This window comes from Carcharodon carcharias, chromosome 19 (assembly GCF_017639515.1).
Source record: "Carcharodon carcharias isolate sCarCar2 chromosome 19, sCarCar2.pri, whole genome shotgun sequence".
Lineage (NCBI taxonomy): Eukaryota > Metazoa > Chordata > Chondrichthyes > Lamniformes > Lamnidae > Carcharodon > Carcharodon carcharias.
In genome coordinates, this window is record NC_054485.1 from 95,282,039 (window position 1) to 95,409,185 (window position 127,147).

At 48.4% G+C, this 127,147-nt stretch overlaps 1 protein-coding gene across 2 annotated transcripts; it reads left to right on the forward strand.

Annotated features, from left to right (window-relative positions):
• Nucleotides 1-1,184: 1,184 nt before the first annotated feature.
• On the forward strand, nt 1,185-120,925 carry LOC121291109. Of its 2 annotated transcripts, XM_041212169.1 has the most exons (11): nt 1,186-1,589; nt 3,433-3,738; nt 8,116-8,382; nt 104,550-104,681; nt 105,227-105,331; nt 105,428-105,514; nt 108,214-108,339; nt 112,743-112,838; nt 116,806-116,907; nt 119,865-119,950; nt 120,611-120,925. In XM_041212169.1, the coding sequence occupies exons 1-11, from the start codon at nt 1,523-1,525 to the stop codon at nt 120,659-120,661; spliced, it is 1,425 nt and encodes a 474-aa protein (XP_041068103.1). In that variant the 5' UTR covers nt 1,186-1,522; the 3' UTR covers nt 120,662-120,925. The 2 variants fall into 2 exon arrangements, with proteins under 2 accessions (XP_041068104.1, XP_041068103.1); XM_041212170.1 differs by lacking the exon at nt 116,806-116,907 and having other exon boundaries at nt 1,185-1,589.
• The last annotated feature ends 6,222 nt before the right edge of the window (nt 120,926-127,147 follow it).

Below are 127,147 nucleotides of genomic sequence, written 5' to 3' on the forward strand. Positions count from 1 at the left end.
GTTTTGAGCAAGTGAGTTTTTTTGGGGGAATGCTTTGTAAGATTGTTAACTGTGTAATTTTAACCTTGTGCTTAAGTTTTACTTTCTTCTTGCGAATAAATCTTCTAATTTTCAAACTGTAAAAGTGTTACTGGGATTCAATGCTTCTAGGATCAGTAGTTCTTCCCTCATTTTCAAAATACAAAAAAAATGTTAGATCAGCAAGACATGTTTCCCTCCAGGATTTGGATTGTTCAGCATATAACATCAGCTGTGGTCATAACAGAACCCAGTATAGATCCTTGGAGGACACCAGAAGTATGCAGGAGCAGGAAGAGAAGCCATTGCAAGTGATTCTCTGCAATTAAATAGGTAAGAATGGGAACAGGTGAGATCAGTCCCACTCAGCTGAACGACAGTGAGGAGGTGTTGGAGAAGGATGGTGTTGGAGGACTGTGTCCAAAAGGCTGCAGACAATCCAAGAAGGACGAGGAGGGAAAGTTCACCTTTGCCACAGTCACATATAGGACGTCATCGTGCATGGTTGTAAAGATTGTGCGTGGGCCGAGGAACCTGGGGGTTCATACTTGAATGCAGTGGGTCATATTAGAAAATAAATAACAAAGCACACAGGATCGTTGGTTTTATAGAGATAGTGTTGAAGAGCAGGGAAGCTATGCTGAACATTTAGAAAGCCCTGGTTTGGCTGCAGCTCGAGTCTTGTATCCACTTCTGGTCACTACACTACACAGGAGGGATGTGAGGGTCCTGGGGTGAGTGCCAAGGAGATTACTAGAATCATTCCAGGGATAAAGAATTTTAGCTGAAAGGCTAAATTGGAGGAGCTGGGGATATTCTCCTCAGCGCGAAGGAGATTGACGCATACAAAATAAGGACAGGTTGACAAAGAAAAACTATTGCCATTACGTAGGTGAGGGTACAGAGTCTAGGAGGCACAGACTTCAGGTTTTGGGCAAGGGATAGGGGGATTGGGAAAGGCGTTTGGGGGGGGGGGGGTGGGGTGGTGCTGTGTGGAAGAATTTTTTTGAATGCAGCCAGAGGGAATGAGGCTGCTCACCAGGATGGTGGAAGCAGAGGCGAAAGAAAATTGGATGGACACTTGAGGGAAATAAACTTGCAGAGTTACAGGAACAGAGGGGGTGTGGCTGTGGGTGTGGGAGGGCAATGGGAGTGGATTGCTGCCCAGAGAGATGGGCTGACTGGTCTCCTTGGCTACTGAGTTCTGAGTCTGAGCTGAAACGCTAACTCTCTCCGCGAGATGTTGTGAAAGAGGCTGAGTCTGATCAGAGTTTTTCCGGGTTTGATGCAGGTTCGCTCATTCCGCCCCTCACCCCATCCCCGTGTTCACAGAGCAGGAAGTGTCAGGCTGCTCCTGGGGCGCATTGAGAGCGGGTGTTTTTGTTTTGTTTGTGGTAGAGTCGCTGCTGGAGGGATTGAACCTGAAGCAGACTCCCGGGTCTGAAGAGTCTGACAGGCGGATCCAGGCGGATCACTGGCCGGGGGCTGAAAGTTTGAATTGTGGATGGGTCGAACGTTGCCTCCCTTGTTGCTGCTCGGCCTCTTCCTGTTGCGGCCGCTCCATGCGGAAGGTGAGGGACTGAGTGGGGAAACAGAGGGATTCCCGCAGGGTCTCGGAATGGGAGCGGGGGTTGGTCACATTCCACACCCCCCCCCCCCCCCCAACCCCCTGCAGAGGGATATCAGAGTAACTGAGAAGCGGGATCTCTCGGGCAAGTTCAGGGTTGGAAGTTATTGTTGCAAAGATTTCATTCGTCCACCTTTGCCTCCCCCAAACTCTCTGTCCCCGCCCCTTTCCCCCAAACTCTCCGTCCCCGCCCCTTTCCCCCCAAACTCTCCGTCCCCGCCCCTTTCCCCCCAAACTCTCCGTCCCCGCCCCTTCCTCCCCAAACTCTCCATCACCGCCCCTTCCTCCCCAAACTCTCCGTCCCCGCCCCTTTCTCCCCAAACTCTCCGTCCCCGCCCCTTTCTCCCCAAACTCTCCGTCCCCGCCCCTTTCTCCCCAAACTCTCCGTCCCCGCCCCTTTCTCCCCAAACTCTCCGACCCTGCCCCTTCCCCCCAAATTCTCCGTCCCTTCCCCCCAAACTCTCCGTCCCCGCCCCTTTCTCCCTAAACTCTCCATCCCTGTCCCTTTCTCCCCAAACTCTCCGACTCTGCCCCTTCTCCCCAAATTCTCCGATTCCCCACTCATGTTCCCATCCCCCTGCCAATTTAGTTAGCCCTTCCCCCACAGTACTAGCGAATGCCCTTGTGAGGGTATTGGTCACAGTCTTGCTGGGGTGCAACCCGTCCAACTTGTACAGGTCCCATCTTCCCCAGAATCAGTCCTATGCTTCGGGAATCTAAATTCCTCCCTCCTACACCATCGCTCCAGCCATGCTTTCATCTGATCTATTCTCCTATTCCTGATTACGCTAGTGCATGGCACTATGAGTAATCCTGAGATTACTACCTTTGGGGTCCTGCTTTTTAATTTATTTCCTAGCTCCCTATATTCTGCTCTCAGAACCTCATCCCTCTTTTTAACTATGTCATTGGCACCGATATGGACCACAACCTCTGGCTGCTCACCCTCCCCCTTCAGAATGTCCAGCAGCCATTCAGTGACATCCTTGATCCTGGCACCAGGGATCCTGGAGTCACATCTATGGCTGCAGAAAGGCCTATCTGTTCCCTCCAGGGCCCTTTCCTCCCAACCCTCCCCCCCGGGCTCTGTTGCTCCTTCCCAGCTTCCTCTTTCAGGGCTCTTTCATCCTGCTCAGCATGCCCCTCCCCTTCCCTCTCCTCCTCCCTCCAAGGGAGTTCAGCACAGTCAGAGGTGCCATCTTTCAGATGAGGTGTTAAACTGAGAGCCCGGTTGCTGTTAATGTTCATGTGAAAGATCCCATGGCCTTTGCAAAGAAGGAGCGTGGGAGTTATCCCCAGTGTTGTGGCTAACATTCATCCCTCAAGTCAATGTGCCAAAACCAGATTACCTAGTTGTTATCACACAACTGCTTGTGGGATCTTGCTGTGCACAAATTGACAAGTCACGTTTTCTACAGTATAACAGCGACTGCACTTCGTAACATACTTCAGTGGGCTGCATGGAGCTTTTGGATGCACTGAGGTCATGAAAGACTCCCTATAAATGAGGGTCTGTCTTTCATGCTTCCTTCACAACTGCAGCTGCATTTCAGTAATGAAAGCAGAAGATGCTGGAAACACTCAGCAGGTCAGGCAGTACCCGTGGAGAGAAACAAGAGTTAATGGTTCGGGGTCAAGATGACCCGAAGCAAGGTAGAAATGTAAGAGTTTATAAAGCCAGTTTCAGTGAAAGGGGGAAGAAAGGCAGGAAGGACAAAAGAGCATTGAATTCCAGTGTTTCACTGTCACACTCTAAAGGAATAAACTGGTTGTTTTATGTTAATCAGCTGGAAGAAAAGAAATGTTTGCTGCCATTGGTTCATCGGTTTTACTGGATCCTGAACATGAAGCTAATCTCAGCAACAGTGAAATTATTTGGAGTTTCACTGGCAGCAATGGGAACCTTGTGACGATCTTGGATTACGTACCAAACCACCCAATGGAGGAGCCAAATAACCATTTCAAATCTCGCTTACATTTCAATTCGTCCATTGGATCACTGACGTTAAATAATTTAAACCCCGGTGACCAAGGGTTTTATACCTTCACTGTAGGTGAGAAATGGAAATGGACTACATACCTGAAACTCGTTGGTAAGTCATTTCGATACTATCACTTTGAAAGTGAACCAAAACAAAAATTGCTGGAAAAACTCAGCAGGTCTGACAGCATCAGTGGAGAGGAAGGCAGAGTTAATGTTTCGAGTCTGTATGACACTTCAGAACTAAAGAGAAATAGAAATGTGGTGAAATATAAGCTGTTTAAGGGGAGGGGGTGGGGGTGGGACAGGTAGAGCTGGATAGAGGGCCAGTGATAGGTGAAAGCAAAGGAGAGATTGACAAAGATGTCATAAAAAAAAGGTCAAAGGGGTGTTGATGGTGGTGATATTAGCTAAAGAGTGTGCCAATGGTGACATTAAGGGTAGAAAGCAGGATGAGCAAGTTCTGTCGAAGGGTCATGAGGACTCGAAACGTCAACTCTTTTCTTCTCCGCCGATGCTGCCAGACCTGCTGAGTTTTTCCAGGTAATTCTGTTTTTGTTAAGGGACAAGTAACCTTAGTGGGGGTGGGGTGAAGGGATTGAAATAGGCTAAAATGTAGAGATAAAACAATGGATGGAAATAAATTTAAAAATAATAAAAATAGTTGGGAAAAGAAAAATATATTTTAAAAAATAAATATTTTTTTAAATTATAAATTATTGGAAAAAGGGGGATCGGAAAGGGGGTGGGGATGGAGGAGAGAGTTCATAATCTGTAGTTGTTGAACTTAAAGTTAAGTCCGGAAGGCTGTAAAGTGCCTAATCGGAAGATGAGGTGCTGTTCCTCCAGTTAAAATGATGTCGCTCAAACAAAAATCAATCTCAATCTTAGAAGTTTCCATTAACTCAGCATTGGCAGCTAGAGTAGGGGGTTGGCCTGGAGTCTCTAGGGATTGAAGGTCAATTTCCAGGACACCACTATGTGCAATCCTGGAGAAATATGATTGGGACATCAAAAAAGATAGCTTATTTTCTAACTTTCTGTCAGCATTTCTCTTTACCAGATATAAAATATTGAAAATGGGGGAAAAGGCTGTTTGGCTGACAGTCAACTATCATCTAATCGGACAAAGTCTTTTTGCTTCCAGTTGGCAAAGGAAGGCAGCTTGTCACAGGATGGATTGATGGCCAATTTAATCACAGTTGGCTACCCAATTCACAGCCTCAAACAGCATATTTCCTCTACTCTGTGTGTGGGAGTAAAATGCTTTGCTAATTACACTACTAATTTGGCCTAGCTCTAATTGTAAGTTAGCGCCCCTTTGGTTTGGATTGCCCTACTAGAAGTGGTTAAACCACTGATCCGAGGAGGGAAAGGTTGTCATTATTGAAATGAAATCCCTCTGTTATTGTGGCATGTTCATCATCCCATGGAGGAATCAGCCAGGGATTGTGAGTCAGCATGTGTAGCTGTATTGGTGAGGTTAAGGCAAAAAGAAGTCTTTTTCAAACCAGACAATTTGAAACTTTTAACAGGGGGTATGACATGGGTAGTGAAGGAGAAAGGTGAACAGTTTCAGGATTGAGGTTAAGTGCTCCATTTTGGGATTTCAGACCATGCTGCTCACAGGGGACCTCGGTGTAACATGCCTTAAAACTGCTACTAGTGAGCTAAACGCAGAGGGCAGGAGGGCTGAGAAACATGCGACGAAAATCCTGCCGGCGAGAGGGGCCGGAAAATTCCGCCCATAGTGTCAGGAGAAGTTGCAGTGAAACAGTTCTAGTAAGGGCTTTCGTTTAGTTGCCACTGTGTTTATACTACTGAGCCTAATGCCTTTTGGAGCATCGTCATAATGAGGCTTGCGGGTTCAGAATGTTTATACAATGGTTTTTAGATACAACCCAGCTTTCCAATGTGTTTGTACTGCTGAACTTAGTGGGGCTGTGGATGGAGGTTGGGGCGGGATGTGTGGGAGTGTCGATTATGCTACAAACTTGCTTTTAAATACATTTTGCATAAAGGAGGAGCCTTCCCCAACACAGCTTTCTCTGTTAATCACAGTCCTACGCCTGCAGGTCGACGCATCCTGGAGTAAATTTCTGAACAAGCTCCGGGTGTCTAGTCTAATTCTCCAAGGGCAGGGTTTCTTGTCCGATGCATCCGTGGAGGGGTACGAGCAGTTTATCTCTGCCCTTTGGATGTTTGAAATTCCCGCTTAGGGGCCACACATGTCAGGACATCCCCTGGTTCCAGATTCTTAACAGCAGCAAACGCCTGAATGTTTCCCATTATTCCAATCTGAAGATCTATGTCATTGTTTTTCACTGGAACTCAGTCGGGATCATTGTCTGGATTTGGCAGGTCTCTGCAGAAGAAGGGGAGGGGGAGTAATCAGTGTTGGTAAATCATCACCAGCAGAAGAAAAGGCAGAGCTGTAGGCCAAAATGCAGGGATTCAGTTTCTTACAAACATTAGTTACATTGAAAACCAGATTATTCAGTAGACTAGTGTTGCGAAGTTACAACAAAATGAAGCGTTGGTCGGTGTGCTATTTGAGTTTGACTCCAGCTGGTGCTCTTAAGTTCAGTTCTGTCTGGAAAGTAGAGCAGCCTCATGATTCATGTCGGACCTCATCTAATGTTTGGGAAGATTGGAGAGGAATGAGGGGTCATTTATAAAACACAAAAAACATCCAGTTCACATCGTAAGAGGATGTGGTGGTTACACCCCAGGCCATGTTATCACCACAAAAAGATATAAGACAAGATGCATCAAGTCAAACAAAGCAATTTGCTCAGTCCACTTACAAGAGGAACTGATGATTAATAACAACACTTGTATTGATATAGCACCTGTATTGTAATTAAACATCCCAAGATGCTGCACAGCAGCATTAGAATGCAAAATATGACATTGGACTACACAAGGTGACATTCGGGCATATGACCAAAAGCTTGGTCAAAGAGGTAGGTTTTAAAAAGGAAAGAAAAGCAAAGAGGACTACGGATTGAATTCCAGAGGTTAGGCCCTCGACAGCTGAAGGCATGGGAATCAAATGCTAGAGCAATTAAAATTGGAGATTTAATGATTATAATTATTAGATAAGTCAAGATATCTCAGTGAGTTGGAGGTGATAACAGATAAGGAGGGCTGAAGCCAAGAATGGATTTGAAAACAAAATTGAGAATTGTAAAATTGAACCATTGCTCGACTGCCAATGCAGGTCAGTAAACTCAAAGGTGATAGGCGACAAGACTCTGAAGGCTCAAATTGTCCAAGCTTGACTGAGATCATTCATTTGGTTTTTGTTGGAGAGAGTATCCCAAGAAATAGAGAGATGGTGGAAAAATGGAACTGAAGTGCAGGTCAGCTATGATCTAATTGAATGGCAGAACAGGCTCAGAGGGCTGAATGACTTATTCTTGTTTCTCCTGCACCCAACCTCATATGATAGTTTCTCATTGGTAGTACCGTCCTTCTGAGTCTAGGCAGTGCACACTCCATGGCTTTAATATCCTTTTTGTGATGATCTACAACCTTATTTATGACACAAAATACTATTAAACTTTTTTGATGGCATTACCTTCTTGCATTTGCAATTCCCAGAAAATATTTATTCGTGTCCAGTTCTCTGTTGGTCTTCACCATTAGTGTCTTTGATTTGTGTGTGGAGTTCCACTACTTGTTTGACCTCTAAGATGAATTATCTTGCACCTTTTCACATTAAATTGTACCTGTCTGTCTATTCTGCTAACCTGTTTCTGTCTTTGATGAGTCTTTAATAGTCTAGCTTACTTCAACTTAGTTTTGTGTCAACAGCAAATGTCAGTATTGTGCTCCTGATGTCCTAGCCCAAACCATCCGTATAGGGATTGGAGCCAGCACCAAGCAATGCCCATTACCCTAAACACTAGATTCCTGTCAGCGAATCAATTTTGTATCCATGCATATTAGGAGTCATCAAAAGATTGTTCAGAGGCTGAATTTGAGGAGAACAAGCAGAACAGTTTAAGGACCTGTAAACTCCTGAGTGTGGGAGGTATGTGACAAAAAGCAGTGGAGAAGGAAAATGTCCTGAAAAGTTTAAACAGCAGGATGAGAAATTTAAATTTAAGGCTTTGAAGGATGGGAGTCAATATAGGCCAGTGAGGACAGACCGGATGTATAACGGGGATTTGGCAAGAGATAGGATACAAGCAGCAGAGTTACAGATGAGCTGAAGTTTCTGGTGAGTGGAAGCTAGGAGAACATTGGAATAGTCGAGACTGGAGTCAGACTGATGGCTGAGTGTAACAGCTGGGCTGAAGTACAGGCAAAGCTGGACAATGTTACAGAGATGGAGTGTAGGATAAGATAGGATTATGGCATCAGAAATTCATCTCTGGGTTGAAGCTTTATGAGATATGTGTGAAAGAGTTCTTATTAACAATGCTAACAGAATGCAAAGCAATAATGTTGCCTTAATGCTCGGGCATATTTATCTCTTCAGAACCACTTTCTCAACCCTTGATTGCCAGTAATTCTACCTGTGTGGATACCACCATTGAACTAACCTGTCAAGTGTCTGAGGGGAAAGCGAATTCCATTCTGTGGCGGAAAGATGACAAAGAGTTAACAAATGGTCAACGTTACCAGTTATTGCAAAACAACACGTTGATTATTTCCAAAGTCATAAAATCAGACTGTGGAATCTACACTTGCACCATGGAAAACCCTGTTCGTAAGAAGAACAATTCATATTCTCTTACTATTTACGGTGAGTCAAGCCGGGCGGTTAGTTACTCCCCTATTTAAAAATAATATTTCACTGACATCCCTTGCACTCAACCTTTAAAATTGTGTACTATTATTCTCTTTTAATCTGGACTAGCCCACAAATGACAGAGAAAGGAGTAGTATGGAAAATCATAGATTGGTTTTACACAATTCAAAATATTCTCCCAACACTTAGCAGGAGTTCTGAAGTGAAAGGTTTCCTTTTAAGTTGGCAATGTCAGTCAGGGTACTGGCAGGCTGCCCAATGTGGAAAGTAGAAAATAGCAGATTTGTGCCCTATGATACAATCTTCTGATTGTGGAGTCTCCATACGCTGTTGGGACAGAGTGGAGAGTGCTTTAAACCACATCTGAAGTATATGATTGATGGTTTGTGGAGGGCCTTGATATTAGCATTGTATCCCTGAAGAAGGTAGGGTTCTATTTTCTATCATACAAGCTCTTGATAACTACACTTATAGTGTGAAATGTCCCTGTATACACTTTGTAATCTGGTTTAGAAAGTAGTGTAAATTTACAGTAATGCATCTGTTTCAGGTGGGGGTGAGCTGAGGGTGGAGGAGAGAGGGATAAGGGCTTTAATAAGACATTTTATATGGAGAATAGTATATGAGTCGAGTCAAGCAAAGTCATTTGCACAGTCCATTTGCAAGAGGAACTGGTGATTAATAGCAACATCATGCATTGATAGAACACCCGTGATATAATTAAACATCTTGATGCTTCACGGTAGCATTAGAATGCAAAATATGACACTGAATTACATAAGGGGACATTCGGCCATATGACCAAAAGTTTGGTCAAAGAGGTAGGTTTTAAGGAATGTTTAAAAGAAGAAAAAGAGGTAAAGAGGATTACAGATGGAATTTCAGAGGTTAGGCCCTTGACAGCTGAAATATAAGAAATAGGAGCAGGAATAGGCCATTTGCCCCTCAAGCCTGCCCTGCCATTCAGTAAGATCACGGCTGATCTTCCCCAGGCCTCAACTCCTCTTTTGGGTCAGCTCCTCATAGCCCTCAACTCCCCAGTATTTTAAAAATCAATCTACCTCCTCTTTAAATACTTTCCATGATCCAGCCTGCACAACTCTCTGGGGTAGAAAATTCCAGACATTCACTACCCTGAGGGAAGAAATTCCTTTGCATCTCAGTTTTAAATGAGTGCCCCCTTATTCTGTAACTATGTCCCCTAGTTCAAGATTTCCCCCACTAGTGGAAACATCTTCTCAACATCTACCCTGTTAAGCCGCTCAGAATCTTGTATGTTTCAATAAGATCATCCCTCATTCTTCTAAACTCTAACGAATAAAGGCCTACCCTGTTTAGCCGTTCTTGATAAGTCAACCACTTCATCCCAGGAATCAGCCTAATGAATCTCTTTTGAACTGCCTCCAGTGCCAGTATGTCCTTTCTTAAATACGGGGACCAAAACTGCATGCAACATTTCAGGTGTAGCCTCACCAACACCCTGTACAGTTGTAATAAGGCTTCCTTATTTTTAAATTCCAACCCCCTAGCAATACAGAGCAAAATTCAATTTGCCTTCTTAATTACTTGCTGCACCTGCATGCTAGCTTTCTGTGTATAATGCACAAGAACACCCAGATCCCTCTGTGCTGCACTTTTTTTTGGAGTATCTCTCCATTTAAATAATAGTCTGCCTTTTGACTTTTCCTACCAAAATGCATGACCTCACACTTTCCTACGTTAAACTCCATCTGCTAAGTTTTTGCCCACTCACTCAATCTACCTATATCCCCTTGCAGATTCCTTATGTCTCATCACAACTTGCCCTCCCACCTATTTTTGTATCATCAGCAAATTTGGATACATTACACTCTGCCCTCACCTTCAAGTTATTAATATAGATAGCAAATACTTGAGGCCTAGGACTGATCCTTGTGGCACTCCACTAGTTTTGTCTTTCCAACCTGAAAAAGACCCATTAATCCCGACTCTCTGCCTTCTGTGTGTTAACCAATCCTCAATCCATGCTAATACATTACCCCCAATACCGGGAGTTCTTATCTTGTGCAATAACCTTTCTTTTATGTGGCACCTTATCGAATGCCTTCTGGAAATCCAAATGCACTATATCTACCAGTTATATCCTTAAAGAACTCTAGCAAATGTGTCAAAAATGATTTCCCTTTCATAAAACCATGTTGACTCTTTTTGATTGCATTAAACTTTTCTAAATGTTCTGCTATTTCTTCCTTAATAATGGACTGTAGCATTTTCCCAACGGCAAATGTTAGGCTGACTGGCTTATAGTTTCCTGCTTTATGTCTCCTTCCCTTCTTGGACAGGGCTGTCACATTAGCTGTTTTCCAATCTGTTGGGACCCTCCAGTGAGTTTTGGAATATTTTGACCAATGTCTCCACTACATCTGCATCCACTTCCATTAAAACCTTTGGATGCAGGCCATCAGATCCTGGTGACTTGTCTGGCTTTAGTCCCATTAGTTTCTCAAATATTTTTCCCTCGTGATAGAGACTGTTACAAGATCTTTCCTCCCATTAGCTCCTTGCTTATCTGGTATCTTTGGAATATTTATAGTGTCCTCCACCGTGAAGGCCAATGCAAAATATTGGTTTAAATTATTTGTCATTTTCCTGTTTTCCATTGTCAATTCTCCAGTCACATCCTCCAAGGGTGCCACACTCACTTTAGCTACTCTCTTTCTTTTTATATACCTGTAGAAGCTCTTGCTGTTTGTTTTTATATTTCTTGCCAAATTTACTTTCATGATCAATTTTCTTCGTCTTAATTACTTTTTAGTCATCCGCTGCTGGCTCCCAAAAAAAATTCCCAATCCCCTGGCCTACCATCGTTTTCACCATTTTGTATGCCTTAGTTTTTGACTGGATACTCTCCTTGACCGCCTTTGTTAACCATGGGTGGTTCATCCTTCTCTTCAAGTCCTCCTTTTTGACAGGGATAAACTTTTGCTGAGTGTTATGAAATATCTGCTTAAATGTCAGCCACTGCTCATCCACTGACTTTCCCCTTAGTCTATTTTCCCAGCCCGCTTTAGACAACTCTTTCTTCATACCTCTGTAATTTCCTTTATTTAAGTCGAGGACACTGGTTTGAGTTCCAAGTTGCTCGCCCTTAAACTGAATTTGAAATCCTATCATGTTATGATCGCTACCCCCGGAGGATCCTTAACTACGAGATATCTTATTAACCCTACCTCATTAAACATTACTAGATCCAAATTAACCTGTTCCCAGGTTGGTTCTGCAATGTATTGCTCCAAGAAACAATCCATGATGCACTCGACAAATTTATCTTCCCATGCCAATCTGATTTGTCCAGTCAACATGCAGATTAAAATCACCCATGACAATTGTAGCACCCTTCTTCCACGTCTCCATTATTTCCTGATTTATACATTGTCCTACAGTGAGACAGTTCTTCGGGGGCCTATAGGCGACTCCCACCTGTGACTTCTTTCCCTTGCTATTCCTTATTTCCACCCAAACTGATTCCACATCACAACATATTGCATCTATATCACTACTCATCACCGCACTGATAACTTCCTTTATTAACAAAGCTACCCCACCTCCTTTTCCTTTTTGCCTATTTTACTGGAACATTGAGTACCCTTGAATATTGAGTTCCGAGTCTTGGTCACTGCAACCACATCTCTGTAATAGCTATCAAGTGATATTCATTTATTTCTATTTGTGCCATCAACTCATCTACCTTGTTACAAATATTGCGTGCAGGCAGATAAAGATCCTTTAGATTTGACTTTTTACCATTATTACTCACCCTGGCTCTAATTTCTACTGTGCTCTTCTGCTTGTATTTTCTGCCCCTCACTGTCACACTTTGATTGTCATTCACCTCTTCACTACCCTGCACCTTTGCTCTTTCGTTTCTTTTTGATTTTTTAAATTTCCCTTCATTTGAACCCTTCCCCAAACTAATTAGTTTAAAGCCCAACCTACAACCCTAGTTATACAATTCGCCAGGACACTGGTCCCAGCATGGTTCAAATGAAGCCCGTCCCAATGGAACAGCTCCCTCCTTCCCCAGTATTGGTGCCACTACCTCATGAATCGGAACCCATTTCTCCTTTAAGCCACGCATTTACCCCTCTAATTTTATTTATGCTACGCCAATTTGCACGTGGCTCAGGTAGTAATCAGCAGATTATTACCTTTATGGTTCTGCTTTTTAATTTAGCCCCGAGCTGCTCGTATTCCCTCAGCAGAACCTTTTTCCTAGTCCTGCCTATGTCGTTGGTACCTACGTGGACCGTAACAACTGGATTTTTCTCCTTCCACTTCAAGTTCCTCTCCAGCCCAGAAGAGATATCCTTAACCTTGGCACTAGGTAGGCAATGCAGCCTTCAGGACTCTCTATCTTTGCTGCAGAGAACAGTATCTATTCTCCTAATTATGCTATCCCACATTACAAATATATTTTTCTCTCCCCACTTGAATTGCGCTCTGTCCCATGGTGCTGTGGTCAGTTCGCTCATCCTTCCTGCAGTCTGTGCCCTCGTCCATACCGGGATCAAGAACCTCATACCTACTGGACAAGGGCACTGGCTGAGGCTCCTCTAAAGCTAAATTTTGGATCCCCATACCTGCCTCGCTTGCAGTCACACCCTTCTGTCCCTGACCATGGACCAAGTTTGATGTAATTAATCTAAGGGGGTGTGACTGTCTCCTGAAACACAATGTCCAGGTAACTCTCCCCCTCCCTGATGTGTCACAGTGTCCGCAGCTCAGACTGCAGCTCATCAACTCTGAACCAAAGTTCCTTGAGCAGCAAACACTTGCTGCAGATGTAGTCACCGTGGATCAAACCAGCGGCCTCCAGCACCCACATGCTACAGTTGCAACACATCGCCTGCCCAGCCATCACTAGTCTATTTAATTAATTAATTTGGATGTTAAATATTTTAAAAGTGAATTTCTTAACTGTACTCTTCAGCTGTAATAACATCGCCTGATTTAAACCACTTGGCCAATCAGAAGAGACATGGGAGAGATACCCACCGATCACCTATTTGTTTTCCTGTGACGTCACACACTGGCTGTGACAGGTAGAAACAGGTTGAAGGGGCTCTCTGCCGCTGGTTTTTATTTCCTGCCACTGCTGCCTTTCTCATGCAGGTCTACTCTCCATGTGCTCCCAGCTCTCCTCTCGCTGTTTTAAACTGCGAAAATCCCCATCTCTCCTCTCGTTGTTTTAAACTGTGAAACTTCCGGCTCTCCTCTCCCTGTTTTAAACTATAAAACTCCTGGCTCTTCTCTCGCTGTTTTAAACTGTAAAACTCCCTCCGTCACCAATCACCAACTGAAGCCAAACTGCAGCCAAACACAGCACTCCAGCACAGACATGGGGATCAAATGCTAGAACAATTAAAATTGGGGATTTAATTATTATAATTATGAATGAATGCAAATATCTCAGTGGGCTGCAGTGTTGGAGTTGATAACAGATAAGAAGGGGCAAAACCATGGATGAATTTGAGAACAAAATTGAGAATTTTATATTGGAATTATTGCTTAACTGCCAGTGTAGGTCATTGAACTGAAGGGTGATAGGTGACAAGACTCTGAGGACTCCTATTGTCCAAGCCTTACTGAGATCAATCATTTGTTTTTTGTTGGGGAGAGTATAAGGAGAAATAGAAAGATGATAGAAAATTGGAATTGAAGTGCTGGTCAGCCATGATCTAATTGAATGGTGGAACAGGCTCAAAGGGCCGAATGACTTACTCTTGTTCCTCCTGCACCCAAGACTCTCCTCATACGATAGTTTCTCACTGGTAGTGCCATACTTTTGAATCTAGGCAGCGCCAACTCCATGGCTTTAGTATTCTTTTTATAATGGAGTGCTCAGAACTGCCCCGATAATCTATAGTCGAATCATTGCCTTGTACAAACTTATCCTGACCTCCTTGCTCTTTTGTTCTGCAACTCTATTTATCACCTATCTCACTAGCCACTTCTTTTAAGACCCTAGGATGAAGTGCATCAGGACCCAGGCACTTGTCAGCCTGCAGCTCCAACAATTTACTCAGTGCCTCTTCTCTGGTGATTGTAATTTTCCTGAATTCCTCCCTCCCTTCCATTCCCTGATTTATACCTGCTTCTGCGATGTTACTTGTATACTCTATAGTGAAGACTGATGCAAATTACCTGTTCAATTCGTCTGCCATTTGCTTGTTTTCCATTATCAGTTATCCAGACTCACTTTCTGTAGGACCAAAGCTCACTTTGTTAACTCGTTTCTTTTTAAAATATCTGTTTTTATATTTCTGGCTAACTTTCTCTCGTTCTCTAATTCTTAACTCCTTATTAATCTTCTAGTCATCTTTTGCTGTTCCTTACATTCTGTCCAATCTTCAGGTCTTCCATTGGCAAGGCCCTTGTTGACAAGTGAACAAACATGGATGGAATAATCCTTAAATTACTGGCTATTCAGGGTGACTGTCCTCCCTGCCAAAGAAAATAGTCTTTCCCCATTAATTCCATCCTTTAGCAAAACTCTATGAAAATCTCCTCTTAATCTTTCTTTTCTAGTGACATAGCGTCCAGATTCTCAAACCCGAAGTTTTATATTCCCTTCACTTTGTAAGATTGAAGGGATCAGTGCCGGAGACTCAGTTATTTACAATATATATTAATGACTTAGATGAGGGAAGTGAATGTTCTATCGCCAAGTTTGCGGATGACACAAAAATAGGTGGGAAGGCAAGTGGCGTGGAAGACACAAGGAATCTACAGTGGAATATAGATAGGTTAAGTGAGTAGGCAAAAAATTTGGCAGATGGAATATAATGTGGGAAAATGTGAGGTTATGCACTTTGGCAGGAAGAATAGAGGAGCTGAATGTTATTTAAATGGAGAAAGACTGCAGAAGGCTGCAACACAGAGGGATTTGGGAGTCCTTGTGCATGAATCTCAAAAATCTAACATACAAGCCTAACAAGGTAATAAGGAAGGCAAATGGAATGTTGGCCTTTATTTCAAAGGGAGTGGAGTATAAAAATAGGAAAGTCTTGCTAAAATTATGCAAGGCGCTAGCTAGACCACACCTAGAATCCTGTGAACAATTTTGGTCCCCTTATCTAAGTAAAGATATACTGGCATTGGAGGCAGTCCAGAGAAGGTTCACTAGGTTGATCCGAGGTATGGAGTGATTTTCTCATGAGGAGAGGTTGAGTCGGTTGGGCCTTTATTCACTGGAGTTTAGAAGAATGAGAGGCAACCTTATTGCAACATATACGATTCTTAGGGGGCTTGACAGGGTAGATGCTGAGAGGTTGTTTCCCCTTGTGGGAGAGTCTAGGACCAGAGGGCATAATCTCAGTGTAAGAGAGCACCCACTTAAAACAGAGATGAAGAGGAATTTCTTCTCTCAGAGGGTAGTTAATCTGTGCAATTCTTTACCCGAGAGGGCTGGGTTGTTAAGTATATTCAAGGTTGAGATAGACAGGTTTTTAATCAGTAAGGGAATCAAGGGTTATGGGGATAAGGCAGGAAAGTGGAGTTGAGGATTATCAGATCAGCCATTGACCTCATTGAATGGTGGAGCAGACTTGATGGGCCGAATGGCCTATTGCTGCTCCCACGTCTTACGGTCTTATAGCATTCTAATCTTGATGTTTTAAACATTGAGAGGATGTGATGGAGGGATATTTCCTTTGGTGGGGAATCAAAAATAAGCGAATCTAATCTTAAAAGTAGAACCTAGGCTATTCAGGAAAAAAAATAATGAAAATGAGTAAAAATCTCCTGTTCGCTCCCCACAAACGCTGAAAGCTCCAATTCTCCTGGCAACCTGGGCTGAGATTGATGATTTTGTTTTGTTTGGGGAAGAGTATCAAGGGAAATAGAACAAAGGCGGGAAACGTAATCAAAGTGTAGATCAGCCATGATCTCATTGAATGGCGGAGCAGGCTCGACGGATTGAATGGACTATTCTTAAAACCATAGAACACTACAGCACTGAAAAACAGGCCATTTGGCCCTTCTAGTCTGTGCTGAAATATTATTCCGCTAGTCCCATTGACCCGCACCCAGTCCATAACCCTCCAGGCCTTTCCCATCCATGTATCTATCCAATTTATTCTTAAAACTTAAGAGTGAGCCTGCATTTACAACATCAGATGGTAGCTCGTTCCACACTCCCACCATTCTCTGAGTGAAGAAGTTCCCTCTAATGTTCCCCCTAAACCTTTCCCCTTTCACCCTAAAGCCATGTCCTCTCATGTTTATCTCTCCTAATCTAAGTGGAAAGAGCCTACTCGCATTTACTCTGTCTATACCCCTCATAATTTTGTAAACTTCTATCAAATCTCCCCTCATTCTTCTACGCTCCAAGGAATAAAGTCATAACCTGTTTAATCTTTCCCTGTAACTCAACTCCTTAAGACCCGGCAACATCCCAGTAAATCTTCTCTGCACTCTCTCAATCTTACTGATATCTTTCCTGTAATTAGGCAACCAGAACTGCACACAATACTCCAAAGTTGGCCTCACCAATGTCTTATACAACCTCACCATAACATCCCAACTCCTATACTCAATACTTTGATTTATGAAGGCCAGTATGCCAAAAGCTTTCTTTACAACCCTGTCTACCTGTGACGCCACTTTCAGGGAATTATGTATCTGAACTCCCAGATCCCTTTGTTCCTCCGCACTCCTCAGTGCCCTACCATTTACTGTATATGTCCTACCTTGGTTTGTCCTTCCAAAATGCAACACCTCACACTTTTCTGCATTAAATTCCATCTGCCATTTCTGGCCCATTTTTCCAGTTGGTCCAGATCCCTCTGTAAGCTTTGAAAGCCTTCCTTGCTGTCCACAATGCCTCCAATCTTAGTGTCATCAGCAAACTTGCTGATCCAATTTACCACATTATCATCCAAATCATTGATATAGACAACAAACAGCAATGGTCCCAGCACAGATCCCTGAGGCACACCACTAGTCACAGGCCTCCAGTCTGAGAAGCAATCATCCACTACCACTCTCTGTCTTCTCCCACACAGCCAATTTCGAATCCAGTTTACGACCTCTCCATGGATACCAAGTGAATGAACTTTCTGAACTAACCTCCCATGTGGGACCTTGTCAAAGACCTTACTAAAGTCCATGTAGACAACATCCACAGCCTTTCCTTCATCTACTGTCTTGGTAACCTCCTCGAAAAACTCTACAAGGCTCGTTAAACACACAAAGCCATGCTGACTATCCTTAATCAGCCCTTGGCTGTCCAAATAATTGTATATCCGATCTCTCAGAACACCTTCCAATAATTTACCTACTATTGACATCAGGCTCACTGGTCTGTAATTACCTGGTTTACTTTTGGAGCCTTTTTTAAACAACGGAACAACATGAGCTACCGTCCAATCATCCGGCACCTCAACCGTGGCTAAGGACATTATAAAAATTTCTGTCAGGGCCCCTGCAATTTCTACACTAGTCTCCCTCAAGGTCCGAGGGAATATCATGTCAGGCCCGGGGGATTTATCTACCTTATTCGCTGTAATGCAGCAAGCACCTCCTCCTCTTTAATCTCTATATGTTCCATGACACTACTGCTTGTTTCCCTTCCTTCCTTATACACTATGCCAGTTTCCTGAGTAAATACTGATGCAAAAAAACTGTTTAACTTCTCCCCCATCTCGTGGGGCTCCACATATAGATAACCATTCTGATCTTCAAGTGGACCAATTGTGTCCCTTACAATCCTTTTACTCCTAATATACTTGTAGAAACCCTTCAGGTTTGCCTTCACATTATCTGCCAAACCAACCTCATGTCTTCTTTTTGCCTTCCTGATTTCCTTCTTTAGTATTTTCTTACATTTTCTATACTCTACAATTACCTCATTTGCTCCTTGTTGCCTATACCTGTTATACACCTCTCTCTTCTTCTTAACCAGATCGCCAATATCCTTTGAAAACCAAGGTTCCCTATGCCTGTTAACTTTGCCTTTAATCCTGACAGGAACATGCAAACTCTGCACTCTCAAAATTTCGCCTTTGAGTGCCTTCTACTCACTGAACACCTCCTTGCCAGAAAACAACTTATCCCAATCTACTCTTCCTAGGTCCTTTCTCATTTCCACAAAATTGGCCTTTCTCCAATTTAGAATCTCAACTCGAGGACCAGACCTATCCTTATTCATAATTAACTTAAAACTAATGACATTGTGGTCACTGGACCCAAAATGTTCGCCTGCACATACTTCTGTCACCTGACCTGTCTGGTTCCCTAATAGGAGATCAAGTATTGCATCCTCTCTGGTTGGTACCTCTATATATTGGTTTAGAAAACTTTCCTGAACAGATTTGACAAACTCCAAGCCATCTAGCCCTTTTACAGTATGGGAGACCCAGTCAATGCGTGGAAAGTTAAAATCTCCTACTATCACAACTTTCTGTTTCTTACATCGGTCTGCTATCTCTCTACAGATTTGCTCCTCCAATTCTCTCTGACTATTGGGCAGCCAATAATACAACCCAATTAGTGTGGTCACACTTTTCCCGTTCCTCAGCTCCACCCAAATGGCCTCTGTAGATGAGCCCTCTGGGCTGTCCTGCTTTTGCACAGCTGTGATATTTTCCCTGACTAGTAATGTCACTCCTCCCCCTTTAATCCCTCCCCCTCTATCATGTTGGAAACAACGGAACCCCGGAACATTGAGCTTCCAGTCCTGCCCCTCCTGCAACCAAGTCTCACTAATAGCAATAATGTCGTAATCGCATGTGCTAATCCACGCCCTAAGCTCATCTGCCTTTCCGACAATACTCCTTGCATTGAAATAGATGCACCTGAGAACATTTCTATCACGTACAAACCTTTGATCTCTGTCTATACATGCATTCCTCACTTGCCCTTTATCCTCCTCCACCTCACTATCTGCTCTAACACTCTGGTTCCCCGCCCCCTGCAAATCTAGTTTAAAATCCCCAGAGCAGCACTAGCAAACTCACCCGCAAGGATGTTAGTCGACCTCCAGTTCAGGTGCAAACTATCCCGTCGGAACAGGTCCCACATTCCCTGGAACAGAGCCCAATTGTCCAGAAACATGAAGCCCGCCCTCCTGCACCATCTCCTTAGCCACGTATTTAGCTGCATTATCTTCCTATTTCTAGCCTCACTAGCACGTGGCACAGGTAGCACTCCTGAGATTGCAACCCTGGAGGTCCTGTCCTTCAACTTAGCACCTAACTCGCTAAACTCTCTTTGCAGGACCTCCTCCTCCTTCCTATCCACATAATTGGTCCCTACATGGACCACGACATCTGGCTACTCACCCTCCCTCCTGAGAATACTGAGAACTCGATCCGAGATATCACGGACCCTGGCACCAGGGAGGCAACAGACCATCCGGGATTCTCGATCTCTCCCACAGAACCTCTTATCTGTCCCCCTAACTATCGAATCCCCTATCACTACTGCTCTCCTCTTTTCCCTCCTTCCTTTCTGAGCTGAGGGTCCAGTCGCGGTGCCAGAGACGCGACCACTACAACTTTTCCCTGGTAGGTCATCCCCAGCAACAGTATCCAAGACGGTATACCTATTGTTGATGGGAACGGCCACAGGGGTGCTCTGCTCTTTCTGCCTATTCCACTTCCCTCTCCTGACAGTCACCTCACTACCTGCCTCCTGACTTTTAGGGGTGACTGTCTCCCTGAAACTCCTGTCTATTACTGCCTCTGCCTCACGTATGATCTGAACTTCATCCAGCTCCAGCTCCAGTTCCCTAACTCGGTTTGTCAGGAGCTGCAGCTGGATGCATCTTTTGCAGGTGGAGTCATCAGGGACAATTGTGCTGTCCCTGACTTCCCACATGATGCATTCGCAGCACTCGACTCCCCTAACTGCTGCCTCCATTACCTACAACTAATTTAATTAAAGGGACTTGCCCGGCCTTACCTCACTGGGAGCAAGCTCGTCCTCAGCCTCTGCTCACCGAAGCCTCTCGAGCCAAAGCCTTAAAGCTCCACTCCTTCACTGGGCCACTCACACACTGGCCGCTCCTCTTCAGCTTCACCTCCTTCTATTTTCAATCTACCAATCACCTCTCCTCTCGCGCTGTTTTCAATCTCCCAATCACCTCTCCTCTCGCGCTGTTCTCCATTTCCCAACTGACTCTGCTCTCGCGCTGTTTTCAATCTCCTGACTGACTCTCCTCTCGTGTTGTTTACAATCTCACGAATGACTCTCCTCTCGCGCTGTTTTCAATCACTGACTGACTCTCCTTTCGCGCTGTTTTCAAGCTCCCATTCACCTCTCCTCTCGCGCTGTTTTCCATCTCCCGACTGACTCTGCTCTCGCGCTGTTTTCAATCTCCCAATCACTTCTCCTCTCGCTCTGCTTTGAATCTCCCAACTGACCCTCCTGTCATGCTGTTTTCAATCTCCTGACTGACTCTCCTCCTGTGCTGTTTTCAATCTCCCGACTAACACTCCTCTTGCGCTGTTTTCAATCTCCCAATCACCTCTCCTCTCTCTCTGTTCTCAATCTCCCAACTGACTCTCCTCTCGTGCTCAACACAAAAACAGAATTACCTGGAAAAACTCAGCAGGTCTGGTAGCATCGGCAGAGAAGAAAAGAGTTGACGTTTCGAGTCCTCATGACCCTTTGACAGAACTAAGCGAATCCCAGGAAGGGGTGAAATATAAGCTGGTTTAAGGTGGTGGGGAGGTGGGGTTGGGTGGGGGGAGAGAAGTGGAGGGGGGTGGTGTGGTTGTAGGCAAAAGCAGTGATAGAAGCAGATCATCAAAAGATGTCACAGACAGCAGAACAAAAGAACACGTAGGTGTCGAAGTTGGTGATATTATCTAAACGAATGTGCTAATTAAGAATGGATGTTAGGGCACTCAAGGTATAGCTCTAGTGGGGCTGGGGGGAGCATAAAAGATTTAAAAATATTTTAAAATAATGGAAATAGGTGGGAGAAAGAAAAATCTATATAACATATTGGAAAAAAACAAAAGGAAGGGGGAAGCAGAAAGGGGGTGGGGATGGAGGGGGGAGGTCAAGACCTAAAGTTGTTGAATTCAATATTCAGTCCGGAAGGATGTAAAGTGCCTAGTCAGAAGATGAGGTGTTGTTCCTCCAGTTTGCGTTGGGCTTCACTGGAACAATGCAGCAAGCCAAGGACAGATATGTGGGCAAGAGAGCAGTGTGGAGTGTTGAAATGGCAAGCGACAGGGAGGTTTGGGTCATTCTTGCGGACAGACCACAGGTGTTCTGCAAAGCGGTTGCCCAGTTTACATTTGGTCTCTCCAATGTAGAGGAGACTGCATTGGGAGCAATGAATGCAGTAGACTAAGTTGGGGGAAATGCAAGTGAAATGCTGCTTCACTTGAAAGGAGTGTTCGGGCCCTTGGACGGTGAGGAGAGAGGAAGTGAAGGGGCAGGTGTTACATCTTTTGCGTGGGTATGGGGTGGTGGCATAGGTGGGGGTTGGGGAGTAGGGGGTGATGGAGGAGTGGACCAGGGTGTCCCAGAGGGAATGATCCCTACGGAATGCCGACAGTGGGGGTGAAGGGAAGATGTGTTTGGTAGCGGCATCAAGCTGGAGTTGGCGGAAATGGCGGAGGATGATCCTTTGAATGCGGAGGCTGGTGGGGTGATAAGTGATGACAAGGGGGACCCTACTATGTTTCTGGGAGGGAGGAGAAGGCGTGAGGGCGGATGTGCGGGAGATGGGCTGGACACGGTTGAGGGCCCTGTCAACGACCGTGGGTGGAAAACCTCAGTTAAGGAAGAAGGAGGACATGTCAGAGGAACTGTTTTTGAAGGTAGCATCATCAGAACAGATGCGACAGAGGCGAAGGAACTGAGAGAATGGGATGGAGTCCTTACAGGAAGCGGGGTGTGAGGAGCTGTAGTCAAGGTAGCTGTGGGAGTCGGTAGGCTTGTAATGGATATTGGTGGACAGTCTATCACCAGAGATTGAGACAGCGAGGTCAAGGAAGGGAAGGGAAGTGTTAGAGATGGACCACATGAAAATGATGGAGGGGTGGAGATTGGAAGCAAAGTTAATAAATTTTTCCAAGTCCCGACGAGAGCACGAAGCAGCACCGAAGTAATCATCGATGTACCGGAGAAAGAGTTGTGGAAGGGGGCCGGAGTAGGACTGGAACAAGGAATGTTCCACATACCCCATAAAGAGACAGGCATAGCTGGGGCCCATGCGGGTACCCATAGCCACACCTTTTATTTGGAGGAAGTGAGAGGAGTTGAAGGAGAAATTGTTCAGTGTGAGAACAAGTTCAGCCAGACGGAGGAGGGTAGTGGTGGATGGGGATTGTTCGGGCCTCTGCTCGAGGAAGAAGCTAAGGGCCCTCAGACCATCCTGGTGGGGGATGGAGGTGTAGAGGGATTGGACGTCCATGGTGAAGAGGAAGCGGTTGGGGCCAGGGAACTGGAAATTGTTGATGTGACGTAAGGTGTCAGAGGAATCACGGATGTAGGTGGGGAGGGACTGGACAAGGGGAGAGAGAAGGGAGTCAAGATAACGAGAAATGAGTTCTGTGGGGCAGGAGCAATCTGACATGATCGGTCTACCGGGACAGTTCTGTTTGTGGATTTTGGGTAGGAGATAGAAGCGGGCCTTCCAAGGTTGGGCGACTATCAGGTTGGAAGCTGTGGGAGGAAGATCCCCAGAGGAGATGAGGTCAGTGACAGTCCTGGAAACAATGGCTTGATGTTCAGTGGTGGGGTCATGGTCCAGGGAGAGGTAGGAGGAAGTGTCTGTGAGTTGACGCTCAGCCTCCGTGAGGTAGAGGTCAGTGCGCCAGACAACAACAGCACCACCCTTGTCAGCGGGTTTGATGACGATGTCAGGGTTGGACCTGAGAGAATGGAGTGCAGTAAGTTCAGCGAGAGAGAGATTAGAATGGGTGAGAGGAGCAGAGAAATTGAGACGTCTAATGTCACGCCGACAGTTCTCAATGAAAAGATCAAGAGAAGATAAGAATCCAGAGGGAGGGGTCCAGGTGGAGGGAGAATATTGGAGGTGGGTGAAAGGATCCATTGAACGGGGAGAGGACTCCTGCCCAAAGAAGTGAGCCCAGAGACGAAGACGGCGGAAGAAGAGTTCAGCATCGTGCCGAGCCCGAAATTCATTAAGGTGAGGGCGTAGGGGTATGAAACTAAGTCCTTTGCTGAGCACTGAACGTTCAGTGTCGGAGAGGGGAAGGTCAGGGGGTATAGTGAATACACGGCTGGGGTTGGGATTGGAAGATGGGGTGGGGACGGAGGGACAGGCAGGGGTGGAGGGTCCTAGATGGGTGTTGGTGTCGATGAGTTGTTGGAGCTTGCGTTCCTTAGCACTTGAGAGAAAGAGAAAAAGTTTCTTGTTGAGGCGTCGGATGAGACGAAGAATAAAATGAAACTGGGGGCACGCGCAGCTTTGAAAAAGGGTACTGCGGTGCTGCTGGAGGGAGAGGTCGAGTGTGTTCATATGGCGGCGCATGGCACTGAGTGTGGATCTCAGGATGTGACGGGAACAGCAGTCCGAGAAACCTTTTATGTCCCAAAAATACCAGTAATCCTGGGTGGGTTCGAAACATGAGGGGTGGAATTTTAGTTGAAATCCACGTGGGGTAATTCGGAGATGGAGACAGTCACTGAGAAAGGAGATATGGCTGTGAAAGCGAGTTTTAGTAAACACCTTGTCAAGCAGTGGCAGTCAATTAAACACAAAGATAAAAACAAAAAACAAAAAACTGCGGATGCTGGAAATCCAAAACAAAAACAGAATTACCTGGAAAAACTCAGCAGCTTTGGCAGCATCGGTGGAGAAGAAAAGAGTTGACGTTTCGAGTCCTCCTGACCCTTCGACAGAACTAGGCGAATCCCAGGAAGGGGTGAAATATAAGATGGTTTATCTCCTCTCACGCTGTTCTCAATCTCCCGACTGACTCTCCACTCGCGCTGTTTTCAATCTCCCGACTGACTCTCCTCTCGCGCTGTTTTCAATCACCCGACTGACTATCTTCTCGCGCTATTTTCAGTTTCCCGACTGAATCTCCTCTTGCGCTGTTTTAATCTGCCAACTGACTCTCCTCTCGCGTTGCTTTCAATCTCCCGACTGACTCTGCTGTCGCGCTGTTTTTAATCTCCATAACCTCTCCTCTCGCGCTATTTTCAATCTGCCAATCACCTCTCCTGTCATGCTGTTTTCAATCTCCTGACTGACTCTCCTCTTGCGCTGTTTTCAATATCCCAAACACCTCTCCTCTCGCGCTGTTTTCAATCTCCCAATCACCTCTACTCTCGTACTGCTTTGAATCTCCCAACTGACTCACCTCTCGCCCTATTTTCAATCTCCCAATCACCTCTCCTCTCGCGCTGTTTTCAATCTCCTGACTGACTCACCTCTCATGCTGTTTTCAATCTCCTGACTGACTCTCCTCTCGCGCTGTTTTCAATCTCCTGACTGACTCTCCTCTCGCGCTGTTTTCAATCTCCTGACTGACTCTCCTCTCGTGCTGTTCTCAATCTCCCGACTGTCTCTCCTCTCGCCCTATTTTTGATCTCCCAATCACCTCTCCACTCCCGCTGTTTTCAATCTCCTGACTGACTCTCTTCTGACACTGTTTTCAATCTCTCAAACACCTCTCTCGCGCTGTTTTCAATCTCCTGACTGACTCTCCTCTCATGCTGCGTTCAATCTCCCAATCACCTCTCCTCTCGCGCTGTTTTCAATCTCCTGACTGACTCTCTTCTGACGCTGTTTTCAATCTCCCAAACACCTCTCCTCTCGCGCTGTTTTCAATCTCACGACTGACTCTCCTCTCGCGCTGTTTTCAATCTCACGACTGACTCTCTTCTGACGCTGTTTTCAATCTCCCAAACACCTCTCCTCTCGCGCTGTATTCTATCTCCCGACTGAATCTCCTCTCGCGCTGTTTTCAATCTCCCAAACACCTGTCCTCTCGCACTGCTTTAAATCTCCCGACTGAGTCTCCTCTCGCCCTATTTACAATATCCCAATTACCTCTCCTCTCCCGCTGTTTTCAATCTCCCGACTGACTCTCCTCTCGCGCTGTTTTTAATCTCTCGACTGACTCTCCTCACACACTGTTTTCAATCTCACAATCACCTCTCCTCTCGCGCTCTTTTCAATCTCTCGACTGACTCTCCTCACACACTGTTTTCAATCTCACAATCACCTCTCCTCTCGCGCTGTTTTCAATCTCCCGACTGACTCTCCTCTCGCGCTGTTTTCAATCTCCATAACCTCTCCTCTCGCGCTGTTTTCAATCTCCCGACTGACTCCTCTCGCGCTGTTTTCAATCTCACAATCGCCTCTCCTCTCGTGCTGTTTTCAATCTCCCAAACACCTCTCCTCTCGCGCTGTTTTCAATCACCCGACTGACTATCTTCTCGCGCTGTTTTAATCTGCCAACTGACTCTCCTCTCGCATTGTTTTCAATCTCCCGACTGACTCTCCTGTCGCGCTGTTTTTAATCTCCATAACCTCTCCTCTCGCGCTGTTTTCAATCTCGCAATAACCTCTCCTCTCGCGCTGTTTTCAATCTTCTGACTGGCTCTCCTCTCGCACTGTTTTCAATCTCCCAATCACCTCTCCTCTCGCGCTGTTTTCAATCTATTGACTGACTCTCCTCTCATGCTGCGTTCAATCTCCCAATCACCTCTCCTCTCGCACTGCTTTGAATCTCCTGGCTGACTCTCCTCTCGCCCTATTTTCAATCTCCCAATCACCTCTCCTCTCAAGCTGTTTTCAATCTCCTGACTGACTCTCCTCTCGTGCTGTTTTCAATCTCCTGACTGACTCTCCTCTCGCGCTGTTTTCAATCTCCTGACTGACTCTCCTCTTGCGCTGTTTTCAATCTCCCAGACACCTCTCCTCTCGCACTGCTTTGAATCTCCCGACTGAGTCTCCTCTCGCCCTATTTACAATCTCCCAATAACCTCTCCTCTCGCGCTGTTTTCAATCTCCCGACTGACTCTCCTCTCGCGCTGTTTTCAATCTCCCGACTGACTCTCTTCTGACGCTGTTTTCAATCTCCCAATCACCTCTCCTCTCACGCTGTATTCTATCTCCCGACGCACTCTCCTCTCGCGCTGTTTTCAATCTCCCGACTGACTATCTTCTCACGCTATTTTCAGTCTCCCGACTGAATCTCCTCTCGCGCTGTTTTCGATCTCCCGACTGACTCTATTCTGACGCTGTTTTCAATCTCCCAATCACCTCTCCTCTTGCGCCGAATTCTATCTCCCGATGGACTCTCCTCTCACGCTGTTTTCCATTTCCCAATCATCTCTCCTCTTGCGCCAAATTCTATCTCCCGATGGACTCTCCTCTCACGCTGTTTTCAATCTCACAATCGCCTCTCCTCTCGCGCTGTTTTCAATCTCTCAAACACCTCTCCTCTCGCGCTGTTTTCAATCTCCTGACTGACTCTCCTCTGATGCTGCGTTCAATCTCCCAATCACCTCTCCTCTCGCGCTGTTTTCAATCTCCTGACTGACTCCTCTCGCGCTGTTTTCAATCTCCCGACTGACTCCTCTCGCGCTGTTTTCAATCTCCCAATCACCTCTCCTCTCGCACTGTTTTCAATCTCCCAATCACCTCTCCTCTCGTGCTGTATTCTATCTCCCGACTGAATCTCCTCTCTTGCTGTTTTCAATCTCCTGACTGACTCTCCTCTCGCGCTGTTTTCAATCTCCCAATCACCTCTCCTCTCGCGCTGTTTTCAATCTCCCAAACACCTCTCCTCTCGTGCTGCTTTGAATCTCCCAAATGCGTCTCCTCTGGCGCTCTTTTCAATCTCTCGACGGACTCTCCTCACACATTGTTTTCCATCTCCCGATTGACGCTCCTCTCGCGATGTTTTCAATCTCCCAAACACCTCTCCTCTCGTGCTATTTTCAATCTCCTGACTGACTCTCCTCTTGCCCTATTTTCAATCTCCCAATGACCTCTCCTCTCCGCTGTTTTCAATCTCCCGACTGAATCTCCTCTCGCGCTGTTTTCAATCTCCCGACTGAATCTCCTCTCGCGCTGTTTTCAATCTCCTGACTGACTCTCCTCTCGCGCTGTTTTCAATCTCCCGACTGAATCTCCTCTCGCGCTGTTTTCAATCTCCCGACTGACTCTCTTCTGACGCTGTTTTCAATCTCCCAATCACCTCTCCTCTCACGCTGTATTCTATCTCCCGACGCACTCTCCTCTCGCGCTGTTTTCAATCTCCCGACTGACTATCTTCTCGCGCTATTTTCAGTCTCCCGACTGAATCTCCTCTCGCGCTGTTTTCGATCTCCCGACTGACTCTATTCTGACGCTGTTTTCAATCTCCCAATCACCTCTCCACTTGCGCCGAATTCTATCTCCCGATGGACTCTCCTCTCACGCTGTTTTCAATTTCCCAATCATCTCTCCTCTTGCGCCGAATTCTATCTCCCGATGGACTCTCCTCTCACGCTGTTTTCAATCTCACAATCGCCTCTCCACTCGTGCTGTTTTCAATCTCCCAAACACCTCTCCTCTCGCGCTGTTTTCAATCTCTCAAACTGACTCTGCCTCTCGCGCTGTTTTCAATCTCCAGACTGACTCTCCTCTCGCGCTGTTTTCAATCTCCAGACTGACTCTCTCTCGCGCTGTTTTCAATCTCCCGACTGACTCTCCTCTCGCGCTGTTTTTAATCTCCAGACTGACTCTCCTCTCGCGCTGTGTTTAATCTCCAGACTGACTCTCCTCTCGCGCTGTGTTTAATCTCCAGACTGACTCTGCTCTCGCGCTGTTTTCAATCTCCAGACTGACTCTCCTCTCGCGCTGTGTTTAATCTCCAGACTGACTCTCCTCTCGCGCTGTTTTCAATCTCCAGACTGACTCTCCTCTCGCGCTGTGTTTAATCTCCAGACTGACTCTCCTCTCGCGCTGTTTTCAATCTCCAGACTGACTCTCCTCTCGCGCTGTTTTCAATCTCCCAGACTGACTCTCCTCTCGCACTGCTTTAAATCTCCCGACTGAGTCTCCTCTCGCCCTATTTACAATATCCCAATTACCTCTCCTCTCCCGCTGTTTTCAATCTCCCAACTGACTCTCCTCTCGCGCTGTTTTCAATCTCCCGACTGACTCTCCTGTCGCGCTGTTTTTAATCTCCATAACCTCTCCTCTCGCGCTGTTTTCAATCTGCCAATCACCTCTCCTCTCGTGCTGTTTTCAATCTATTGACTGACTCTCCTCTCATGCTGCGTTCAATCTCCCAATCACCTCTCCTCTCGCACTGCTTTGAATCTCCTGGCTGACTCTCCTCTCGCCCTATTTTCAATCTCCCAATCACCTCTCCTCTCAAGCTGTTTTCAATCTCCTGACTGACTCTCCTCTCGTGCTGTTTTCAATCTCCTGACTGACTCTCCTCTCGCGCTGTTTTCAATCTCCTGACTGACTCTCCTCTTGCGCTGTTTTCAATCTCCCAGACACCTCTCCTCGGCACTGCTTTGAATCTCCCGACTGAGTCTCCTCTCGCCCTATTTACAATCTCCCAATAACCTCTCCTCTCGCGCTGTTTTCAATCTCCCGACTGACTCTCCTCTCGCGCTGTTTTCAATCTCCCGACTGACTCTCTTCTGACGCTGTTTTCAATCTCCCAATCACCTCTCCTCTCACGCTGTATTCTATCTCCCGACGCACTCTCCTCTCGCGCTGTTTTCAATCTCCCGACTGACTATCTTCTCGCGCTATTTTCAGTCTCCCGACTGAATCTCCTCTCGCGCTGTTTTCGATCTCCCGACTGACTCTATTCTGACGCTGTTTTCAATCTCCCAATCACCTCTCCTCTTGCGCCGAATTCTATCTCCTGATGGACTCTCCTCTCACGCTGTTTTCCATTTCCCAATCATCTCTCCTCTTGCGCCAAATTCTATCTCCCGATGGACTCTCCTCTCACGCTGTTTTCAATCTCACAATCGCCTCTCCTCTCGCGCTGTTTTCAATCTCTCAAACACCTCTCCTCTCGCGCTGTTTTCAATCTCCTGACTGACTCTCCTCTGATGCTGCGTTCAATCTCCCAATCACCTCTCCTCTCGCGCTGTTTTCAATCTCCTGACTGACTCTCCTCTCGCGCTGTTTTCAATCTCCCGACTGACTCCTCTCGCGCTGTTTTCAATCTCCCAATCACCTCTCCTCTCGCGCTGTTTTCAATCTCCCAATCACCTCTCCTCTCGTGCTGTATTCTATCTCCCGACTGAATCTCCTCTCTTGCTGTTTTCAATCTCCTGACTGACTCTCCTCTCGCGCTGTTTTCAATCTCCCAATCACCTCTCCTCTCGCGCTGTTTTCAATCTCCCAAACACCTCTCCTCTCGTGCTGCTTTGAATCTCCCAAATGCGTCTCCTCTGGCGCTCTTTTCAATCTCTCGACGGACTCTCCTCACACATTGTTTTCCATCTCCCGATTGACGCTCCTCTCGCGATGTTTTCAATCTCCCAAACACCTCTCCTCTCATGCTATTTTCAATCTCCTGAATGACTCTCCTCTTGCCCTATTTTCAATCTCCCAGTGACCTCTCCTCTCCGCTGTTTTCAATCTCCCGACTGAATCTCCTCTCGCGCTGTTTTCAATCTCCCGACTGAATCTCCTCTCGCGCTGTTTTCAATCTCCTGACTGACTCTCCTCTCGCGCTGTTTTCAATCTCCCGACTGAATCTCCTCTCGCGCTGTTTTCAATCTCCCGACTGACTCTCTTCTGACGCTGTTTTCAATCTCCCAATCACCTCTCCTCTCACGCTGTATTCTATCTCCCGACGCACTCTCCTCTCGCGCTGTTTTCAATCTCCCGACTGACTATCTTCTCGCGCTATTTTCAGTCTCCCGACTGAATCTCCTCTCGCGCTGTTTTCGATCTCCCGACTGACTCTATTCTGACGCTGTTTTCAATCTCCCAATCACCTCTCCACTTGCGCCGAATTCTATCTCCCGATGGACTCTCCTCTCACGCTGTTTTCAATTTCCCAATCATCTCTCCTCTTGCGCCGAATTCTATCTCCCGATGGACTCTCCTCTCACGCTGTTTTCAATCTCACAATCGCCTCTCCTCTCGTGCTGTTTTCAATCTCCCAAACACCTCTCCTCTCGCGCTGTTTTCAATCTCTCAAACACCTCTCCTCTCGCGCTGTTTTCAATCTCCTGACTGACTCTCCTCTCATGCTGCGTTCAATCTCCCAATCACCTCTCCTCTCGCGCTGTTTTCAATCTCCTGACTGACTCTCCTCTCGCGCTGTTTTCAATCTCCCGACTGACTCCTCTCGCGCTGTTTTCAATCTCCCAATCACCTCTCCTCTCGCGCTGTTTTCAATCTCCCAATCACCTCTCCTCTCGCGCTGTATTCTATCTCCCGACTGAATCTCCTCTCGCGCTGTTTTCAGTCTCACGACTGACTCTCTTCTGACGCTGTTTTCAATCTCCCAAACACCTCTCCTCTCGCGCTGTTTTCAATCTCCCAATCACCTCTCCTCTCGCGCTGTATTCTATCTCCCGACTGAATCTCCTCTCACGCTGTTTTCAATCTCCCAACTGACTCTCCTCTCGCGCTGTTTTTAATCTCCCGACTGACTCTCCTCTCGCGCTGTTTTCAATCTCCCAATCACCTCTCCTCTCGCGCTGTTTTCAATCTCCCAACTGACTCTCCTCTCGCGCTGTTTTCAATCTCCCGACTGACTCTCCTCTCGCGCTGTTTTCAATCTCCATAACCTCTCCTCTCGCGCTGTTTTCAATCTGCCAATTACCTCTCCTCTCGTGCTGCTTTCAATCTCCCAAAAACCTCTCCTCTCGTGCTGTTTTCAATCTCCTGACTGACTCTCCTCTTGCGCTGTTTTCAATCTCCCGACTGACTCTCCTCTCCCGCTGTTTTCAATCTCCTGACTGACTCTCCTCTCGCGCTGTTTTCAATCTCCCAATCACCTCTCCTCTCGCGCTGTTTTCAATCTCCCGACTGACTCTCCTCTCGCGCTGTTTTGAATCTCCATAACCTCTCCTCTCGCGCTGTTTTCAATCTCCCGACTGACTCCTCTCGCGCTGTTTTCAATCTCCCGACTGACTCCTCTCGCGCTGTTTTCAATCTCCCGACTGACTCCTCTCGCGCTGTTTTCAATCTCCCGACTGACTCCTCTCGCGCTGTTTTCAATCTCCCGACTGACTCCTCTCGCACTGTTTTCAATCTCCTGACTGACTCCTCTCGCGCTGTTTTCAATCTCCCGACTGACTCCTCTCGCGCTGTTTTCAATCTCCTGACTGACTCCTCTCGCGCTGTTTTCAATCTCCCGACTGACTCCTCTCGCGCTGTTTTCAATCTCCCGACTGACTCCTCTCGCGCTGTTTTAATCTGCCAACTGACTCTCCTCTCGCATTGTTTTCAATCTCCCGACTGACTCTCCTGTCGCGCTGTTTTTAATCTCCATAACCTCTCCAGTCGCGCTGTTTTCAATCTGCCAATCGCCTCTCCTCTCGCGCTGTTTTCAATCTCCCGACTGACTCCTCTCGCGCTGTTTTCAATCTCCCGACTGACTCCTCTCGCGCTGTTTTCAATCTCCTGACTGACTCTCCTCTCGCACTGTTTTCAATCTTCTGACTGACTCTCCTCTCGCTCTGCTTTGAATCTCCCGACTGTCTATCCTCTCGCCCTATTTTTAATCTCCCAATCACCTCTCCACTCAAGCTGTTTTCAATCTCCCGACTGACTCCTCTCGCGCTGTTTTCAATCTCCTGACTGACTCTCTTCTCGCGCTGTTTTCAATCTCCCAATCACCTCTCCTCTCGCGCTGTTTGCAATCTCCCAAATGACTCTCTTCTCGCGCTGTTTTCAATCTCCCGACTGACTCTCCTCTCGCACTGTTTTCAATCTCCTGACTGACTCTCCTCTTGTACTGTTTTCAATCTCCTGACTGACTCTCCTCTCGCACTGTTTTCAATCTCCCAATCACCTCTCCTCTCGCGCTGTTTGCAATCTCCCGACTGACACTGTTCTGACGCTGTTTTCAATCTCCCAAACACCTCTCCTCTCGCGCTGTTTTCAATCTCCCGACTGACTCTCCTCTCGCGCTGTTTTCAGTCTTCTGACTGACTCTCCTCTCGCGCTGTTTTCAATCTCCCAAACACCTCTCCTCTCGCGCTGTTTTCAATCTCCCGACTGACTCTCCTCTCGCGCTGTTTTCAGTCTTCTGACTGACTCTCCTCTCGCGCTGTTTTCAAGCTCCCATTCACCTCTCCTCTCGCGCTGTTTTCAATCTCCCGACTGACTCTACTCTCACGCTGTTTTCAATCTCCCGACTGACTCTCCTCTCGCGCTGTTTTCAGTCTTCTGACTGACTCTCCTCTCGCGCTGTTTTCAAGCTCCCATTCACCTCTCCTCTCGCGCTGTTTTCAATCTCCCGACTGACTCTACTCTCACGCTGTTTTCAATCTCCCGACTGACTCTCCTCTCGCGCTCTTTTCAATCTCACAATCACCTCTCCTCTCGCGCTGTTTTCAATCTCCCGACTGACTCTCCTCTCACGCTGTTTTCAATCTCCCAAATGCGTCTCCTCTCGCGCTATTTTCAATCTCTCGACGGACTCTCCTCACACATTGTTTTCCATCTCCCGATTGACGCTCCTCTCGCGCTGTTTTCAATCTCCCAAACACCTCTCCTCTCCGGTGTTTTCAATCTCCCAATAACCTCTCCTCTCGCGATGTTTTCAATCTCCCGACTGAATCTCCTCTCGCGCTGTTTTCAATCTCCAGACTGACTCTCTTCTCGCGCTGTTTTCAATCTCCCAATAACCTCTCCTCTCGCGCTGTTTTCAATCTCCCGACTGAATCTCCTCTCGCGCTGTTTTCGATCTCCCGACTGACTCTCTTCTCGCGCTGTTTTCAATCTCCCAATCACCTCTCCTCTCGCGCTGTTTTAATCTGCCAACTGACTCTCCTCTCGCATTGTTTTCAATCTCCCGACTGACTCTCCTGTCGCGCTGTTTTTAATCTCCATAACCTCTCCTCTCGCGCTGTTTTCAATCTGCCAATCACCTCTCCTCTCGCGCTCTTTTCAATCTCTCGACGGACTCTCCTCACACACTGTTTTCAATCTCGCAATCACCTCTCCTCTCGCGCTGTTTTCAATCTCCCGACTGACTCCTCTCGCGCTGTTTTCAATCTCCCGACTGAGTCTCCTCTCCCGCTGTTTTAAATCTCCTGACTGACTCTCCTCTCGCGCTGTTTTCAGTCTCCTGACTGACTCTCCTCTCGTGCTGTTTTCAATCTTCTGACTGACTCTCCTCTCGCTCTGCTTTGAATCTCCCGACTGTCTATCCTCTCGCCCTATTTTTAATCTCCCAATCACCTCTCCACTCAAGCTGTTTTCAATCTCCCGACTGACTCCTCTCGCGCTGTTTTCAATCTCCTGACTGACTCTCTTCTCGCGCTGTTTTCAATCTCCCAATCACCTCTCCTCTCGCGCTGTTTGCAATCTCCCGAATGACTCTCTTCTCGCGCTGTTTTCAATCTCCCGACTGACTCTCCTCTCGCACTGTTTTCAATCTCCTGACTGACTCTCCTCTTGTACTGTTTTCAATCTCCTGACTGACTCTCCTCTCGCACTGTTTTCAATCTCCCAATCACCTCTCCTCTCGCACTGTTTGCAATCTCCCGACTGACACTGTTCTGACGCTGTTTTCAATCTCCCAAACACCTCTCCTCTCGCGCTGTTTTCAATCTCCCGACTGACTCTCCTCTCGCGCTGTTTTCAGTCTTCTGACTGACTCTCCTCTCGCGCTGTTTTCAATCTCCCAAACACCTCTCCTCTCGCGCTGTTTTCAATCTCCCGACTGACTCTCCTCTCGCGCTGTTTTCAGTCTTCTGACTGACTCTCCTCTCGCGCTGTTTTCAAGCTCCCATTCACCTCTCCTCTCGCGCTGTTTTCAATCTCCCGACTGACTCTACTCTCACGCTGTTTTCAATCTCCCGACTGACTCTCCTCTCGCGCTGTTTTCAGTCTTCTGACTGACTCTCCTCTCGCGCTGTTTTCAAGCTCCCATTCACCTCTCCTCTCGCGCTGTTTTCAATCTCCCGACTGACTCTACTCTCACGCTGTTTTCAATCTCCCGACTGACTCTCCTCTCGCGCTCTTTTCAATCTCACAATCACCTCTCCTCTCGCGCTGTTTTCAATCTCCCGACTGACTCTCCTCTCACGCTGTTTTCAATCTCCCAAATGCATCTCCTCTCGCGCTATTTTCAATCTCTCGACGGACTCTCCTCACACATTGTTTTCCATCTCCCGATTGACGCTCCTCTCACGCTGTTTTCAATCTCCCAAACACCTCTCCTCTCCGGTGTTTTCAATCTCCCAATAACCTCTCCTCTCGCGATGTTTTCAATCTCCCGACTGAATCTCCTCTCGCGCTGTTTTCAATCTCCAGACTGACTCTCTTCTCGCGCTGTTTTCAATCTCCCAATAACCTCTCCTCTCGCGCTGTTTTCAATCTCCCGACTGAATCTCCTCTCGCGCTGTTTTCGATCTCCCGACTGACTCTCTTCTCGCGCTGTTTTCAATCTCCCAATCACCTCTCCTCTCGCGCTGTTTTAATCTGCCAACTGACTCTCCTCTCGCATTGTTTTCAATCTCCCGACTGACTCTCCTGTCGCGCTGTTTTTAATCTCCATAACCTCTCCTCTCGCGCTGTTTTCAATCTGCCAATCACCTCTCCTCTCGCGCTCTTTTCAATCTCTCGACGGACTCTCCTCACACACTGTTTTCAATCTCGCAATCACCTCTCCTCTCGCGCTGTTTTCAATCTCCCGACTGACTCCTCTCGCGCTGTTTTCAATCTCCCGACTGAGTCTCCTCTCCCGCTGTTTTAAATCTCCTGACTGACTCTCCTCTCGCGCTGTTTTCAGTCTCCTGACTGACTCTCCTCTCGTGCTGTTTTCAATCTCCCAATCACCTCTCCTCTCGTGCTGTTTTCAATCTCCCAACTGACTCTCCTCTCGCACTCTTTTCAATCTCCCAACTGACTCTCTTCTCGTGCTGTTTTCAATCTCCCAACTATCTTCTCGCGATATTTTCAGTCTCCCGACCGAATCTGCTCTCGTGCTGTTTTAAGTCTCCTGACTGACTCTCCTCTCGCGCTGTTTTCAGTCTCCTGACTGACTCTCCCCTCGCCCTATTTTCAATCTCCCAATCACCTCTCCTATCCCGCTGTTTTCAATCTCCTGACTGACTCTCCTCTCGCGCTGTTTTCAATCTCCCAATCACCTCTCCTCTCGCGCTGTTTTCAATCTCCCAATCACCTCTCCTCTCAAGCTGTTTTCAATCTCCTGACTGACTCTCCTCTGACGTTGTTTTCAATCTCCCGACTGACTCCTCTCGCGCTGTTTTCAATCTCCTGACTGACTCTCTTCTCGCACTGTTTTCAATCTCCCAATCACCTCTCCTCTCAAGCTGTTTTCAATCTCCCGACTGACTCCTCTCGCGCTCTTTTCAATCTCCAGACTGACTATCTTCTCGCGCTGTTTTCAATCTCCCGACTGACTCTCCTCTCGCGCTCTTTTTAATCTCCATAACCTCTCCTCTCGCGCTGTTTTCAATCCCCTGACTGACTCTCCTCTCGCGCTGTTTTCAATCTCCCGACTGACTCTCCTCTCGCGCTGTTTTCAATCTCCATAACCTTTCCTCTCGCGCTGTTTTCAAGCTCCCAATTACCTCTCCTCTCGCGCTGTTTTCAATCTCCCGACTGACTCTCCTCTCGCGCTGTTTTCAATCTCCCAGTCACCTCTCCTCTCGCGCTGTTTTCAATCTCCCGACTGACTCTCCTCTCGCGCTGTTTTCAGTCTCCTGACTGACTCTCCTCTCGCGCTGTTTTCAGTCTCCTGACTGACTCTCCTCTCGCGCTGTTTTCAATCTCCCAAACACCTCTCCTCTCACGCTGTTTTCAGTCTCCCGACTGACTCTCCTCTCGCGCTGTTTTCAGTCTCCTGACTGACTCTCCTCTCGCGCTGTTTTCAAGCTCCCATTCACCTCTCCTCTCGCGCTGTTTTCAATCTCCCGACTGACTCTACTCTCACGCTGTTTTCAATCTCCCGACTGACTCTCCTCTTGCGCTCTTTTCAATCTCACAATCACCTCTCCTCTCGCGCTGTTTTCAATCTCCCGACTGACTCTCCTCTCACGCTGTTTTCAATCTCCCAAATGCGTCTCCTCTCGCGCTATTTTCAATCTCTCGACGGACTCTCCTCACACATTGTTTTCAATCTCCCGACTGACTCTCTTCTCGCGCTGTTTTCAATCTCCCAAACACCTCTCCTCTCACGCTGTTTTCAATCTCCCAAACACTTCTCCTCTCACGCTGTTTTCAATATCCCGACTGACTCTCCTCTCGCGCTGTTTTCAATCTCCCGACTGACTCTCCTCTCGCGCTGTTTTCAATCTCCCAATAACCTCTCCTCTCGCGCTGTTTTCAATCTCCCGACTGAATCTCCTCTCGCGCTGTTTTTGATCTCCCGACTGACTCTCTTCTCGCGCTGTTTTCAATCTCCCAATCACCTCTCCTCTCGCGCTGTTTTAATCTGCCAACTGACTCTCCTCTCGCATTGTTTTCAATCTCCCGACTGACTCTCCTGTCGCGCTGTTTTTAATCTCCATAACCTCTCCTCTCGCGCTGTTTTCAATCTGCCAATCACCTCTCCTCTCGCGCTCTTTTCAATCTCTCGACGGACTCTCCTCACACACTGTTTTCAATCTCGCAATCACCTCTCCTCTCGCGCTGTTTTCAATCTCCCGACTGACTCCTCTCGCGCTGTTTTCAATCTCCCGACTGAGTCTCCTCTCCCGCTGTTTTAAATCTCCTGACTGACTCTCCTCTCGCGCTGTTTTCAGTCTCCTGACTGACTCTCCTCTCGTGCTGTTTTCAATCTCCCAATCACCTCTCCTCTCGTGCTGTTTTCAATCTCCCAACTGACTCTCCTCTCGCACTCTTTTCAATCTCCCAACTGACTCTCTTCTCGTGCTGTTTTCAATCTCCCAACTATCTTCTCGCGATATTTTCAGTCTCCCGACCGAATCTGCTCTCGTGCTGTTTTAAGTCTCCTGACTGACTCTCCTCTCGCGCTGTTTTCAGTCTCCTGACTGACTCTCCTCTCGCCCTATTTTCAATCTCCCAATCACCTCTCCTATCCCGCTGTTTTCAATCTCCTGACTGACTCTCCTCTCGCGCTGTTTTCAATCTCCCAATCACCTCTCCTCTCGCGCTGTTTTCAATCTCCCAATCACCTCTCCTCTCAAGCTGTTTTCAATCTCCTGACTGACTCTCCTCTGACGTTGTTTTCAATCTCCCGACTGACTCCTCTCGCGCTGTTTTCAATCTCCTGACTGACTCTCTTCTCGCACTGTTTTCAATCTCCCAATCACCTCTCCTCTCAAGCTGTTTTCAATCTCCCGACTGACTCCTCTCGCGCTGTTTTCAATCTCCAGACTGACTCTCCTCTCGCGCTGTTTTCAATCTCCCAATCACCTCTCCTCTCAAGCTGTTTTCAATCTCCCGACTGACTCCTCTCGCGCTCTTTTCAATCTCCAGACTGACTATCTTCTCGCGCTGTTTTCAATCTCCCGACTGACTCTCCTGTCGCGCTCTTTTTAATCTCCATAACCTCTCCTCTCGCGCTGTTTTCAATCCCCTGACTGACTCTCCTCTCGCGCTGTTTTCAATCTCCCGACTGACTCTCCTGTCGCGCTGTTTTTAATCTCCATAACCTATCCTCTCGCGCTGTTTTCAATCTCCCGACTGACTCTCCTGTCGCGCTGTTTTTAATCTCCATAACCTTTCCTCTCGCGCTGTTTTCAAGCTCCCAATTACCTCTCCTCTCCGCTGTTTTCAATCTCCCGACTGACTCTCCTCTCGCGCTGTTTTCAATCTCCCAGTCACCTCTCCTCTCGCGCTGTTTTCCATCTCCCAATTACCTCTCCTCTCCGCTGTTTTCAATCTACCGACGGACTCTCTTCTCGCACTGTTTTCAATCTCCTGACTGACTCTCCTCTCGCGCTGTTTTCAATCTCCCAATCACCTCTCCTCTCGCGCTGTTTTCAATCTCCCAATCACCTCTCCTCTCGCGCTGTTTTCAATCTCCCGACTGACTATCTTCTCGCGTTGCTTTCAATCTCCCGACTGACTCTGCTGTCGTGCTGTTTTCAATCTGCCAATCACCTCTCCTCTCGCGCTGTTTTCAATCTCCCGACTGACTCTCCTCTCGCGCTGTTTTCAATCTCCTGACTGACTCTCCTGTCACGCTGTTTTCAAGCTCCCGACTGACTCTCCTCTTGCACTGTTTTCAATCTCCCAATCACCTTTCCTCTCGCGCTGTTTTCAATCTCCCGACTGACTCTACTCTCGCACTGTTTTCAGTCTCCCCACTGACTCTCCTTTCGTGCTGTTTTCAATCTCATAATCACCTCTCCTCACACACTGTTTTCAGTCTCCCAATCGCCTCCCCTCTCGCGCTGTTTTCATTCTCCTGACTGACTCTCCTCTCGTGCTGTTTTCATTCTCCTGACTGACTCTCCTCTCGCGCTGTTTTCATTCTGCTGACTGACTCTCCTCTCGCGCTGTTTTCATTCTCCTGACTGACTCTCCTCTCGCGCTGTTTTCATTCTCCTGACTGACTCTCCTCTCGCGCTGTTTTCATTCTGCTGACTGACTCTCCTCTCGCGCTGTTTTCATTCTCCTGACTGACTCTCCTCTCACGCTGTTTTCATTCTCCTGACTGACTCTCCTCTCACGCTGTTTTCAAGCTCCCAATCACCTCTCCTTTCGCACTGTTTTCAATCTCCCAATCACCTCTCCTCTCGCGCTGCTTTGAGTCTCCCGACTGACTGTCCTCTCGCACTATTTTCAATCTCCCAATCACCTCTCCTTTCGCGCTGTTTTCAATCTCCCAATTACCTCTCCTCTCCGCTGTTTTCAGTCTACCGACGGACTCTCCTCTCGCCCTGTTTTCAATCTCTCGATTGACTCTCCTCTCGTGCTGTTTTCAATCTGCCAATCACCTCTCCTCTCGCGCTCTTTTCAATCTCTCGACTGACTCTCCTCACACACTGTTTTCAATCTCCCAATCGCCTCTCCTCTCGCGCTGTTTTCAATCTCGCAATCGCCTCTCCTCTCGCGCTGTTTTCAATCTCCCAATCACCTCTCCTCTCGCGCTGTTTACAATCTCCCGACTGACTCTCCTCTCGCGCTGTTTTCAATCTTCCGACTGACTCTCTTCTCGCGCTGTTTTCAATCTCCCGACTGACTCTCCTGTCGCGCTGTTTTTAATCTCCATAACCTCTCCTCTCGCGCTGTTTTCAATCTCCCGACTGACTCCTCTCGCGCTGTTTTCAATCTCACAATCACCTCTCCTCTCGAGCTGTTTTCAATCTCCAGACTGACTCTCCTCTCGCGCTGTTTTCAATCTCCCGACTGACTCCTCTCGCGCTGTTTTCAATCTCCCGACTGACTCTCCTCTCGCGCTGTTTTCAATCTCACAATCACCTCTCCTCTCTTGCTGTTTTCAATCTCCAGACTGACTCTCTTCTCGCGCTGTTTTTAATCTCCATAACCTCTCCTCTCGCGCTGTTTTCAATCTCGCAATCACCTCTCCTCTCGCGCTGTTTTCAATCTCCTGACTGACTCTCCTCTCGCACTGTTTTCAATCTCCTGACTGACTCTCCTCTCGCGCTGCTTTGCATCTCCCGACTGTTTATCCTCTCGCCCTATTTTTAATCTCCCAATCACCTCTCCACTCAAGCTGTTTTCAATCTCCCGACTGAATCTCCTCTCGCGCTGTTTTCAATCTCCCAATCACCTCTCCTCTCGCGCTGTTTGCAATCTCCCGACTGACTCTGTTCTGACGCTGTTTTCAATCTCCCAATCACCTCTCCTCTCGCGCTGTATTCTATCTCCCGACAGACTTTCGTCTCACGCTGTTTTCAATCTCCCGACTGACTCTCCTCTCGCGCTCTTTTCAATCTCTCGACGGACTCTCCTCACACACTGTTTTCAATCTCACAATCACCTCTCCTCTCGCGCTGTTTTCAATCTCACAATCACCTCTCCTCTCGCGCTGTTTTCAATCTCACAATCACCTCTCCTCTCGCGCTGTTTTCAATCTCGCAATCACCTCTCCTCTCGTGCTGTTTTCCATCTCCTGACTGAATCTCCTCTTGCGCTGTTTTCGATCTCCAGACTGACTCTCTTCTGATGCTGTTTTCAATCTCCCAAACACCTCTCCTCTCCCGCTGTATTCTATCTCCCGACGCACTCTCCTCTCGCGCTGTTTTCAATCTCCTGACTGACTCTCCTCTCGCGCTGTTTTCAATCTCTCGACGGACTCTCCTCACACATTGTTTTCCATCTCCCGATTGACGCTCCTCTCGTGCTGTTTTCAATCTCCCGACTGACTCTCCTGTCGCGCTGTTTTTAATCTCCATAACCTCTCCTCTCGCGCTGTTTTCAATCTCGCAATCACCTCTCCTCTCGCGCTGTTTTCAATCTCCTGACTGACTCTCCTCTTGCGCTGTTTTCCATCTCCGGACTGACTCTCCTCTCGCGCTGCTTTGAATCTCCCGACTGTCTCTCCTCTCGCCCTATTTTTAATCTCCCAATCACCTCTGCACTCCCGCTGTTTTCAATCTCCTGACTGACTCTCCTCTTGCGCTGTTTTCAATCTCCCAATCACCTCTCCTCTCGCGCTGTTTTCAATCTCCCGACTGACTCTCTTCTGACGCTTTTCTCAATCTCCCAATCACCTCTCCTCTCGTGCTGTTTTCTGTCTCCCGACGCACTCTCCTCTCGCGCTGTTTTCAATCTCCCGACTGACTATCTTCTCCCGCTGTTTTCAATCTCCCGACTGACTCTCCTCTCGCGCTCTTTTCAATCTCTCGATGGACTCTCCTCACACACTGTTTTCAATCTCACAATCGCCTCTCCTCTCGCGCTGTTTTTAATCTCGCAATCACCTCTCCTCTCGTGCTGTTTTCCATCTCCCGACTGAATCTCCTCTTGCGCTGTTTTCAATCTCCCGACGCACTCTCCTCTCGCGCTGTTTTCAATCTCCCGACGGACTCTCCTCTCGCGCTGTTTTCAATGTCCCGACTGACTCTCTTCTGACGCTGTTTTCAATCTCCCAAACACCTCTCCTCTCCCGCTGTATTCTATCTCCCGACGCACTCTCCTCTCGCGCTGTTTTCAATCTCTCGACGGACTCTCCTCACACATTGTTTTCCATCTCCCGATTGACGCTCCTCTCTCGCTGTTTTCAATCTCCCGACTGACTCTCCTGTCGCGCTGTTTTTAATCTCCATAACCTCTCCTCTCGCGCTGTTTTCAATCTGCCAATCACCTCTCCTCTCGCGCTCTTTTCAGTCTCTCGATGGACTCTCCTCACACACTGTTTTCAATCTCGCAATCACCTCTCCTCTCGCGCTGTTTTCAATCTCCTGACTGACTCTCCTCTTGCGCTGTTTTCCATCTCCGGACTGACTCTCCTCTCGCGCTGTTTTCAATCTCCCGACTGACTCTCCTCTCGCGCTGTTTTCAATCTCCCGACTGACTCTCCTCTCGCGCTGTTTTCAATCTCCCGACTGACTCTCCTCTCGCGCTGTTTTCAATCTCCCGACTGACTCTCCTCTCGCGCTGTTTTCAATCTCCCGACTGACTCTCCTCTCGCGCTGTTTTCAATCTCCCGACTGACTCTCCTCTCGCGCTGTTTTCAATCTCCCAATCACCTCTCCTCTCGCGCTGTTTTCAATCTCCCGACTGACTCTCCTCTCGCGCTGTTTTCAATCTCCCGACTGACTCTCCTCTCGCGCTGTTTTCAATCTCCCGACTGACTCTCCTCTCGCGCTGTTTTCAATCTCCCGACTGACTCTCCTCTCGCGCTGTTTTCAATCTCCCGACTGACTCTCCTCTCGCGCTGTTTTCAATCTCCCGACTGACTCTCCTCTCGCGCTGTTTTCAATCTCCCGACTGACTCTCCTCGCGCTGTATTCTATCTCCCGATGGACTCTCCTCTCACGCTGTTTTCAATCTCCCGACTGACTATCTTGTCGCGCTATTTTCAGCCTCCCGACCGAATCTCCTCTCGCGCTGTTTTCAATCTCCCGACTGACTCTCCTGTCGCGCTGTTTTTAATCTCCATAACCTCTCCTCTCGCGCTGTTTTCAATCTGCCAATCACCTCTCCTCTCGCGCCCTTTTCAGTCTCTCGATGGACTCTCCTCACACACTGTTTTCAATCTCGCAATCACCTCTCCTCTCGCGCTATTTTCAATCTCCTGACTGACTCTCCTCTTGCGCTGTTTTCAAGCTCCCAATCACCTCTCCTTTCGCACTGTTTTCAATCTCCCAATCACCTGTCCTCTCGCGCTGTTTTCAATCTCCCGACTGACTCTCCTCTCACGGTGTTTTCAATCTCCCAAATGCGTCTCCTCTCGCGCTATTTTCAATCTCTCGACGGACTCTCCTCACACATTGTTTTCCATCTCCTGACTGACTCTCTACTCGCGCTGTTTTTAATCTCCATAACCTCTCCTGTCATGCTGTTTTCAATCTCCTGACTGACGCTCCTCTCGCGCTGTTTTCAATCTCGCAATCACCTCTCCTCTCGCGCTGTTTTCAATCTCCTGACTGACTCTCCTCTTGCGCTGTTTTCAATCTCCCAATCACCTCTCCTCTTGCGCTGTTTTAATCTGCCAACTGACTCTCCTCTCGCATTGTTTTCAATCTCCCGACTGACTCTCCTGTCGCGCTGTTTTTAATCTCCATAACCTGTCCTCTCGCGCTGTTTTCAATCTCCTGACTGACTCACCTCTCGCGCTGTTTTCAATCTCCTGACTGACTCCTCTCGCACTGTTTTCAATCTCCCGACTGACTCCTCTCGCGCTGTTTTCAATCTCCCGACAGACTCTCTTCTCGCGCTGTTTTCAATCTCCCGACTGACTCTCCTCTCGCATTGTTTTCAATCTCCCAATCACCTCTCCTCTCGCGCTGTTTTCAATCCGCCAATCATCTCTCCTCTTGCGCTGTTTTCAATCTCCCGACTGACTCTCCTCTCATGCTGTTTTCAATCTCCAGACTGACTCTCCTCTCGCGCTGTTTTCAATCTCCCGACTGACTCTCCTCTCGCGTTGTTTTCAATCTCCTGACTGACTCTCCTCTCACGCTGTTTTCAATATCCCAACTGACTCCTCTCGCGCTGTTTTCAATCTCCCAACTGACTCTCCTCTCACGCTGTTTTCAATATCTCGACTGACTCTCCTCTCACGCTGTTTTCAATATCCCGACTGACTCCTCTCGCACTGTTTTAATCTGCCAACTGACTCTCCTCTTGCGCTGTTTTCAATCTCCCAATCACCTCTCCTCTCACGCTGTTTTCAATCTCCCAAATGCGTCTCCTCTCGCGCTATTTTCAATCTCTTGACGGACTCTCCTCACACATTGTTTTCCATCTCCCGACTGACTCTCTACTCGCGCTGTTTTTAATCTCCATAACCTCTCCTGTCATGCTGTTTTCAATCTCCTGACTGACGCTCCTCTCGCGCTGTTTTCAATCTCACAATCACCTCTCCTCTCAAGCTGTTTTCAATCTCCAGACTGACTCTCTTCTCGCGCTGTTTTCAATCTCCCAATCACCTCTCCTCTTGCGCTGTTTTAATCTGCCAACTGACTCTCCTCTCGCATTGTTTTCAATCTCCCGACTGACTCTCCTGTCGCGCTGTTTTTAATCTCCATAACCTGTCCTCTCGCGCTGTTTTCAATCTCCTGACTGACTCACCTCTCGCGCTGTTTTCAATCTCCTGACTGACTCACCTCTCGCGCTGTTTTCAATCTCCCGACAGACTCTCTTCTCGCGCTGTTTTCAATCTCCCAACTGACTCTCCTCTCGCGCTGTTTTCAATCTCCCGACTGACTCTCCTCTCGCATTGTTTTCAATCTCCCAATCACCTCTCCTCTCGCGCTGTTTTCAATCCGCCAATCATCTCTCCTCTTGCGCTGTTTTCAATCTCCCGACTGACTCTCCTCTCATGCTGTTTTCAATCTCCAGACTGACTCTCCTCTCGCGCTGTTTTCAATCTCCCGACTGACTCTCCTCTCGCGTTGTTTTCAATCTCCTGACTGACTCTCCTCTCACGCTGTTTTCAATATCCCAACTGACTCCTCTCGCGCTGTTTTCAATCTCCCAACTGACTCTCCTCTCACGCTGTTTTCAATATCTCGACTGACTCTCCTCTCACGCTGTTTTCAATATCCCGACTGACTCCTCTCGCACTGTTTTAATCTGCCAACTGACTCTCCTCTTGCGCTGTTTTCAATCTCCCAATCACCTCTCCTCTCACGCTGTTTTCAATCTCCCAAATGCGTCTCCTCTCGCGCTATTTTCAATCTCTCGACGGACTCTCCTCACACATTGTTTTCCATCTCCCGACTGACTCTCTACTCGCGCTGTTTTTAATCTCCATAACCTCTCCTGTCATGCTGTTTTCAATCTCCTGACTGACGCTCCTCTCGCGCTGTTTTCAATCTCACAATCACCTCTCCTCTCAAGCTGTTTTCAATCTCCAGACTGACTCTCTTCTCGCGCTGTTTTCAATCTCCCAATCACCTCTCCTCTTGCGCTGTTTTAATCTGCCAACTGACTCTCCTCTCGCATTGTTTTCAATCTCCCGACTGACTCTCCTGTCGCGCTGTTTTTAATCTCCATAACCTGTCCTCTCGCGCTGTTTTCAATCTCCTGACTGACTCACCTCTCGCGCTGTTTTCAATCTCCTGACTGACTCACCTCTCGCACTGTTTTCAATCTCCCGACAGACTCTCTTCTCGCGCTGTTTTCAATCTCCCAACTGACTCTCCTCTCGCGCTGTTTTCAATCTCCCGACTGACTCTCCTCTCGCATTGTTTTCAATCTCCCAATCACCTCTCCTCTCGCGCTGTTTTCAATCCGCCAATCATCTCTCCTCTTGCGCTGTTTTCAATCTCCCGACTGACTCTCCTCTCATGCTGTTTTCAATCTCCAGACTGACTCTCCTCTCGCGCTGTTTTCAATCTCCCGACTGACTCTCCTCTCGCGTTGTTTTCAATCTCCTGACTGACTCTCCTCTCACGCTGTTTTCAATATCCCAACTGACTCCTCTCGCGCTGTTTTCAATCTCCCAACTGACTCTCCTCTCACGCTGTTTTCAATATCCCGACTGACTCTCCTCTCACGCTGTTTTCAATATCCCGACTGACTCCTCTCGCACTGTTTTAATCTGCCAACTGACTCTCCTCTTGCGCTGTTTTCAATCTCCCAATCACCTCTCCTCTCACGCTGTTTTCAATCCGCCAATCATCTCTCTTCTCGTGCTGTCTTCAATCTCCCGACTGACTCTCCTCTTGCGCTTTCAGTCTCCCGACTGACTCTCCTCTCGCGCTGTTTTCAATCTCCCAATCACCTCTCCTCTCACGCTGTTTTCAATCTCCCGACTGACTCTCCTCTCACGCTGTTTTCAATCTCCCAAATGCGTCTCCTCTCGCGCTATTTTCAATCTCTCGACGGACTCTCCTCACACATTGTTTTCCATCTCCCGACTGACTCTCTACTCGCGCTGTTTTTAATCTCAATAACCTCTCGTCTTGCACTGTTTTCAATCTCCTGACTGACACTCCTCTCGCGCTGTTTTCAATCTCCTGACTGACACTCCTCTCGCGCTGTTTTCAATCTCCTGACTGACACTCCTCTCGCGCTGTTTTCAATCTCCTGACTGACACTCCTCTCGCGCTGTTTTCAATCTCCTGACTGACACTCCTCTCGTGCTGTTTTCAATCTCCCAATCACCTCTCCTCTCCCGCTGTTTTCAATCTCTCGACTGACTCTCTTCTCGCGCTGTTTTCAATCTCCTGACTGACTCTCCTCTTGCGCTGTTTTCAATCTCCCGACTGACTCTCCACTCGCGCTGTTTTCAGTCTCCTGACTGACTCTCCTGTCGCGCTGTTTTCAATCTCACAATCACCTCTCCTCTCACGCTGTTTTCAATCTGCCAATCACCTCTCCTCTCGCGCTGTTTTCAAGCTCCCAATCACCTCTCCTCTCGCGCTGTTTTCAATCTGCCAATCACCTCTCCTTTCGCAATGTTTTCAATCTCCCAATCACCTCTCCTCTCGCGCTGTTTTCAATCTCCCGACTGACTCTCCTCTCGCGCTGTTTTCAATCTCCCGACTGACTCTCTTCTGACGCTGTTTTCAATCTCCCAATCACCTCTCCTCTCACGCTGTATTCTATCTCCCGACGCACTCTCCTCTCGCGCTGTTTTCAATCTCCCGACTGACTCTCCTCTCGCGCTGTTTTCAATCTCCCGACTGACTGTCCTCTCACGCTGTTTTCAATCTCCCAAATGCGTCTCCTCTCGCGCTATTTTCAATCTCTCGACGGACTCTCCTCACACATTGTTTTCCATCTCCCGACTGACTCTCTACTCGCGCTGTTTTTAATCTCCATAACCTCTCCTGTCATGCTGTTTTCAATCTCCTGACTGACACTCCTCTCGCGCTGTTTTCAATCTCACAATCACCTCTCCTCTCAAGCTGTTTTCAATCTCCAGACTGACTCTCTTCTCGCGCTGTTTTCAATCTCCCAATCACCTCTCCTCTTGCGCTGTTTTAATCTGCCAACTGACTCTCCTCTCGCATTGTTTTCAATCTCCCGACTGACTCTCCTGTCGCGCTGTTTTTAATCTCCATTACCTGTCCTCTCGCGCTGTTTTCAATCTCCTGACTGACTCACCTCTCGCGCTGTTTTCAATCTCCTGACTGACTCCTCTCGCACTGTTTTCAATCTCCCGACTGACTCCTCTCGCGCTGTTTTCAATCTCCCGACAGACTCTCTTCTCGCGCTGTTTTCAATCTCCCAACTGACTCTCCTCTCGCGCTGTTTTCAATCTCCCGACTGACTCTCCTCTCGCATTGTTTTCAATCCGCCAATCATCTCTCCTCTTGCGCTGTTTTCAATCTCCCGACTGACTCTCCTCTCATGCTGTTTTTAATCTCCATAACCTCTCGTCTTGCACTGTTTTCAATCTCCTGACTGACACTCCTCTCGCGCTGTTTTCAATCTCCTGACTGACACTCCTCTCGCGCTGTTTTCAATCTCCTGACTGACACTCCTCTCGCGCTGTTTTCAATCTCCTGACTGACACTCCTCTCGTGCTGTTTTCAATCTCCCAATCACCTCTCCTCTCCCGCTGTTTTCAATCTCTCGACTGACTCTCTTCTCGCGCTGTTTTCAATCTCCTGACTGACTCTCCTCTTGCGCTGTTTTCAATCTCCCGACTGACTCTCCACTCGCGCTGTTTTCAGTCTCCTGACTGACTCTCCTGTCGCACTGTTTTCAATCTCACAATCACCTCTCCTCTCGCGCTGTTTTCAATCTCACAATCACCTCTCCTCTCGCGCTGTTTTCAATCTGCCAATCACCTCTCCTCTCGCGCTGTTTTCAATCTCCTGACTGACTCTCCTCTTGCGCTGTTTTCAAGCTCCCAATCACCTCTCCTTTCGCACTGTTTTCAATCTCCCAATCACCTCTCCTCTCGCGCTGTTTTCAATCTCCCGACTGACTCTCCTCTCACGGTGTTTTCAATCTCCCAAATGCGTCTCCTCTCGCGCTATTTTCAATCTCTCGACGGACTCTCCTCACACATTGTTTTCCATCTCCTGACTGACTCTCTACTCGCGCTGTTTTTAATCTCCATAACCTCTCCTGTCATGCTGTTTTCAATCTCCTGACTGACGCTCCTCTCGCGCTGTTTTCAATCTCACAATCACCTCTCCTCTCAAGCTGTTTTCAATCTCCAGACTGACTCTCTTCTCGCGCTGTTTTCAATCTCCCAATCACCTCTCCTCTTGCGCTGTTTTAATCTGCCAACTGACTCTCCTCTCGCATTGTTTTCAATCTCCCGACTGACTCTCCTGTCGCGCTGTTTTTAATCTCCATAACCTGTCCTCTCGCGCTGTTTTCAATCTCCTGACTGACTCACCTCTCGCGCTGTTTTCAATCTCCTGACTGACTCCTCTCGCACTGTTTTCAATCTCCCGACTGACTCCTCTCGCGCTGTTTTCAATCTCCCGACAGACTCTCTTCTCGCGCTGTTTTCAATCTCCCGACTGACTCTCCTCTCGCATTGTTTTCAATCTCCCAATCACCTCTCCTCTCGCGCTGTTTTCAATCCGCCAATCATCTCTCCTCTTGCGCTGTTTTCAATCTCCCGACTGACTCTCCTCTCATGCTGTTTTCAATCTCCAGACTGACTCTCCTCTCGCGCTGTTTTCAATCTCCCGACTGACTCTCCTCTCGCGTTGTTTTCAATCTCCTGACTGACTCTCCTCTCACGCTGTTTTCAATATCCCAACTGACTCCTCTCGCGCTGTTTTCAATCTCCCAACTGACTCTCCTCTCACGCTGTTTTCAATATCCCGACTGACTCCTCTCGCACTGTTTTAATCTGCCAACTGAATCTCCTCTTGCGCTGTTTTCAATCTCCCAATCACCTCTCCTCTCACGCTGTTTTCAATCTCCCAAATGCGTCTCCTCTCGCGCTATTTTCAATCTCTCGACGGACTCTCCTCACACATTGTTTTCCATCTCCCGACTGACTCTCTACTCGCGCTGTTTTTAATCTCCATAACCTCTCCTGTCATGCTGTTTTCAATCTCCTGACTGACGCTCCTCTCGCGCTGTTTTCAATCTCACAATCACCTCTCCTCTCAAGCTGTTTTCAATCTCCAGACTGACTCTCTTCTCGCGCTGTTTTCAATCTCCCAATCACCTCTCCTCTTGCGCTGTTTTAATCTGCCAACTGACTCTCCTCTCGCATTGTTTTCAATCTCCCGACTGACTCTCCTGTCGCGCTGTTTTTAATCTCCATAACCTGTCCTCTCGCGCTGTTTTCAATCTCCTGACTGACTCACCTCTCGCGCTGTTTTCAATCTCCTGACTGACTCACCTCTCGCGCTGTTTTCAATCTCCCGACTGACTCTCCTCTCGCGCTGTTTTCAATCTCCTGACTGACTCTCCTCTCGCGCTGTTTTCAATCTCCCGACTGACTCTCCTCTCGCGCTGTTTTCAATCTCCAGAACACCTCTCCTCTCGCGCTGTTTTCAATCTCCCGACTGACTCTCCTCTCGCGCTGTTTTCAATCTCCAGACTGACTCTCCTCTCGCGCTGTTTTCAATCTCCCGACTGACTCCTCTTGCGCTGTTTTCAATCTCCTGACTGACTCTCCTCTCGCGCTTTCAGTCTCCCGACTGACTCCTCATGCGCTGTTTTCAATCTCCTGACTGACTCTCCTCTCGCACTTTCAGTCTCGCGACTGACTCTCCTCTCACGCTGTTTTCAATCTCCCGACTGACTCCTCTCGCGCTGTTTTCAGTCTCCCCACTGACCCTCCTCTCGCGCTGTTTTCAAGCTCCCGACTGACTCTCTTCTCGCGCTGTTTTCAATCTCCCAATCACCTCTCCTCTTGCGCTATTTTCAATCTCTCGACGGACTCTCCTCACACATTGTTTTCCATCTCCCGACTGACTCTCTACTCGCGCTGTTTTTAATCTCCATAACCTCTCCTGTCATGCTGTTTTCAATCTCCTGACTGACGCTCCTCTCGCGCTGTATTCAATCTCACAATCACCTCTCCTCTCAAGCTGTTTTCAATCTCCAGACTGACTCTCTTCTCGCGCTGTTTTCAATCTCCCAATCACCTCTCCTCTTGCGCTGTTTTAATCTGCCAACTGACTCTCCTCTCGCATTGTTTTCAATCTCCCGACTGACTCTCCTGTCGCGCTGTTTTAAATCTCCATAACCTGTCCTCTCGCGCTGTTTTCAATCTCCTGACTGACTCACCTCTCGCGCTGTTTTCAATCTCCTGACTGACTCTCCTCTCGCGCTGTTTTCAATCTCCCGACAGACTCTCTTCTCGCGCTGTTTTCAATCTCCCAACTGACTCTCCTCTCGCGCTGTTTTCAATCTCCCGACTGACTCTCCTCTCGCATTGTTTTCAATCTCCCAATCACCTCTCCTCTCGCGCTGTTTTCAATCCGCCAATCATCTCTCCTCTTGCGCTGTTTTCAATCTCCCGACTGACTCTCCTCTCGCGCTGTTTTCAATCTCCCGACTGACTCTCCTCTCGCGTTGTTTTCAATCTCCTGACTGACTCTCCTCTCACGCTGTTTTCAATATCCCAACTGACTCCTCTCGCGCTGTTTTCAATCTCCCAACTGACTCTCCTCTCACGCTGTTTTCAATATCCCGACTGACTCTCCTCTCACGCTGTTTTCAATATCCCGACTGACTCCTCTCGCACTGTTTTAATCTGCCAACTGACTCTCCTCTCGCGCTGTTTTCAATCTCCCAATCACCTCTCCTCTCACGCTGTTTTCAATCCGCCAATCATCTCTCCTCTCGTGCTGTCTTCAATCTCCCGACTGACTCTCCTCTCGCGCTTTCAGTCTCCCGACTGACTCTCCTCTCGCGCTGTTTTCAATCTCCCAATCACCTCTCCTCTCACGCTGTTTTCAATCTCCCGACTGACTCTCCTCTCACGCTGTTTTCAATCTCCCAAATGCGTCTCCTCTCGCGCTATTTTCAATCTCTCGACGGACTCTCCTCACACATTGTTTTCCATCTCCCGACTGACTCTCTACTCGCGCTGTTTTTAATCTCAATAACCTCTCGTCTTGCACTGTTTTCAATCTCCTGACTGACACTCCTCTCGCGCTGTTTTCAATCTCCTGACTGACACTCCTCTCGCGCTGTTTTCAATCTCCTGACTGACACTCCTCTCGCGCTGTTTTCAATCTCCTGACTGACACTCCTCTCGTGCTGTTTTCAATCTCCCAATCACCTCTCCTCTCCCGCTGTTTTCAATCTCTCGACTGACTCTCTTCTCGCGCTGTTTTCAATCTCCTGACTGACTCTCCTCTTGCGCTGTTTTCAATCTCCCGACTGACTCTCCACTCGCGCTGTTTTCAATCTGCCAACTGACTCTCCTCTCGCGCTGTTTTCAATCTCCCGACTGACTCTCCTCTTGCGCTGTTTTCAATCTCCCGACTGACTCTCCTCTCGCGCTGTTTTCAATCTCCCTATCACCTCTCCTCTCGCGCTGTTTTCAATCTCCCGACTGACTCTCCTCTCGCGCTGTTTTCAATCTCCCGACTGACTCTCCTCTCGCGCTGTTTTCAATCTCCCGACTGACTCTCCTCTCGCGCTGTTTTCAATCTCCCGACTGACTCTCTCTCGCGCTGTTTTCAATCTCCCACTGACTCTCCTCTCGCGCTGTTTTCAATCTCACGACTGACTCTCCTCTCGCGCTGTTTTCAATCTCCCGACTGACTCTCCTCTCGCGCTGTTTTCAATCTCCCGACTGACTCTCCTCTCGCGCTGTTTTCAATCTCCCGACTGACTCTCCTCTCGCACTGTTTTCAATCTCCCGACTGACTCCTCTCGCGCTGTTTTCAATCTCCCGACAGACTCTCTTCTCGCGCTGTTTTTAATCTCCATAACCTCTCCTGTCATGCTGTTTTCAATCTCCTGACTGACGCTCCTCTCGCGCTGTTTTCAATCTCACAATCACCTCTCCTCTCAAGCTGTTTTCAATCTCCAGACTGACTCTCTTCTCGCGCTGTTTTCAATCTCCCAATCACCTCTCCTCTTGCGCTGTTTTAATCTGCCAACTGACTCTCCTCTCGCATTGTTTTCAATCTCCCGACTGACTCTCCTGTCGCGCTGTTTTTAATCTCCATTACCTGTCCTCTCGCGCTGTTTTCAATCTCCTGACTGACTCACCTCTCGCGCTGTTTTCAATCTCCTGACTGACTCCTCTCGCACTGTTTTCAATCTCCCGACTGACTCCTCTCGCGCTGTTTTCAATCTCCCGACAGACTCTCTTCTCGCGCTGTTTTCAATCTCCCAACTGACTCTCCTCTCGCGCTGTTTTCAATCTCCCGACTGACTCTCCTCTCGCGCTGTTTTCAATCTCCCGACTGACTCTCCTCTCGCGCTGTTTTCAATCTCCCGACTGACTCTCCTCTCGCGCTGTTTTCAATCTCCCGACTGACTCTCCTCTCGCGCTGTTTTCAATCTCCGACTGACTCTCCTCTCGCGCTGTTTTCAATCTCCGACTGACTCTCCTCTCGCGCTGTTTTCAATCTCCCGACTGACTCTCCTCTCGCGCTGTTTTCAATCTCCCGACTGACTCTCCTCTCGCGCTGTTTTCAATCTCCCGACTGACTCTCCTCTCGCGCTGTTTTCAATCTCCCGACTGACTCTCCTCTCGCGCTGTTTTCAATCTCCGACTGACTCTCCTCTCGCGCTGTTTTCAATCTCCCGACTGACTCTCCTCTCGCGCTGTTTTCAATCTCCGACTGACTCTCCTCTCGCGCTGTTTTCAATCTCCCGACTGACTCTCCTCTCGCGCTGTTTTCAATCTCCCGACTGACTCTCCTCTCGCGCTGTTTTCAATCTCCCGACTGACTCTCCTCTCGCGCTGTTTTCAATCTCCCGACTGACTCTCCTCTCGCGCTGTTTTCAAGCTCCCAATCACCTCTCCTCTCGCGCTGTTTTCAATCTCCCGACTGACTCTCCTCTCGCGCTGTTTTCAATCTCCCGACTGACTCTCCTCTCGCGCTGTTTTCAATCTCCCGAATGACTCTCCTCTCGCGCTGTTTTCAATCTCCCGACTGACTCTCCTCTCGCGCTGTTTTCAATATCCCGACTGACTCCTCTCGCGCTTTCAGTCTCCCGACTGACTCTCCTCTCGCGCTGTTTTCAATCTCCTGACTGACTCTCCTCTCGCGCTGTTTTCAATCTCCCAATCACCTCTCCTCTCACGCTGTTTTCAATCTCCCGACTGACTCTCCTCTCGCGCTGTTTTCAATCTCCCGACTGACCTCTCCTCTCGCGCTGTTTTAATCTCCGACTGACTCTCCTCTCGCGCTGTTTTCAATCTCCCGACTGACTCTCCTGTCGCGCTGTTTTTAATCTCCATAACCTGTCCTCTCGCACTGTTTTCAATCTCCTGACTGACTCACCTCTCGCGCTGTTTTCAATCTCCTGACTGACTCCTCTCGCACTGTTTTCAATCTCCCGACTGACTCCTCTCGCGCTGTTTTCAATCTCCCGACTGACTCCTCTCGCGCTGTTTTCAATCTCCCGACAGACTCTCTTCTCGCGCTGTTTTCAATCTCCCGACTGACTCTCCTCTCGCATTGTTTTCAATCTCCCAATCATCTCTCCTCTCGCGCTGTTTTCAATCCGCCAATCATCTCTCCTCTTGCGCTGTTTTCAATCTCCCGACTGACTCTCCTCTCATGCTGTTTTCAATCTCCAGACTGACTCTCCTCTCGCGCTGTTTTCAATCTCCCGACTGACTCTCCTCTCGCGTTGTTTTCAATCTCCTGACTGACTCTCCTCTCACGCTGTTTTCAATATCCCAACTGACTCCTCTCGCGCTGTTTTCAATCTCCCAACTGACTCTCCTCTCACGCTGTTTTCAATCTCCCGACTGACTCTCCTCTCACGCTGTTTTCAATCTCCCGACTGACTCCTCTCGCACTGTTTTAATCTGCCAACTGACTCTCCTCTTGCGCTGTTTTCAATCTCCCAATCACCTCTCCTCTCACGCTGTTTTCAATCTCCCAATGCGTCTCCTCTCGCGCTGTTTTCAATCTCCCGACTGACTCTCCTCACTCGCTGTTTTCAATCTCCCGACTGACTCTCCTCTCGCGCTGTTTTCAATCTCCCAATCACTCTCCTCTCATCGCTGTTTTCAATCTCCCTGACTGACTCTCCTCTCGCGCTGTTTTCAATCTCCCGACTGACCTCTCCTCTCGCGCTGTTTTCAATATCCCGACTGACTCTCCTCTCGCGCTGTTTTTAATCTCCCGACTGACTCTCCTCTCGCGCTGTTTTCAATCTCCCGACTGACTCTCCTCTCGCGCTGTTTTCAATCTCCCAATCACCTCTCCTCTCAAGCTGTTTTCAATCTCCCGACTGACTCCTCTCGCGCTGTTTTCAATCTCTCGACTGACTATCTTCTCGCGCTGTTTTCAATCTCCCGACTGACTCTCCTGTCGCGCTGTTTTTAATCTCCTGACCTCTCCTCTCGCGCTGTTTTCAATCTCCTGACTGACTCTCCTCTCGCGCTGTTTTCAATCTCCCGACTGACTCTCCTGTCGCGCTGTTTTTAATCTCCATAACCTATCCTCTCGCGCTGTTTTCAATCTCCCGACAGACTCTCCTGTCGCGCTGTTTTTAATCTCCATAACCTTTCCTCTCGCGCTGTTTTCAAGCTCCCAATTACCTCTCCTCTCGCGCTGTTTTCAATCTCCCAATTACCTCTCCTCTCGCGCTGTTTTCAATCTCCCAATCACCTCTCCTCTCGCGCTGTTTTCCATCTCCCAATTACCTCTCCTCTCCGCTGTTTTCAATCTACCGACGGACTCTCTTCTCGCGCTGTTTTCAATCTCCTGACTGACTCTCCTCTTGCGCTGTTTTCAATCTCCCAATCACCTCTCCTCTCGCGCTGTTTTCAATCTCCCAATCACCTCTCCTCTCGCGCTGTTTTCAATCTCCCGACTGACTATCTTCTCGCGTTGCTTTCAATCTCCCGACTGACTCTGCTGTCGCGCTGTTTTCAATCTGCCAATCACCTCTCCTCTCGCGCTGTTTTCAATCTCCTGACTGACTCTCCTGTCGCGCTGTTTTCAAGCTCCCGACTGACTCTCCTCTTGCACTGTTTTCAATCTCCCAATCACCTCTCCTCTCGCGCTGTTTTCAATCTCCCAATCACCTCTCCTCTCGCGCTGTTTTCAATCTCCCGACTGACTCTACTCTCGCACTGTTTTCAGTCTCCCCACTGACTCTCCTTTCGTGCTGTTTTCAATCTCATAATCACCTCTCCTCACACACTGTTTTCAGTCTCCCAATCGCCTCCCCTCTCGCGCTGTTTTCAATCTCCCGACTGACTCTCCTCTCGCGCTGTTTTCAATCTCCCGACTGACTCTCCTCTCGCGCTGTTTTCAATCTCCCGACTGACTCTCCTCTCGCGCTGTTTTCAATCTCCCGACTGACTCTCCTCTCGCGCTGTTTTCAATCTCCGACTGACTCTCCTCTCGCGCTGTTTTCAATCTCCCGACTGACTCTCCTCTCGCGCTGTTTTCAATCTCCCGACTGACTCTCCTCTCGCGCTGTTTTCAATCTCCCGACTGACTCTCCTCTCGCGCTGTTTTCAATCTCCCGACTGACTCTCCTCTCGCGCTGTTTTCAATCTCCCGACTGACTCTCCTCTCGCGCTGTTTTCAATCTCCCGACTGACTCTCCTCTCGCGCTGTTTTCAATCTCCCGACTGACTCTCCTCTCGCGCTGTTTTCAATCTCCCGACTGACTCTCCTCTCGCGCTGTTTTCAATCTCCCGACTGACTCTCCTCTCGCGCTGTTTTCAATCTCCCGACTGACTCTCCTCTCGCACTGTTTACAATCTCCCGACTGACTCTCCTCTCGCGCTGTTTTCAATCTTCCGACTGACTCTCTTCTCGCGCTGTTTTCAATCTCCCGACTGACTCTCCTGTCGCGCTGTTTTTAATCTCCGACTGACCTCTCCTCTCGCGCTGTTTTCAATCTCCCGACTGACTCCTCTCGCGCTGTTTTCAATCTCACAATCACCTCTCCTCTCGTGCTGTTTTCAATCTCCCGACTGACTCTCCTCTCACGCTGTTTTCAATATCCCGACTGACTCCTCTCGCGCTGTTTTCAATCTCCCGACTGATTCCTCTCGCGCTGTTTTCAATCTCCCGACCGACTCTCCTCTCGCGCTGTTTTCAATCTCCCAATTACCTCTCCTCTCCGCTGTTTTCAATCTACCGACGGACTCTCCTCTCGCGCTGTTTTCAATCTCTCGACTGACTCTCCTCTCGTGCTGTTTTCAATCTGCCAATCACCTCTCCTCTCGCGCTCTTTTCAATCTCTCGACTGACTCTCCTCACACACTGTTTTCAATCTCCCAATCGCCTCTCCTCTCGCGCTGTTTTCAATCTCGCAATCGCCTCTCCTCTCGCGCTGTTTTCAATCTCCCAATCACCTCTCCTCTCGCGCTGTTTACAATCTCCCGACTGACTCTCCTCTCGCGCTGTTTTCAATCTTCCGACTGACTCTCTTCTCGCGCTGTTTTCAATCTCCCGACTGACTCTCCTGTCGCGCTGTTTTTAATCTCCATAACCTCTCCTCTCGCGCTGTTTTCAATCTCCCGACTGACTCCTCTCGCGCTGTTTTCAATCTCACAATCACCTCTCCTCTCGTGCTGTTTTCAATCTCCAGACTGACTCTCCTCTCGCGCTGTTTTCAATCTCCCGACTGACTCCTCTCGCGCTGTTTTCAATCTCCCGACTGACTCTCCTCTCGCGCTGTTTTCAATCTCACAATCACCTCTCCTCTCTTGCTGTTTTCAATCTTCCGACTGACTCTCCTCTCGCGCTGTTTTCAATCTCCCAATCACTCTCCTCTCGCGCTGTTTTCAATCTCCCGACTGACTCTCCTCTCGCGCTGTTTTCAATCTCCCGACTGACTCTCTCTCGCGCTGTTTTCAATCTCCCGACTGACTCTCCTCTCGCGCTGTTTTCAATCTCCGACTGACTCTCCTCTCGCGCTGTTTTCAATCTCCCGACTGACTCTCCTCTCGCGCTGTTTTCAATCTCCCGACTGACTCTCCTCTCGCGCTGTTTTCAATCTCCCGACTGACTCTCCTCTCGCGCTGTTTCAATCTCCCGACTGACTCTCCTCTCGCGCTGTTTTCAATCTCCCGAATGCCTCTCCTCTCGCGCTGTTTTCAATCTCCCGACTGCCTCTCCTCTCGCCCTGTTTTCAATCTCCCGACTGACTCTCCTTCTCGCGCTGTTTTCAATCTCCGACTGACTCTCCTCTCGCGCTGTTTTCAATCTCCCGACTGACCTCTCCTCTCGCGCTGTTTTCAATCTCACACTGACCTCTCCTCTCGCGCTGTTTTCAATCTCACACTCACCTCTCCTCTCGCGCTGTTTTCAATCTCGCAATCACCTCTCCTCTCGTGCTGTTTTCAATCTCCCGACTGACTCTCCTCTTGCGCTGTTTTCGATCTCCAGACTGACTCTCCTCTCGCTGCTGTTTTCAATCTCCCAACTACCTCTCCTCTCCCGCTGTATTCTATCTCCCGACGCACTCTCCTCTCGCGCTGTTTTCAATCTCCCTGACTGACTCTCCTCTCGCGCTGTTTTCAATCTCTCGACGGACTCTCCTCACACATTGTTTTCAATCTCCCGATTGACGCTCCTCTCGCGCTGTTTTCAATCTCCCGACTGACTCTCCTGTCGCGCTGTTTTTCAATCTCCATAACCTCTCCTCTCGCGCTGTTTTCAATCTCGCAATCACCTCTCCTCTCGCGCTGTTTTCAATCTCCTGACTGACTCTCCTCTTGCGCTGTTTTCCATCTCCGGACTGACTCTCCTCTCGCGCTGCTTTGAATCTCCCGACTGTCTCTCCTCTCGCCCTATTTTTAATCTCCCAATCACCTCTGCACTCCCGCTGTTTTCAATCTCCTGACTGACTCTCCTCTTGCGCTGTTTTCAATCTCCCAATCACCTCTCCTCTCGCGCTGTTTTCAATCTCCCGACTGACTCTCTTCTGACGCTTTTCTCAATCTCCCAATCACCTCTCCTCTCGTGCTGTTTTCTATCTCCCGACGCACTCTCCTCTCGCGCTGTTTTCAATCTCCCGACTGACTATCTTCTCCCGCTGTTTTCAATCTCCCGACTGACTCTCCTCTCGCGCTCTTTTCAATCTCTCGATGGACTCTCCTCACACACTGTTTTCAATCTCACAATCGCCTCTCCTCTCGCGCTGTTTTTAACCTCGCAATCACCTCTCCTCTCGTGCTGTTTTCCATCTCCCGACTGAATCTCCTCTTGCGCTGTTTTCAATCTCCCGACTGACTCTCCTCTCGCGCTGTTTTCAATCTCCCGACTGACTCTCCTCTCGCGCTGTTTTCAATCTCCCGACTGACTCTCCTCTCGCGCTGTTTTCAATCTCCCAACTGACTCTCCTCTCGCGCTGTTTTCAATCTCCCGACTGACTCTCCTCTCGCGCTGTTTTCAATCTCCAGACTGACTCTCCTCTCGCGCTGTTTTCAATCTCCCGACTGACTCTCCTCTCGCGCTGTTTTCAATCTCCCGACTGACTCTCCTCTCGCGCTGTTTTCAATCTCCGACTGACTCTCCTCTCGCGCTGTTTTCAATCTCCCGACTGACTCTCCTCTCGCGCTGTTTTCAATCTCCCGACTGACTCTCCTCTCGCGCTGTTTTCAATCTCCGACTGACTCTCCTCTCGCGCTGTTTTCAATCTCCAGACTGACTCTCCTCTCGCGCTGTTTTCAATCTCCCGACTGACTCTCCTCTCGCGCTGCTTTGAATCTCCCGACTGTCTCTCCTCTCGCCCTATTTTTAATCTCCCAATCACCTCTCCACTCCCGCTGTTTTCAATCTCCTGACTGACTCTCCTCTTGCGCTGTTTTCAATCTCCCAATCACCTCTCCTCTCGCGCTGTTTTCAATCTCCCAACTGAATCTCCTCTCGCGCTGTTTTCGATCTCCCGACTGACTCTCTTCTGACGCTGTTTTCAATCTCCCAATCACCTCTCCTCTCACGCTGTATTCTATCTCCCGACGCACTCTCCTCTCGCGCTGTTTTCAATCTCCTGACTGACTATCTTCTCGCGCTATTTTCAGTCTCCCGACTGAATCTCCTCTCGCGCTGTTTTCGATCTCCCGACTGACTCTATTCTGACGCTGTTTTCAATCTCCCAATCACCTCTCCTCTTGCGCCGAATTCTATCTCCCGATGGACTCTCCTCTCACGCTGTTTTCAATTTCCCAATCATCTCTCCTCTTGCGCCGAATTCTATCTCCCGATGGACTCTCCTCTCACGCTGTTTTCAATCTCCCGACTGACACTCCTCTCACGCTGTTTTCAATCTCCCGACTGACTATCTTGTCGTGCTATTTTCAGTCTCCCGACCGAATCTCCTCTCGCGCTGTTTTCAATCTCCCGACTGACTCTCCTGTCGCGCTGTTTTCAATCTCCACTAACCTCTCCTCTCGCGCTGTTTTCAATCTCCGACTGACTCTCCTCTCGCGCTGTTTTCAGTCTCCTGACTGACTCTCCTCTCGCGCTGTTTTCAATCTCCCAATCACCTCTCCTCTCGCGCTGTTTTCAATCTCCTGACTGACTCTCCTCTTGCGCTGTTTTCAATCTCCTGACTGACTCTCCTCTTGCGCTGTTTTCAATCTCCCGACTGACTCTCCTCTCGCGCTGTTTTCAATCTCCCGACTGACTCTCCTCTCGCGCTGTTTTCAATCTCCAGACTGACTCTCCTCTCGCGCTGTTTTCAATCTCCTGACTGACTCTCCTCTCGCGCTGTTTTCAATCTCCTGACTGACTCCTCTCGCACTGTTTTCAATCTCCCGACTGACTCCTCTCGCGCTGTTTTCAATCTCCCGACAGACTCTCTTCTCGCGCTGTTTTCAATCTCCCGACTGACTCTCCTCTCGCATTGTTTTCAATCTCTCAATCACCTCTCCTCTCGCGCTGTTTTCAATCCGCCAATCATCTCTCCTCTTGCGCTGTTTTCAATCTCCCGACTGACTCTCCTCTCATGCTGTTTTCAATCTCCAGACTGACTCTCCTCTCGCGCTGTTTTCAATCTCCCGACTGACTCTCCTCTCGCGTTGTTTTCAATCTCCTGACTGACTCTCCTCTCACGCTGTTTTCAATATCCCAACTGACTCCTCTCGCGCTGTTTTCAATCTCCCAACTGACTCTCCTCTCACGCTGTTTTCAATATCTCGACTGACTCTCCTCTCACGCTTTTTTCAATATCCCGACTGACTCCTCTCGCACTGTTTTAATCTGCCAACTGACTCTCCTCTCGCGCTGTTTTCAATCTCCCGACTGACTCTCCTCTCGCGCTGTTTTCAATCTCCCGACTGACTCTCCTCTCGCGCTGTTTTCAATCTCCGACTGACTCTCCTCTCGCGCTGTTTTCAATCTCCCGACTGACTCTCCTCTCGCGCTGTTTTCAATCTCCCGACTGACTCTCCTCTCGCGCTGTTTTCAATCTCCCGACTGACTCTCCTCTCGCGCTGTTTTCAATCTCCCGACTGACTCTCCTCTCGCGCTGTTTTCAATCTCCGACTGACTCTCCTCTCGCGCTGTTTTTCAATCTCCCGACTGACCTCTCCTCTCGCGCTGTTTTCAATCTCCCGACTGACTCTCCTCTCGCGCTGTTTTCAATCTCCCGACTGACTCTCCTCTCGCGCTGTTTTCAATCTCCGCATAACCTCTCCTCTCGCGCTGTTTTCAATCTCCCGACTGACTCTCCTCTCGCGCTGTTTTCAATCTCCTGACTGACTCTCCTCTCGTGCTGTTTTCAATCTCCTGACTGACTCTCCTCTCGCGCTGTTTTCAATCTCCCGACTGACTCTCCTCTCGCGCTGTTTTCAATCTCCCGACTGACTCTCCTCTCGCGCTGTTTTCAATCTCCCGACTGACTCTCCTCTCGCGCTGTTTTCAATCTCCTGACTGACTATCTTCTCGCACTATTTTCAATCTCCCAATCACCTCTCCTCTCGCGCTGTTTTCAATCTCCCGACTGACTCTCCTCTCGCGCTGTTTTCAATCTCCCGACTGACTCTCCTCTCGCGCTGTTTTCAATTTCCCGACTGACTATCTTCTCGCGCTGTTTTAAATCTCCTGACTGACTCTCTTCTCGCGCTGTTTTAAATCTCCTGACTGACTCTCCTCTCGCGCTGTTTTCAATCTCCCGACTGACTCCTCTCGCGCTGTTTTCAATCTCCCGACTGACTCTCCTCTCACGCTGTTTTCAATCTCCCGACTGACTCTCCTTTCCCGCTGTTTTCAATCTCCCGACTGACTCTCCTCTCGCGCTGTTTTCAATCTCCCGACTGACTCTCCTCTCGCGCTGTTTTCAATCTCCCGACTGACTCTCCTCTCGCGCTGTTTTCAATCTCCCGACTGACTCTCCTCTCGCGCTGTTTTCAATCTCCCGACTGACTCTCCTCTCGCGCTGTTTTCAATCTCCCGACTGACTCTCCTCTCGCGCTGTTTTCAATCTCCCGACTGACTCTCCTCTCGCGCTGTTTTCAATCTCCCGACTGACTCTCCTCTCGCGCTGTTTTCAATCTCCCGACTGACTCTCCTCTCGCGCTGTTTTCAATCTCCCGACTGACTCTCCTCTCGCGCTGTTTTCAATCTCCCGACTGACTCTCCTCTCGCGCTGTTTTCAATCTCCCGACTGACTCTCCTCTCGCGCTGTTTTCAATCTCCCGACTGACTCTCCTCTCGCGCTGTTTTCAATCTCCCGACTGACTCTCCTCTCGCGCTGTTTTCAATCTCCCGACTGACTCTCCTCTCGCGCTGTTTTCAATCTCCCGACTGACTCTCCTCTCGCGCTGTTTTCAATCTCCCGACTGACTCTCCTCTCGCGCTGTTTTCAATCTCCCGACTGACTCTCCTCTCGCGCTGTTTTCAATCTCCCGACTGACTCTCCTCTCGCGCTGTTTTCAATCTCCCGACTGACTCTCCTCTCGCGCTGTTTTCAATCTCCCGACTGACTCTCCTCTCGCGCTGTTTTCAATCTCCCGACTGACTCTCCTCTCGCGCTGTTTTCAATCTCCCGACTGACTCTCCTCTCGCGCTGTTTTCAATCTCCCGACTGACTCTCCTCTCGCGCTGTTTTCAATCTCCCACTGACTCTCCTCTCGCGCTGTTTTCAATCTCCCGACTGACTCTCCTCTCGCGCTGTTTTCAATCTCCCGACTGACTCTCCTCTTGCGTTGTTTTCAATCTCCCGACTGACTCTCCTCTCGCGCTGTTTTCAATCTCCCGACTGACTCTCCTCTCGCGCTGTTTTCAATCTCCCGACGGACTCTCCTCACACATTGTTTTCCATCTCCCGACTGACTCTCTACTCGCGCTGTTTTTAATCTCCATAACCTCTCCTGTCATGCTGTTTTCAATCTCCTGACTGACGCTCCTCTCGCGCTGTTTTCAATCTCACAATCACCTCTCCTCTCAAGCTGTTTTCAATCTCCAGACTGACTCTCTTCTCGCGCTGTTTTCAATCTCCCAATCACCTCTCCTCTTGCGCTGTTTTAATCTGCCAACTGACTCTCCTCTCGCATTGTTTTCAATCTCCCGACTGACTCTCCTGTCGCGCTGTTTTTAATCTCCATTACCTGTCCTCTCGCGCTGTTTTCAATCTCTTGACTGACTCACCTCTCGCGCTGTTTTCAATCTCCTGACTGACTCCTCTCGCACTGTTTTCAATCTCCCGACTGACTCCTCTCGCGCTGTTTTCAATCTCCCGACAGACTCTCTTCTCGCGCTGTTTTCAATCTCCCAACTGACTCTCCTCTCGCGCTGTTTTCAATCTCCCGACTGACTCTCCTCTCGCGCTGTTTTCAATCTCCCGACTGACTCTCCTCTCGCGCTTTTTTCAATCTCCCGACTGACTCTCCTCTCGCGCTGTTTTTCAATCTCTCCCGACTGACTCTCCTCTCGCGCTGTTTTCAATCTCCCGACTGACTCTCCTCTCGCGCTGTTTTCAATCTCCCAACTGACTCTCCTCTCGCGCTGTTTTCAATCTCCGAACTGACTCTCCTCTCGCGCTGTTTTCAATCTCCAGAGCTGATCTCCTCTCGCGCTGTTTTCAATCTCCGACTGACTCTCCTCTCGCGCTGTTTTCAATCTCCCGACTGACTCTCTCTCGCGCTGTTTATCAATCTCCCGACTGACTCTCCTCTCGCGCTGATTTCAATCTCCCGACTGACTCTCCTCTCGCGCTGTTTTCAATCTCCCGACTGACTCTCTCTCGCGCTGTTTTCAATCTCCCGACTGACTCTCCTCTCGCGCTGTTTTCAATCTCCCGACTGACTCTCCTCTCGCGCTGTTTTCAATCTCCCGACTGACTCTCCTCTCGCGCTGTTTTCAATCTCCCGACTGACTCTCCTCTCGCGCTGTTTTCAATCTCCTGACTGACTCTCCTCTCGCGCTGTTTTCAATCTCCCGACTGACTCTCCTCTCGCGCTGTTTTCAATCTCCGACTGACTCTCCTCTCGCGCTGTTTTCAATCTCCCGACTGACTCTCCTCTCGCGCTGTTTTCAATCTCCCGACTGACTCTCCTCTCGCGCTGTTTTCAATCTCCCGACTGACTCTCCTCTCGCGCTGTTTTCAATCTCCCGACTGACTCTCCTCTCGCGCTGTTTTCAATCTCCCGACTGACTCTCCTCTCGCGCTGTTTTCAATCTCCCGACTGACTCTCCTCTCGCGCTGTTTTCAATCTCCTGACTGACTCTCCTCTCGCGCTGTTTTCAATCTCCCGACTGACTCTCCTCTCGCGCTGTTTTCAATCTCCCGACTGACTCTCCTCTCGCGCTGTTTTCAATCTCCAGACTGACTCTCCTCTCGCGCTGTTTTCAATCTCCCGACTGACTCTCCTCTCGCGCTGTTTTCAATCTCCCGACTGACTCTCCTCTCGCGCTGTTTTCAATCTCCCGACTGACTCTCCTCTCGCGCTGTTTTCAATCTCCCGACTGACTCCTCTCGCGCTGTTTTCAATCTCCCGACTGACTCTCCTCTCGCGCTGTTTTCAATCTCCTGACTGACTCTCCTCTCGCGCTGTTTTCAATCTCCCGACTGACTCTCCTCTCGCGCTGTTTTCAGTCTCCCGACTGACTCTCCTCTCGCGCTGTTTTCAATCTCCAGACTGACTCTCCTCTCGCGCTGTTTTCAATCTCCAGACTGACTCTCCTCTCGCGCTGTTTTCAATCTCCAGACTGACTCTCCTCTCGCGCTGTGTTTAATCTCCAGACTGACTCTCCTCTCGCGCTGTTTTTAATCTCCATAACCTGTCCTCTCGCACTGTTTTCAATCTCCTGACTGACTCACCTCTCGCGCTGTTTTCAATCTCCTGACTGACTCCTCTCGCACTGTTTTCAATCTCCCGACTGACTCCTCTCGCGCTGTTTTCAATCTCCCGACAGACTCTCTTCTCGCGCTGTTTTCAATCTCCCGACTGACTCTCCTCTCGCATTGTTTTCAATCTCCCAATCACCTCTCCTCTCGCGCTGTTTTCAATCCGCCAATCATCTCTCCTCTTGCGCTGTTTTCAATCTCCCGACTGACTCTCCTCTCATGCTGTTTTCAATCTCCAGACTGACTCTCCTCTCGCGCTGTTTTCAATCTCCCGACTGACACTCCTCTCGCGTTGTTTTCAATCTGCTGACTGACTCTCCTCTCACGCTGTTTTCAATATCCCAACTGACTCCTCTCGCGCTGTTTTCAATCTCCCAACTGACTCTCCTCTCACGCTGTTTTCAATATCCCGACTGACTCTCCTCTCACGCTGTTTTCAATATCCCGACTGACTCCTCTCGCACTGTTTTAATCTGCCAACTGACTCTCCTCTTGCGCTGTTTTCAATCTCCCAATCACCTCTCCTCTCACGCTGTTTTCAATCTCCCAAATGCGTCTCCTCTCGCGCTATTTTCAATCTCTCGACGGACTCTCCTCACACATTGTTTTCCATCTCCCGACTGACTCTCTACTCACGCTGTTTTTAATCTCCATAACCTCTCCTGTCATGCTGTTTTCAATCTCCTGACTGACGCTCCTCTCGCGCTGTTTTCAATCTCACAATCACCTCTCCTCTCAAGCTGTTTTCAATCTCCAGACTGACTCTCTTCTCGCGCTGTTTTCAATCTCCCAATCACCTCTCCTCTTGCGCTGTTTTAATCTGCCAACTGACTCTCCTCTCGCATTGTTTTCAATCTCCCGACTGACTCTCCTGTCGCGCTGTTTTTAATCTCCATAACCTGTCCTCTCGCGCTGTTTTCAATCTCCTGACTGACTCACCTCTCGCGCTGTTTTCAATCTCCTGACTGACTCCTCTCGCACTGTTTTCAATCTCCCGACTGACTCCTCTCGCGCTGTTTTCAATCTCCCGACAGACTCTCTTCTCGCGCTGTTTTTAATCTCCCAACTGACTCTCCTCTCGCGCTGTTTTCAATCTCCCGACTGACGTTCCTCTCGCGCTGTTTTCAATCTCACAATCACCTCTCCTCTCAAGCTGTTTTCAATCTCCAGACTGACTCTCTTCTCGCGCTGTTTTCAATCTCCCAATCACCTCTCCTCTTGCGCTGTTTTAATCTGCCAACTGACTCTCCTCTCGCATTGTTTTCAATCTCCCGACTGACTCTCCTGTCGCGCTGTTTTTAATCTCCATAACCTGTCCTCTCGCGCTGTTTTCAATCTCCTGACTGACTCACCTCTCGCGCTGTTTTCAATCTCCTGACTGACTCCTCTCGCACTGTTTTCAATCTCCCGACTGACTCCTCTCGCGCTGTTTTCAATCTCCCGACAGACTCTCTTCTCGCGCTGTTTTTAATCTCCCAACTGACTCTCCTCTCGCGCTGTTTTCAATCTCCCGACTGACTCTCCTCTCGCATTGTTTTCAATCTCCCAATCACCTCTCCTCTCGCGCTGTTTTCAATCCGCCAATCATCTCTCCTCTTGCGCTGTTTTCAATCTCCCGACTGACTCTCCTCTCATGCTGTTTTCAATCTCCAGACTGACTCTCCTCTTGCGCTGTTTTCAATCTCCCGACTGACTCTCCTCTCGCGTTGTTTTCAATCTCCTGACTGACTCTCCTCTCACGCTGTTTTCAATATCCCAACTGACTCCTCTCGCGCTGTTTTCAATCTCCCAACTGACTCTCCTCTCACGCTGTTTTCAATATCCCGACTGACTCTCCTCTCACGCTGTTTTCAATATCCCGACTGACTCCTCTCGCACTGTTTTAATCTGCCAACTGACTCTCCTCTTGCGCTGTTTTCAATCTCCCAATCACCTCTCCTCTCACGCTGTTTTCAATCCGCCAATCATCTCTCTTCTCGTGCTGTCTTCAATCTCCCGACTGACTCTCCTCTTGCGCTTTCAGTCTCCCGACTGACTCTCCTCTCGCGCTGTTTTCAATCTCCCAATCACCTCTCCTCTCACGCTGTTTTCAATCTCCCGACTGACTCCTCTCGCGCTGTTTTCAATCTCCCGACTGACTCTCTTCTCGCGCTGTTTTCAATCTCCCGACTGACTCTCCTCTCGCGCTGTTTTCAATCTCCCGACTGACTCTCCTCTTGCGCTGTTTTCAATCTCCCGACTGACTCTCCTCTCACGCTGTTTTCAATCTCCCGACTGACTCTCCTCTTGCGCTGTTTTCAATCTCCTGACTGACTCTCCTCTCGCGCTGTTTTCAATCTCCCGACTGACTCTCCTCTTGCACTGTTTTCAATCTCCCGACTGACTCCTCTCGCGCTGTTTTCAATCTCCTGACTGACTTTCCTCTCACGCTGTTTTCAATCTCCCAACTGACTCTCCTCTCGCGCTGTTTTCAATGTTCCGACTGACTCCCTTCTCGCGCTGTTTTAATCTGCCAACTGACTCTCCTCTCGCGCTGTTTTGAATCTCCATAACCTCTCCTCTCGCGCTGTTTTCAATCTCCCGACTGACTCTCCTGTCGCGCTGTTTTGAATCTCCATAACCTCTCCTCTCGCGCTGTTTTCAATCTCCCGACTGACTCGTCTCACGCTGTTTTCAATCTCCTGACTGACTATCTTCTCGCACTGTTTTTTATCTCCCAATCACCTCTCCTCTCGCGCTGTTTTCAATCTCCCAATCACCTCTCCTCTCGCGCTGTTTGCAATCTCCCGACTGACTCGTCTCGCGCTGTTTTCAATCTCCTGACTGACTATCTTCTTGCACTGTTTTCAATCTCCCAATCACCTCTCCTCTCGCGCTGTTTTCAATCCGCCAATCATCTCTCCTCTCGTGCTGTCTTCAATCTCCCGACTGACTGCTCTCGCGCTGTTTTTAATCTCCTGACTGACTCTCCTCTCGCGCTTTCAGTCTCCCGACTGACTCTCCTCTTGCGCTGTTTTCAATCTCCCGACTGACTCCTCTTGCGTTGTTTTAAATCTCCCGACCGACTCTCTTCTCGTGCTGTTTTCAATGTCCCGACTGACTCCTCTCGCGCTGTTTTCAATCTCCCGACTGACTCTCCTCTTGCGCTGTTTTCAATCTCCCGACTGACTCTCCTCTCGCGCTGTTTTCAATCTCCCGACTTACTCCTCTCGCGCTGTTTTCAATCTCCTGACTGACTCTCCTCTCACGTTGTTTTCAATCTCCCAACTGACTCTCCTCTCGCGCTGTTTTCAATGATCCGACTGACTCCCTTCTCGCGCTGTTTTAATCTGCCAACTGACTCTCCTCTCGCGTTGTTTTCAATCTCCCGACTGACTCTCCTGTCGCGCTGTTTTGAATCTCTATAACCTCTCCTCTCGCGCTGTTTTCAATCTGCCAATCACCTCTCCTCTCGTGCTGTTTTCAATCTCCCGACTGACTCTCCTCTCGCGCCGTTTTCAGTCTTCTGACTGACTCTCCTCTCGCGCTGTTTTCAATCTCCCGACTGACTCCTCTCGCACTGTTTTCAGTCTCCCCACTGACCCTCCTCTCGCGCTGTTTTCAAGCTCCCATTCACCTCTCCTCTCGCGCTGTTTTCAATCTCCCAACTGACTCCTCTTGCGCTGTTTTCAATCTCCTGACTGACTCTCCACTCGCGCTGTTTTCAATCTCCCAATCACCTCTCCTCTCGCGCTGTTTTCAATCTCCCGACTGACGCCTCTCGCGCTGTTTTCAATCTCCCGACTGACTCCTCTCGCACTGTTTTCAGTCTCCCCACTGACCCTCCTCTCGCGCTGTTTTCAAGCTCCCATTCACCTCTCCTCTCGCGCTGTTTTCAATCTCCCGACTGACTCCTCTCGCGCTGTTTTCAATCTCCCGACTGACTCCTCTTGCGCTGTTTTCAATCTCCCGACTGACTGTCTTCTTGCGCTGTTTTCCATCCGCCAATCATCTCTCCTCTTGCGCTGTCTTCAATCTCCCGACTGACTCTCCTCTCACGCTGTTTTCAATCTCCCGACTGACTCCTCTCGCACTGTTTTCAATCTCCCGACTGACTATCTTCTCGCGCTGTTTTCAATCTCCTGATTGACTCTCCTCTCACGCTGTTTTCAATATCCCGACTGACTCTCCTCTCACACTGTTTTCAATATCCCGACTGACTCTCCTCTTGCGCTGTTTTCAATCTCCCGACTGACTCTCCTCTCGCGCTGTTTTCAATCTCCCGACTTACTCCTCTCGCGCTGTTTTCAATCTCCTGACTGACTCTCCTCTCACGTTGTTTTCAATCTCCCAACTGACTCTCCTCTCGCGCTGTTTTCAATGATCCGACTGACTCCCTTCTCGCGCTGTTTTAATCTGCCAACTGACTCTCCTCTCGCGCTGTTTTCAATCTCCCGACTGACTCTCCTCTCGCGCTGTTTTCAATCTCCCGACTGACTCTCCTCTCGCGCTGTTTTCAATCTCCCGACTGACTCTCCTCTCGCGCTGTTTTCAATCTCCCGACTGACTCTCCTCTCGCGCTGTTTTCAATCTCCCGACTGACTCTCCTCTCGCGCTGTTTTCAATCTCCGACTGACTCTCCTCTCGCGCTGTTTTCAATCTCCCGACTGACTCTCCTCTCGCGCTGTTTTCAATCTCCGACTGACTCTCCTCTCGCGCTGTTTTCAATCTCCCGACTGACTCTCCTCTCGCGCTGTTTTCAATCTCCCGACTGACTCTCCTCTCGCGCTGTTTTCAATCTCCCGACTGACTCTCCTCTCGCGCTGTTTTCAATCTCCGACTGACTCTCCTCTCGCGCTGTTTTCAATCTCCCGACTGACTCTCCTCTCGCGCTGTTTTCAATCTCCCGACTGACTCTCCTCTCGCGCTGTTTTCAATCTCCCGACTGACTCTCCTCTCGCGCTGTTTTCAATCTCCCGACTGACTCTCCTCTCGCGCTGTTTTCAATCTCCCGACTGACTCTCCTCTCGCGCTGTTTTCAATCTCCCGACTGACTCTCCTCTCGCGCTGTTTTCAATCTCCCGACTGACTCTCCTCTCGCGCTGTTTTCAATCTCCCGACTGACTCTCCTCTCGCGCTGTTTTTCAATCTCCTGACTGACTCTCCTCTCGCGCTGTTTTCAGTCTCCTGACTGACTCTCCTCTCGCGCTGTTTTCAGTCTCCCGACTGACTCTCCTCTCGCGCTGTTTTCAATCTCCCGACTGACTCTCCTCTCGCGCTGTTTTCAATCTCCCGACTGACTCTCCTCTCGTGCTGTTTTCAATCTCCCGACTGACTCTCCTCTCACACTGTTTTCAATATCCCGACTGACTCCTCTCACGCTGTTTTCAATCTCCCGACTGACTCTCCTCTTGCGCTGTTTTCAATCTCCCGACTGACTCTCCTCTCGCGCTGTTTTCAATCTCCCGACTGACTCTCCTCTCGCGCTGTTTTCAATCTCCCGACTGACTCTCCTCTCGCGCTGTTTTCAATCTCCGACTGACTCTCCTCTCGCGCTGTTTTCAATCTCCAGACTGACTCTCCTCTCGCGCTGTTTTCAATCTCCCGACTGACTCTCCTCTCGCGCTGTTTTCAATCTCCCGACTGACTCTCCTCTCGCGCTGTTTTCAATCTCCCGACTGACTCTCCTCTCGCGCTGTTTTCAATCTCCAGACTGACTCTCCTCTCGCGCTGTTTTCAATCTCCCGACTGACTCTCCTCTCGCGCTGTTTTCAATCTCCCGACTGACCTCTCCTCTCGCGCTGTTTTCAATCTCCAGACTGACCTCTCCTCTCGCGCTGTTTTCAATCTCCCGACTGACTCTCCTCTCGCGCTGTTTTCAATCTCCCGACTGACTCTCCTCTCGCGCTGTTTTCAATCTCCCGACTGACTCTCCTCTCGCGCTGTTTTCAATCTCCCGACTGACTCTCCTCTCGCGCTGTTTTCAATCTCCCGACTGACTCTCCTCTCGCGCTGTTTTCAATCTCCCGACTGACTCTCCTCTCGCGCTGTTTTCAATCTCCCGACTGACTCTCCTCTCGCGCTGTTTTCAATCTCCCGACTGACTCTCCTCTCGCGCTGTTTTCAATCTCCCGACTGACTCTCCTCTCGCGCTGTTTTCAATCTCCCGACTGACTCTCCTCTCGCGCTGTTTTCAATCTCCCGACTGACTCTCCTCTCGCGCTGTTTTCAATCTCCCGACTGACTCTCCTCTCGCGCTGTTTTCAATCTCCCGACTGACTCTCCTCTCGCGCTGTTTTCAATCTCCCGACTGACTCTCCTCTCGCGCTGTTTTCAATCTCCCGACTGACTCTCCTCTCGCGCTGTTTTCAATCTCCCGACTGACTCTCCTCTCGCGCTGTTTTCAATCTCCCGACTGACTCTCCTCTCGCGCTGTTTTCAATCTCCCGACTGACTCTCCTCTCGCGCTGTTTTCAATCTCCCGACTGACTCTCCTCTCGCGCTGTTTTCAATCTCCCGACTGACTCTCCTCTCGCGCTGTTTTCAATCTCCCGACTGACTCTCCTCTCGCGCTGTTTTCAATCTCCCGACTGACTCTCCTCTCGCGCTGTTTTCAATCTCCCGACTGACTCTCCTCTCGCGCTGTTTTCAATCTCCCGACTGACTCTCCTCTCGCGCTGTTTTCAATCTCCAGACTGACTCTCCTCTCGCGCTGTTTTCAATCTCCCGACTGACTCTCCTCTCGCGCTGTTTTCAATCTCCCGACTGACTCTCCTCTCGCGCTGTTTTCAATCTCCCGACTGACTCTCCGCTCGCGCTGTTTTCAATCTCCCGACTGACTCTCCTCTCGCGCTGTTTTCAATCTCCCGACTGACTCTCCTCTCGCGCTGTTTTCAATCTCCCGACTGACTCTCCTCTCGCGCTGTTTTCAATCTCCCGACTGACTCTCCTCTCGCGCTGTTTTCAATCTCCCAATCACCTCTCCTCTCGCGCTGTTTTCAATCTCCCGACTGACTCTCCTCTCGCGCTGTTTTCAATCTCCCGACTGACTCTCCTCTCGCGCTGTTTTCAATCTCCCGACTGACTCTCCTCTCGCGCTGTTTTCAATCTCCCGACTGACTCTCCTCTCGCGCTGTTTTCAATCTCCGACTGACTCTCCTCTCGCGCTGTTTTCAATCTCCCGACTGACTCTCCTCTCGCGCTGTTTTCAATCTCCCGACTGACTCTCCTCTCGCGCTGTTTTCAATCTCCCAATCACCTCTCCTCTCGCGCTGTTTTCAATCTCCCGACTGACTCTCCTCTCGCGCTGTTTTCAATCTCCCGACTGACTCTCCTCTTGCGCTGTTTTCAATCTCCCGACTGACTCTCCTCTCGCGCTGTTTTCAATCTCCAGACTGACTCTCCTCTCGCGCTGTTTTCAATCTCCGACTGACTCTCCTCTCGCGCTGTTTTCAATCTCCCGACTGACTCTCCTCTCGCGCTGTTTTCAATCTCCCGACTGACTCTCCTCTCGCGCTGTTTTCAATCTCCCGACTGACTCTCCTCTCGCGCTGTTTTCAATCTCCCGACTGACTCTCCTCTCGCGCTGTTTTCAATCTCCCGACTGACTCTCCTCTCGCGCTGTTTTCAATCTCCCGACTGACTCTCCTCTCGCGCTGTTTTCAATCTCCCGACTGACTCTCCTCTCGCGCTGTTTTCAATCTCCCGACTGACTCTCCTCTCGCGCTGTTTTCAATCTCCAGACTGACTCTCCTCTCGCGCTGTTTTCAATCTCCCGACTGACTCTCCTCTCGCGCTGTTTTCAATCTCCGACTGACTCTCCTCTCGCGCTGTTTTCAATCTCCCGACTGACTCTCCTCTCGCGCTGTTTTCAATCTCCGGACTGACTCTCCTCTCGCGCTGTTTTCAATCTCCCGACTGACTCTCCTCTCGCGCTGTTTTCAATCTCCCGACTGACTCTCCTCTCGCGCTGTTTTCAATCTCCCGACTGACTCTCCTCTCGCGCTGTTTTCAATCTCCCGACTGACTCTCCTCTCGCGCTGTTTTCAATCTCCCGACTGACTCTCCTCTCGCGCTGTTTTCAATCTCCCGACTGACTCTCCTCTCGCGCTGTTTTCAATCTCCCGACTGACTCTCCTCTCGCGCTGTTTTCAATCTCCCGACTGACTCTCCTCTCGCGCTGTTTTCAATCTCCCGACTGACTCTCCTCTCGCGCTGTTTTCAATCTCCCGACTGACTCTCCTCTCGCGCTGTTTTCAATCTCCCGACTGACTCTCCTCTCGCGCTGTTTTCAATCTCCCGACTGACTCTCCTCTCGCGCTGTTTTCAATCTCCCGACTGACTCTCCTCTCGCGCTGTTTTCAATCTCCCGACTGACTCTCCTCTCGCGCTGTTTTCAATCTCCCGACTGACTCTCCTCTCGCGCTGTTTTCAATCTCCCGACTGACTCTCCTCTCGCGCTGTTTTCAATCTCCCGACTGACTCTCCTCTCGCGCTGTTTTCAATCTCCCGACTGACTCTCCTCTCGCGCTGTTTTCAATCTCCCGACTGACTCTCCTCTCGCGCTGTTTTCAATCTCCCGACTGACTCTCCTCTCGCGCTGTTTTCAATCTCCCGACTGACTCTCCTCTCGCGCTGTTTTCAATCTCCCGACTGACTCTCCTCTCGCGCTGTTTTCAATCTCCCGACTGACTCTCCTCTCGCGCTGTTTTCAATCTCCCGACTGACTCTCCTCTCGCGCTGTTTTCAATCTCCCGACTGACTCTCCTCTCGCGCTGTTTTCAATCTCCCGACTGACTCTCCTCTCGCGCTGTTTTCAATCTCCCGACTGACTCTCCTCTCGCGCTGTTTTCAATCTCCAGACTGACTCTCCTCTCGCGCTGTTTTCAATCTCCCGACTGACTCTCCTCTCGCGCTGTTTTCAATCTCCCGACTGACTCTCCTCTCGCGCTGTTTTCAATCTCCCGACTGACTCTCCTCTCGCGCTGTTTTCAATCTCCCGACTGACTCTCCTCTCGCGCTGTTTTCAATCTCCCGACTGACTCTCCTCTCGCGCTGTTTTCAATCTCCCGACTGACTCTCCTCTCGCGCTGTTTTCAATCTCCCGACTGACTCTCCTCTCGCGCTGTTTTCAATCTCCCGACTGACTCTCCTCTCGCGCTGTTTTCAATCTCCCGACTGACTCTCCTCTCGCGCTGTTTTCAATCTCCGACTGACTCTCCTCTCGCGCTGTTTTCAATCTCCCGACTGACTCTCCTCTCGCGCTGTTTTCAATCTCCCGACTGACTCTCCTCTCGCGCTGTTTTCAATCTCCCGACTGACTCTCCTCTCGCGCTGTTTTCAATCTCCCGACTGACTCTCCTCTCGCGCTGTTTTCAATCTCCCGACTGACTCTCCTCTCGCGCTGTTTTCAATCTCCCGACTGACTCTCCTCTCGCGCTGTTTTCAATCTCCCGACTGACTCTCCTCTCGCGCTGTTTTCAATCTCCCGACTGACTCTCCTCTCGCGCTGTTTTCAATCTCCCGACTGACTCTCCTCTCGCGCTGTTTTCAATCTCCCGACTGACTCTCCTCTCGCGCTGTTTTCAATCTCCCGACTGACTCTCCTCTCGCGCTGTTTTCAATCTCCCGACTGACTCTCCTCTCGCGCTGTTTTCAATCTCCCGACTGACTCTCCTCTCGCGCTGTTTTCAATCTCCCGACTGACTCTCCTCTCGCGCTGTTTTCAATCTCCCGACTGACTCTCCTCTCGCGCTGTTTTCAATCTCCCGACTGACTCTCCTCTCGCGCTGTTTTCAATCTCCCGACTGACTCTCCTCTCGCGCTGTTTTCAATCTCCCGACTGACTCTCCTCTCGCGCTGTTTTCAATCTCCCGACTGACTCTCCTCTCGCGCTGTTTTCAATCTCCCGACTGACTCTCCTCTCGCGCTGTTTTCAATCTCCGACTGACTCTCCTCTCGCGCTGTTTTCAATCTCCCGACTGACTCTCCTCTCGCGCTGTTTTCAATCTCCCGACTGACTCTCCTCTCGCGCTGTTTTCAATCTCCCGACTGACTCTCCTCTCGCGCTGTTTTCAATCTCCCGACTGACTCTCCTCTCGCGCTGTTTTCAATCTCCCGACTGACTCTCCTCTCGCGCTGTTTTCAATCTCCCGACTGACTCTCCTCTCGCGCTGTTTTCAATCTCCCGACTGACTCTCCTCTCGCGCTGTTTTCAATCTCCCGACTGACTCTCCTCTCGCGCTGTTTTCAATCTCCCGACTGACTCTCCTCTCGCGCTGTTTTCAATCTCCCGACTGACTCTCCTCTCGCGCTGTTTTCAATCTCCCGACTGACTCTCCTCTCGCGCTGTTTTCAATCTCCCGACTGACTCTCCTCTCGCGCTGTTTTCAATCTCCCACTGACTCTCCTCTCGCGCTGTTTTCAATCTCCCGACTGACTCTCCTCTCGCGCTGTTTTCAATCTCCCGACTGACTCTCCTCTTGCGTTGTTTTCAATCTCCCGACTGACTCTCCTCTCGCGCTGTTTTCAATCCGCCAATCATCTCTCCTCTCGCGCTGTTTTCAATCTCCCGACTGACTCCTCTCGCGCTGTTTTCAATCTCCCGACTGACTCTCCTCTCGCGCTGTTTTCAATCTCCCAACTGACTCTCCTCTCGCGCTGTTTTCAATCTCCCGACTGACTCTCCTCTCGCGCTGTTTTCAATCTCCCGACTGACTCTCCTCTCGCGCTGTTTTCAATCTCCCGACTGACTCTCCTCTCGCGCTGTTTTCAATCTCCCGACTGACTCTCCTCTCGCGCTGTTTTCAATCTCCCGACTGACTCTCCTCTCGCGCTGTTTTCAATCTCCGACTGACTCTCCTCTCGCGCTGTTTTCAATCTCCCGACTGACTCTCCTCTCGCGCTGTTTTCAATCTCCCCGACTGACTCTCCTCTCGCGCTGTTTTCAATCTCTCCGACTGACTCTCCTCTCGCGCTGTTTTCAATCTCCCGACTGACTCCTCTTCGCGCTGTTTTCAATCTCCCGACTGATCTCCTCTCGCGCTGAGTTTTCAATCTCCCGACTGACTCTCCTCTCGCGCTGTTTTCGTCTCCCGACTGACTCTCCTCTCGCGCTGTTTCAATCTCCCAAACAACCTCTTCTTCTCTCGCTGTTTTCAATATCCCGATGACTACTCTCGCGCTGATTTCAATCTCCGACCGTCTCTCCTCTCGCACTCTGTTTTCAATCTCCCAATCAAACCTCTCCTCTCTCGCTTGTTTTCAATTTCTCCCGACTGACTCTCTTGCGCTGTTTCAATCTCCTGCTGACTCCTCTCTGCGCTGTTTCAATCTCTGGAATGACTCTCCTCTCGCGCTGTTTTCAATCTCCCGACTGACTCTCCTCTCGCGCTGTTTTCAATCTCCCGACTGACTCTCCTCTCGCGCTGTTTTCAATCTCCCGACTGACTCTCCTCTCGCGCTGTTTTCAATCTCCCGACTGACTCTCCTCTCGCGCTGTTTTCAATCTCCCGACTGACTCTCCTCTCGCGCTGTTTTCAATCTCCCGACTGACTCTCCTCTCGCGCTGTTTTCAATCTCCCGACTGACTCTCCTCTCGCGCTGTTTTCAATCTCCCGACTGACTCTCCTCTCGCGCTGTTTTCAATCTCCTGACTGACTCTCCTCTCGCGCTGTTTTCAGTCTCCCGACTGACTCTCCTCTCGCGCTGTTTTCAATCTCCCGACTGACTCTCCTCTCGCGCTGTTTTCAATCTCCCGACTGACTCTCCTCTCGCGCTGTTTTCAATCTCCCGACTGACTCTCCTCTCGCGCTGTTTTCAATCTCCCGACTGACTCCTCTCGCGCTGTTTTCAATCTCCCGACTGACTCTCCTCTCGCGCTGTTTTCAGTCTCCCGACTGACTCTCCTCTCGCGCTGTTTTCAATCTCCCAATCACCTCTCCTCTCGCGCTGTTTTCAATCTCCCGACTGACTCCTCTTGCGCTGTTTTCAATCTCCCAACTGACTCTCCTCTCGCGCTGTTTTCAATCTCCCGACTGACTCTCCTCTTGCGCTGTTTTCAATCTCCCGACTGACTCTCCTCTCGCGCTGTTTTCAATCTCCTGACTGACTCTCCTCTTGAGCTGTTTTCAATCTCCTGACTGACTCTCCTCTTGCGCTGTTTTCAATCTCCCGACTGACTCTCCTCTCGCGCTGTTTTCAATCTCCCGACTGACTCTCCTCTTGCGCTGTTTTCAATCTCCCGACTGACTCTCCTCTTGCGCTGTTTTCAATCTCCTGACTGACTCTCCTCTCGCGCTGTTTTCAATCTCCTGACAGACTCTCCTCTTGCGCTGTTTTCAATCTCCCGACTGACTCTCCTCTCGCCGCTGTTTTCAATCTCCCACTGACCTCTCCTCTCGCGCTGTTTTCAATCTCCCGACTGACTCTCCTTCTCGCGCTGTTTTCAATCTCCCAATCGACCTCTCCTCTCTGCGCTGTTTTCAATCTCCAGACTGACTCTCCTCTCGCACTGTTTTCAGTCTCCAGACTGAATCTCCTCTCGTGCTGTTTTCAATCTCCAGACTGACTCTCCTCTCGCGCTGTTTTCAATCTCCCGAACTCACCTCTCCTCTCGCGCTGTTTTCAATCTCCAGACTGACTCTCCTCTTGCGCTGTTTTCAATCTCCGACTGACTCTCCTCTCGCGCTGTTTTCAATCTCCCGACTGACTCTCCCTCTTGCGCTGTTTTCCATCTCCCGACTGACTCTCCTCTCGCGCTGTTTTCAATCTCCCTGACTGACTCTCCTCTTGCGCTGTTTCAATCTCCAGACTGACTCTCCTCTCGCGCTGTTTTCAATCTCCCGACTGACTCTCCTCTCGCGCTGTTTTCAATCTCCCGACTGACTCTCCTCTCGCGCTGTTTTCAATCTCCCGACTGACTCTCCTCTCGCGCTGTTTTCAATCTCCTGACTGACTCTCCTCTCGCGCTGTTTTCAATCTCCTGACTGACTCTCCTCTTGCGCTGTTTTCAATCTCCTGACTGACTCTCCTCTTGCGCTGTTTTCAATCTCCCGACTGACTCTCCTCTCGCGCTGTTTTCAATCTCCCGACTGACTCTCCTCTTGCGCTGTTTTCAATCTCCTGACTGACTCTCCTCTTGCGCTGTTTTCAATCTCCGACTGACTCTCCTCTCGCGCTGTTTTCAATCTCCTGACTGACTCTCCTCTCGCGCTGTTTTCAATCTCCGACTGACCTCTCCTCTCGCGCTGTTTTCAATCTCCCGACTGACTCTCCTCTCGCGCTGTTTTCAATCTCCCGACTGACTCTCCTCTCGCGCTGTTTTCAATCTCCCGACTGACTCTCCTCTCGCGCTTTCAGTCTCCCGACTGACTCTCCTCTCGCGCTGTTTTCAATCTCCCGACTGACTCTCTCTCGCGCTGTTTTAATCTCCTACTGACTCTCCTCTCGCGCTGTTTTCAATCTCCCGACTGACTCTCTCTCTGCGCTGTTTTCAATCTCCCGACTGACTCTCTCTCGCGCTGTTTTCAATCTCCCTGACTGACTCTCCTCTCGCGCTGTTTTCAATCTCCTGACTGACTCTCCTCTCGCGCTGTTTTCAATCTCCTGACTGACTCTCCTCTTGCGCTGTTTTCAATCTCCTGACTGACTCTCCTCTTGCGCTGTTTTCAATCTCCTGACTGACTCTCCTCTCGCGCTGTTTTCAATCTCCCGACTGACTCTCCTCTCGCGCTGTTTTCAATCTCCTGACTGACTCTCCTGTCGTGCTGTTTTTAATCTCCATAACCTCTCCTCTCGCGCTGTTTTCAATCTCCCGACTGACTCTCCTGTCGCGCTGTTTTCAATCTCCCGACTTACTCTCCTCTCGCTGTTTTCAATCTCCCGACTGACTCTCCTCTGCGCTGTTTTCAATCTCCCGACTGACTCTCCTCTCGTCGCTGTTTTCATCTCCCGACTGACTCTCCTCTCGCGCTGTTTCAATCTCCCGACTGACTCTCCCTCTCGCGCTGTTTTCAAGTCTCCCGACTGACTCTCCCTCTCGCGCTGTTTTCAATCTCCAGACTGACTCTCCTCGCGCTGTTTTGAATCTCCCGACTGACTCTCCTCTCGCGCTGTTTTCAATCTCCCGACTGACTCTCCTCTTGCGCTGTTTTCAATCTCCCGACTGACTCTCCTCTCGCGCTGTTTTCAATCTCCCGACTGACTCTCCTCTCGCGCTGTTTTCAATCTCCAGACTGACTCTCCTCTCGCGCTGTTTTCAATCTCCTGACAGACTCTCCTCTTGCGCTGTTTTCAATCTCCTGAACTGACTCTCCTCTCTGCGCTGTTTTCAATCTCCGACAGACTCTCCTCTTCGCGCTGTTTTCAATCTCCCAGACTGACTCTCCTCTTCGCGCTGTTTTTCAATCTCCGATGACTCTCCTCTCGCGCTGTTTTCAATCTCCAGACTGACTCTCCTCTTCGCGCTGTTTTCAATCTCCCGACTGACTCTCCTCTTGCGCTGTTTTTCAACTCCGTCCCAATCACCTCTCCTCTCGCGCTGTTTTCAATCTCCCGACTGACTCTCTCTCGCGCTGTTTCAGATCTCCCGACTGACTCTCCTCTCGCGCTGTTTTAATATCTCCCGACTGCCTCTCCTCTCGCGTTGTTATCATTCTCCCGACTGACTCTCCTCTCGCGCTGTTTTCAATCTCCCGACTGACTCCTCTCGCGCTGTTTTCAATCTCCTGACTGACTCTCTTCTCGCGCTGTTTTAAATTTCCTGACTGACTCTCTTCTCGCGCTGTTTTCAATCTCCCGACTGACTCCTCTTGCGTTGTTTTCAATCTCCTGACTGACTCTCCTCTCGCGCTGTTTTCAATCTCCCGACTGACTCCTCTCGTGCTGCTTTCAATCTCCTGACTGACTCTCCTCTCGCGCTGTTTTCAATCTCCCGACTGACTCCTCTCGCGCTGTTTTCAATCTCCCGACTGACTATCTTCTCACGCTGTTTTAAATCTCCCGACTGACTCTCCTCTCCCGCTGTTTTCAATATCCCGACTGACTCCTCTCGCGCTGTTTTCAATCTCCCGACTGACTATCTTCTCGCGCTGTTTTAATCTGTCCAGCGGACTCTCCTCTCGCGTTGTTTCAATCTCGCCGACTAACTCTCTGTCGCGCTGTTTTCAATCTCCGACTGAACTCTCCTCTCGCGCTGTTTTCAATCTCCCGACTGACTCTCCTCTCACGCTGTTTTCAATCTCCCTGACTGACTCTCCTCTCGCGCTGTTTTCAATCTCCCGACTGACTCACCTCTCGCGCTGTTTTCAATCTCCCGACTGACTCTCCTCTTGCGCTGTTTTCCATCTCCGGACTGACTCTCCTCTCGTGCTGTTTTCAATCTCCCAAACACCTCTCCTCTCGCGCTGTTTTCAATCTCCCAATCACCTCTCCTCTCGCACTGTTTTGAACCTCCCGACTGACTCTCCTCTCGCCCTATTTTCAATCTCCCAATCACCTCTCCTCTCCCGCTGTTTTCAATCTCCTGACGGACTCTCCTCTTGCGCTGCTTCCAATCTCCCAATCACCTCTCCTCTCGCGCTGTATTCTATCTCCCGATGGACTTTCCTCTCACGCTGTTTTCAATCTCCCGACTGACTCTCCTCTCGCGCTGTTTTCAATCTCCCGACTGACTCTCCTCTCACGCTGTTTTCAATCTCCCGACTGACTATCTTCTCGCGCTATTTTCAGTCTCCTGACTGACTTTCCTCTCACGCTGTTTTCAATCTCCCAACTGACTCTCCTCTCGCGCTGTTTTCAATGTTCCGACTGACTCCCTTCTCACGCTGTTTTAATCTGCCAACTGACTCTCCTCTCGCGTTGTTTTCAATCTCCCGACTGACTCTCCTGTCGCGCTGTTTTGAATCTCCATAACCTCTCCTCTCGCGCTGTTTTCAATCTGCCAATCACCGCTCCTCTCGTGCTGTTTTCAATCTCCCGACTGACTCTCCTCTCGCGCTGTTTTCAGTCTTCTGACTGACTCTCCTCTCGCGCTGTTTTCAATCTCCCGACTGACTCCTCTCGCGCTGTTTTCAGTCTCCCCACTGACCCTCCTCTCGCGCTGTTTTCAATCTCCTGACTGACTCCTCTTGCGCTGTTTTCAATCTCCCGACTGACTCCTCTTGCGCTGTTTTCAATCTCCCGACTGACTGTCTTCTCGCGCTGTTTTCAATCTCCCGACTGACTCCTCTCGCCCGATTTTCAATCTCCCGACTGACTCCTCTTGCGCTGTTTTCAATCTCCCGACTGACTCTCCTCTCGCGCTGTTTTCAATCTCCCGATTGACTCTCTTCTGACGCTGTTTTCAATCTCCCAAACACCTCTCCTCTCACGCTGTTTTCAATAACCCGACTGACTCCTCTCGCGCTGTTTTCAATCTCCCGACCGACTCTCCTCTCGCGCTGTTTTCAATCTCCCAATCACCTCTCCTCTCGCGCTGTTTTCAATCTCCCGACTGACTCTCCTCTTGCGTTGTTTTCAATCTCCCGACTGACTCTCCTCTCGCGCTGTTTTTAATCTCCTGACTGACTCTCCTCTCGCGCTGTTTTCAATCTCCCAATCACCTCTCCTCTCGCGCTGTTTTCAATCTCCTGACTGACTCTCCTCTTGCACTGTTTTCAATCTCCCAATCACCTCTCCTCTCGTGCTGTTTTCAATCTCCCGACTGACTCCTCTTGCGCTGTTTTAATCTGCCAACTGACTCTCCTCTCGCGCTGTTTTCAATCTCCCGACTGACTCTCCTCTCGCGTTGTTTTCAATCTCCCGACTGACTCTCCTCTCACGCTGTTTTCAATCTCCTGACTGACTCTCCTCTTGCGCTGTTTTCAATCTCCCAATCACCTCTCCTCTCGCGCTGTTTTCAATCTCCCGACTGACTCTCCTCTCGCGCTGTTTTCAATCTCCCGACTGACTCTCCTCTTGCGCTGTTTTCAATCTCCTGACTGACTCTCCTCTCGCGCTGTTTTCAATCTCCCGACTGACTCTCCTCTCGCGCTGTTTTCAATCTCCCGACTGACTCCTCTCGCGCTGTTTTCAATCTCCCGACTGACTCTCCTGTTGCGCTGTTTTTAATCTCCATAACCTCTCCTCTCGCGCTGTTTTCCATCTCCCGACTGACTCTCCTCTCACGCTGTTTTCAATCTCCCGACTGACTCTCCTCTCGCGCTGTTTTCAATCTCCCGACTGACTCTCCTCTCGCGCTGTTTTCAATCTCCTGACTGACTCTCCTCTCGCGCTGTTTTCAATCTCACGACTGACTCTCCTCTCGCGCAGTTTTCAATCTCCCGACTGAATCTCCTCTCGCGCTGTTTTCAATCTCCCGACTGAATCTCCTCTCGCGCTGTTTTCAATCTCCCGACTGACTCTCCTCTCGCGCTGTTTTCAATCTCCGACTGACTCTCCTCTCGCGCTGTTTTCAATCTCCCGACTGACTCTCTTCTCGCGCTGTTTTCAATCTCCGACTGACTCTCTCTCGCGCTGTTTTCAATCTCCCGACTGACTCTCCTCTCGCGCTGTTTTCAATCTCCCGACTGACTCTCCTCTCGCGCTGTTTTCAATCTCCCGACTGACTCTCCTCTCGCGCTGTTTTCAATCTCCAGACTGACTCTCTCTCGCGCTGTTTTCAATCTCCCGACTGACCTCTCCTCTCGCGCTGTTTTCAATCTCCCGACTGACTCTCCTCTCGCGCTGTTTTCAATCTCCGACTGACTCTCCTCTCGCGCTGTTTTCAATCTCCCGACTGACTCTCCTCTCGCGCTGTTTCAATCTCCCGACTGACTCTCCTCTCGCGCTGTTTTCAATCTCCCGACTGACTCTCCTCTGCGCTGTTTTCAATCTCCGACCTGACTCTCCTCTCGCGCTGTTTTCAATCTCCCGACTGACTCTCTCTCGCGCTGTTTTCAATCTCCAAACCTCTCCTCTCGCGCTGTTTTCAATCTCCCGACTGACTCTCCTCTCGCGCTGTTTTCAATCTCCCAATCACCTCTCCTCTCGCGCTGTTTTCCATCTCCTGACTGACTCTCCTCTCGCGCTGTTTTCAATCTCCCGACTGACTCTCCTCTCGCGCTGTTTTCAATCTCCCGACTGACTCTCCTCTCGCGCTGTTTTCAATCTCCCAACTGACTCTCCTCTCGCGCTGTTTTCAATCTCCCGACTGACTCTCCTCTCGCGCTGTTTTCAATCTCCCGACTGACTCTCCTCTCGCGCTGTTTTCAATCTCCAGACTGACTCTCCTCTCGCGCTGTTTTCAATCTCCCGACTGACTCTCCTCTCGCGCTGTTTTCAATCTCCCGACTGACTCTCCTCTCGCGCTGTTTTCAATCTCCTGACTGACTCTCCTCTCGCGCTGTTTTCAATCTCCAGACTGACTCTCCTCTCGCGCTGTTTTCAATCTCCGACTGAACCTCTCCTCTCGCGCTGTTTTCAATCTCCGACTGACTCTCCTCTCGCGCTGTTTTCAATCTCCCGACTGACTCTCCTCTCGCGCTGTTTTCAATCTCCCGACTGACTCTCCTCTCGCGCTGTTTTCAATCTCCCGACTGACTCTCCTCTCGCGCTGTTTTCAATCTCCCGACTGACTCTCTCTCGCGCTGTTTTCAATCTCCCGACTGACTCTCCTCTCGCGCTGTTTTCAATCTCCCGACTGACTCTCTTCTCGCGCTGTTTTCATTCTCCCGACTGACTCTCCTCTCGCGCTGTTTTCAATCTCCCGACTGACTCTCCTCTCGCGCTGTTTTCAATCTCCCGACTGACTCTCCTCTCGCGCTGTTTTCAATCTCCAGGACTGACTCTCTTCACGCGCTGTTTTCAATCTCCCAATAACCTCTCCTCTCGCGCTGTTTTCGATCTCCCGACTGACACTCTCCTCTCGTGCTGTTTCCATCCGCCAATCATCTCTCCTCTCACGCTGTCTTCAATCACCCGACTGACTCTCCTCCTCGCGCTTTCAAGTCTCCCGACTGACTCTCCGCTCACGCCTGTTTTCAATCTCCCTACTGACTACTCCTCCGCGCTGTTTTCAATCTCCCAATCACCTCTCCTCTCGCGCTGTTTTCAATCTCCCGACTGACTATCTCTCGCGCTGTTTTAATCTCCTGACTGACTCTCTTCTCGCGCTGTTTTCAATCTCCTGACTGACTCCCTCTCGCGCTGTTTCAATCTCCTGACTGACTCTCCTCTTGCGTTGTTTTTCATCTCCTGATCTGACTCTCCTCTCGCGCTGTTTTCAATCTCCCGACTGACTCCTCTCTGCGCTGTTTTCAATCTCCAGACTGACTCTCCTCTCGCGCTGTTTTCAATCTCCCGACTGACTCTTCCTTCGCGCTGTTTTCAATCTCCCGACTGACTCTCCTCTCGCGCTGTTTTCAATCCCCGACTGACTCTCTCTCGCGCTGTTTTCAATCTCCTGACTGACTCTCCTCTCGCGCTGTTTCAATCTCCCGACTGAATCTCCTCTCGCGCTGTTTTCAATCTCCTGACTGACTCTCCTCTTGCTCGTTTTTAATCTCCATACGACTCTCCTCTCGCGTGTTTTCAATCTCCCGACTGACTCTCCTCTCGCGCTGTTTTTAATCGCCATAAGCCTCTCTCTCTCGCGCTGTTTTCAATCTCCCGACTGACTCTCTCTCGCGCTGTTTTCAATCTCCCGACTGACTCTCCTCTCGCGCTGTTTCAATCTCCCGACTGACTCTCCTCTCGCGCTGTTTTCAATCTCCGACTGACTCTCCTCTCGCGCTGTTTTTCAATCTCCCGACTGACTCTCCTCTCGCGCTGTTTTCAATCTCCGACTGACTCTCCTCTCGCGCTGTTTTCAATCTCCCGACTGACTCTCCTCTCGCGCTGTTTTCAATCTCCGACTGACTCTCCTCTCGCGCTGTTTTCAATCTCCCGACTGACTCTCCTCTCGCGCTGTTTTCAATCTCCGACTGACTCTCCTCTCGCGCTGTTTTCAATCTCCCGACTGACTCTCCTCTCGCGCTGTTTTCAATCTCCGACTGACTCTCCTCTCGCGCTGTTTTCAATCTCCCGACTGACTCTCCTCTCGCGCTGTTTTCAATCTCCGACTGACCTCTCCTCTCGCGCTGTTTTCAATCTCCGACTGACTCTCCTCTCGCGCTGTTTTCAATCTCCCGACTGACTCTCCTCTCGCGCTGTTTTCAATCTCCCGACTGACTCTCCTCTCGCGCTGTTTTCAATCTCCTGACTGACTCTCCTCTCGCGCTGTTTTCAATCTCCCGACTGACTCTCCTCTCGCGCTGTTTTCAATCTCCCGACTGACTCTCCTCTCGCGCTGTTTTCAATCTCCCGACTGACTCTCCTCTCGCGCTGTTTTCAATCTCCCGACTGACTCTCCTCTCGCGCTGTTTTCAATCTCCTGACTGACTCTCCTCTCGCGCTGTTTTCAATCTCCCGACTGACTCTCTCTCGCGCTGTTTTCAATCTCCGACTGACTCTCTTCTCGCGCTGTTTTCAATCTCCCGACTGACTCTCCTCTCGCGCTGTTTTCAATCTCCCGACTGACTCTCTCTCGCGCTGTTTTCAATCTCCCGACTGACTCTCCTCTCGCGCTGTTTTCAATCTCCAGACTGACTCTCCTCTCGCGCTGTTTTCAATCTCCCAACTGACTCTCCTCTCGCGCTGTTTTCAATCTCCCGACTGACTCTCCTCTCGCGCTGTTTTCAATCTCCCGACTGACTCTCCTCTCACGCTGTTTTCAATCTCCCGACTGACTCTCCTCTCGCGCTGTTTTCAATCTCCCGACTGACTCTCCTCTCGCGCTGTTTTCAATCTCCCGACTGACTCTCCTCTCGCGCTGTTTTCAATCTCCCAGACTGACTCTCCTCTCGCGCTGTTTTCAATCTCCCGACTGACTCTCTCTCGCGCTGTTTTCAATCTCCGACTGACTCTCTCTCGCGCTGTTTTCAATCTCCCGACTGACTCTCCTCTCGCGCTGTTTTCAATCTCCGACTGACTCTCCTCTCGCGCTGTTTTCAATCTCCCGACTGACTCTCCTCTCGCGCTGTTTTCAATCTCCCGACTGACTCTCCTCTCGCGCTGTTTTCAATCTCCAGACTGACTCTCCTCTCGCGCTGTTTTCAATCTCCCGACTGACTCTCTCTCGCGCTGTTTTCAATCTCCAGACTGACTCTCCTCTCGCGCTGTTTTCAATCTCCCGACTGACTCTCTCTCGCGCTGTTTTCAATCTCCCGACTGACTCTCCTCTCGCGCTGTTTTCAATCTCCCGACTGACTCTCCTCTCACGCTGTTTTCAGTCTTCCGACTGACTCCTCTCGCGCTGTTTTCAATTTCCCGACTGACTCTCTTCTCACGCTGTTTTAATCTGTCAACGGACTCTCCTCTAGCGTTGTTTTCAATCTCGCGACTAACTCTCCTGTCGCGCTGTTTTTAATCTCCATAACCTCTCCTCTCGCGCTGTTTTCAATCTCCCGACTGACTCTCCTCTCGCGCTGTTTTCAATCTCCTGACTGACTCTCCTCTCGTGCTGTTTTCAATCTCCCGACTGACTCTCCTCTCGCGCTGTTTTCAATCTCCTGACTGACTCTCCTCTCGCGCTGTTTTAATCTCCCGTGTGCCTCACCTCTCGCATTGTTTTCAATCTCCCGACTGGACTCTCCTCTTGCGCTGTTTTCAATCTCATGATTGACTCTCCTCTCGAGCTGTTTTCAATCTCCCAATCACCTCTCCTCTCGCACTGTTTTGAACCTCCCGACTGACTCTCCTCTCGCCCTGTTTTCAATCTCCCGACTGACTCTCCTCTCGCGCTGTTTTCAATCTCCTGACTGACTCTCCTCTCGCGCTGTTTTCAATCTCCCGACTGACTCTCCTCTCGCGCTGTTTTCAATCTCCCGACTGACTCTCCTCTCGCGCTGTTTTCAATCTCCCGACTGACTCTCCTCTCGCGCTGTTTTCAATCTCCCGACTGACTCTCCTCTCGCGCTGTTTTCAATCTCCCGACTGACTCCTCTCGCGCTGTTTTCAATCTCCCGACCGACTCTCCTCTCGCGCTGTTTTCAATCTCCCGACTGACTCTCCTCTCGCGCTGTTTTCAATCTCCCGACTGACTCTCCTCTCGCGCTGTTTTCAATCTCCCGACTGACTCTCCTCTTGCGTTGTTTTCAATCTCCCGACTGACTCCTCTTGTGCTGTCTTCAATATCCCGACTGACTCCTCTCGCGCTTTCAGTCTCCCGACTGACTCTCCTCTCGCGCTGTTTTCAATCTCCTGACTGACTCTCCTCTCGCGCTGTTTTCAATCTCCCAATCACCTCTCCTCTCGCGCTGTTTTCAATCTCCTGACTGACTCTCCTCTTGCGCTGTTTTCAATCTCCCAATCACCTCTCCTCTCACGCTGTTTTCAATCTCCCGACTGACTCCTCTTGCGCTGTTTTAATCTGCCAACTGACTCTCCTCTCGCGCTGTTTTTAATCTCCCGACTGACTCTCCTCTTGCGTTGTTTTCAATCTCCCGACTGACTCTCCTCTCACGCTGTTTTCAATCTCCTGACTGACTCTCCTCTTGCGTTGTTTTCAATCTCCCAATCACCTCTCATCTCGCGCTGTTTTCAATCTCCCGACTGACTCTCCTCTCGCGCTGTTTTCAATCTCCCGACTGACTCTCCTCTTGCGCTGTTTTCAATCTCCTGACTGACTCTCCTCTCGCGTTGTTTTCAATCTCCCGACTGACTCTCCTGTCGCGCTGTTTTAAATCTCCATAACCTCTCCTCTCGCGCTCTTTTCAATCTCCCGACTGACTCTCCTCTCGCGCTGTTTTCAGTCTCCTGACTGACTTTCCTCTCGCGCTGTTTTCAATCTCCAGACTGACTCTCCTCTCGCGCTGTTTTCAATCTCCAGACTGACTCTCCTCTCGCGCTGTTTTCAATCTCCAGACTGACTCTCCTCTCGCGCTGTTTTCAATCTCCAGACTGACTCTCCTCTCGCGCTGTTTTCAATCTGCCAATCACCTCTCCTCTCGCGCTGTTTTCAATCTCCCGACTGACTCTCCTCTCGCGCTGTTTTCAATCTCCCGACTGACTCTCCTCTCGCGCTGTTTTCAATCTCCAGACTGACTCTCCTCTCGCGCTGTTTTCAATCTCCCGACTGACTCCTCTCGCGCTGTTTTCAATCTCCCGACTGACTCTCCTCTCGCGCTGTTTTCAATCTCCCGACTGACTCTCCTCTTGCGTTGTTTTCAATCTCCCGACTGACTCTCCTCTCGCGCTGTTTTCAATCTCCCGACTGACTCTCCTCTCGCGCTGTTTTCAGTCTTCTGACTGACTCTCCTCTCGCGCTGTTTTCAATCTCCCGACTGACTCCTCTCGCGCTGTTTTCAGTCTCCCCACTGACCCTCCTCTCGCGCTGTTTTCAATCTCCCGATTGACTCTCTTCTGACGCTGTTTTCAATCTCCCAAACACCTCTCCTCTCACGCTGTTTTCAATAACCCGACTGACTCCTCTCGCGCTGTTTTCAATCTCCCGACCGACTCTCCTCTCGCGCTGTTTTAAATCTCCCAATCACCTCTCCTCTCGCGCTGTTTTCAATCTCCCGACTGACTCTCCTCTTGCGTTGTTTTCAATCTCCCGACTGACTCTCCTCTCGCGCTGTTTTTAATCTCCTGACTGACTCTCCTCTCGCGCTGTTTTCAATCTCCCAATCACCTCTCCTCTCGCGCTGTTTTCAATTTCCTGACTGACTCTCCTCTTGCACTGTTTTCAATCTGCCAACTGACTCTCCTCTCGCGCTGTTTTCAATCTCCCGACTGACTCTCCTCTCGCGTTGTTTTCAATCTCCCGACTGACTCTCCTCTCACGCTGTTTTCAATCTCCTGACTGACTCTCCTCTTGCGTTGTTTTCAATCTCCCAATCACCTCTCCTCTCGCGCTGTTTTCAATCTCCCGACTGACTCTCCTCTCGCGCTGTTTTCAATCTCCCGACTGACTCTCCTCTTGCGCTGTTTTCAATCTCCTGACTGACTCTCCTCTCGCGTTGTTTTCAATCTCCCGACTGACTCTCCTGTCGCGCTGTTTTTAATCTCCATAACCTCTCCTCTCGCGCTGTTTTCAATCTCCCGACTGACTCTCCTGTCGCGCTGTTTTTAATCTCCATAACCTCTCCTCTCGCGCTGTTTTCCATCTCCTGACTGACTCTCCTCTCGCGCTGTTTTCAATCTCCAGACTGACTCTCTTCTCGCGCTGTTTTCAATCTCCCAATAACCTCTCCTCTCGCGCTGTTTTCAATCTCCTGACTGACTCTCCTCTCGCGCTGTTTTCAATCTCACAATCGCCTCTCCTCTCGCGCAGTTTTCAATCTCCCGACTGAATCTCCTCTCGCGCTGTTTTCAATCTCCCGACTGAATCTCCTCTCGCGCTGTTTTCAATCTCCCGACTGAATCTCCTCTCGCGCTGTTTTCAATCTCCTGACTGACTCTCCTCTCGCGCTGTTTTCAATCTCCCGACTGACTCTCTTCTTGCGCTTTTTTCAATCTCCTAACTGACTCTCGACTCGCGCTGTTTTCAATCTCCCGACTGACTCTCCTGTCGCGCTGTTTTGAATCTCCCGACTGACTCTCCTCTCGCGCTGTTTTCAATCTCCCGACTGACTCTCCTCTCGCGCTGTTTTCAATCTCCAGACTGACTCTCTTCTCGCGCTGTTTTCAATCTCCCAATAACCTCTCCTCTCGCGCTGTTTTCAATCTCCCGACTGACTCTCCTCTCGTGCTGTTTTCCATCCGCCAATCATCTCTCCTCTCACGCTGTCTTCAATCACCCGACTGACTCTCCTCTCGCGCTTTCAGTCTCCTGACTGACTCTCCTCTCGCGCTGTTTTCAATCTCCCGACTGACTCCTCTCGCGCTGTTTTCAATCTCCCAATCACCTCTCCTCTCGCGCTGTTTTCAATCTCCCGACTGACTATCTTCTCGCGCTGTTTTAAATCTCCTGACTGACTCTCTTCTCGCGCGGTTTTCAATCTCCCGACTGACTCCTCTCGTGCTGCTTTCAATCTCCTGACTGACTCTCCTCTTGCGTTGTTTTCAATCTCCTGACTGACTCTCCTCTCGCGCTGTTTTCAATCTCCCGACTGACTCCTCTCGTGCTGCTTTCAATCTCCTGACTGACTCTCCTCTCGCGCTGTTTTCAATCTCCCAACTATCTTCTCGCGCTGTTTTCAATCTCCCGACTGACTCTCCTGTCGCGCTGTTTTCAATCACCCGACTGACTCTCTTCTCGCGCTGTTTTCAATCTCCCGACTGACTCTCTTCTCGCGCTGTTTTCAATCACCCGACTGACTCTCCTCTCACGCTGTTTTCAGTCTTCCGACTGACTCCTCTCGCGCTGTTTTCAATTTCCCGACTGACTCTCTTCTCACGCTGTTTTAATCTGTCAACGGACTCTCCTCTCGCGTTGTTTTCAATCTCGCGACTAACTCTCCTGTCGCGCTGTTTTTAATCTCCATAACCTCTCCTCTCGCGCTGTTTTCAATCTCCCGACTGACTCTCCTCTCGCGCTGTTTTCAATCTCCTGACTGACTCTCCTCTCGTGCTGTTTTCAATCTCCCGACTGACTCTCCTCTCGCGCTGTTTTCAATCTCCTGACTGACTCTCCTCTCGCGCTGTTTTTAATCTCCCGTGTGCCTCACCTCTCGCATTGTTTTCAATCTCCCGACGGACTCTCCTCTTGCGCTGTTTTCAATCTCCGGACTGACTCTCCTCTCGTGCTGTTTTCAATCTCCCAATCACCTCTCCTCTCGCACTGTTTTGAACCTCCCGACTGACTCTCCTCTCGCCCTATTTTCAATCTCCCAATCACCTCTCCTCTCCCGCTGTTTTCAATCTCCCGACTGACTCTCCTCTCACGCTGTTTTCAATCTCCCGACTGACTATCTTCTCGCGCTATTTTCAGTCTCCCGACTGTTTTTCCTCTCATGCTGTTTTCAACCTCCCGACTGACACTCCGCCTGCGCTGTTTTCAATCTTGCGACTGACTCTCTTCTTGCGCTGTTTTAATCTGCCAACTGACTCTCCTCTCGCGTTGTTTTCAATCTCCCGACTGACACTCCTCTCGCGCTGTTTTCAGTCTTCTGACTGACTCTCCTCTCGCGCTGTTTTCAATCTCCCGACTGACTCTCCTCTCGCACTGTTTTCAGTCTCACAATCGCCTCTCCTCTCGCGCTGTTTTCAATCTCCCGACTGACTCTCCTCTCGCACTGTTTTCAGTCTCACAATCGCCTCTCCTCTCGCGCTGTTTTCAATCTCGCAATCACCTCTCCTCTCGCGCTGTTTTCAATCTCCCGACCGACTCTCTTCTCGCGCTGTTTTCAATCTCCCAATCACCTCTCCTCTCAAGCTGTTTTCAATATCCTGACGCACTCTCCTCTCGCGCTGTTTTCAATCTTCCGACTGACTCTCCTCTCGCGTTGTTTTCAATCTTCCGACTGACTCTCCTCTCGTGCTGTTTTCAATTTCCAGACTGACTCTCCTCTCGCGCTGTTTTCAATCTCCTGACTGACTCTCCTCTTGCGCTGTTTTCAATCTCCCGACTGAATCTCCTCTCGCGCTGTTTTCAATCTCCAGACTGACTCTCTTCTGACGCTGTTTTCAATATCCCAATCACCTCTCCTCTCGTGCTGTTTTCAATCTCCCGACTGAATCTCCTTTCGCGCTGTTTTCAATCTCCAGACTGACTCTCTTCTGACGCTGTTTTCAATCTCCCAATCACCTCTCCACTCGCGCTGTTTTCAAACTCCCGACTGACTCTCCTCTCGTGCTGTTTTCAATCTCCCAATCACCTCTCCTCTCGCGCTGTATTCTATCTCCCGACGCACTCTCCTCTCACGCTGTTTTCAATCTCCCGACTGACTATCTTCTCGCGCTGTTTTAATCTCCCGACTGACTCTCCTGTCGCGCTGTTTTTAATCTCCCAATCACCTCTCCTCTCGTGCTGTTTTCCATCTCCCGACTGACTCTCTTCTTGCACTGTTTTCAATCTCCTGACTGACTCTCCTCTCGCATTGTTTTCAATCTCCCGACGGACTCTCCTCTTGTGCTGTTTTCAATCTCCTGACTGACTCTCCTCTCGCGCTGTTTTCAATCTCCTGACTGACTCTCCTCTCGCATTGTTTTCAATCTCCCGACTGACTCTCCTCTCACGCTGTTTTCAATCTCCCGACTGACTATCTCTCGCGCTATTTTCAGTCTCCCAACTGACTTTCCTCTCACGCTGTTTTCAATCTCCCGACTGACTCTCCTCTCGCGCTGTTTTCAATCTCCCGACTGACTCTCTTCTCGCGCTGTTTTCAATCTCCCGACTGACTCTCCTCTCGCGCTGTTTTCAATCTCCCGACTGACTCTCCTCTCGCGCTGTTTTCAATCTCCCGACTGACTCTCCTCTCGCGCTATTTTCAGTCTCCCGACTGACTCTCCTCTCGCGCTGTTTTCAATCTCCCGACTGACTCTCCTCTCGCGCTGTTTTCAATCTCCCGACTGACTCTCCTCTCGCGCTGTTTTCAATCTCCCGACTGACTCTCCTCTCGCGCTGTTTTCAATCTCCCGACTGACTCTCCTCTCGCGCTGTTTTCAATCTCCCGACTGACTCTCCTCTCGCGCTGTTTTCAATCTCCCGACTGACTCTCCTCTCGCGCTGTTTTCAATCTCCCGACTGACTCTCCTCTCGCGCTGTTTTCAATCTCCCGACTGACTCTCCTCTCGCGCTGTTTTCAATCTCCCGACTGACTCTCTTCTGACGCTGTTTTCAATCTCCCAATCACCTCTCCTCTCGCGCTGTTTTCAATCTCCCGACTGACTCCTCTCGCGCTGTTTTCAATCTCCCGACTGACTCTCCTCTCGCGCTTTTTTCAATCTCCCGACTGACTCTCTTCTCGCGCTGTTTTCAATCTCCCGACTGAATCTCCTCTCGCGCTGTTTTCAATCTCCCGACTGAATCTCCTCTCGCGCTGTTTTCAGTCTCCCAACTGAATCTCCTCTCGCGCTGTTTTCAATCTCCCGACTGACCCTCTTCTGACGCTGTTTTCAATCTCCCAAACACCTCTCCTCTCGTGCTGTTTTCAATCTCCTGACTGACTCTCCTCTCGTGCTGCTTTCAATCTCCCAATCACCTCTCCTCTCGCGTTGTTTTCAATCTCGCAATCACCTCTCCACTCCCGCTGTTTTCAATCTCCTGACTGACTCTCCTCTCGCGCTGTTTTCAATCTCATGACTGACTTCTCCTGCGCGCTGTTTTTTAATCTCACAATCACCTCTCCTCTCGCAGCTGTTTTCAATCTCCCGTGTGAATCTCGCTCTCGCTTGTTTTCAATCTCCGACGGACTCTCCTCTCGCGCTGTGTTTCATCTTCCGACTGACTCTCCTCTCGTGCTGTTTTCGATCTCCAGACTGACTCTGCTCTCGTGCTGTTTTCAATCTCCAGACTGACTCTCCTCTCGCGCTGTTTTCAATCTCCTGACTGACTCTCCTCTTGCGCTGGTTTTCAATCTCCCAGACAGCCTCTCCTCTCAAGCTGTGTTCAATCTCCCGACTGAATCTCCTCTCGCGCTGTTTTCGATCTCCGACTGCTCTCTCTCTGACGCTGTTTTCAATCTCCCAATCACCTCTCCTCTCGCGCTGTATTCTATCTCCCGACTGACTCTCCTCTCACGCTGTTTTCAATCTCCCGACTGACTATCTTCTCGCGCTGTTTTCAATCTCCTGTCTGAATCTCCTGTCGCGCTGTTTTCAATCTCCCAATAACCTCTCCTCTCACGCTGTTTTCAATCTCCCGACTGACTATCTTCTCGCGCTGTTTTCAATCTCCTGTCTGAATCTCCTCTCACGCTGTTTTCAATCTCCCGACTGACTCTTCTCTCACGCTGTTTTCAATCTCCCGACTGACTATCTTCTCGCGCTGTTTTCAATCTTTCGACTGACTCTCTTCTCACGCTGTTTTAATCTGCCAACTGACTCTCCTCTCGCGCTGTTTTTAATCTCCATAACCTCTCCTCTCGCGCTGTTTTCAATCTGCCAATCACCTCTCCTCTCGTGCTGTCTTCAATCTCCCGACTGACTCTCCTCTCGCGCTGTTTTCAGTCTCCTAACTGACTCTCCTCTTGCGCTGTTTTCAATCTCCCAATCACCTCTCCTCTCGCGCTGTTTTCAATCTCCCGACTGACTCTCCTCTCACGCTGTTTTCAATCTCCCGACTGACTCCTCTCGTGCTGTTTTCAATCTCCCGACTGACTCCTCTCGCGCTGTTTTCAATCTCCCGACTGACTCTCCTCTCGCCCGATTTTCAATCTCCCGACTGACTCTCTTCTCGCGCTGTTTTCAATCTCCCAAACACCTCTCCTCTCGCGCTGTTTTCAATCTCCCGACTGAATCTCCTCTCGCGCTGTTTTCAATCTCCAGACTGAATCTCCTCTCGCGCTGTTTTCAATCTCCCGACTGACTCTCTTCTGACGCTGTTTTCAATCTCCCAAACACCTCTCCTCTCGCACTATTTTCAATCTGCTGACTGACTCTCCTCTCGTGCTGCTTCCAATCTCCCAATCACCTCTCCTCTCGTGCTGTTTTCAATCTCGCAATCACCTCTCCACTCCCGCTGTTTTCAATCTCCTGACTGACTCTCCTCTCGCGCTGTTTTCAATCTCATGACTGACTCTCCTGTCGCGCTGTTTTCAATCTCACAATCACCTCTCCTCTCGCGCTATTTTCAATCTGCTGACTGACTCTCCTCTCGTGCTGCTTCCAATCTCCCAATCACCTCTCCTCTCGCGCTGTTTTCAATCTCCCAACTGACACTCCGCTTGCGCTGTTTTCAATCTTGCGACTGACTCTCTTCTTGCGCTGTTTTAATCTGCCAACTGACTCTCCTCTCGCGTTGTTTTCAATCTCCCGACTGACTATCCTGTCGCGCTGTTTTTAATCTCCATAACCTCTCCTCTCGCGCTGTTTTCAATCTGCCAATCACCTCTCCTCTCGCGCTGTTTTCAATCTCCCGACTGACTGTCCTCTCGCGCTGTTTTCAATCTTCTGACTGACTCTCCTCTCGCGCTGTTTTCAATCTCCCAATAACCTCTCCTCTCGCGCTGTTTTCGATCTCCCGACTGACTCTCTTCTGACGCTGTTTTCAATCTCCCAATCACCTCTCCTCTCGCGCTGTTTTCAATCTCCCGACTGACTCCTCTCGCGCTGTTTTCAATCTCCCGACTGACTCTCCTCTCGCGCTTTTTTCAATCTCCCGACTGACTCTCTTCTCGCGCTGTTTTCAATCTCCCGACTGAATCTCCTCTCGCGCTGTTTTCAATCTCCCGACTGAATCTCCTCTCGCGCTGTTTTCAATCTCCCGACTGAATCTCCTCTCGCGCTGTTTTCAATCTCCCGACTGACCCTCTTCTGACGCTGTTTTCAATCTCCCAAACACCTCTCCTCTCGTGCTGTTTTCAATCTCCTGACTGACTCTCCTCTCGTGCTGCTTTCAATCTCCCAATCACCTCTCCTCTCGCGTTGTTTTCAATCTCGCAATCACCTCTCCACTCCCGCTGTTTTCAATCTCCTGACTGACTCTCCTCTCGCGCTGTTTTCAATCTCATGACTGACTCTCCTGTCGCGCTGTTTTTAATCTCACAATCACCTCTCCTCTCGCACTGTTTTCAATCTCCCGTGTGACTCTCCTCTCGCATTGTTTTCAATCTGCCGACGGACTCTCCTCTCGCGCTGTTTTCAATCTTCCGACTGACTCTCCTCTCGCGCTGTTTTCAATCTTCCGACTGACTCTCCTCTCGTGCTGTTTTCAATCTCCAGACTGACTCTCCTCTCGCGATGTTTTCAATCTCCTGACTGACTCTCCTCTTGCGCTGTTTTCAATCTCCCAATCACCTCTCCTCTCAAGCTGTGTTCAATCTCCCGACTGAATCTCCTCTCGCGCTGTTTTCGATCTCCCGACTGACTCTCTTCTGACGCTGTTTTCAATCTCCCAATCACCTCTCCTCTCGCGCTGTATTCTATCTCCCGACTGACTCTCCTCTCACGCTGTTTTCAATCTCCTGACTGACTCTCCTCTTGCGCTGTTTTCAATCTCACAATCACCTCTCCTCTCGCGCTCTTTTCAATCTCTCGACGGACTCTCCTCACACGCTGTTTTCAATCTCCTGACTGACTCTCTTCTCGCGCTGTTTTCAATCTCCCAATCGCCTCTCCTCTCGCGCTGTTTTCAATCTCGAAATCACCTCTCCTCTCGCATTGTTTTCAATCTCCTGACTGACTCTCCTCTCGCACTGTTTTCAATCTCCCGTGTGACTCTCCTCTCGCGCTGTTTTCAATCTCCAGACTGACTCTCTTGTCGCGCTGTTTTCAATCTCCCAATAACCTCTCCTCTCACGCTGTTTTCAATCTCCCGACTGACTATCTTCTCGCGCTGTTTTCAATCTCCTGTCTGAATCTCCTCTCACGCTGTTTTCAATCTCCCGACTGACTCTCCTCACACGCTGTTTTCAATCTCCTGACTGACTCTCTTCTCGCGCTGTTTTCAATCTCCCAATCGCCTCTCCTCTCGCGCTGTTTTCAATCTCGAAATCACCTCTCCTCTCGCATTGTTTTCAATCTCCTGACTGACTCTCCTCTCGCGCTGTTTTCAATCTCCCGTGTGACTCTCCTCTCGCGCTGTTTTCAATCTCCAGACTGACTCTCTTGTCGCGCTGTTTTCAATCTCCCAATAACCTCTCCTCTCACGCTGTTTTCAATCTCCCGACTGACTATCTTCTCGCGCTGTTTTCAATCTCCTGTCTGAATTTCCTCTCACGCTGTTTTCAATCTCCCGACTGACTCTTCTCTCACGCTGTTTTCAATCTCCCGACTGACTATCTTCTCGCGCTGTTTTCAATCTTTCGACTGACTCTCTTCTCGCGCTGTTTTAATCTGCCAACTGACTCTCCTCTCGCGCTGTTTTTAATCTCCATAACCTCTCCTCTCGCGCTGTTTTCAATCTGCCAATCACCTCTCCTCTCGTGCTGTCTTCAATCTCCCGACTGACTCTCCTCTGGCGCTGTTTTCAGTCTTCTGACTGACTCTCCTCTCGCGCTGTTTTCAATCTCCCAATCACCTCTCCTCTCGCGCTGTTTTCAATCTCCCGACTGACTCTCCTCTCACGCTGTTTTCAATCTCCCGACTGACTCCTCTTGCGCTGTTTTCAATCTCCCGACTGACTCCTCTCGCCCTATTTTCAATCTCCCGACTGACTATCTTCTCGCGCTGTTTTAATCTGCCAACTGACTCTCCTCTCGCGTTGTTTTCAATCTTCCGACTGACTCTCCTCTCACGCTGTTTTCAATCTCCCGACTGACTATCTTCTCGCGCTGTTTTCAATCTCCCGACTGAATCTCCTCTCACGCTGTTTTCAATCTCCCGACTGACTTTTCTCTCACGCTGTTTTCAAGCTCCCATTCACCTCTCCTCTCGCGCTGTTTTCAATCTCCCGACTGACTCTTCTCTCACGCTGTTTTCAAGCTCCCGACTGACTCTCCTCTTGCGCTGTTTTCACTCTTCTGACTGACTCTCCTCTCGTGCTGTTTTCAATCTCCCGACTGACTCTCCTGTCGCGCTGTTTTGAATCTCCATAACCTCTCCTCTCGCGCTGTTTTCAAGCTCCCATTCACCTCTCCTCTCACGCTGTTTTCAATCTCCCGACTGACTCTCCTCTTGCGCTGTTTTCAATCTCCCGACTGACTCTCCTCTCGCGCTGTTTTTAATCTCCATAACCTCTCCTCTCGCGCTGTTTTCAATCTCCCGACTGACTCTCCTCTCATGCTGTTTTCAGTCTCCTGACTGACTCTCCTCTCGTGCTGTTTTCAGTCTCCTGACTGACTCTCCTCTCGCGCTGTTTTCAGTCTCCCGACTGACTCTCCTCTCGCGCTGTTTTCAGTCTCCTGACTGACTCTCCTCTCGCGCTGTTTTCAGTCTCCTGACTGACTCTCCTCTCGCGCTGTTTTCAGTCTCCTGACTGACTCTCCTCTCGCGCTGTTTTCAGTCTCCTGACTGACTCTCCCCTCACGCTGTTTTCAGTCTCCTGACTGACTCTCCTCTCGTGCTGTTTTCAATCTCCCAATCACCTCTCCTCTCGCGCTGTATTCTATCTCCCGACTGACTCTTCTCTCACGCTGTTTTCAATCTCCTGACTGACTCTCTTCTCGCGCTGTTTTAATCTCCATAACCTCTCCTCTCGCGCTGTTTTCAATCTCCCAATCACCTCTCCTCTCGCGCTGTTTTCAATCTCCCGACTGACTCTCCTCTCGCGCTGTTTTCAATCTCCCGACTGACTCTCCTCTCGCGCTGTTTTCAATCTCCCGACTGACTCTCCTCTCGCGCTGTTTTCAATCTCCCGACTGACTCTCCTCTCGCGCTGTTTTCAATCTCCCGACTGACTCTCCTCTCGCGCTGTTTTCAATCTCCCGACTGACTCTCCTCTCGCGCTGTTTTCAATCTCCCGACTGACTCTCCTCTCGCGCTGTTTTCAATCTCCCGACTGACTCTCCTCTCGCGCTGTTTTCAATCTCCCGACTGACTCTCCTCTCGCGCTGTTTTCAATATCCCGACTGACTCTCCTCTCGCGCTGTTTTCAATCTCCCGACTGACTCTCCTCTCGCGCTGTTTTCAATCTCCCGACTGACTCTCCTCTCGCGCTGTTTTCAATCTCCCGACTGACTCTCCTCTCGCGCTGTTTTCAATCTCCCGACTGACTCTCCTCTCACGCTGTTTTCAATCTCCCGACTGACTCCTCTTGCGCTGTTTTCAATCTCCCGACTGACTCCTCTCGCCCTATTTTCAATCTCCCGACTGACTATCTTCTCGCGCTGTTTTAATCTGCCAACTGACTCTCCTCTCGCGTTGTTTTCAATCTTCCGACTGACTCTTCTCTCACGCTGTTTTCAATCTCCCGACTGACTATCTTCTCGCGCTGTTTTCAATCTCCTGTCTGAATCTCCTCTCACGCTGTTTTCAATCTCCCGACTGACTTTTCTCTCACGCTGTTTTCAAGCTCCCATTCACCTCTCCTCTCGCGCTGTTTTCAATCTCCCGACTGACTCTTCTCTCACGCTGTTTTCAAGCTCCCGACTGACTCTCCTCTTGCGCTGTTTTCACTCTTCTGACTGACTCTCCTCTCGTGCTGTTTTCAATCTCCCGACTGACTCTCCTGTCGCGCTGTTTTGAATCTCCATAACCTCTCCTCTCGCGCTGTTTTCAAGCTCCCATTCACCTCTCCTCTCACGCTGTTTTCAATCTCCTGACTGACTCTCCTCTTGCGCTGTTTTCAATCTCCCGACTGACTCTCCTCTCGCGCTGTTTTTAATCTCCATAACCTCTCCTCTCGCGCTGTTTTCAATCTCCCGACTGACTCTCCTCTCATGCTGTTTTCAGTCTCCTGACTGACTCTCCTCTCGCGCTGTTTTCAGTCTCCTGACTGACTCTCCTCTCGCGCTGTTTTCAGTCTCCTGACTGACTCTCCTCTCGCGCTGTTTTCAGTCTCCTGACTGACTCTCCTCTCGCGCTGTTTTCAGTCTCCTGACTGACTCTCCTCTCGCGCTGTTTTCAGTCTCCTGACTGACTCTCCTCTCGCGCTGTTTTCAGTCTCCTGACTGACTCTCCCCTCACGCTGTTTTCAGTCTCCTGACTGACTCTCCTCTCGTGCTGTTTTCAATCTCCCAATCACCTCTCCTCTCGCGCTGTATTCTATCTCCCGACTGACTCTTCTCTCACGCTGTTTTCAATCTCCTGACTGACTCTCTTCTCGCGCTGTTTTAATCTCCATAACCTCTCCTCTCGCGCTGTTTTCAATCTGCCAATCACCTCTCCTCTCGTGCTGTCTTCAATCTCCCGACTGACTCTCCTCTCACGCTGTTTTCAAGCTCCCATTCACCTCTCCTCTCGCGCTGTTTTCAGTCTTCTGACTGACTCTCCTCTCGCGCTGTTTTCAATCTCCCGACTGACTCTCCTCTCGTGCTGTTTTCAATCTCACAATCACCTCTCCTCTCGCGCTCTTTTCAATCTCTCGACGGACTCTCCTCACACACTGTTTCAATCTCGAAATCACCTCTCCGCTCGTGCTGTTTTCCATCTCCCGACTGACTATCTTCTTACGCTGTTTTCAATCTCCCGACTGTTTCTTCTCTCGCGCTGTTTTCAATCTCCCGACTGACTCTCCTCTCGCGCTGTTTTCAGTCCCCTGACTGACACTCCTCTCGTGCTGTTTTCAAGGTCCCGACTGACTCTCCGCTCGCGCTGTTTTCAATCTCCCGACTGACTATCTTCTCGCGCTGTTTTCAATCTCCCGACTGAATCTCCTCTCACGCTGTTTTCAATCTCCCGACTGACTTTTCTCTCACGCTGTTTTCAAGCTCCCATTCACCTCTCCTCTCGCGCTGTTTTCAATCTCCCGACTGACTCTTCTCTCACGCTGTTTTCAAGCTCCCGACTGACTCTCCTCTTGCGCTGTTTTCACTCTTCTGACTGACTCTCCTCTCGTGCTGTTTTCAATCTCCCGACTGACTCTCCTGTCGCGCTGTTTTGAATCTCCATAACCTCTCCTCTCGCGCTGTTTTCAAGCTCCCATTCACCTCTCCTCTCACGCTGTTTTCAATCTCCCGACTGACTCTCCTCTTGCGCTGTTTTCAATCTCCCGACTGACTCTCCTCTCGCGCTGTTTTCAATCTCCATAACCTCTCCTCTCGCGCTGTTTTCAATCTCCCGACTGACTCTCCTCTCACGCTGTTTTCAGTCTCCTGACTGACTCTCCTCTCGCGCTGTTTTCAGTCTCCTGACTGACTCTCCTCTCGCGCTGTTTTCAGTCTCCTGACTGACTCTCCTCTCGCGCTGTTTTCAGTCTCCTGACTGACTCTCCTCTCGCGCTGTTTTCAGTCTCCTGACTGACTCTCCTCTCGCGCTGTTTTCAGTCTCCTGACTGACTCTCCCCTCACGCTGTTTTCAGTCTCCTGACTGACTCTCCTCTCGTGCTGTTTTCAATCTCCCAATCACCTCTCCTCTCGCGCTGTATTCTATCTCCCGACTGACTCTTCTCTCACGCTGTTTTCAATCTCCTGACTGACTCTCTTCTCGCGCTGTTTTAATCTCCATAACCTCTCCTCTCGCGCTGTTTTCAATCTGCCAATCACCTCTCCTCTCGTGCTGTCTTCAATCTCCCGACTGACTCTCCTCTCACGCTGTTTTCAAGCTCCCATTCACCTCTCCTCTCGCGCTGTTTTCAGTCTTCTGACTGACTCTCCTCTCGCGCTGTTTTCAATCTCCCGACTGACTCTCCTCTCGTGCTGTTTTCAATCTCACAATCACCTCTCCTCTCGCGCTCTTTTCAATCTCTCGACGGACTCTCCTCACACACTGTTTTCAATCTCGAAATCACCTCTCCTCTCGTGCTGTTTTCCATCTCCCGACTGACTATCTTCTTACGCTGTTTTCAATCTCCCGACTGTTTCTTCTCTCGCGCTGTTTTCAATCTCCCGACTGACTCTCCTCTCGCGCTGTTTTCAGTCTCCCGACTGACACTCCTCTCGTGCTGTTTTCAAGGTCCCGACTGACTATCTTCTCGCGCTGTTTTCAATCTCCCGACTGAATCTCCTCTCACGCTGTTTTCAATCTCCCGACTGAATCTCCTCTCACGCTGTTTTCAATCTCCCGACTGACTCTTCTCTCACGCTGTTTTCAAGCTCCCAATCACCTCTCCTCTCGTGCTGTTTTCAATCTCCCAATCACCTCACCTCTCGCGCTGTTTTCAGTCTCCTGACTGACTCTCCTCTCGCGCTGTTTTCAGTCTCCTGACTGACTCTCCTCTCGCGCTGTTTTCAGTCTCCTGACTGACTCTCCTCTCGCGCTGTTTTCAGTCTCCTGACTGACTCTCCTCTGACGCTGTTTTCAATGTCCCAATCACCTCTCCTCTCGCGCTGTATTCTATCTCCCGACTGACTCTTCTCTCACGCTGTTTTCAATCTCCCGACTGACTATCTTCTCGCGCTGTTTTCAATCTCCCATTCACCTCTCCTCTCGCGCTGTTTTCAGTCTTCTGACTGACTCTCCTCTCGCACTGTTTTCAATCTCACAATTGCCTCTCCTCTCGCGCTCTTTTCAATCTCTCGACGGACTCTCCTCACACACTGTTTTCAATCTCCCAATCGCCTCTCCTCTCGCGCTGTTTTCAATCTCGAAATCACCTCTCCTCTCGCGCTGTTTTCAATCTCCCGACTGACTCCTCTCGCGCTGTTTTCCATATCCCGACTGACTATCTTCTTACGCTGTTTTCAATCTCCCGACTGTTTCTCCTCTCGCATTGTTTTCAATCTCCTGACTGACTCTCCTCTCGTGCTGTTTTCAATCTCCCGTGTGACTCTCCTCTCGCATTGTTTTCAATCTCCCGACGGACTCTCCTCTCGTGCTGTTTTCAGTCTCCCCACTGAATCTCCTCTCGCGCTGTTTTCAAGCTCTCATTCACCTCTCCCCTCACGCTGTTTTCAATCTCCCGACTGACTCTCTTCTCGCGCTGTTTTTAATCTCCATAACCTCTCCTCTCGCGCTGTTTTCAATCTGCCAATCACCTCTCCTCTCGTGCTGTTTTCAATCTTCCGACTGACTCTCCTCTCACGCTGTTTTCAATCTCCCGACTGACTCCTCTCGCGCTGTTTTCAATCTCCCGACTGACTCTCTTCTCACGCTGTTTTCAATCTCCCGACTGACTCTCCTCTCACGCTGTTTTCAATCTCCCGACTGTCTCTCCTCTTGCGCTGTTTTCAATCTCCCGACTGACTCTCCTCTCACGCTGTTTTCAATCTCCCGACTGTCTCTCCTCTTGCGCTGTTTTCAATCTCCCAATCACCTCTCCTCTCGTGCTGTTTTCAATCTTCCGACTGACTCTCCTCTCACGCTGTTTTCAATCTCCCGACTGACTCCTCTCGCGCTGTTTTCAATCTCCCGACTGACTCTCTTCTCGCGCTGTTTTCAATCTCCCAATCACCTCTCCTCTCGCCCTATTTTCAATCTCCCAACTGACTATCTTCTCGCGCTGTTTTAATCTGCCAACTGACTCTTCTCTCGCGTTGTTTTCAATCTCCCGACTGACTCTCCTGTCGCGCTGTTTTTAATCTCCATAACCTCTCCTCTCGCGCTGTTTTCAATCTCCCGACTGACTCTCCTGTCGCGCTGTTTTTAATCTCCATAACCTCTCCTCTCGTGCTGTTTTCAATCTCCCGACTGACTCTCCTGTCGCGCTGTTTTTAATCTCCATAACCTCTCCTCTCGCGCTGTTTTCAATCTGCCAATCACCTCTCCTCTCGCGCTGTTTTCAATCTCCCGACTGACTCTCCTCTCGCGCTGTTTTCTCACAATCGCCTCTCCTCTCGTGCTGTTTGCAATCTCCCAATCGCCTCTCCTCTCGCGCTGTTTTTAATCTCCATAACCTCTCCTCTCGTGCTGTTTTCAATTTCGCAATCACCTCTCCCCGCGCGCTGTTTTCAATCTCCCAATCGCCTCTCCTCTCGCGCTGTTTTCAATCTCCTGACTGTCTCCCCTCTCGCGCTGTTTTCAATCTCCCGACTGACTCTCCTCTCGTCCTGTTGTCAATGCTTTATTCTGTTATTCCCAAGTCTCTCCTTGAGCGTTAGTTTCTCACTTTTAGTGTCATCCTTTTAAATCTCTGCAGTGCGCACACCATGGCTTTAATATCCATTCTGTAATGATGTGATCAGAACTGGCTCAGTAGTCTATAGTCTAAACGCTGCCTTGCACAAACTCATGCTGACCACCTTGCTCTTTCATGCTTCAACTGTATGCCAGTAGCCTTTAATTTTATTGGCATTACCTCCCCTGCGTCTCCAATTCCCAGGAATGATTTACTTGCACCAGTTCTCTTGTTCGTTTACACCATCTGTGTATTTGAATTGTGTGTGAAGTCAAATTGCTTGTTTGTCGTTCCAGAGTGAATTACCTTGTACTTTTTCACAACAAATTGCCTCTGTCTGTCTGTCCATCCTGCTAATCTGTTTGTACCCTCCAGGAATATTTAATAGTCCAGTTGGCCACTTGTTCACCTAAGCCTAGTTTTGTGGCAAAAGCAAATGTCAATATTGTGCTTCATGTGCCCAATCCTAAACTGTCCATATATAGAATGGAGCCAGCACCAAGCTAAATCAGTTACCCTAAACACTTGTTTCCTGTGAGCAAACTAATTTTATATCCACGCATATTATAAGGAGCCCTCTAAAGTTTGTTTCGGAAGCAGGATTTTTGAGGAGCAGCAGTCATTGGGGAAGCAGACAGTTTTTAGACGTAACTCCAGAGTGAGGGGGATATGTGCATGTGGGTGAATGAGAAGGAAAATGCTCTGAAAGGTTTAGGCTGCAGGGTGAGAATTTTACATTTAAGGCATTGAAGGATGGGAGCCAATGTGGGCCAGTGAGGGCAGGTGGGGGGTGGCTGACAGGAACTCAGTAAGAGATATGATACATGCAGCAGAGTTACAGATGAGCTGATGTTTATGATGGGTGGAGGGGTGGGAGAGCAGCAGGTAAAGAGTCGGGATAGTCGAGTCTGGAGGTAAGAGAGGTGATGGCTGAGAGTTTCGTTTGGGCTGAAGAACAGGTCAAGTTGGGCAATGGTACGGAGAAGAAGTGAAGGCAATCTTTGTGATAGGATTAGTGGATAGGAAGTTTGGCCCAGGTTTGAAGAATGTGATATGTGTGAAGAACAGTGGTCTTATTCATCTATACTACACTATATCATGTTACTATATTAACATCATGTTGTCTTATTCTCAGACCTGTTTAATAGTTCAGAACCATTGTCTGTACATTTGATCATCATTAATTCTACCTGCATTTGATAACTTACACGTGGAGGGTTTTGACACTAGTGTTGGATTCAAGAAGCAAGAAGTGTACTATTTTCTAACACACAAGACTTCAATAACTACATTTATAAGGGGGAAAATATCCCCGCTTACATTTTGTAAAATAGGTTTGGAAAATAGTGTAATTTTAAAATAATTTTTCTATTTCAGGTCTTACATATATACATCAGAGCACAGTGGCATGTACCACGGCTGCATTTGTTACTGCTGTTGCCATACTGTTAACTGCTGGTGCAACCCTTTTGGATAAAGTGCCATGCTTGAATGAGAACAGGAAAGCAAGTAAGAGAAAATCGTTCTTTGCACAACTTTGTGTTGAAAATTTAAAACTTACAACTTAATATTAGAGATCCTGTGAAACCTTCAAACATGATGCCTGTGCCATCTTAAACTTTGGACCTCAATTTTTTAGAACGATTAATCGGATTGGGTGGATATTTTCTGCTCAAGTATAATTGACATCAATTTCTTGTTGAAAAAAAGGGACGTGTCGAAGCTTTTCTTCTGGCACACATCAGGACAATTCACAAGAATACCAATGCCTGCCGCTCGATATGACTGTGCTCGAAAGTAAGCTTAAAAAAAAATGCGTGCTGGACTTGTGTAAGAGCAATGAGCTACCACGTGATATATATGACAGCATTTGTCCTCACGGTTCACAACATCTTCACATACAGTATAAATTGTTGTTTTCCCCCTTACATTGGTATTCTTGTGAAGTGTCCAGATGAGTGCAAGATGAAAATCTTCAACGTCTCTTTATTCAGCAATTCTCAAGTTCTGTACTACCAAATGACTATTTGATATCAATTTGCTTATTTTCCAAGGGTTCCAGTTTGTTCAAAAGAAGATGCAACATTTCTTGCAGCTTGCCCCAGTGATTTCATTTGCCTTTCTTTTCAGTGCATATGTGTTTTGGATACAAACTGAAGGTACTGTATGTTCACCTCATTTTATTTGTCTCTTTGTTAGTTCTAATTTCTTGGCATAGCTAATATGCTCTCTGACTCTGTTTAATTTGTTCACAGTTTGCCATGAAATGTCCAATGCTGTAACCTCAGTTGCTGAAATCATCGCAACACGTGTTCTGTTTGCTGAAATAATGGGACAAACTGGTGAGTATTCAATGATAAAGCTGTAGCCAACAAATCATTTCTGAATGTAACATCCCATGAGGAATAGTGTAAGTAGGAGAGTTAACCGCAGTCATCAGTTTGAAGGTCATCACTTTAATGCCAATGACTGAGGAGAGAGGTTAGCAAGAGAGTTGTTCAAACACAAGTTACTCTGTCACAGGAAGTATTTATTCTTTTTAATGTAATCATTCATGAGATGTGAGTGTTGTTGGCAAAGCTCGCATTTATTGCCCTAATTCGATTCACTCCACGTGATGTCAAGAAACGGCTGAAGGCACTGGATACTGCAAAGGCTATGGGCCCTGACAATATTCCAACAATAGTACTTGTGCTCCAGAACTTGCCATATCCGTAGCCTAGCTGATCCCATACAGCTACAACATTGGCATCTACCCAGCAATGTGGAAAATTGCCCAGATATGTGTACACAAAAAGCAAGACAAATCCATCCAGGCCAATTACCACCCCATCAGTCTATTCTTGATCATCAGTAAAGTGATGGAAGGGGTCATCAGCAATGCTATCAGACAGTAGTTGCTTAGCAATAAACTGCTCATTGATGCTCAGTTTGGGTTCTGCCAGGGTCACTGAGCTTCTGACCTCATTACAGCCTTGGTTCAAACATGGACACAACAGCTGAACTCCTGAAGTGAGGTGAGAATGACTGCCCTTGACATCAAGGCAGCATTTGACTGAAGCAGCCTTAGCAAAATTGGAGTCAATGGGAATCAGGGAGAAAACTCTCCACTGGTTGGAGTCATATCTAGCACAAAGGAAGATAGTTATGGTTGTGGAGGTCAGTCATCTCAGCTCCAGGACATCACTGCAGGAGTTCCTCAGGATAATGTCCTGGGCCCAACCATCTTCAGCTGCTTCATCAATGATCTTCCCCCCATCATAAGGTCAGAAGTGGGGATGTTCGCTGATGATTGCACAATGTTCGGCACCATTCGCGACTCCTCAGATACTGAAGCAGTTCATGTCCAAATGCAGCAAGACCGGGACATTATCCAGGCTTGGACTGACAAGTGGCAAGTAACATTTGTGCAGTACAAATGCCAGGCAATAAACATCTCCAACAAGAGAGAATCCAACCATCACCCCTTGATGTTCATTGGCATTATTATCACTGAATCCCCCAATATCAACATCCTGGGGGGGTTACCATTGACTAGAAACTGAACTGGATTAGCCATATAAATACTGTGGCTACAAGAGCAGGTCAGAGGCTAGGAATAGTGCAATGAGTAACTCACCTCCTGACTCCCTAAAGCTTGTCCATCATCTACAAGGCAGAAATCAGGAGTGTGATGGAATACTCCCCACATGCCTGGATGAGTACAGCTCCAACAACACTCAAGAAGCTTGACACCATCCAGGACAAAGCAACCCACTTGATTGGCACCACCTCCACAAACATTCACTCCCTCCACCACCAACACACAGCGCCAGCAGTGTGTAGTATCTGCAAGGTGCACTGCAGGAACTCACCAAGGCTCCTTAGGCAGTACTTTCCAAACCCACAACCACTACCTTTTATAAGGACAAAGGCAACATACACATGGGAACACCGCCTCTAAGCCACCCACCATCCTGACTTAGAAATATGTCGCCGTTCCCTTCACTGTTATTGGGTCTAAACCCTGGCACTCCCTCCTTAACAGCACTGTGGGTGCACCTACACCACATGGACTGCAGCAGTTCAAGAAGGCAGCTCACCAGCACCTTCTCAGAGCAATTATGGGTGGGCAATAAATGTTGGCCTAGCTAGCGACACCAACATCCTACGAACTAATTTTTAAAAATTACCCACGAGAAGGTCATGGTGAGCTGCCTTCTTGAGCTACTGTGATCTGTGAGGTGAAAGGACTCTGGCAGTACTAATAGGTAGGAAGTTCCTGTGACAACGAATGGATGGTGATATTTTTTCATGTCAGGATGTTACGTGACTTTGAGGGAAACTTGGAGGTGGTGGTGTTCCCTTCTTCAGGCAGAAGTATTGCATCTTTTAAGAGGAATATGGAGAGAAGGTGGAGCAGTGTGATTTAGTTTAGGATTGCTCTTACAAAATGTTGGCATGAATCTAATGAGTCAAATGACGCTTTCTTTAGTGTAAACATATATGGGTCTGGATATAAAGAATGGCCTTAAGGAATATGTAATTTTCATTTGTATTCCTTTCTTTAACCTAAGAATGTGTGTAATTGTCTTATGAGGAGAGATTGCGCAGTTTAGGCCTATACTCGCTAGAGTTTAGAAAGATGAGAGGAGATCTAATTGAGATATATATGATGCTAAAGGGGATAGACAAAGTAGACGTGGAGTGGATGTTTCCCCTTGGGCATTCTAGAACGAGAGGCCATAGTTTTAGGCTAAGGGGAGGTGGATTTAAATCAGAGATGAGGAGGAATTACTTTTCTCAAAGGGTCGTGAATCTGTGGAATTCATGACCGCAGGGTGCAGTGGATGTCGGGACGCTTAAGTTTAATGAGGAGATAGGCAGATTTTTAATTAGTAATGGGTTGAAAGGTTGTGGGGAGAGGGCGGGAAATAGGAGTTGAGGCCGAAATGAGATCAGCCATAATCATATTGAATGGCGGGGCAGGCTCGATGGGCTGAATTGCCTAATCCTGCCCCTAGTTCTTATGCAATTTTATCACCTTTTGTTCTTTTGATAGGGCCTTCTGGAATCACCAGGATCCTGTTGGCGCTTTTATGTCTCCACCTAATAATAATCACATTTACAACTTTTAATATGATGACCTGTGACAGACACATGTTAAATAGGATCTTGTCGACCAAAAGTAAGTTCAGATAACAATTATATTATTATTAATATCACGTTTATCTAAATTCTTCCTTATGTTAAGACCCTGAATTAAATTTTCACTGTTCCATTTAAATAGTCCCATTAATCTCAACCTGCTAATCTTCACCTTACACCCTATCGTTTTAATGCTTTTTCTTTGAGTTCTGTCATTGATATGCAATTGGCCCCTATGCCTCCCAAGGCAACTGAGCGTGTTGGTGAAGATCTTACATGGCCTTGTCTCTGAGCAGATTATTTTCCTTGTCCTATTACTGAGGCAGTGAACTCTCATCGACATGGTCTTGTTTCCTCTGTCTAGCCCACCGTCCACCTAGTTTCAAGACTGCCCCTGTACTGCTTGTGAGTGATATGTGGCAGGAGAGCCCCAGTTCACGCTGCCTCTCCTCATTTCACACTGAAATTAGGACAAAACAAGGAGCAGCAAGTCAGGGAGAGTTGGAGCCTCACTGAACAGTGTGGGAAGCCTTTTTGAGTCACTGGCCGGGTCAGCCTGTGGCTCACTGTTCTGAGGGGCAGGCTGTGACTCTCACTGCTTCTGCAGGCTAAAGTATATTAACAGCTCAAATGTCTGTCCCCAACATAATAACGCCCCTGGGATTGGAGATAGGTCAGAAAAAGTCCAAAGTAATGGACAGAATTTCCATGTAGATTGGCCCTGAGAGAATGTATCACTGGAAGAGGCACAATGCTCGCACGGCCTCCACCTGTGCTGTAATTGTGAAATAAGTAACGATTGAGATAAACAGACTAACAGAGTGAAATAAGTTCAGAGGTTGAATCTAAAGTTAAGGGATGATTCATAATAAACTTTGTGAGAGGGAGAAGCCAAAACAGTAACAGCATCACTCAGTACCTGGGATAAACTAGAAGCAGACAAAAATGAAAGATTTTTAAAGTTAATTCCTATTTTTGTAATCTGACTGGATTTTTTAGAATGTTCTGGAGCATAGTTTGTGGATGGGATGAAGCAAATTAGTAACTGCTTATTATAACTGTTGAATTAGACTGATGATGCTGTGCGCTCAAACTGTGTGAATCTTTCTGAAAGAACCTTCACAACATTGGGCAGTTCACAACCAGTGGTGAACTTCCTGATGAGCAATTATTGTTTAATCAGGAAAACATAGAAGCCAAATTGGGTACAGCAAGATCCAACATCAATGAAACAATTGACAGAGTCATACCTGAGAGATAAATATTGGCCAGTCTAGTGGGAAATTCACCCCCCTTCTTAAGATAATGCAAAGTGATACAATCACCCTGAATGGGAGTAGGAGACCTCAGTTAAACATCTCATCCTAAAGGTAGTGCATCTAACAACGCAGCACTCCTTCAGTGTAGCTCTGAAATGCTAGCCGAGATTATAAGTTTAAGACTGTGGAGAGGGACTTGTATCAATGACCATAAGACATAGGAGCAGAAATTAGGCCATTCGGCCCATCGAGTCTGCTCCACCATTCAATCATGGCTGATAAGTTTCTCAACCCCATTCTCCCGCCTTCTCCCTGTAATCTTTGATCCCCTTACCAATCAAGAAACTATCTATCTCCGTCATACATACACTCAATGACCTGGCCTCCACAGCCTTCTGTGGAAATGAATTCCATAGATTCACCACTCTCTGGCTAAAGAAGTTTCTCCTCATCTCTTTTCTAAAAGGTCTTCCCTTTACTCTGAGGCTGTGCCCTCGGGTCCTAGTCTCTCCTACTAATGAAAACATCTTCCCCACGTCCACTCTATCCAGGCCTTTCAGTATTCTGTAAGTTTCTTCTAAGGAGAGAGTTCATGATCTGAAGTTGTTGAACTCAATGTTAAGACCTTCTAACTTTGTGTTTAATGTTGGAATTATTTGATCACCTGGACACAGCAAATTCAGGAGAATCAGGTGGAGAGTACACACATCCGTGAGGAAGGCCGCCTGATCCCCTGTCTCTTCATTTAAATGGATGGTGAATCAAATGGGCTGCGTTAGAGGCATGCACTCCTTCTCCACCTGAGTTTCCTGTATTCCCTGTACCTGAATGATCAAATCATCACAATTGAAGGAACAGGAAAATCTTCCCTGTGCTTTTCTTTTATTCCCCCAAGGCACAACTGGAGGCAGACAGAAGGAAAATCCAGTGCAAACTTGTCAAATCCCATTAAAATTCAGTAATACTGGAACAAAAACAAAAAATGCTGGAAAAACTCAGCAGGTCTGACAGCATCTGTGGGGAGAGAGAGAGATAGAGATAACATTTCGAGTCTGAATAACTCTTCTTCAGATCTAAAGGGAGGTAGAGATGTGGTGAAATATATACTGATTAAGGGAAATGGAACCGGTGAAGCTGGATAGAACGGTGGAGGCAAAGGAGAGATGGCAAAAGATGTCACAAATAAAAGGTCAAATGGTTGTTAATGGTGGTTGTACCGGCTAAAGGAGATCCTAATAGTGACATTAAGAAAGCAAGATGTGATAATGGCCGGACCAGGGTAAGCACTCCAGAAAGTGACAAATGGCCCGGGTGGGGTGGAGGAAGTAAGATCAAAAATAGGCTAAAAGCTGGGGATAAAACAATGAATGAAAATGGAAATAAATTTTAAAAGTAATAATAATGAAAATAGGTGAGAGAAAAAATATTAATGAAAATTTAAAAAAAAATAAAAAATAAAAATAAATATCAATGAATATGGAAAAAAGGGGGATGAGAAAAGGGGAGGGGGATGTTGGGGATGAAGGAGAGAGTTCATGATCTGAAGTTGTTGAACTCAATATTCAGTCTGGAAGGCTGTAAAGTGCCTAGTCGGAAGATGAGGTGCTGTTCCTCCAGTTTGCGCTGAGCTTCACTGGAACAATGCAACAGGCCAAAGATGGACATGTAGGCATGAGAGCAGGGTGGTGTGTTGAAATGGCAAGCAACAGGGAGGTCTGGGTCATGCTTGCGGACAGACCAAAGGTGTGCGGCAAAGTGGTCACCCAGTTTGCTTTTGGTCTCTCCAAAGTAGAGGAAACCGCATTGGGAGCAACAAATGCAGTAGACTAAATTGAGGGAGGTGCAAGTGAAGCGCTACTTCACTTGAAAGGAGTGTTTGTGCCCTTGGACAATGAGAACGGGGCAAGTAAAGGGGCAGGGGCTGCTCCCAATGCGGTCTCCTCTATATTGGAGAGACTAAACGCAGACTGGGTGACCACTTTGCAGAACACCTTCGTCACCCCCAACACCTCAACATCCTCCCACAGCACCTTCCCATGCAATCGTAGATGGTGCAACACCTGCCCCTTTACTTCCCCCCCTCATTACTGTCCAAGGGCCCAAACACTCCTTTCAACTGAAGCAGCATTTCACTTGCACTTCCCTCAATTTAGTCTACTGTATTCGCTGCTCCCAATGCGGTTTACTCTACACGGGAGAGACCAAACACAGACTGGGTGACCGCTTTGCGGAACACCTACGGTCTGTCCACAAGCATGACCCAGACCTCCCTTTTGATTGCCATTTCAACACACCACCCTGCTCTCATGCCCACATGTCCGTCCTTGACCTGCTGCAATGTTCCAGTGAAACTCAACGCAAACAGGAGGAACAGCATTTCATCTTCCGATTAGACACTCTACAGCCTTCTGGCTGAGTTCAACAACTTTAGATCATGAACTCTCTCCCTCCATCCCCACCTCCCCTTTCTTCACCAGCCCCCTACTTTTTTCTATATTTTTTAAAAATGTTTTATTTTTATCTTTTTTAATTTTCGTGAATTTTTTTCTCACATATTTTCATTATTTTATTATAGTTTATTTCCATTTTCATTCATTGTTTTATCCCCAGCTTTTAGCCTATTTTCGATCTTTCTTCCCCCACCCCACCCCCACTAGGGTCATCTGTCACTTTCCAGAGTGCTTACCCAGGTCTTGCCATTATCACATTTTGCTTTCTTAATGTCACCATTAGCACCTCCTTTAGCCAGTGCCTCCACCATTAACAACCCTTTGACCTTTTTGTTTATGACATCTTTTGCCATCTCTCCTTTGCCTCCACTGGCCTTCTATCCAACTTCACCGGTTCCACCCCTTTAATCAGTATATGCTTCACCACATCTCTACCTCCCTTTAGACCTGATGAAGTCATTCGGACTCGAAACGTTATCTCTGCCTCTCCCTCTCCACAGATGCTGTCAGACCTGCTGAGTTTTTCCAGCATTTTGTGTTTTTGTTTCAGATTTCCAGCATCCGCAGTATTTTGCCTTTATTTCAGTACTCCTGGAGTTCCATTGTAAAGCATTCAAAACAAGTTTAGACAAGATTTGCTCGTGTCCTTCAATTCAGTCTTTGTGTTTTTTCCCCTTTTTGGGAGATCAGAGCTTATGTGCTCTCTGCGATTCTTCTGTTTTATTTGTTCCCAGTTTGCCGTGTGATTCTCGGTGCTGCAGCTCCATTGGGTGGGATCATTGCGATATGTGTGTCATGTATTCTGACTGGAGAAGTAATGAAACAAACTGGTGAGTGTTCAACATTAAAGTCAATAATTCATCTCTGAAAGTAACACCGTGTCAGGAGTAGTGTGATTAGGAGACTTAATCGCTCGGTCATTTTTGCCAGTTTTCTTGGGAACCCATCTGTTATTGTTGGGGGGGGTTAATTTATACAGCCCTGATTTCTCCTCTCACCACCTGCCCATAAAGAGAAAGGTGTTTTGATATGCTTCCCCCTTTACAAGTGGTATGTTTCCCAACCCCTCAGTTTTGGTGTGACTGAGTTTTCTATTAATAACCCCACAGCAAACTCGCGAACTCAGAGGGTTAGTTTATTTGCACATTAAAAATGCGGGAGAGGGGAATCGCTACAGAGCCCTCTGTGCACCCCACATAGTAAAAGAGGGATAGAGAAAGAAATATTTACAGGGCAAAGGCAACAGAGAAAAGAATTATTGTTTCACATGTGTCCAGAGTCCAGAATCAAAGCCCAATGGTGTATTCATTCACAGAGGTCAGCAGGCTGAAACTGATGCTGGATAATTCACTTTTCCAGTAGATGGGTACACAGAGAAGAATCAGTCTTGTAGGCAATGGTACGGAGGTTCCAGTTGAAACAGTGTTGATGGGGCAGGTATTCTGCTTGGACAGACCCCCTTTTCTGTGCTGCTGTTAAGTAGATGGAAGAAGGGAAGACTGAGGTTTATAAGTACTATAAGGCAAATATTACTGGTTCCACCAACTTGCTTATCATTGGTATAAAGATCCCACATTATAATCTAATCTACTATTCTTCAGTCAAATTCTGGAGTCAATGAAGCAGAAAATTAAGAAGCGATCTAAGGTTGGAGGAGGTCAGAAAGCAGTAAGGTCATATTCTATGGAGGCATCAGTTTGAGGTCAGGTTCCTCCTACATGAGGAGAGAAGAAATAAAGACCTATTAAACATGGAGTAATCTAGGTGGCCACTTCCGTTGGTGGATGACAAGGTGGGGAGGGTGGGGGGGATCAGGTTAACGAAACCCAGTTCTTCCTCCACATTTTATCCTATTTCATCTAGCTGATTAAAACACTTTCTAATTTTTTGGTGACATGTCTTCAGTGAAGCACTTGTCTTCCTAACTTGAGATAACTTCACTTTCTCATAATGCACATTATATCAGCCGATTTATGAGAATACATGTGAGCTATTTTATCATTTAATGTTGATGCATGCCTAAAATTTATAGGTTAGTGTTTTGAAGGTAGAGAGTGAATGAGTACATATATACAAATTAGGAGCAGGAGTAGGCCACTCAGCCCCTCAAGCCTGCTCTGCCATTCAGTAAGATCATGGTTGATACAGGCTGGATTTCCACTTTAGTGAGAATCACAACAGTATATTATAACATTATGCCGGGGCATTTAATGGAGGAGAACATCCAAGGTGCTTCAGAAGCATGTGGAGAATAGGCACCAAGCCAAAAAGAATTTATCAAATGTGATGACTTAGCCATCATTAGAAATTGGGTTTTAATGATGTCTTAAAAGAGAAGAGAGAGGTGGAAAGGTAGAGGAGGTTTGAGGAGTAACTTCCAGAGTCTAGGATACAGGCAGCTGAAGGCATAGTTGCCAATGGTGAACCAGAGGAGGGGACATTCGGCAGTCAATGAAGCAGAAAATTAAGAGGCGACCTAAGGTTGGAGGAGGTCAGAAAGCAGTAAGGTCATATTTTATGGAGGCATCAGTTTGAGATCAGGTTCATCTTACATGAGGAGAGAAGAAATGAAGAACTGTTAAATATGGACTACTCGAGGTGGCCACTTCAGTTGGTGGATGGGGGGGTGGGATCAGGTTGCTACCTTGGGTCATGGGTGGTGCATGGTCAATAGGACATTAGTAGGAAAAATATTTGAGTGCAACATATTCCTTCAACCAAAAAAGGAAAGTTGTTCTAATACACTGGGGTCTTTGCATATCCTATCCTAGGAATTCACTCCATCTGATTTAACACAAGCTTAATATTGCAAGTTGTGGTGCTGTGGGTGATTTACACTGTTCATTTTTAAGGTAATAATCATTAACCTTTCTGTTAGTAATTTCATCAACTTATTAAAGATATCTCTAAACCCCTATAACAATTTAGACTGAGCACTTGTGTTTGTCCGTTTTGTAAGTGTTCCAGGGAATGCTGTGTGATGTTAATTGTTTTGTTCATTCCCAAGTTCTTGGAGAGAGAATAAGACAGTATTTTAATCAAACATTAAACAAATTGGCCTGCAAACAATACTAGAGAATGGAACACCATTTTATCCCGATGCACAGATTTTCCTCTCCAGCGCCACAGTATCAGCTTGCTTTCTGAAAGCACAATGTACAAATTCAGATATGTGTTGCCCACAACTCTTTGGTGGCAAATCGAACCAAAAAATGGTGACAGCATATTGCATTTACAATGGGCACTTGCAGTAAGTGCAACTTTTGAATCGACGCTCTGCAGAAGAAGTTCGGAAGTTGAACATTCGCCTGACCAAGAATCAAAGATTGGCTTGTTGCCGGCTGATCTCCTGTGTCACTGCCCACAATATATTAGATGTGCTTTCTTACAAGGACAGCATGCTGTGTTATTCTGCTGCTGAGATGGATCTTTCAAGGCGACAGTATTTTAATCCCTATTCGGTAAATGTTGGGTGAATTCATACATGAATGAATGAATGAAGAGCCCAGAGTCATTCTGACTCTGGTATTTTCTCTCCTTGGCGAATCTCTTCATGCATTCCAAATGCCTTTGTTTACTTAGACTTTTATTTGAAGAGGAACATAAAGATTTGACTGTGACACAAGGTGTGATGGATGTGAATGTCAGCTGAACAAGACGGCTGGGATTTTCAGTTTTCCTGCTTTTGCTCCCCTGGGAACTTTCACACTACAAGCCCATGGTTTTCAGCTAATTAACGTCACAGTCTAGAGGCACACCATTTCCTGATACATAGTCCCAGTTGTGTCAGGAGTGCTAATGTGCAAAATTCTGGCATTTTATAATAATAAATGAGGTAAATATTAGCTCCAATTGATTTGATATGATAAGACAAGCTGAAAATTGTAAGCCAATGATTTTTAGTGGCAATGATCTAATGAGTGCACATTTAATTTTTCTAACACTATATATTGCACCCATTTATTTGTTTGCTTTGAATATTTTTTTGAGTTCAATAAATTTATTTATAATGGCAAGTATAACTAAATAATTTCTTGCTCCAAACTCAATCACAAACACAGTAAACCTTTGACAAAGGCAATCCCTGAACCATTGTGTAATGGACCACAAAGATTCATTCCAGCATAGAGCCGCCAGAACACATTGTGTCCATGAGTTCTAATGAGTTCGCTCCAAAACGAGATGGATTTGTTGTTATAACTGTTACTGTTATCAGTTTAAGACAAGGTGATGCCATTACAATTATGCAGTAAAGATAAACTCCTAATCCCAGAATCTCAGAGTGCAGAAGAGGCCCTTCAGCGCATCGAGTCTGCACAGACACGTGAGAAACACCTGACCTACCTACCTAATCTCATTTACCAGCACTTGGCCCATAGCCTTGAATGTTATGATGTGCCAAGTGCTCATCCAGGTACTTTTAAAGGATGTGAGGCAACCCGCCTCCACCACCCTCCCAGGCAGTGCATTCCAGACCGTCACCACCCTCTGGGTAAAAAGGTTTTTCCTCACATCCTCCCTAAACCTCCTGCCCCTCACCTTGAACTTGTGTTCCCTCGTGACTGACCCTTCAACTAAAGGGAGCTGCTCTCCCTATCCACCTTGTTATCCCTAATCATAAGGGATGTAGAGGTTAGAGATCAGTGAATAACTGAGTTCCCCCACAACTGTTATGAATTCAGGTACAGATGAGTTCTTCGGATACTGGACTTCTCTTTGTGTTTTGTATTGATTTCCTAATTAATCTGCTAACCAGAACTACGATTCAGCTATTGACCTGATGCTCTCTATTGACAGGTGAAGAATGTGAGCCAGCAGCCAATCTACAATCAACTATAATTTTTGCTGCGTTGATGACATTAATTATTCTTGTTGTAACCTTTGCACCCCGCAAAAAATGTAAGCAATGATGGTAAAAGTTGTTTCAAATCTATTATGATGAACACAAAGTGCTGTGAGCAGAAAGCTTGACTGGGCTTTCCACTTCAGTCACCCAGAGTGCATATTGGGAAATTCCAAACCTCCAGCCCCAATTGTTTTCACCCAACTAAGCTAAGAGTGTGAAATTTACTGATGTTGCCTAGTTTGTGTCAGGAACACTGAATTAGACAATCTTGGTCAAGGTTCTTTATTCATTTTGCATTGTTTGGTAGTATTTTGTTAGCCGCACAGTGTTGCTGGTCTCTGGTGTAAGCAGCCTCTACATCCCTTATGATTAGGGATGACAGGGTGGATAGGGAGAGCTGCTCCCTTTAGTTGAAGGGTCAGTCGCAAGGGGACACAAGTTCAAGGTGAGGGGCAGGAGATTTAGGGGGGATGTGAGGAAAAACTTTTTTACCCAGAGGGTGTTGATGGTCTGGAATGCACTGCCTGGGAGGGTGGTGGAGGTGGGTTGCCTCACATCCTTTAAAAAGTACCTGGATGAGCACTTGGCACGTCATAACATTCAAGGCTATGGGCCAAGTGCTGGTAAATGGGATTAGGTAGGTAGGTCAGGTGTTTCTCACGTGTCGGTGCAGACTCGATGGGCCGAAGGGCCTCTTCTGCACTCTGAGATTCTAGGATTAGGAGTTTATCTTTATTGCATAATTGTAATGGCATCACCTTGTCTTAAACTGATAACAGTAACAGTTATAACAACAAATCCATCTCGTTTTGGAGTGAACTCATTAGAACTCATGGACACAATGTGTTCTGGCGACTCTATGCTGGATCCTTAGATTCCTGAAATAATAACTGAAAATGCTGGAAAAACGCAGCAGGACTGGCAGCCTCTGTGGAGAAAGAAGTGAGTTAACGTTTCAACTCCAACATGATTCTTCTTCGGAACTCACTCCTGTATCTGACTTTCTTACAAAAGGAGATATCATTCAGACCAAATAGTCAAAATCCTGAAATGTGGCTATGAAGAGACATTTAAACATAGGCTAACATGCCAAACATTCATGCTGTCATTAATAAAAACAGAAAATACTGGAAAAACTCAGCTGATCTGGCAGCATCTGTGGAAAGAGGAACATTTCGAGTCCGTATGAAGTCATAGGGACTCCAAATGTTAACTCTGCTTTTCTGATTTCTGACATCCGCAGTGCTTTGCTTTTATTCATAGAGTCATTTTTCACTTGTAAATTAGCAGATGTAAAAGAGTCATGTTGCATTGCAGCATAAGATATTTTCTTATGTAAAAGCTGCTTCAGAAACCTACAGAACCCTCAGATTCTCTTTGCTACTTTGTTCAGGAAAACGTTAAGGCTAGAACTAAGTCTGACAGTAACTTCTAGTATATGATGTGTTGGTTTTAATCTGATCCACACCTTGGGAAACCCAAGTCTGGGGTTAGCACATATCAGTTTGGTAGCATGGAGAGAGATTTGAATTACTGTGTCTATCTCTACTGGAACAGTGCAGGCTAAGAGGTTTTACCAATTGGCTTTGGTAGTGAATGGGTAGGATTGGAGAGTTGGTGATGGCTCATCAATTTAAAATCATCACAAAGAGTGAGATGAGTAATAGTTTTATATATGGTCATTAAAGCATTGGGTTCTTTGTAACAAGGAGTGGTTGAGGTAGGAACTAGAAAATAGATGAACATTTGAAGCTGTGGGAGATACAGGGTTAGGAGGTGAGCAGGGCAGTGGAATTAATTTCTGTACTAAAATACTAAATGGCCCCCTGCTGTGCTCTATCTTATGGTCCTATTAAAGCACGTTAAACCATTACTTGGACTAGAGCAATGGTGATCTCAATTACTTCAGGCCCTACATGGGTATTACTGACTTACTTTATATGTCACTAACCAAAATGTTGAGATGATTTGTCCAATTGAGAAGTGGTGAGCTCCAGCCCATGCTTGCAACACTCAGAACATAGCATTCAATATTAGATGTGACTCACCAATTGAACAGCACTTACTGAACAATCCCAAGTATGCTAAGAATTACAGTAACAACTAATTCAATATTATCAGTTGGGCTCACAAGGTGGCTCGCTTATGCCTGCAGAAGCTGCATACAATTCATATTTAGGACCCCATCCTTTGCAAGCAGAAGGAACATGTCCCAGGCATTGTACCTTTTCAAATTAAACATAAGCATGGGGGACAACTGTTCCCTGGCACATTCCCCATGACAATGCCTTGACCATTCAGAGTTGACTTGCTTTTTTTCAAATTTAGACTAAAACTTGGGGGATAAACATCCACTGGTACGTTCTCTATGGCAATGCCACAACCAATTACAGTTCACTTGCCAGCCAATCAGCACCCTTTTCTCATGCAATATAAATTGTTGCTCCCTTTGAAATTTGGTATTCTTGCATCTGTCCTAAGGAGTGCAAGACGAAAAGCTAAGACAGCATTCTTCTTTCTTTCAGCCATACTAAACCAGACTGGTTTTTACGACAATCAGTTATGGTTTCGATGGTCAGCATTACTAAGACTTGCTTTCAACTCCCAATTTATTAATTAATTAAATTTAGATTCCATCAGTTGCTGTGGTGGGGTTTGAACTCATGCCCCAAGCGCATTGGCCTGGGCCTCTGATTGAGCGACACTACCACCATGCTGCTATTTCCAATATCCTTAACTGGCCCAAGAGTGGGCTACCCAACAGCTCCCCTGACATACATATAATTACATCGTGGCCAGGGGCAGTTGAGTAGGTGGCGGACAATGCGTGCAGGGGATTTTCCGTGCCTCCCCTCATCCTTCAAACTCCCCTGGCCGGAGAACAAAAAATTCAGTCCCTAGTGTTTTGAGGGAAAAGCTTATACACTGATTCTGACCATCCATTTACTTGAAAAGCTTTGCTCAGTTCATTTTTGCATTGATATAATTCATTGTACGTTCACATCAACAGACACAGAATGGAAAAAATGGATATGTGGACCTCCGTGTGCAAACACCCGTGCCAGTGATGAGCATCCTAATGAGTCTCAGTGCACCGTAAGTGTTGGAATTGAGCACAAGTTAGAAATACAGCCTTTCTGTAATTGGATGTTCCTGCTATTATTATGGTTGAAATGGAGGATTTTGTTTTACTTTTTGCTGAACTTACTGGAAACAGACGTGTTTGATCTCAGTGAAACACCAGATAACTGGGGTTATTTCTCATAAACTATGCTCTGTTAAACATTTAAAAAGGAAGTGAAACAAACCTGGTAGGCAAAATGTACAAGGTGAAATTAAATAACTTAATATTAAAGCATTTAACACCAGCAATGTGGACATTTATAACAACTTTGCCCCAATCAAATTACAATAAATGATCAATTGGAAAAGAATGTAAACCTTAGAAAATAGAGGAAAGTGCAGTATATATAGAGCTGATTTAAATTGCTGTATTAAAACACCGTGTATTGCAGTGTGGCCTCTAATTAACACATTTATTAACGTTAGATGGAGTGAATGTTCCTGCTTCTTAAAAAAGATCTCTTGACTTAATAAAACTAGTTCATGTTTAAAAGGGAAAAGTTTGACTTAATGCGTCATTAAAAAGAGCCAAACCAAATTCAAATTAAGAAGTGTTGATTGCATATTTAAATAAAATAAGCCTTTTTTAAAACCTGTTTGAAGACCTCTAATTTCACTTTTGTCTTTCCGCAGGAGTTGAAGGAAAAACCCTTAAATCTAGGACAGCCACCGTTGAATAACTGACTTACATCTGGGAGCACTGCTACTGTTGAAGGACTGCTTTAAACCTATGAGCGCTGCTATTACCAACAAACTACCTTCAATTTGGACTTTAAACACAGGGGGAATCTATGAGCCTGAAGCATGATTTTTCAACATCAAATTTTGAAGAGTGGAGAATCACATGAATGTCCAGTTTCCCTTATATGTTCTAACAAGTACAGAAGCACTATTAGCTCATATTTTTAATAATTTTACACTGAATACAACTGTCTTTCTGTCTCATGATTTTTCGTTTGGACTCAGCAAAATTATGTGGCCATCCCACATAGGCTCCAGATGACAAATTGTGGTCAAGAAGTAATCATCGATAGACTCCATATACTTTTTAGCATACACAATCATTCCACACTATTACACGTACGAAAAAGATTTTCTGAGATTTTGCACTGTCTCTGAGGCCTCGGTGGGTGGCTTGTTAAATATTATCAGGTGCATCGGACAATTGGTTTGCAGAGAATGGAATATGCCTTGATTCTAATTAGTTTGCGATTGTTGAGATCTGCTTCACTTAAAACAAACAGGCCCCTCCCAATCTGTCACTGAATCTCATCACAATCCAAAGTCACTGCGCCATCAAGCTGTCTAAAATGGGAAGTACATGTCAGTTCTGGACATGCTTCAGAAGCTGAAATACTGCTCCTTCTCAAGCAACAATTTTTTTTTACCATTTCCAAATCTTATGTATTGGAATATGGGACACCTGTTTAGTCAAGCAGAGTCGCAAAGTAGCAGTGTAAAGCCATTGAAAGTGTTTAGGAAAAGGGCTTGTAGAATTATTCTCAGCCCTGACCATCTGACAGATACTCAAATGGTTAACATGATTGCTATGTGGAGACACTTGAAGATAAACGCAATCCGTCTGTCGTTCTTTCCTGAGATAGTGACTGAATTCCAAACTTCACCGCTTGTTATCCCAAGATAGACCTCAAAGTGGCTGCCAGTTACAGAACTCAGAACAACTTAACTGAATTCCAATGTAAAACAACAAGTTTATGAATAGTCCAATTCTATATCTTATCCATTCGATGAACAGTCTCTAAAGACTGTTAAATTTTGAACCCTAATAATGTAAAAGCCCTAATCTACCAATCTGAAGGTTATTTTATTCTATTCATTCTACCCATTTTACTCAGATTGATGGATTGTAAAACTTACCTCAAGTTGGACCTTGGTCACGACAAAAGTTTTTTTTTAAATAAGCATTTTATTATGATTTATTGCCTACATTTCACATCAATCAATGTCATTTTCAATTTCTTCCCTTAGATACTTGGTTCTGCCTACTCTGCTCTCAACCAGACTCTGCTCAGTACCTCGCTGCTCCTCTGCATTTCCCTGCTACCATCCCAGGGGTTGAATCCAATGGTTATATTCTGGCACCAATCACTTTGTTAACCAGCAATAACCCCAACTGCTTTATCTTCCTCTAGGAAGCTTTCACACTCAGTCTACCTGCCAACCTCCTTCCACCCTGTGCTTCTGTGGTGCTGGAGAGCAGTCATCTCAGCCCCAGGACATCACTGATGGTGTCCCTCAGGGTAGCACCTCAGATCCAACCATCTTCAGCTCTTTCATCAATGACCTTCCCTCCACCATAAGGTTAGAAGTGGGGATGTTCACTGATGATTGCACAATGTTCAGCACCATTCACAATTCCACAGATACTGAAGCAGTCCATGTCCAAATATGTAAGACCTGGACAATATCCAGGCTTGGGCTGACAAGTGGTAATAACATTCGCACTACACAAGTGCCAGGCAATCACCATCTCCAACAAGAGAGAATCTAATCATCACCCCTTGACATTCAATGGCATTACCATTGCTGAATTCCCCACTATCAAACATCCTGGGGATTACCATTGACAAGAAACTGAACTGGACTAGCCATATAAATACTCTGGCTACAAGAGTTGATCAAGAGACTAGGAATCCTGCAATGAGCAACTCACCTCCTGACTCTCCAAAGCCTGTCCATCATCTATAAGGCACAAGTCAGGAGTGTGATGGAACGCCCCCGACTTGGGGGTATTGGCCCCTGTCAGAAACACATCTTCCTATCATCCGGGCCCAGAGAACGAGGCCCAAGTTTAGGAGCGCACTGCCCACCTATTGCTATGTCAGCCTAAAGCACCTAGTAACTGACCCTGGAACATCCCAGTTGTGTCAGTGCCTGAGCCAAACACTGATCCTTTTATGGGATTTTGGTTCAAAGTCCCTTCAAAGCACACTAAACTCCTGACAATCAGCCTAAGCATAGTACCTGGGTTTAAAGAGCTTTTTTAAAATTCCTTCATGGGATGTGGGCTTCGCTGGGCCAGCATTTATTGACAATTTCCCTCGAGAACGTGGTGGTGAGCTGCCTTCTTGAACCGCTGTAGTCCATTTGGTGTAGGTACACCCACAGTGCTGTTAGGAAGGGAGTTCCTGGATTTTGACCCAGCGACATTGAAGGAATGGTGATATAGTTCCAAGTCAGGACTATGAGTGGCTTGGAGGGGAACTTCCAGGTGATGGTGTTCCCATCTATCTGATGCCCTTGTCCTTCTTGATGGTAGTGGTCGTGGGTTTGGAAGGTGCTGTCTAAGGAGCCTTGGTGAATTCCTACCGTGCATCTTGTAGATGGTACACACTGCTGCTACTGTGTGTCAGTGGTGGAGGGAGTGAATGTTTGTGGATGTGATGCCATCACACTCCTGACTTGTGTCTTGTAGATGGTGGACAGGCCTTGGGGAGTCAGGAGGTGAGTTACTCATTGCCTGATTCCTAGCCTCTGACCTGCTCTTGTAGCCACAGTATTTATATGGCTAGTCCAATTCCGTTTCTGGTCAATGGTAACCCCCAGGATGTTCATAGTGGGGAATTCAGTGATGGTTAATGCCATTGAACATCACTGGGCGATGGTTGGATTCTCTCTTGCTGGAGATGGTCATTGTCTGATGCTTGTGTGTCGCGAATGTTACTTGCCACTTATCAGCCCAAGCCTGGGTATCATCCAGGTCTTGCTGCATTTGGACATGAACTGCTTCAGCATGAGGAGTCGCAAATGATGCTGAACATTGTGCAATCATCAGCGAACATCCCCACTTCTGAACTTATGATGGAAGGAAGGTCATCGATGAAGCAGCTGAAGATGATTGGGCCAAGGACACTATCCTGAGGAACTCCTGCTGTGATGTCCTGGAGCTGAGATGATTGACCTCCAACAACCAGAACGATCTTCCTTTATGCAAGGTATGACTCCAACCAGCTGAGTTTACTCCTTGATTTCCCCTTGACTCCAGTTTTGCTAGGGCTCCTTGATGCCACACTCAGTCAAATGCAGCCTTGATGTCAAGGGCAGTCACTCTCACCTCACCTTGGCAGTTCAGCTCTTTTGTCGATGTTTACCAAGGCTGCAATGACGTCAGGAGCCAAGTGGCCCTGGTGGAACCCAAACTGGGCCTCAATGAGCAGGTTATTGCTAAGCAAGTGCTTAGTAACCCCTTCTATTACTTTACTGATGATGGAAAGTAGACTGATGGGGCAGTAATTGGCTGGGTTAGATTTGTCCTGCTTTTTGTGTACAATTTTCCACATAGCCAGGTAGATGCCAATACTGTAGCTGTACTGGAACAGCTTGGCTAGGGGCACGGCAAATTCTGGAGCACAAGTCTTCAGTACTGTTGTCAGAATATTGTCAGCGCCCGTAGCGTTTGCAGTGTCCAGTGCCTTCAGCCGTTTCTTGATATCATGTAGAGTGAATCAAATTGGCTAATGACTGGCGTCAATGATGCTGGGGACCTCTGGAGGAGGCCGAGATGGGTTATCCATTCGGCACTTCTGGCTGAAGATTGTAGCAAATACTTCGGCCTTATCTTTTGCACTGATGTGCTGGGCTCCTCGATCATTAAGGATGGGGATATTTGCAGAGCCTTATTCTCTGGTGAGTTGTTTAATTGTCCACCACTGTTCATGAATGGGTGTGGCAGGACTGCAGAGCTTAGATCTGATCTGTTCGTTGTTGGATTGCTTTGATCTGTCTATCACTTGCTGCTTATGCTGTTTGGCATGCAAGTAGTCCTGTGTTGTAGCTTTAGTTGACACCTCATTTTTAGGCATGCCTGGTGCTGCTCCTGGCATGCCCTCTTCATTTAACCAATTTTGATCCCCTGGCTTGATGGTAGTGGTAGAATGGGGATATGCTGGGGCATGAGGTTACAGATTGTGTTTGAGTACAATTTTGCTGCTGCTGATGGCCCACAGCGTCTCATGGATGCCAAGTCTCGAGTTGCTAGATCTCTTCAAAATTTATCCCATTTAACACAATGGAAGGTATGCTCAACATGAAGGTGGGACTTCATCTCCATAATGGTTGTGTGGTGGTCATTCCTAGAGGCAGGTTGGTGAGGATGAGGTCAAGTATGTTTTTCTCTCTTGTTGGTTCCCTAATACCCACCGCAGACCCAGTCTAGCAGCTATGTCATTTAGGACTCAGCCAACTCGGGTAGTAGTGATGCTACCGAGCCACTCTTGGTCATGCACATTGAAGTCCCCCACCCAGAGTACATTCTGCACCCTTACCACCCAAGTGATGTTCAACATGGAGGAGCTGGATTCCTCAGCTGAGGGGGGTGGGGGGGGGGGGGGGGGGGGGCGGTGGTGGTGGGAGCGGTGGCAGAGGGTGGGGTGTAGTACATGGTATCAGTTTTCTTGCCCATGTTTGATCTGATGCCATGAGACTTCATGGGGTCCAGAGTCAATGTTCGGGACTCCCAGGGCAACTCCCTCCCAACTGTATACCACTGTGCCCCCACCTCTGCTGGGCCTGTCCTGCCTGTGGGACAGGACATACCGAGGGATGGTGATGGTGGTGCCTGGGATATTATCTGTCAGGTATGATTCCATGAGTATGACTATGTTAGGTTGTTGCTTGACTAGTCTGTGAGACAGCTCTCCCAATTTTGGCACTAGCCTCCAGATGTTTGTAAGGAGGACTTTGCAGGGTCGACAGGGCTTAGATTCCCATTGTCATTTCCGGTGCCTGGATCGATGCCCGGTGTTCCGTCCGGTTTCATTCCTTTCTTGTGACTTTGATACAACTGAGTGGCTTGTTCGGGCATTTAAGAGTCAACTGGTCTGGAGTCACATGTAGGCCAGACCAAGTGAGGATGATAGATTGAACCAGATGGGTTCTTTCAACATTTCCAGACTTTTATTGAATTCAAATTACACCATCTGCCGTGACGGGTCCCTAGAGCATTACCCTGGGTCTCTGGATTACTAGTTCTGCAACAATCCCAATACGCCATTCCCCCCCACCCAACCTGTGAACCCAGAGGTTACCAAAGTAGACAGGCAGAAGCTAGCCTCGACAACAACTCAGCCCTATGATCAAAAGACCTAGTGCTCAGAGAGAGTGATGCCCAGCATTCCCCTGCAGATTGCCCAGAGCAGCTTGACCATCGCTCACCCCCTGAGTGTTAACCACCCTGTAAACCCCAAACACTTTGGAGGATACTTAATCAGGAATTGAATAGTTATAGATCTGAAACCAATGGCTTTGCTTACGCCTGATCCCCAACAGAGGGAATTCAAATGGTCCAAATGGAATTCCTTTTAAGGACATATTCAAGTCTTCCCAAATCATCTTAACCTTCGACATCCTAGGATCAGGTGATGTTCTTGCTGATGCACTAAGTGAATTATCCAGCATCAGTTTCAGCCTGCCGACCTCTGTGAAGGAATACACCATTGCACTTTGATTCTGGACCCTGGACACAGGTGAAACCATAATTCTTTTCTCTGTGGTGTTTGTCCTGTAAATCTTTCTCTTCCTCTATCTCTCTTTCATTGTGCGAGTGAAAAGGAGACTACATAGTGACCCTCGTTCTGCGTTTGTGTGTGTCCAAATAAATTAATCCTATCTCGAGTTTGGGGGGTTATTATAGAGATTGGATCACAACATAACTGAGGGGTTGGGGAAATACACCACCACTTATAAAGGGGAAAATCAAAATCAAAATAACTTTTTCTTTACGGGAGAAGAGAAATAAGGGCTATTTAAATTAAACACCCATTAAGACTTAAAGGAAGGTTATAGGGTCCTTTGTCCCAGCAGATAGCTAGGCTCCAGATGGCCAGGCCTGGCTTATGAAATGCAGATGGCCTTTATACAGTTCTCTTTGAATCTGTTCTCTGCAACTGACGGAGGTCATTCGTGTCTCTTCAGAGATAATGAGGTGCAGGTTTCTGCAGTACTGCCATGGTAGCTCCTATTGTTTGAGGATCACAGCCAGTCATAGTTTCAGCCAATCTTAAAACAGCCTTTGTTCAGTTTATAAAATTTTAGAAATTGGCCATGAAGATATCTATATATATTTTATAAACATATGAAGTGTGAGGTCTTAGCCCCTGACACCACCTTTTCAGATTGTCTATAGAGACTGCTTGCCATGTGGCTGATTAC

What these genes read in the sequence shown, in the direction of transcription:
- LOC121291109 (XM_041212169.1), top strand. Translation starts at nt 1,523, where the DNA reads ATGGGTCGAACGTTGCCTCCCTTGTTGCTGCTCGGCCTCTTCCTGTTG. An exon ending in TACATACCTGAAACTCGTTG is followed by an intron (nt 3,739 to 8,115) that starts GTAAGTCATTTC and finishes TTATCTCTTCAG; the next exon opens with AACCACTTTCTCAACCCTTG. An exon ending in AGAAGTAATGAAACAAACTG is followed by an intron (nt 112,839 to 116,805) that starts GTGAGTGTTCAA and finishes CTCTATTGACAG; the next exon opens with GTGAAGAATGTGAGCCAGCA.